At 38.7% G+C, this 120,608-nt stretch overlaps 1 protein-coding gene across 1 annotated transcript; it reads right to left on the bottom strand.

Moving 5' to 3' along the window:
- Nucleotides 1-16,170: 16,170 nt before the first annotated feature.
- On the bottom strand, nucleotides 16,171-114,381 carry AKT1 (AKT serine/threonine kinase 1). The gene is made up of 14 exons (XM_063439531.1): nucleotides 113,849-114,381; nucleotides 101,557-101,685; nucleotides 61,110-61,238; nucleotides 52,680-52,791; nucleotides 49,402-49,549; nucleotides 41,776-41,907; nucleotides 40,581-40,646; nucleotides 40,113-40,181; nucleotides 37,617-37,742; nucleotides 33,295-33,423; nucleotides 24,198-24,412; nucleotides 22,559-22,646; nucleotides 20,928-21,030; nucleotides 16,171-17,703 (listed from the first exon to the last, which is right to left on the bottom strand). The coding sequence occupies exons 2-14, from the start codon at nucleotides 101,600-101,602 to the stop codon at nucleotides 17,624-17,626; spliced, it is 1,443 nt and encodes a 480-aa protein (XP_063295601.1). The 5' UTR covers nucleotides 101,603-101,685; nucleotides 113,849-114,381; the 3' UTR covers nucleotides 16,171-17,623.
- Nucleotides 114,382-120,608: the final 6,227 nt, after the last annotated feature.

The following is a 120,608-nucleotide window of genomic DNA, read 5'->3' as shown; positions in this document are numbered from 1 at the left end:
AGTTTAAGCATGCGTGGGATAGGCATAAGGCTATCCTAACTATAAGATAAGGCCAGGGACTAATGAAAGTATTTAGAAAATTGGGCAGACTAGATGGGCCGAGTGGTTCTTATCTGCCGTCACATTCTAGGTTTCCTGTTACGCTGAGCTGATCTGGAAGTACTATCTAAATCGTCAGTCACAGCTTGAGTATTTTATCAGAAATGTTTTGGTTTTCAGATCGCTGCAACTATTGTAAAAAACTGTTATATTTCAATCCAATATTCTGCAGATCAGACCCTAAATAATGTTTGGTCACTTTCCAAATGCTCAACATGCCTTGTGACTGTGTATGTACATCTAATTTTAGTCTAGAACAAGCTGGTTGATTTTGCAAACTTTTGGTTTACAAGCTTTTATAGGAAGGTTACAAAGGAATTGTATCCTTTGCCACTAACCTAGAAAACTCCTAATGTGTTTTAAGATAATGATCCACCTGCTTCTCTAATAAACCATCCTAAAGCTAAAATGTCATAGACCTCATTGAAATCTTTTAATGCCCCTGCATGCATCTGTCTAGCCCATTTTTTTTCCTTCTGCTGTCACATACTGCATGAATTCACAGGGAATAGGGCATTAGCAGCTGTTGGCAGAGCTACACCAGAAGTTTCTTACACATTTATATTTATATCTTGTGTGTGATTGGGGAAACTTGGAGCAATAGAAATTTATTTTTGTTCCTCTAATGAAGCATTTTAAATGCTCCTGAGAAAATCTACTGGTTTATTAGAAAGCTGTGCTCAAAAGCAGGGGTTCTAAAACTAGCCTTTGTTGTCCCTGTCTGTCCATTTTTTTTTTTTAGATTGTTCTGTACCAATGGATGTTCTATATACCTACATTCCGGTACCTGCATCCCCTGTGTTGTCAGATCTAAGATGGTCTTTATCTACTGAATTCTGTATTTAAAAAGCAGCTCTGACCTGTTTATTATGGCATTCCAAAATATATCCAGTTAGCTGACCTTGTAGATAGGTTACACTACAAGTAATGGGGATAATGGCTTTTGTGATTAATTTTTTTTGCATAGTTGAAAAGAGCTTTTCTTACATCTGTTTTTGTTGATTTAAAAAAAAAAATTGATGCCCTTCCAATTTTGCAACTAACTAGGGGGGGGGGGGGGGGAGAATCTTTCTTGACCCCAGAATGGCAGTCTTATACTGTGATCAGCCCAAAAATGTTAAAAATATATTCCTGATTTATGTTTTGCAAGTGTTCATTAATTCAGTTGCTGTTTAAACCTCTGTAGAGACTTTGATAAAGCCAGCTCTTTGGCTGAGAATTCCACATCCTTATTGTTTTTGCTGTAAAAGAACCTTTCTTTTGCCTTAGCCCAGTGTTTCCCAAACCAGTCATCCAGTCCCCGTATTGTCCTAATCTCCATTGGATTAAAACTGGGAAATACATAGATCCTGGATTGCTGATGGGCCATGTTAACTGGTTTGGGTACCACTGTCTCCTTTCTTCCAGGCTAAATGCGGAACGTTATGTCCTATGTATAAGCCTGTTTATGAATAGATTTCCAGACAATGGTTTTTGTTGGCCTTGAATATATTTGTATAATTCTATCAAAACCCTCCGGGTTCTTTTACAATCAATATATTTTACATAGACTGACTTAACTGAAAAGTTAATAGTTTAACACTTTAATACGTGTCTACATTACGCAATCAATACTTTACATTTTATCAGCATTTATTACCATACCTGAAAGAGAAGATTTGTTGGTGGGAGATACTCTATATAATAGGGCTCGTTAAATCCCTGGTAGCCATGGCAACCAGGAAATTTTGTCCTGGTATTTGTAAACCTGTTTAAGCCTTGAGGTGACTGGCTGCCTGAGAGCAGAGGCGGGCAGTCGGATCACGGAGGCTTGAGGGAGGTGGCCAGCCAGCTCATTGAGATGCAAGGGAGGGAGACCGGCTCATGGAGAACTGTGAGTGGGGCGGCCGGCTCATTTATTGCTGAGGGAGGGATGGGGGCGGCCAGCCTATGGAGAGCTGAGGGAGGCGGACGGCTGACTGAGGGGACAACCGGGTAATGGAGAGCAGAGGCAGGCGGAAGGATGACAATGCCGCGGTGAGCTGTAACCTCCCTGCTCTGCTCCCTCACGCAGCTTGTAATGATGCCGTGAGCCGGGTTATGACGTCACTCTGGCTCACCAAACAGTGCGCGAATAGGAGCTGCGTAAGGAGATGACAGCAGCCCCACTGGACCTCAGGGAAAGCCTATCCACTCCAGCTCTCCAGAAGTAAGGAGCCTGGGTGGATTTAAATAAAGTAATTACTTGTGAGTGTTTGTGTGTCTGTATGTCTGAGTGTTTTTACTCACTTCTCCCCCCCCCCCCCCCCTCCCCTCCATGCTGATGACGCTGCGGCTGGACCCCCACCTCCATAGCTGAGATTATCAATCTTGACTATCTCAGCCAATCAAATGCTTCCCCATAGGAAAGCATTGGAAGACTATTGCGCATGCAAGTCAAAATGCCACTGCACCCATTTAGAGGTGCATTGAATCAATGCATCCCTATAGAGCACATTACTAAGCGGTAGTAATTTTGGTGACTATAGTGTCCCTTTAATATATTCATTCAGTTCAACAGCATACATGGTTTACTAAATGGAGAATTGCTGGGAATTCAAAGCAAAGTTCAAATTTAAGGTCAAAGCAGCCAAACTGGATTGGAGAATTTTGCCAGTTCACTCATTTTGAACTTAAAATTTTAAATTCACATAGAATTCCTGGCAATTCTGGTACACAGAACAGAAACGGTTTAGTGGGCTGCCAGTACAGAACAAACAACTAAATGGGGATGGTTAGAGATCCTTGACCATCGGCATTGTGAAGCACTTCTGGAGGCCGTCTGAGTGACTGTCGCTAGAGGTGTTACCAGGCAGCAATGTAAACACTGCCCTTTTTTTTTTTTTTTTCTGGAAAGTCAGTGTTTACATTGAAACGCGTTCAGGGACAGGATATAGCCTTCAGAACAACTGCATTAAGCTGTAGTGGTTCTGGTGACTATAGTGTCCCTTTAAGAATTGTATTTTTGGTGTGGATTTCTCTGGCTCCTAACTTTTCTAGCTGGCTCCTAGATTCCAAGCAAATTTGTCAAGCCCTGCTCTATAACACCAAGATACTGGTTGACCTATGTTATGCCAAGTGGTGAAACAATTAAGCTAAATGGGTGACTTGGGAACTAGTTGCCAAGTGGCGATGAGAGGCTCTACCTATGATTTGGCCTGTTGGGTATGTTTCCCACCGACCATTGTGGTGGGGTGTTGGCCTCTTGCTGAGGTTTAAAGAGATTCAAAAAAAGTTGGCCGTGACAGGTGAGGCCCTGGCTGCTTTTGCTAAGAGGGCAGAGATGGGAGGCAGTAACTATGATTTGGCCCGAGGGGCGAATACCTCTGTAGTTGAGAATGAGAGTTGGCCTTGCGGGACCGCTATATAATGGCACGAGAAGCCGAAAACTACCTATGGCCACTTATGGTACACTAACAGCCAGAACAAGCTAAAGATAAGTTCTGTAGAGTGAGTGGTTGTAGTAAGAAAGGAGGTAGTATCGTAAAACCAGTCACATACGTGGTGACTTAAAAACGTAAGAGGGTAAGAATAGGTGAATAGAAAGTGGAAAGCAAAAGAAAATGTTTACAGAGATACTTGATATACACTCGGTCAGGTGCGATTTATCACTTGTAACCCCAGAAATATGGTATTTTCTCCTGTGTTTGTGTCTTGAGTTTTATATATTGTTTTTATTGGTAAAGCTTGCAACATCTTTCTGTTCACCCTAACCAAATATGAATACAAATTGCAGTTACGCACAGCAGCAATCCCATCGTTTGTTTTTAAAACCAAAACAATAATTATAATAAAAGTTAATGATCTTTGCTTATATTCTTTTTCTTCTCCTAATGGGTTTTATCTTAACTGTTTGCAACATCTGGTTCACCGGCAAACTTCTCTTTCATTTGGCATTAGCGCTATTAACACCAAATCGACTTGTCATCTTCAATAAAACCTCCTGCCATATAGCGGTGAGGTTAGGAGTAGCTTTATATCTCCTTCTAATTACCTACTTATCAAGTCTGATTCCCAACGACAGAACTTTTCCACTTGCAGTTTTGTGTTTTTTCTTTTTCTATTTATGAGTCTCGCATGTCTGTGTATCCTTTCATCAATACACATTTATCAGCTTCAGAATATCATTTTTTATTTTTCCTTAAAACAGTTTCTTCCATTGCAGTTTTAATTTTTCTATATAGCTATCTATATCTTGCATACTGCAATACTCTGGTATTTTTTTTAATTTTTTTTTTTTTATATTTCATAAACACCCTCTTTTAGACCACTGCCCTATGATCTTCTGTGTCTTTGACCTTTCCTCGCCTACCCCTTTATACATTTACATTTGTTTTCCCTTCACTTTTCTTTGCTCATGCCGTTGAAATAAAGGGAAGGGACCATGGTCATTTCTTAAAGGGACTCTAAAGTCACCAAAACAAAAACTGTATTCCTAACACTATAGTGTCTCTCGGCCGTGTCCCCCAAAGGTTTATTCACTTACCTAATTCCAGCGCTGAGGTTCCTTGGTGCTGGATCGAATGTCATCTCCTGCGACATCAGTGATTGGCTTCTTGTAGGTTATGCAAGACGCTAGGCATCCTCATGCAAAGCGTGAGGACGTCCACCGTCAGTTCACGGAGTAAAACACCATAAAATGCAAAGAAGAGCATCGAGTTGCTGTCTGGGAGTCTGGAAGGAGTGAAGGTGCACCAACAGTGGGCGTTATTGAAGTGTAACTCCCACCTTTGTAAGGAGATCGCGGAGGGAAATGTAAGTGGTGGCAAGTTCCCTTAAAAAAAAAAAAAAATTTGGTTTGACAGGATAACAATGATAAACATTAATTCATATTACAATCTCATCAAATTGTTTTGCGTCAAACTGTGATGCCTATGTAAAGAGTGGAACATTGCATAGATGAATCTCATATAAACCCAGGCAAAGAAGAACATTTTTACTATAATTTACTTAGCGTAACTTTCTTTTTCTGAAGTTTTCTATGGTAGCATTACAACTCGGTTGGTGGGACAACAAAGTGCAGTGGATAAGCATGTTTAATAAAAACAAAACTTTGATGTTGCGGTGAGATTACTTACCAAACTGGGCAAAGAAATCTCATTAGTAGTAAGTGGATTGATTGTAGCCAGAAAGACATAAGGCTTACGTATTTTGAGGACACCATATGGCGGTTATCTTAGGATTTAAGATTTACACAGTTGCTTCTTTGTAGATATGGAGAATACAGTGTTAAGCAGGTGTGGAAAAAAAAATAGATTCAGATGAACTACTTCATCCAAAGAAAAATATAAATTTATTTTGAAAATGATTTGGGAAAATCTATTTAGAAGTACGCAAAGGGAACAAAGATTATCCAATTGGTCTACTGCAAAATATTGACATGGTATATAGATAGTGTGTTTAAGAACTCAGTGAAGGGGTGAAATAGGAATGGTATTTAGCAGAGATAGATTGAATGTCTGACACTCTAATCACCAGAACCACTATGTCTTAAAGAAACACTACAGGGTCAGGAATACATGGGACTGCATATTCACCTTTTGAGTCATTGATTGTATATTTATTATTGTATTTGATCGTGTCCCTGAGAAAGTCCACTGAGGTAAAGCTGTTTTATTTTTGTTATATGTATGACGATTTGCACAAAATAAATCACTTTGAAATCTGTAGAGAGTCATCCATTTATTTTCCAACACTGGACCTCACATACAGTAGAGAGGAAGTTAGGAAGGTGATAGTCCCCAGACTTAACCCGGAGAGGCACCCCAAGGCTCAAAAACTTTAAATATTTCTGTGAGTGCCATTTTTATTGTACTATACTGTAATTTACTATGTGCTGTTTATTTATTCCTTTATAGATGCACAGCTGAATCCCAATATCGGGCACATATATATTATAGAATTTCCATTTGTATGAATGGAATACTGCAAACTCAGGCAAATCTTTGTTTAGTTTAGAAAGTAGAAAAGTCCTTAATTTGGTACCGTTATCTGTGATTGCAAGATTTAAGAATACCAAATTAGGGAGCTATTGCCTAAACAAAGCCGCTAAAGGTGGAGAGGGAGGCAGCGCCACAGGTGAAAAAAAAAACAAAAAACTGGTTTTAAACTATGCAAGACACTACATAAGAGAGAATACGTATAAGATAAAAAAAACAAGAGTTCGAAATATCGATAACGAATAATAATCAGGAGTCCAAAAGAGTCTATGCCTGACTAATACAGGGAGTGCAGAATTATTAGGCAAGTTGTATTTTTGAGGATTCATTGTATTATTGAACAACAACCATGTTCTCAATGAACCCAAAAAACTCATTAATATCAAAGCTGAATATTTTTGGAAGTAGTTTTTAGTTTGTTTTTAGTTATAGGTATTTTAGGGGGATATCTGTGTGTGCAGGTGACTATTACTGTGCATAATTATTAGGCAACTTAACAAAAAACAAATATATACCCATTTCAATTATTTATTTTTACCAGTGAAACCAATATAACATCTCAACATTCACAAATATACATTTCTGACATTCAAAAACATAACAAAAACAAATCAGTGACCAATATAGCCACCTTTCTTTGCAAGGACACTCAAAAGCCTGCCATCCATGGATTCTGTCAGTGTTTTGATCTGTTCACCATCAACATTGCGTGCAGCAGCAACCACAGCCTCCCAGACACTGTTCAGAGAGGTGTACTGTTTTCCCTCCTTGTAAATCTCACATTTGATGATGGACCACAGGTTCTCAATGGGGTTCAGATCAGGTGAACAAGGAGGCCATGTCATTAGATTTTCTTATTTTATACCCTTTCTTGCCAGCCACGCTGTGGAGTACTTGGACGCGTGTGATGGAGCATTGTCCTGCATGAAAATCATGTTTTTCTTGAAGGATGCAGACTTCTTCCTGTACCACTGCTTGAAGAAGGTGTCTTCCAGAAACTGACAGTAGGACTGGGAGTTGAGCTTGACTCCATCCTCAACCCGAAAAGGCCCCACAAGCTCATCTTTGATGATACCAGCCCAAACCAGTACTCCACCTCCACCTTGCTGGTGTCTGAGTCGGACTGGAGCTCTCTGCCCTTTACCAATCCATCCATCTGGCCCATCAAGACTCACTCTCATTTCATCAGTCCATAAAACCTTAGAAAAATCAGTCTTGAGATATTTCTTGGCCCAGTCTTGACGTTTCAGCTTGTGTGTCTTGTTCAGTGGTGGTCGTCTTTCAGCCTTTCTTACCTTGGCCATGTCTCTGAGTATTGCACACCTTGTGCTTTTGGGCACTCCAGTGATGTTGCAGCTCTGAAATATGGCCAAACTGGTGGCAAGTGGCATCTTGGCAGCTGCACGCTTGACTTTTCTCAGTTCATGGGCAGTTATTTTGCGCCTTGGTTTCTCCACACGCTTCTTGCGACCCTGTTGACTATTTTGAATGAAACGCTTGATTGTTCGATGATCACGCTTCAGAAGCTTTGCAATTTTAAGAGTGCTGCATCCCTCTGCAAGATATCTCACTATTTTTGACTTTTCTGAGCCTGTCAAGTCCTTCTTTTGACCCATTTTGCCAAAGGAAAGGAAGTTGCCTAATAATTATGCACACCTGATATAGGGTGTTGATGTCATTAGACCACACCCCTTCTCATTACAGAGATGCACATCACCTAATATGCTTAATTGGTAGTAGGCTTTCGAGCCTATACAGCTTGGAGTAAGACAACATGCATAAAGAGGATGATGTGGTCAAAATACTCATTTGCCTAATAATTCTGCACTCCCTGTACATCAAAAAGTCCAAATGAAACCTTGTATAAGAAGACAATCACAATCTTGTCAGGGGAAGTATTCCCCAGTAAGGTATGGGCATGGGATCAGTCCCAAAATATAAAGACAGCAAATAATGGTGCAGTATATCCCAACAGGTACTAAGTACTATTTTGTAAGAGGTCTATATGGTCCTACTCACATTTTCCAGAGCTATAAGACTAGCTCTAGTGTGGATGGCATCAGTGGTACAATCCCCACTTATGGGATATGTGACGTTTTGTAGTAGATGGATATCTTGTTGGTATAAGGACTATATGAAATATAAATGAAACAATAAAAGTGCTTATTGTATAAAAGCCAGAGGTGAAATAATAAAATACAAAGTGGTTACTCACATTTTATTGAGCAGGCAGACTGCTCAATGAATAAAGCTTGAGTGGTATAATCCCCACCAAGAATTCTTTGGAGTAAACATCTCACTAGAACAATAAAAACTCCAGGTAAATGTACCTGGTGCCAGGTAAAAATAAATAAATACATAACAGAGTAAAATGGCTCTTACAAGTTGTAAGTGGCCAAAATATCTTTAATAAAATACAGCAATTAAAATACCACAACGTGTTTCTTCCCTTAGGGCTTTCTCAAGTGGCTAATAGCATGTACCTGACAACACTGGCTTGATATAGGCCTCAGATTACTTGATTTTGGCGCCAAAATGACATCATGGTCTCATGTCCACTTTTTTTTTTTTTTGTTTAACTTTATTATAGAACATGTTTCAGCCATATTAGGGAGGGCAATAAAACATGTGTCAGCCATATTAGGGAGGGCAATGAAAAAAAGTGGAATGAGGGAATTAATGAATAAAACATATATTTGACAAGTAGCAAGTGCAAATATTACTCAGACTATGGTTTTTTAGCATACATTTTAAAATATGATGGTAGAAAATTATAATAAATATAAAAAGGTCACAGTAAATTGCAAATGTCACAGAAAAATTGCAGAAAAGTATGATAAATAAATAACAAAATAAAAGATACAAACTGTAAAAAAAAATAATATAAAGAAACAAAATATTACAGAAATTTTGAAATAAAGAGAAAAATGTGCAGGCAAAGGCAATAATAATAAATAGGGGTAAAAGAGGATGTGTCATAAGATGCTTTTTCTTGTAAAATTGTATACAAATATATGCCTATATTTTTTTAAAACCATATATAAATATAGGGTAAGAATAAAGTAAAATAAAATAACATTAGTATACTTGTATCACATTATAAACAAAACAAAATAGGCAAATTTATAAAAAGTTAAAAAGATCAAAATAAACCTACAGGGGCAAGCGTTTTTAACAAGAACATCCAATACATTTCTTTCCGACCCAAAGGTTTTTCTTAAAATCACCACCCCTCCACTGTATTTTACATTTTTGAATTCCAAGACATTTTAGATGTTTGGTTTTTTTTTATCATGTTTGATAAAGTGCTTTGAGACTGAGTGGTTAGGGTAACCTTCAATGATGTTCCGACAGTGCTCTGCCAGTCTAATTTTTAATTGTGGTATTTTAATTGCTGTATTTCATTAAAGGTATTTTGGCCCCTTTCAACTTGTGAGTTAGCCATTGTACTCTTTTATGTATTTATTTATTTTTACCTGGCACCAGAGTTTTTATTGTTCTAGTGAGAAGTTTACTCCCAAGAATCCTTGGTGAGGATTATACCACTCAAGCTTTATTCATTGAGCAGTTTGCCTGCTCAAAAAAATGTGAGTAACCACTTGGTATTTTATTACTTCACCTCTGGCTTTTATACAATAAGCACTATTTTTGTTTCATAAAGTCCTTATACCAACAAGATATCCATCTACTACAAAACTTCACGTATCTTTAAGTGGGGATTGTACCACTGTATGCCATCTACACTAGAGCTAGTTTTATAGCTCTGGAAAATGTGAGTAGGACCATATAGACCTCTTACAAAATAGTACTTCGTACCTGTTGGGATATACTGCACCATTATTTGCTGTCTTTTTTTTTTTTTATATGGATCTCACGAATATCCCATCCCCATACCTTACTGAGGAATACTTCACCTGAATAAGTTGTGATTGACTTCTTCTACAAGGTTTTATTTGGACCGTATGCTGTATTTATTAGGCACAATTTTTTTTCGACTCCTGATTTATTCATTATCTATATTTCAAACTTTGTTTTTTTTTAATCTTTTATATTCTCTATTATGTAGTGTCTTGTATATATGCTCGTATAGTTTAAAATCAGTTAAACTATTATTTAAATATTATTTTTCACCTGCGACACCGCAGCCGCCTCCCGCTCCACCTTTTTTTTTGCTTTTGTCTAGAAACATAGAATGTGACGGCAGATAAGAACCACTCGGCCCATCTAGTCTGCCCAATTTTCTAAATACTTTCATTAGTCCCTGGCCTTATCTTATAGTTAGGATAGCCTTATGCCTATCCCACGCATGCTTAAACTCCTTTACTGTGTTAACCTCTACCACTTCAGCTGGAAGGCTATTCCATGCATCCACTACCCTCTCAGTAAAGTAATACTTCCTGATATTATTTTTAAACCTTTGTCCCTCTAATTTAAGACTGTCCATTTGTTGTGGTAGTTTTTCTTCTATTAAATATGGTCTCCTTCTTTACTGTGTTGATTCTTTTTATAGGGTCTGTTAGGGAGCCCTATTTTTCAGGTGTGCTGCCTTATATTTATCTCTGTATGGTCTAATATATTAGCGCTGATCCTATGTACATATTTAAACACAGCAGCTGCCTGATTTGGTTGTGGTACCTTTAAATACAGATTGATAAACCCACATAGAGGTACCAATTTTACAAGAATTATCTAATGAATTAAATCCTTCTTCCACTATGGCATTCAGAATTTGGGAGGAATGTCCAAACAGGTTTAATTCTGTTAGAAATGTGATTCTTCCGAAAACAGATGCCCAAGTCTACTACTGTATTATGATATAACTTACGTTTCTGGTAGTTGTAATATAACTTCTATAAATTAGGTCACTCAATCACAACATATACCTTATCCAAAGGGCACCCTTGTGCAGAGTGGATAATTCAGCAACAGAACTTGAATTCGTTCAGAAGCACCAGGCAGTGATAAGCACCCTAAATATAGCAAAGGGGCACAGTGCCAATGCTCCAGGCAAATGCCTAATTCACGTAACGGTGGCCGACTGGCTGTGTCCCTTGAGGTTTTTTGTCAAGATGTTTTTAATCAGTTAGGGTAATTAGAATCACAAGGACTAAGTACCTTAGTCTTATAACATCATTCTAGGGTGTTCCTATTCCCTACCCAATAGTGCTGGGTTAAAGCACAAATTCATCATACATATTGATGCACTGAATACACAGGATATTGCAAGGCAGGGAATGGGCTTTGGTTACAAGGGATTCCATAGGATTTAGAAAGATGTTCCTTTACAGTTCTGTAAATGACCAAGCTAGTAGGCTACTATGTTTCCCTCAAACTATCATCAGTGTGTCGGGGAGGGATGCAAGCAGACCTTTTTTTTTTTTTAGTAAAATTCTCTTTATCCCATTCTATAAGCAACCATTCAGCTGTGCTCACTGCATTCTTGGATAACTATGTATTGAGACAGCGCTTTCACATTCCACTTTATCAGTATAGGTTTAGGCTGGAACCGACTTAAAATGATCAGTGTAGGCACCATAACCATTAAAGCCATTTATGAGCTAAGCACATCAAATGACTCACTCAAGCCAATGAATTACCGTACTTTAAAATAGAATGCTGATTAAATTAAATAAATAATGTAAAAAAGCACTACATTATATTACAACATTTAGCTTTATTATGATAGTAAAATAAAGAAAAATATTTAACAAAGGGAAGTGGGGGGGTCATTTGTTTTGATCAACATTTTGTCAGTTTTCTGATACGAAGGGAGGACCGCCCCACGTTAAAGGGACACTCTAGACACCAAACCTTTAGCTTAATGAAGTGATTTTGATGGATAAAGCATGAGCCTGGATTGTCACTGCTCTATTCTCTGCAATTTTACAGTTAAACAGTTAAACCACTGTTTTTGTGGCCCTAACCATACCTACCCTGCATGCGACACAGCCTCCTTACCTACATCCTGTAAGGAGAGATCTAAATTTGTAAATTTCCTTCATGCGCAGGGTGAATAATTAATTTATGTCCTGCTCTGTTTGCCTGCTAGAGCCTACATGAGCCCCTGTGTATGAATAAAGTTCAAGTAACAGAGCAGGAGATAAGAACCTCTAAAGTAAACACTCTTGAGTCGTAAGATTAAAAATTAAACCATTTTGTTCATGGAGGTTGTATGATATCACAGCCAGGGGAGGTGAGGCTAGGACAGCATAAACACAAACAAAAGTGATATAAAGGGCACCAGTAGTACCCAAAACAAAATTTTTTTTTTGTTAATTTAAAGAAAATTAACATGTTATCTATACATTGTACTAGTAGTTTTGCCAACAATGTATAGATGAGTGAGAGAAAAACCTTTCCCACGTGTCAAACACTTGTCATACATTCTATGCCAAAGAATTGATGGACATGAAGAGCAGAAATGACCTCCCACAGGCAGTCCTCCTTCTCTCCAGCCATAACAACCACAGTGCATTCACTGTGGTTGCTATGGTAACTCTAGCAGGCCCTGCTACAGGACATTACTCCATTCAAGGCTTGAGAAAGATACATATTAGAGTCAAAACATTTCCCTTTCACTTTGATGATAAACCACCTGGGTTTATTGCTAAATACCTTTATTTTCTTGTTTCCTTATTACAGGGACACCATCTTCCAGCACCAACATTTTGGAATATGTTTTGGATTGCCTGCCACACACTATTTATTTAGTCAAATCAGCGTGTTGGTGTCACGGAGAAGGTTTGGCTTGCTTGGGGAAGTGTTCTCATTAGTGATGTCCCGAACAGTTCGCCGAGAACCGTTCGCCGGCGAATATAGCGTGTTCGCGGTCGCGAACACGCGCGATGTTCGGTCCACCCCCCTATTCGTCATGGAGGTGGGAGGATCTGGGAGGTTGGGTCTGCTGCTGATTGGCTGGAATGTGTCTGCTGACTGTGAGGTTCAGGTTCAAAGTTTACTCAATGATGACGAATAGGGGGCGGACCGAACATCGCGCGTGTTCGCAACCGCTAACACGCTATGTTCGCCGGCGAACTGTACGGGACATCACTAGTTCTCATACAGGGCAGCACCTCACTAATAAGATTGTGGCGGGGAGGACAATATAAAGGATCCCTTTAACTCCTAAATGGCAGAGAATTAAGCAGTGAGAACACAGGGGTATGATCTATACACAAAATGGTTTAATTAGGCTAAATACGGTTTTGTGCTTAAGAGGATCCTTTTAAGTACCCCACATCAACCGGGCCAGAAAATAATTATTAACTGACGAATGTTGACACTGTCCTCCCCAGTGTTCCTAGCATTTTATATTTGGTTTTAATCCTTTAAGAACATATGATGGAAATTTTCTGTCATGCTGGTCTATAACTTCTGAAGCGGTGTCCGTAAGCGGTTAAAATATGACTGAAGTTTATATTGGCAATGCAGAAGTGGAATAGACTAGCAAGTGCCTAATTTACACCATAGTCACTTTAAGGTCATATCAAGGTAAAAAAAATTATCATCACGTCATTTTTTTTCCAGCAGTAAGCACATTTTAAATGCCTTTTTCTAGTCGCCAAATACAAAAACCTTTAATTGATATTTACGTTCATTTTAAAACAAGCATCTTGTTTAGCAACAGTAAAGAAACAGACACTTTGGGTAAAGCAGTTTTTATTGTATGCATTAAGAGGGAAAACTGCATCATGAGAAGTAAAAATGCTACTGCTGAAACATAAAAAATAATGGACAGGGCTCTTTTGCCTGTGTTTAAATTCACTGGGAATTTCAGGATTTTTTTTTTTTTATTACTTTTTTCTTATTTTAATTAAAAATGTGTTCCCCTCCAAGCACAAAAAAAAAAATAATAATTAAAAAAATTTAAAAAATAGCTAAGTGCAATACATATTTGTACAATAATAAGATGATGGGGGGAAAAAAAGCAAATTGATAACCAGGTACATTCATGTGAAAACAAACAAACAAAACAAAACTTACAGGTTTAGAATTGACTTATAAAAACAAAAAACACAAAAAAAAACATATATATATATATATATATATATATATATAAATTCACACATAACAAAAATTAAACAAAAATACAAAATGGGGAACATTACATGTAATCGAAATTAAAAAAAAACAATATTCACTTCAACGCCATTACATTAATTGGTCTTCATAATTTGGTAAAACACTTTTTTTTACTATTTTGTTTACATGTAAAATGCTTAATTACATTATGCCATCTTGCTCTAGAGCAAAAAAAGCTACACCTATTTTTGCAGTGATAGATAATATGTCTAAGGACTAAACAGAGCCCTCTGTGAAATGATGGTACACAATGTGGGTAAGCCTGGTCCAATATGCCTCTTTTATTTCCTCTACAAAAAAAGGAAATTGTGATGAAGGAAATACTTTAGAAAATCTGCAGTACATGTGCAATTGCACTAGAGCATGCAACGTTGCATATTTTCATGGGCACAAACCCAACCCCCGTGTGTGACTTATGATAACTACATCAGTCTTTTAATATATCAGTTAGCAGAAAGACCTAGTGGAAGGGGTGAAGCTGGCATAGACTATCATTTAAAAAAAAATAAAAAAATATTTGAAAATGAAATTATGTCTAGGTAATTCATCCTGATATAAAATCACTCTAACTAGATCAGAAAACATCGTCATGTTATATTTCAGCTTAGGTATATTAACAATAGGATATCTATTATATTTGTATTGTATCCAGACTATTAATTGCTTCAGTTTCACTCCATATTAATCAGAACCATCTGGATGCATACTAAGTTAAATCACACTTAGGTCCAAGGGTGGGTATGATGTCCATTTAATTCATTTGGTCAGCAAAAAGGACAATATTTCAACTAAGCAGAAGTCTCTGCTGTTTTTTTTTATCTGTTTAAAATGCTTTTAGACGCCCAAAAGTAAAATGGGAAGGAATCTTTTGTAATAAACTACTATTAGCAACTAATGCTTTTTGTTCTATTCACTGAACAGTGAGTTTAGAATTAAACAAATAAATATTTTAATATTTTAAGCCACAATAATTGTGTTGGGTTAAAAATAAAATAAATTAATTTAAAAAAAAAAAAAATTCCAACACTCTTAACATTGGGGAAAAATATCTCCAACCAAATTTTTTTTTTTTCTCTCTTTGCCATTTTAACCTTAATTTTGCAAGTTGTTTTTTTTCTTTACATAAGGCAGCTTACTGTTTAATGAAAAGATTCAGAATGATTTAAAATAAAATATCCACCTCAATTAAAAAAAAAAAATTAATGCAACTTAAATTTTCTTTAAACAGACGCCATCTTTGAGAATGTGAGCATAGAAGAAACATTTTAACAATTAAACAGTCTAAAAAAATTGTACAGAGTTTGTGGACATTGAAATGGTTACTACAATTCTAAAACAATTGCATTTAAAAAAAAAAAGATAGAGATTTTTTTATTTGTGACTTAATGGACACAATACTATAGGGTTGATTCACTAAATATTAATTGAAAAGCGCATTAAAATAAAATAACCGATTTGGGAAACTTTCTCAATTCAGCTAGGAGTATAGCTTGGCTACTTTAAGCTGAATTTTACAATTCTGTTTTTAGTTCATCACCTTTCAAAATGTAGTGAATGAACCGAAATGTTTAACACTATTACACAGGCTACCAAATATTCATGAAATTTCTCTAATTAATAAATGCACAAACCCGAGATAAAATTTCCTTCTCAGCAGTTTGTATTCAAATCAGAATTGTATAATAGGACTATACCTTATACGAGGAAATAAATGCAGACTAATAAACTTACTGAATTGTCATAGATTGTGCTCAGAGATTATATTTAAGTCTTAAAGCAACATCCCTGTCTACAGTTTTTTTTTATACAATGTTTAAATAACAAAAAAAATAAATATTTTTTTCTGGTTTTCCACCAAGAACTTGCAAGCATTTTTTTTTTTTTATCTCTACATTCTAAGATATTAAAATGGTCCATTGAAGAAGCCATTCGATTCTCTACAAATATCAGTGGAATATATGTACATTCCAATGTGCACCTGCTTGATACAGATATAACTATTCCAAAAGTGGGGTTATTAAAAAAAAAAAATACAAAAATAAAAAAAATCTACTGGGTCTTCCATCACAAAAACTAAACAAAAAACAAACAAGTGCATAAAATCTTTTCAGACAGAAATGCAGCTTTAACTTACAATACATTATTCTACCCCTTTTCAAAGTGTTTCTAGACACAATGCTGCAGTAAATTACAATTTAAACTTTGTAACATAAATTGAAAAACACATATCAATTATTTCATTTTGAATCTAATTTTTGAGCCTTTTTTTAAATGCATTTTTAAACATCTGGGTTCCAAAAAAAAAACACGAAAAAAACCCAGTATTAACTACAATTTATGCCGAACGCCCTACCAAAAAAAAAAAAAAAAAAGTAAAATAAAAGCATGATAAAAGTGCATACTACTATTCACTGAGAGATGGATGTAGTGTTGCGTTTTGATTTTATTTTTCCCATCAGATAGTGAAAACTGCCTATAGCTGAATTTATGTTTCACCACTGATAAACTTTATATGCAGATTCACGGATATTTATTTATTTGTTTACGGTTTTGTTGTTTTAGATTAAATGAGTGGTTTATTGGCTATTTTAATAGAATATGGACTTGCTTGAAAATATTGGGCTTTTTAGAATGTCATTTGAAATTAGGAATACTTAATTTAGAGGCAGTTTTGTAAGCAAACCCAAATTTCATCAAGCAGACTACAAGCATAAAGATTTGTAAATAACGTTTTCACTTTACTAAACCCGTCTAATCTGATATGTATTGTCTTTCTACAGCAAGATAAGAATTCTTGTTTGATTATTTACCTCACTGAGGCTATTAATGCTTTTATTTATTTTGTTGTTTTTTCCCATATAGTGACACGTCACTGTTATAAAAAGTGACTTAAGTACTCAAAACACGTTCATTATTGCACTACTATACCTTTTAATATTTCCTAACTACATCCAATTGCCCACAGTTTGAATATTTAAATCTATTAAATAAATAAACGTCGGTGATGATGCAGTGACCAGGGTGCTGAAAATCTTTACCTTTATTTTCATTAATGATTCGTTCGTTCTTCATTTGTTCGCTTGACAGCTTGTGAGCACATTCTCGAAACAGACTGAGTGTAGTCATCCATCCCAATGTATCAGCATGTATTAATGTATATAAGGAGCTACATACATGTAACAATTTTAAGGATGGTCTAGACTTTGTTTTTTTTTTGTTTTTGTTTTTCTTTGCAAACGTGAAATGTGAGAACTTGTTTTACATACAGACTTAAATTTTACAGACATTCTTTAACTCCTCCTTTCTGGTCATACAAACATAGTTTGTAATTCATAGGCTACAGAAGGTCCTGTACAAAGTCTGATGACATTAGTGCCCAAATATGAAGTCTGTGTTGCAATGGAAAAAGGAAAAAGAAAAAAAAAGTAAAAGAAAAAAAAAAAAAGAAAAAGGAAAAAAAAAGGAAAGGAAAGTTGTAGAGAGCACTAAGAATTCCCACTTGCAGAATATGAAAACTGGGGGAAATGCGGCCTCCTCTCATTGTCAACAAATTCCAGGTTATCATCTGCAAAAAAAAAAAAAGAAGAAAAAAAAAAGAAAATAAGAGATTAGTTCTAGTCTTTAGAATTTTTTTTAAAGTTTAAATGCATCGTATAGAATTTATAGATAATCTTAAAATAATGCAAAAACAATTGACTCCATGTTTGCTGTAATTTTGTTTAAATTATTTAATGAGTAAAACAATGGTAGCATTATTAGTAAATACAGCTATTGTTTTATAAGTAATGGAACATTGTCTCCATATTTCTCATCATTTTCTCTTCCTGATTAAAACCATGGCAGCGTGATGTTAGTTAAAGGGAGACTATAAGCACCCAGACCATTTCCGCTCATTGAAGTGGTCGGAGTACAGTGTCCCTGTCCCCTTAACCCTCTAATGTAAAACATGGCAATGTTAGAGAACTTGCTATGTTTACATTGCATGGTTAAAACTCCCTCTAGTGGCAGTCTCCCAGACAGCCACTAGAGGCACCTCTTCGATTCACATATAGTTTAATTCTGTGAAACGACGCCGGACATGCTCATTCTTTGTAGCTTTGTTCAGGGCCTTTAAAATCCCCAAGTCAATGCTTTCCTATAGCAATGGCCTTGCATGTGCATTAGGTACCCCTATCAGTGTGACATAGGAGAAGGCTGAGAGCTAGAATCAGGAAAGTGAGAAGAGGTGTTTTTTTTTTTTTACCTTTTCTTTTCTGGGGGGAGAGGGGGGTGGGGTAGAGGAACACTATAGTGTTTGAAACACCGTTTTGTGGTTCTAACACCATAGTGTTCCTTTAAAAATGAAAATGTTTGATCAGAAAAAAAGCTTGCCTCCATACTTACTGTAATTATTATTTTTTTAAATCAGGTTACCTCTCGTAATACATGAAATGTATCTATAAATAAGTAATATATCAATTACAATAACTATCAGAGTCAATTGACTTTTGCCTCATTTTAGTAACAAATCAAAATAATTGTATATCATTTTGTTATATTTTATGTCTGGCTGGGGCTTTAGAAATGCAGTTACCCATCGGGCATACTATCTCTAGATGTTTAGAGGAGTTGCATTCTTTAAATGTATTTTCCTTATGAAACCATAGATCAAGAAAAACCCACTAATGAGGTGGTCTAAGAGGTGTGATCTAGGTTATTAGGAGTTTATGGGATTGGTAGTTTTTCCCCCAGTAGTAGTTCCACTCTTCACATAGGATGATTGGAACTGCTCTATAAAATTATCAAATTATATGCACAGCCAGTTTCACAAGCTGGACGCTGTAATTTTGGAGAGCTGCCGATTGCAGCTTGGCTTTTTCTCCTGGGAGGAGAGCGAGCTCCAACCAAGCTGTACGTGTGGAGCACACACTCCACACACAAATCTTGGACAACATTATCACAGGCAGCCAAGCTGTTGATTCACATTTCTAGGGATGTGTAATGCTTAGAGTAACCAGTTAAAGGGACATGCTCATCTCAGTTTCAGACCAGTCCACTAATTACTAAAACAAGTCATGATTTTGCAGTAGCAGGAGATAGGAACCCAACACCAGAGCCTGCTCTGCATGAATCACACTGATCAGACCTGCCTCTCGTCTCTCCCTGTCAGAATGTTGCAAAGTGAAGAGATCTTCCAACTGCACATGTGTAAATCTGTCAGGCATGCCTAATGCACTTTTCCAGCATTCCTAGGGATAAAACACTGATTGGTTATATCAGTGTCCCCCCTGAAGTGGGTGTGGAAAGCATAAAAAGAAGAAGCAGGTAATCAAGAAAAAATGTTTACCCACTTTTTTCAGCCTGCACAGAGAGGCAATCTTCTCATTCAAAAGTAAAGCTTTTGAATTAGACCGTTGTCTCAAAATGATGCATGTATCTTAGCTAGAGATAGTTAGCCATGGCATGTGTGCAGTGCGCGCTTAGAGTACTGATAGCAAAGGCCATCAGCAGCCAGTTCTGTGATTGTTTGTAATGTCTTTTTTCTTTAATGTTGGTTCTACAGAGTGCCATCTAATGAGCGGTAGAGCCACCATCGGTACAGAGTACAGTTACTGTGCCATGTCTTCTTTCCCGGTTATTACAGCTTTCGATGAATAATTGTAATAGTTAAATTGTCTAATGTAGGTTTTAAATATTTAGAATTTATAAAACGTTTTTTCCTCCTTCTGACTGGGTGATCTGCAGCTAATATTCAGCATGTGTCCCCGTGTAGCATCTGGCCATGGTGGGATTACTACGGGGGAGGTATCTGAGCAAGTGTCTGGGAAGTTCAGATTTTGTTATTCAGTGTGGGCAGTCAACATCTGAAGACTCGGTTTATCCCACTGAAACTTAATGCAACTGCTGACATTCAGGCTTTGCGGTTTTATTTTATTTTTTTTGTTGTACAATGGCTTGAATTAAAGACTTGTGACTGAACCACTAGTAGACATCAGCTGTCCCGCTGAAGTGGCCAATTACGTAATCTTTTAGGGGGGGCAAGCACTGCCATTGGATTTGAATTAATTTACACCTACGTCTGTACAGGGATAGAATATAATATTTTAATGAAATCTGAAGAAAGTGGACTTGTTTGATTGCAGAGGAGATCTGAAAAAACAAGTATCTACTTGTATCTTATCATTTAACTTATTAAAATAACAGGTGCATATACACATACACTGACTATCTGTACACAGACATGCATGGTAGACAGCCACTGATGGCAGACTTAGTGCTGCAATGTAAACTAGGTGCAATAGGGACACTGTACCTAGACTACTTCAATAAGCTAAAGGCTCCCAAACCCCTTCATCTCAGTGAAGTGGTTTTGGTGCCTTGGCCCTGCGGTTTGGTAAACGCAACAAATGTTTTTATTGCAGGGTTAAACACAATGCATGTGGCTGTTTTCCTGAGGTATAATGGTTATACTTGTAGTTTAAACCATTAAGAAAACAAAACAAAACAGTTTAACACTAAATGGAGGGGTGGTGCCAACAGACTCTAGGCACTATAACCACTTCAATGAGACATGTCTCTTTAAATGTCTACAACTCCTCTGCCCTTGCTTTGAACTTGGTATGGCGCGCCAGTGCTTCTCAATAAAGGCCTTGAGGATTATAATCAATGATTTGGGGAGTATGCAACTGGGATTTTGATAAAACCAGTCCAGGACAAAAAAATGTCACTAGACTCTTGTTAATGGACAGAACCATTTACGCACTAGCAGTAATTCCTTGCATTTTGCGACAGTCTATATAAAATACATACCTTGGTCCGGTGGTGTTATCGTGATCATCTGTGCTGTGAATTCTTCATCAAAATACCTTGTATCCGTCTCTGATGTAACTTGTGGTTTAAAAGGGGGAACAAGCTGAAACAATACAACAGCGCCGTTAGGAAAACATCAGACACAATCTTCTAGAGGCCCATTTTTGTTTATACCCGAAGTCAAATTAAACCTTTTATACCAGAATTTAATCCTCGAGTTTCAAAATGTCACTTTTATTAATCCTGTGTGATTAAGGTATTATCTAACTTGGAACAGCTCATTAATCTTTATCAATCAGTAGTGAAATGTTCACACATTTCAATGGTTTTTATTTTCCCCAATAGGCAGGGGGAAAACCATTGCCCTTTGCAGAATTGTTGTAGGAAATTCACGAAGTGAGGGTGCATTAAAACAAAAGCGTTTAATGTATTTATTGCAATGTAGCGGTGTAGAGCCCTCCAGTCCTGTAAGGGTAATTAATGAAAGAAAATGCAGTTTTTTTTTGTTTGGTTTTTTACAGATTGTTTTACATAAAGCAAAGTGGGGACAACCTTGCTTTATGTATAACCTTTTCAAAGAGCATTGAATATACTGCAAGATGGCTTTTATCAGTGGGATAGAGGCCTGAATTTCATTCTTATGCATGTTCAAGATTACAAATTAGATATGGGGGCAACAGCAGTGATGGACTGGTGACAATTTCAGGCTGCCACGAGGTGCAACAAACAAGATAGGAGGGGTGGTGCCAATTCTATGTTAAAATAAACAGCAGTCAGACTCCTGGAAGCTTCAGAGAAGGTCTTCAGAACTGCAGCTCCAGGTCACCATGCTTATGAATAACATTCGTTGACAAAACTTGCCAATTCGGTGCCCAGGGTGTACCATACCAGAGGTGAATCTGCATAACTCAGGGACGGAGTCTGTATAATATACATATATATCTTTTTGTCCTCGTAACCCTTTTTTTGCACTTTGTATACATTGGTAGAGATATATTGTGTCTCTGAAGCCTTTTCATCTACTTTACTGCATAATGTTGGTTTAAGTTGTTAAATCTGCCTTTTGTTTTTTATTTTTTTCATTCGTGGACGAATCGTTAATTTATTATTTATTTTTTTAATATATGCAGTTTCCCCTGGGATCAATGTTTCCACTTTTTGTTCAGACAAAAAAAAAAAATTGGTGAAATTTATTATGAAACAAAACACAACAAAAAAAAACTCCTAATAAATACAATAACAATTTTTTTTTTTAGAACACTTTAATAAATATCTACCAATGTGTTTGTACCAAAATGTATATAAAAGTCAAACTATGGCTGCAGTGCCCCTTTAATTCCACAAACCTAGCACAATACGGACATGTAGATTATGGTTTTAATTATGTGCAACTCTCAGATATGTTTTGCTCATAATTGTGTTAAAGAATGAGGAACTAGCTGCAATCCTGATCGAATGGCACTCCCCTAGAGTACACTATGAAAGCCATACCGGCTGAACTTCACACGGACACCAACTGTTCATTGACAAATAAGATCATATGGCACTGCCAACCTTTTACTCAACATGGAGCAATAAATACAGTAACATTTTAGCATGACGCTCACGGAACAAAAAGGCTTTCACATTACCTTCTTCTCGTATACATCTTGCCATTCGATTCCAGCAAAGAATTTATGTTGCATGATCTCTTTTGCATCATCCGGTCCACCCCCTAATCTACGTACATAGAGAAACAGATATCGTACAAGGTTATAACCATTTTCACAGCTATTAACCTACAATTATTAAACCTAGTATTGTGTATTTGTTATAAAAAAAAAAAAAAATCAGAAGATGCACTGCCTAGGATAGAAAAATACCAGACTTTGTATTTATGGATCACAAAATGAATAAGGGGATATTGCTCCTATCAGATGGAATTTTGGAGATCAGATGGGCGTCACAGTTACTGAATAAACATTAAAAGATTATTGCTGCAATCTATGGCAATATGCTAAATTACATGCAATACGGACTATACAGTGCCTCAAAAGTGTGAACACCTCTCACTGTGTAAAGAATGGATATACATATCAAACCAAGTTGGGACAAAAAAGTGAACAGAAACAAGAGATCAGGAGGCTTCTGTTCAAATTAATTTACAATTCGGGGTTCAGCCAATTTACAGGGGGTGCCAAAAGTCAGGAATTACAAAAATACATTTAACAAAACAACTTAAGCTTAATGAAGCAGTTTTGGTGTATAGATCATGCCCCTGCAGTCTCACTCAATTCTCTGCCATTTAGATGTTGTGGCTGTGACTCACACTGCCTGCATAAAACCAAATGGTTTAATTTCACATCAGATCTTACAGCGCAGTGTGTTTACTTTAGAAGTTGGTATTCCCTGCTCTGGTAATTGAACTTTACTCATACAATGAAAGCTACTGCAGAACAGGAAAGGAAAAAAAAAATCTAAATTTAACACACTGTGTAATAATGGAAACTAAAAAGATTAGATATTTTTCAGGAAAATTTGTAGGGCGGTTTTTGAGGGCAGATTTGGCTAGGGTGCATACACATGCAATAAATATGATCGATCATGATGCTAAGAAGCTTTAATATTAATGCATTCACAGTGATAGCAATGTAGTGTAATGTAGGTAAAAATACACCAATTCCATAATGGTAATAATGATATTATATTAAATAGGATTCTCAGGATGTACGGAGACTGACACAGGATAAAGAATTATAAATAAAAACACGAGATTAGATTTTATAGAGAATTAAATGTAATTTACATTAACATACATTTTATTTCCAAATTAATTGCTTTAGCATATATGCATTTACCTATATCTCATCAAATTGGTAAAACGGGTGGCGTGTTTGCATTGCAGCCACCTGACCTATTTAAGGGGCTATATTGGTGGAGATCAAACTCATCTTCAGGTAAAAATGATTAACTTCCTAGACTTGCCAGATATATCAGGTCCAACAAAAACATTTACTCGTAGAGAGTTCCCGGATCCAATTAAGTTCAATAATTTTTCAAAAGGTTATTTTTTTCTCATTACTCTGCTCATCCACCAAATCAGAGAAGTACATATAACCCAGACAAAATAGTTTTAAAAAGTTCAATATTAAATTAGGGTCAACTATATTAATACAGCTATTGAGCAAATTTCTAATTTAATATTTTATTAGACTTCAGCAGATAACACAGCCAGTTAGGAGACATCTGATTGACGTTCCTCCTGTATTCTCGGTGTTTGAAGAGACTTACCTCTGTTTAGGGTCTTTCTTCAGCAAACCTGACAGCAAAGACTTTGCTTCTGGTAATAAAGTGCGTGGGAATCTAATCTCCTCCATAAGAATAAGTTCGAACAGTTTCTCGTGATCCTGATTGTAGAAGGGCAGTCGCCCACACATCATTTCATACATGACTACTCCCAAGCCCCACCAGTCCACCGCTCGGCCGTAGTCATTGTCTTCTAACACCTAAAAGACAAGTGCATCAAGTTCAAACTTTCATATAATCCTGACCCAAAGAGAAAAAACAAACAAAAAACAAAAACAGATTACTACTACATTTTCCAAGAAAAATAAAAATAATCCCTCAACTCCAACACTTTAAATCTATAAACCATCTATAGAATTTACAAACCTAGAAACATAGAATGTGACGGCAGATAAGAACCATTCGGCCCATCTAGTCTGCCCAATGTTCTAAATACTTTCATTAATCCCTGGCCTTATCTTATAGTTAGGATAGCCTTATGCCTATCCCACGCAATGCTTAAACTTCTTTACTGTGTTAACCTCTACCACTTCAGCTGGAAGGCTATTCCATGCATCCACTACCCTCGCAGTAAAGTAATACTTCCGGATATTATTTTTAAACCTTTGCCCCTCTAATTTAAGACTATGTCCTCTTGTTGTGGTAGTTTTTCTTCTTTTAACTATAGTCTCCTCCATTACTGTGTTGATTCCCTTTATGTATTTAAATGTTTCTATCATATCCCCCCTGTCTCGTCTTTCCTCCAAGCTATACATGTTAAGATCCTTTAACCGTTCCTGGTAAGTTTTATCCTGCAATCCATGAACCAGTTTAGTAGCCCTTCTCTGAACTCTCTCTAAAATATCAATATCCTTCTGGAGATACGGTCTCCAGTACTGCGTACAATACTCCAAGTGAGGTCTCACCAGTGTTCTGTACAATGGCATGAGCACTTCCCTCTTTCTACTGCTAATACCTCTCCCTATGCAACCAAGCAGTCTGCTAGCATTTCCTGCTGCTCTATTACATTGTCTGCCTACCTTTAAAGGATCACTATAGTGTCAGGAAAACAAAGCAGTTTTCCTGACACTATAGTGCCCTAAGGGGGCCCCCACCCTCAGGCTCCCCAACCCCTTCAGCAGCTTACCTTAATCCAGCACTGGGCTCCCTCGGCACTATTGACCTCTCCTCCCCTACCGACATCAGCTCCTGAGTGGAGCGGAATGCGCATGCGCTGCAAGTGCCACGCGCGCATTTAAACTGTCAATAGGAAAGCATTTCTCAATGCTTTCCTATGGACGTTCTGCACGCTGGATGCGAATGTCGCATCCAGCGTCGCAGAAGCTCCTCTAGCGGCCGTCAGGAAGACAGCCACTAGAGGTTGGATTAACCCTGCTATGTAAACATAGCAGTTTCTCTGAAACTGCTATGTTTACATGTGAAGGGTTAAAACCTGAGGGACATTGAGCTGAAGTGGTCTGGGTGACTATAGTGTCCCTTTAAGTCCTCAGAAATAATCACCCCTAAATCCCTTTCCTCAGATGTTGAGGTTAGGACTCTATCAAATATTCTGTACTCTGCCCTTGGGTTTTTACGTCCAAGATGCATTATCTTGCACTTATCCACATTAAATGTCAGTTGCCACAACTCTGACCATTTTTCTAGTTTACCTAAATCATTTGCCATATGGCTTATCCCTCCTGGAACATCAACCCTGTTACATATCTTAGTATCATCAGCAAAAATACATACCTTACCATCAAGACCTTCTGCAATATCACTAATAAAAATATTAAAGAGAATGGGTCCAAGTACAGATCCCTGAGGTACCCCACTGGTGACAAGCCCATGCTTTGAATATACTCCATTGACTACAACTCTCTGTTTACGGTCACTCAGCCACTGCCTTACCCATTTAACAATATTGGAATCCAAACTTAAAGATTGCAGTTTATTGATAAGCCTTCTATGTGCAACAGTGTCAAAAGCCTTACTGAAATCTAGGTAAGCAATGTCTACTGCACCACCGTGATCTATAATTTTAGTTACCCAATCAAAAAAATCAATAAGATTAGTTTGGCAGGATCTCCCTGAAGTAAACAAACCAAAAAAACTATGTGCAAAGCTTGACAGTACTATTTTGTGCATCTTAATAAAAGTTACTGTATTCTGGTCTGCATTAGTGCAGGTTTGTTCTGCAGTTTATTTAAAATACATTTAAATGGACTTAACAGCAGTGAGGTGTAAAGAAAGAAACACACATTGTTTTTAGTTAATAGTGCTATTATAGTAGACAGGTGCATTTGTATCAGACAAATAAAAAAAGAAGGGAAACAAAATGGTTTTCTGTTCATTTCATCCAAAAACCTATAATGACGAAACATTAATGAATGTCCAAGTGAACACATAAGCCACCCGCTGCTGTTCTGAGTGAATGAACGTCCCCCTTTAGGAGGTTGTTGTGACTGCAACCTTTTGGATTCATCCATTTCCATTGAGATCAATGGTGGTCAGAAATCCATTAAATAAACAAAAAAAGAAATTTAAATTGAATTTCGGATGAACAGAACAGATATTCAAACACATTTGAGAAACATACGGAACCTTTTTTCCCGTGCACATCTCTATTTGCTAGTTTGTGTCTTATTAAAGCTGCTGTATTACAAACTTACACAAGGTGGCGCCAAGCTAGTCCTCACAATAATTCATGAAAAATAAAAATAAAATAAAAAATCCCAAAGGAGATGCATTATTGTTACCAACAAAATGTTGTTATTTGAGAAAAAATACAGAGAAACCAATGAAAATGTACAATTATTGTTTACCCATAAACTAAATTACTGAAATGAAGACAGAGCGTTTAAGAGCCCACCGGGGAAGGAGAATTAAAGAAATGTTTGTTTTACTGTATTTGTGGTCAATATATATATCCATGCGGTTTTGAGAAACATCCCTAGAAGACATTCTATAGTAATATTATACCACTGCTTCTTCTACAGGTGTAAGAAAAGGCGTCTCAAATATTAATAAACAGGACCCACACATTGAGAGACTTCCTGCCTCTTTAAAGACCTGTACCACTCATTTAACATTGATAGTTACAAATGTTCGTCTCTTTAAAAATACAGAAGCTCCCTTTCTTTTCGATCAATAAATGAAATGTTTGATTCGGGCCCACCGATTTGAGGATTCTAAACCCTATGTAGTAATTCTACCCTTTCCTACAATAGGTAACCCTAGCTTAACCCCTTAAGGACACATGACATGTGTGACATGTCATGATTTCCTTTTATTCCAGAAGTTTGGTCCTTAAGGGGTTAAATTATATCCTGTATTTCTAAATGGACAGGTGCTCACACGGGGGCTCTGCACTTTCAGAGTCTTTGCATATTTTGTAAAAACCACAAAGGTTAAAGGCTTGCTCATGGCACATTGGCCCATTACAGAAGTGGATGGAAAGCTGTCCATCTAGGGTGCCACCATCTTCGGGTTTCTGTTTTCATCTCCTGATCCTTCATCTGCCGGGAGTCTACATCCCTGCTGTACTCTCCCACCGGAAATACAAATTAGAATTACTTTTCAATGACATCCCAACTAAATGAATATTTTTTTTTTCATAAAATAAAAAATCAAAACGAAATTCCTCTTTATGAAATACTGAAAAGTGACAGAGTGACTTTAAAATGATACTGTAACTGAAAATCCCTTTTTAGAAATCCATTTAAATCAATCGTGTAATTAGATTAGGATTTTCTTCAAAGCTTGGAAAAGTAAAACTGGAATTGCTAACCGAGGATCTGTCTGTGCGTCAGCGTGAAGGCAACCATTTTGGAATTGCATCTTAATTTAGTCATTTCTAAAATATTTTACCAGGAAAGATACATTTAGATTTCTCTCGTATGTCCTGGATAAACCACTATGCGTCAGTAACAGGTGATGTCATCAAGTGTCTGATTTGCCGCTTCTGAACATGCGCAGAGGGCCCGGTGGAAATATTTTGCTTCCAATTTAAAAACGTACAAAAAAAAAAAATATATATATATATATATATACTGAAATATTTAAAAATTGGTCGACACAAGGCACCGGCTACTTTAGACAAGGCTTTAACGCGCCTTCTCCTTTATATACGGGAGGGCAAATCTTGTAGTGTCAAGCAAGTGCCACATCCCTGTTCCAGATAAACGGGGTCTGATAACGTTAACAAGCTTCGCTTCCTACTTACCTCTCGTCTCGCTCTCCCTCTCCTGCTACTGTTCTCTGTTAATGTGAAGGCTTTATATATTGCATATGGCAGTTTATATCTTCCCACATGTTCATGTTGTACTGCCAATCTCTGCTGATAAGGGTTTGAAAGCACTGTGGTCCATTAATTCTATTACAAGATTGTTAATGGCTCCTAAATCCACATTACTGTATTAAACATGGCTAATGATCACCGTTCTGTTAGTTATTGTTCGTTTAGCTCATCAATATATCTCTTCCAAAGAATCCCTTGATAGAGTTAAATAAATAAATAAGCAAATCAGGATCTGGCTGAATTACAAGTAGGAATTAATGGGGGGGAGAAAAGAAGCAAGTCTTATTAAATAAGCCAAGCCTTCTCCTCCCCCTGTTTTGTTTAGTGCAAAGCGCCTTTAAAATGAACTTTAACAGGGTGGAGGGGTGGAGGGGAGTCATAAGTCCTGCTGTAAAAATCCAGAAGCCGGCAGGTATTAGATTACCCTACACAGGTCTATTTACAGCATCTCCTGCAAGTATGATTCACACGTAGCGACAGCTGGCTCTACAGCTGCCCCCATATATGTAGAAGACCAACACAGCTGCCTGCCTGCCAGGATTTTAGGAGCCAGCCTCATCCTTTATCAGAAAGACACAGTTCCTGCTCTGTAAAACAGATTATTTAACAACGCTGGCTTTGCATAAGCAATATAAAAAAAAAAAAAAAAAAAAAAAAATGAAATTAGAAATGGAACGCCGCCACTCTTAGAGAAACCTACTGCAGAAAGTCATGGCTGCACTAAGTAACACACACACACACACACCTGATTTTGGAAAGCAAACCAATTCAAAAGCACCAGCTCAGTGTGTAGAAATAAATACATGTTCCTGGGTTGTGCAGCAATCAAATGATCTTAAAGTGACATTAAACACCAAACTTGCTGAAGTGGTTCTGGTACATAGACCCTGTCCATTTTTTTTCGGTCAATGTAAAATACAGCCAGTTCTGAGAAACACCATTATTTCATTTTTTTCACCAAATTTTTTTTACAAATATATTCAAGTCTTCTCTATGGTCAGCACGGGATTGGCAGAGTGCCTTAGGTCCCCAATGCGTCTCTGTGTTAAGCATTGGATTAGACAGAGATCAGCCAATAGGATGATTGGACAGATAGTAGAGCAGCTGCAGCGAGGGGACGGTTGTGGCGCAGGACTACAGGTTATATCTTTTTTTTTTTTTTTGTTAATTAAAAGGACAGGCTGCATTTAATACAATAAAACAAACTAAGGATATACATAGATATATTTAAAGTGACGTGTGTTCCTTTAAATACAGATAAAGAAACATCTCACTGGCCTTATGTATGGAGCCTAATTAAATAACATACCGGCATACATAAAAGCAGATAATTCACAGTACAGAAGAACAAAACACTTGGGAAATGTTCAATATTTTGGGCTGTTTGACTGCTCTCAGTGCTGCAGGGGACTGTGGTAGTAGTTGTAATATTTAGAATTGCTGAACAAACATCATCTGAACACAGTGACTGTAGGTGCGCACATATAATGTACGTTTACCGATTGTCAGGTGAAGTTATGTGGCTAGCACACATTGGCTCGTGGCCAGCTTCTCCGTAGTCACATTTCGTCTGGGATTATTACCATAACTATGCAGTAGCACACTTAAACCATAAAACTGGGAAAGGAGATGCCAAAATTGGTCATGGAAGTGGCAAACTGGAAAACCATTATACCGTGTGCAACAAAATGTATAGCAAGGAAAATAAATAGATGGATCCAATAGCCAACACTACAATAGTAAACAAGAGCTAATCAATGTATTTAATTTATTCATGTGAATAAAACCAACATTTAACTTTTTTTTGGCTACTAAGATAGCCAAGACCAATGCTAACTCCTTACGAGCGAACACAAAACATAAAAAAAAATCTATAAAATACATTTACAGGAAAAAGTAAACCACGGGATACATTAGGAAAGCGTTTCATTATTATTTTATTATTTATATAGCGCCATCAGATTCCGTAGCGCTGTACAATGGGATGACAGCAGGTGTATGCCTAATGGTCAAATATATGACCCTTGTTTTACCGTTGGCGTTTGTGTGTTCGGTTTCAAGGACGCCCTGTATGTGGACCTTTAGTGGAAACGAACTCATAGACAAGTCCGAAAACGGTAACCAGAAATGGAACTTGTGGTTTACAGGTTTGGACAATTGCCTGCTGTCACTAGGTTTACCAGCATGTCACACATGTCATGTGTCCTTAAGGGGTTAATCTCAAGACATCTCACCATTTAGTGAATACACCCCTTCGTAAAACGCAAACACTCTGTTAATCTGGGCCACCCAAAATGCATTCCTGTATTTGTTAATAACCTTGCAATTTGCCTTGGATGTTAAATATTCCAGATTGGAATCATGGTAGGTCAGGTTTTGCGTTTTTGGGGTTGGGTAAGCTTTATTACGAGATGCTTGCCACCGCAGACGATCTTCTGCACCAAAGTCATATGCTAAAATCGGCTGACCATCAATCCACAAAGAACAGTACCCGACAGCTGTGCTACGGAATTTACAAGAGACAGCACAACAGCTGTACCCACTATAATCATGGATACATCAAAGCTGACAGACTCGCCGAACTGCAGCTCGCGCAACAGATTCCCGTCCAGGACAAAATAAAATAAAAACAAATCGACTAACAACTGCAACAACATGCTGGTAATGTGAATCAAACACTGGCAAAGTGTAACGTTTAAAGACGTGTGTGTTACAGTTCAGACATCTGTACTTGCCCTCACCTTCAGAAAAGACGATATTCTATATACGTATATAGAAGATATCTAAGGGTAAACTGTGTATTACTGGAGAACAATGCCACAGAGGGGTTCTGGACACATCATAATAAACACAAGAACAAAGGTTGAGTGATTTACGCACGTCTCGAACCCAGGGCTTATATTTCCTGATATATGATGCACCATTATCTTGTTTTATATGACATTTCAAGTGTTCCAGCTAGGGTTTCCTTTAATCTAGGCCAGCACTGGGATAAACATGTTCTTGTCTGCCTTAGATTATTGAGAGTTACACTCCCAGGCATGTGCTGCCTCCATTAATTCGGTCCATCTCCCAATGCTGGTGCAGACATCTCAACATGCCAAAACTCATTTCAGGGAGGTGGTCACCTAATTTCAGGGAGCCCGCTTCATAAGCTACTCAGTAGGAGGACTTTACACACATAGTGAGAGAGTGACAAAGCGTGCATCCTGATTGGTCTCTCTTTGGAAAATCAGGAAGCGCACTGTGCCAATCTCTCACTACGTCTGTCACTCTGTTTCTCCAGAGCCTAGTGTCTACCTAGAGTGGAAGACGTGGCAGGTGCGAATCCAGAGCCTAATCTCGGGAGTGGGCTGTAATGGGGTCATAGAGGCTGTAATTTAGGAGTTCTAATGGAGGGACGGGGGCTTTAGTGTGGGGTATGAGTTATAAATGGGGGGTTAGGAAATGAAGTAGGGGATAAGGGCTGTATTAGGGGTGATAAGGGCTGTATAAGGAGGCTGCTTAAATTGGGGAAAGGGGCTCCAGTGTGGGCATTATGGGCTGTAATCAGGGAATGGGGTGCAAAAGAGGAATTAGGGGCCATAGTGGTTAGATAGAGTGAAAAGGGTGAGTTAGGGGCTGTAGATGGAGGGAATAGAGGCTGTAGTGGAAGGAATAGATGCTGTAATGGGAAGGATAGTGGCTGTAGGAGGGGAGTTCGGGGGTGCAATGGGGGGGGGGACTGAGTTAGGTGCAGGGGCTGCATTTTGGGGGGCCGTGGCTTTAGTGGGGCAGAGAGGCTGCAATTGGGAGTTACTTACAGTCTCAGTAGTAATTCTACTGTCCGCTTTCTCCCTCCCTGGAATTACAGTGCAGTTCCCTTATGGAGCCGCACTCTAAAATTCCGGATTTTTTTTAATTTTTTTTAAATTTAGCGCGAGAGAGTTCTCGCTCTAAAATAAAAGGCTAGATTTTCTGGGATATTATATAGACTCAGTGGGCGCCAGGGAGCCGCAATTAAAATGCGGGAGACTCATGGAACCCCCGGGAGAGTTGGGATGTCTGCTGGTGTGTCATGTGTAAGTAGAGGAGCTGGGGAGACAGGATCTCAAAGTTTCTGTCTCCTCATCTCCACTCTTCTAATCTCTTTTTCGGGAAAAGGCTGCAATAAAATGGTGACAGCTGCAAATAACACCTGCTACTCGGAAGTGTGACTCCCAGTAATCTGAGGCAGACTGGGGAATGTCCCAATTCTACCCCGAGATTAAAAGTCCCTGCACTGTGTCCGTTAAACCTTGCATTACAGAGAATGATGCAAATATGACTTCACCTGAAATCATCATCTGCCCATCATGGTATTATAAACAAACACTCTTACTGGCTAAAGAATCTTCAAAGTTCTTGTGACAGAATCTTCATCACCCGCAAAAAAAAACCAAGAAGGATTTTTGCCATACTTAGCCATTTTTGGTTTCCCAAACACAAATCAAAGTCTCTGAAAACAGCTCTCCAGAACCAGTAACACTTCAGGTTTTATTACAAGCCCAAAACAAACAGAGCTATGTCATCTCCTAGACCCTTGTTGATGGTCCACATTTGCGGATATTCGGACTCGATTAGTAGTAATGCATTACTCTAGAGCAGCATCGTTTGTATTTTCTATGTTTAAGGCTGCCTGTACACTTGGCGTTGCCACTTACTATCTGTACACTTGATAGCAGTTATCATCTACTCCGTAACTTAAAATTCCATTTATTAAAAAGGTTAGAAAACAAGAAATACAGGCATATTTGGCACAAAAAAAAACAAAAAAGCGCTTACCTCGGGAGCAAGGTATTCTGGTGTGCCACAAAATGTTTTCATGGTTGCCCCATCTTTTATCCCTTCTTTACAGAGTCCAAAATCTGTTATTTTTATATGTCCATCTTTGTCCAGCATGAGATTTTCCAACTACGGGATAAGGGGAAGAGGACATTTTTTTTAGATAACTGGTTATTTATAGCATACAATAAAAAAAAAAAAAAAAGTGCTGTTCGCCAAGATGTTAGTGCCAACATTTGCACTCCAAACACCTAATTTAAACAGATGCATAACCCCCCACGCATCTATCGTACATCTGTTGGCTGTGCAGAACCTCACATAACCCATTTAGCAGAAGCAAAAGGGTTATTTTTGTATTTATTTTTTCACAGATGCATAAGTCACATTACATAAAATCAGAAGGTAAAACAAAAAAAAAAAAACAGAACGGAAATTTATAGTATGTTATAGGTTACAGAAGCAGTTCCACTGCATTTTATTACAGATACGGCTTTGTCCCATTCCGTTTTGCAAACAGTCGACACTAAGCACAAAATATTGGCTGCAGATCCTGTAGCAGTTGCCAAGAAAAAAATAAAAGAAATAAAAAAGGACAGCCTTAAAGTGGAAATGTCACTTCTCTGGAAATTTCATATTGAATAATCACCGAGAATGTGTGTTAAACCATTTCCTTGTGATGCTCCATTTTTCTTTTAATAAGGTTTTTAAAAGACTTCACTAATGGCCTCTAGTTCAGCCAGGGCACACTATGCATTAGAAGAGTTATATTGTTTTTGTGTTGCCCACATACCATGTTCAATGATAGAGAAAGGCAGTGCTTATAACAGCGAATGGAAAATGGATCGACTCAGAAACAGTATTTTTAGACCTCGAATAATGTAAAGCAGTGGTGCCCAAAAGGTAGATCCACATTTGTTTTAAAAACAACAGCTTCCATGATGCTTTGCCATTCTTAAGACATGCAAGGCATCAAGGGAGATGTAGTTCTACAATATCTGGGGATCTACCTTTAGGGGCCTTTGATGTAAAGAAAACAATACCACATTTATTTTGAAACACAACCCTAATGTTTTTCAGAAATAAATATTTGGTGGAATAACCCTGATTCATTCACACGATTCATAGGTCTTGGCATGATCTCCAATGGTCTTTACCATTGCTGTTGGGTGACTTTATGCCACTCTTGGCACAAAAATACAAGTTTTTTTACTTTGTTTTAAGGCTTGTGACCATCCATCTTCCTCTGAATCACATTCCAGAGATTTTCAATTTGGTTTAGGTCTGGAGATTTAGCTGACTATGAAGGGGTCTTGATCGAAGGGTCCTTCAGCAACACCTTGATTGACTTCGTTCTACTGCACAGAGCATTGTCTTGCTGGAAAAAAACGATCCTCAGAGTTGAGAAACATTGTCAGAGCAGAATGATGTAATCTTGTACATGGCTTGATTCATGAATCTTTCACAAACATAAATCTTCCCAATTTCAGCCTTGCTGAAGCTCCACCAGATTATCACTGGCTTGTAGGCGTATTCAGGTCTCCATCTAACCATTAGAGGACCATTAAATAATAGGATCACCAGGCACATACAGGCTCTTCAGAAGAGACTTTACAATGGAATAGGCAATGTTTTCACTCACAAGAGCTTTTCTCAAGCTTGCAAAAAGTTTTTGTGAGCTGAAAAGTTGCATGTTCCACTCTAAATAAAGTCTACATCTTCGGAAGAGTCCGTGTGTACGCTTATATTTATTTCTTATTTTGTAATGTATTAAGGGTTTAGTAGTTTCCCTTTTCGGAGTGGTATTATAGTGTTCATCCAACTTCCTGATTGGCGAGCGGTGTTCCTACTTTAGATTCTTGTAATCATTAGATGACCAGTTGTTTTGGCAAAGTTGAAAACTGGACTCAGAAAAGCTGATCTTACTCTAGTCCTCCACATTGCAAACATCAGCCTGGCTCTATTTTGCTTCTCTTTGATGGAGGGCTTTTTTCTAGCTTCAGACCTGTACCTAGGTGAATGTTTTGAACTGTCCTCGCCGTCCACTTTACCATTTGCTTTTTTTAAGGTCATCTGATGTTGTCCTACACTTGTTGAGTCACATTTGAATTAGTTGGCAGTTATCCTGGTCAATTGAGATTAGCTTTCGGCCTCTGCCCATCTGTGGCTTTGTTGACCTTGTTCTTATGAACAGCCTTCTTTGAAATTTGAAGGATGGAAGCAACCTTGCGCTCACTTGATCCCTTTTTTAAGAAAAATTGGAGTGTTCTTCCAGAGTTGTACACCTCATAGAATCGAAGTTCATTTGGGCAGGCCCTTCACCACCTCCAAATTTGCCATTCTAATAATTGCACAGCTCTGTTGAATATGCTGGCATTATATAAAATGCTAATTATTATAAAAAATCTAATACTAAGAAAAAATAACAATTGACTCTTAGCTATAACTATAACTGGGATGGAATCTTGTTTTGCTAAACAGGCAATAAAGACTTAAAAAAAAAGTCCAAGTGTCTCAGATAAAGATTTGTATGAATGTGTATTTGTTCAGCAGTGTTTCACATATAAATACTGCTCTTCAGTCCTTACAGCGCAATTTAATCTAATGCTTAATGAATTAAATTTGCGATCGAGAAAAATGAACTTAAAAGAGCACTATGGGGTCAGAAACACAAACTTGTATAAAACCACCATCTAGCCACCCTGGGCCCCCTCATACCTCTAAAGAAAAAAAGAAAATCTTACTTGAATTCAAGTCTGCAGCTGCTTACTTTGTCCATGTTTCCTTTAGACCTGCCCACTGCCTGCTGACATCAGCAGAAGTGGTAGCCTGATCCAATCACAATGCTTCCCCATAGGATTGGCTGAGACTGACAAAGAGGCAGATCAGGGGCAGAGCCTTTACAATTCAAACACAGCCCTGGCCAATCAGCATCTCCTCATAGAGATGAATTGAATCAATGAATCTCTATGAGGAAAGTTCAGTGTCTACATGCAGAGGGAGGAGACACTGAATGTTTGGATGCATTTTAGGTGGTCATGACCCAGGAAGGATCTCTAACAGCCATCTGAGGAGTGGCCAGTGAAGTTATCACTAGGCCGTAATGTAAACACTGTGTTTACAGCAAAAAGCCTGCAGGTAATGATTCTACTCACCAGAACAAATTCAATAAGCTGTAGTTGTTCTGGTGACTATAGTGTCCCTTTAAACATGCATAAATAGACTTTTAATACATCTTAGCAGATATATTCATACACCCCTTCAATAGATCTCAAATCCACCTTTATTATTTATTAATAATTCTGATAGCATGTAGGCAATTTGAAAGAGCAGTAATAGTTAGAACCTGAAGCTGATAAATTGGCACTTCACAGGGTAACTGGTACATTCTGCAAAGGTTCCGCATGGACAGGATCTGTGACCTGTCCCAACAACGGTCCTAAACCTGCATGATATGATTGGCTGCAATGAAAACTACCTGTATTACAAATTGACATAGTCTACCTCAAGGTACAGAGAACCTGCAGCTATATTCTCTACAAGCAGACAGGATTATTTTTAGAGAAAGATGAAGAATGTTGGTATCCAGCTGTCACACATGGAGCAAGATTTGCAATATGGAAATATACGTAGAACGTTGGAATGCAAGAGACCTTTTTAAAGGACCAGATGCAACCTATGGTGAGAACGCTGATCCCTCACAGTGTTCCCCTATTTTAGGAGTATAAGGGTCCCATATACCGCTAGAAGAATTCATAATTAGTCTCACAAGCACTGAAGGATGAGGTCCAGAGCCTACTATGCAGTTTTAAATTGCTAGCAAGTACGTAGATTAAGAGATATAAGTACCTGGAGATTGTTCCATGCAGATTTCATCCCGACACAAGTTTTACCTACCCTACGACATAGTATAAAGCCCATGAAGGTCACATTGACAGCATACCAAATAACTCTTAATTTATTCTACATTGGATAGTGATTTAACTAGCACCATGCATCGATGAAATGCTATGTTCTTTAACCTCTTAGGACACATGACATGTGTGACACGTCATGATTCCCTTTTATTCCAAATGTTTGGTCCTTAAGGGGTTAAAGTGATGAGTGTAATGACACGTTAAGAAATCAAACTAAAGGAACACGTTGAAAGTTAGAGTCCATTCCTTCTTTTATGGGGACAATTCTAAAATGTGTAAAAGAAGGATTTAAATTTTATCTGCTCCAAGTTTTACCCCCTCCATTGGAGGGGGTTCCTAACTTGCGATTATGTAGGAGAGAAGGTGCCACTTAATTAGGAACAGGACTGTATCTTTTTCAGATCTTACCTTTAAGTCTCTGTAAACTACATTTTTCTCCGAATGAAGGTAATCTAATGCAGACACTATTTCCGCCCCATAAAACCGGGCCCGATCTTCAGAAAATATTCGTTCTCTTGATAGATGGAAGAATAGCTAAAAACAAGAAAGACATTTTAAAGACACATTTTTTTTTAAAATTTGCTTGTTAACCACAAACTAACACCCATTGCTGCCATTTAGAAAATGAAGGCCACAGTTTATTCGATAGGATAACATTGTCTAACAGACTGATCATTTTAAAAACTTTTCAAATGATTTATCTGCACAAGCCCCTTTTAAAATCATGGGGAACTGCTGGAGATAAATCATTTGAAAGTATTCCTAATAGATTGTGATCATTTGAAACGCTCATCAAAAAAATCAAATAAGGCCTAAATAAGGTAAATTTTGTAATATGTAAATATTCATTATCAAAAATTACATCATTACCATACTGGAACATTCTAACTGTTTACTCCATAACCAATATAAGATACCTTGTGTACCTCTTCTGGTTGGTATAACCATCGTTCTGCTTGACTGAAGCAATGCATTTTAAAGTAGTTTTAAATCCTTCAAAAATGAACCGGAGGCACAGGACCAAGACTAGTATGTACTGCACCATTTCCCACCCACTATCTACAACCCCTAATTTCAGAGTTACAATTTCACATAACCCCTGATGAGCTTTAAAAGACCCCATACATGCAGAATATCACTTTCTCAGAATAAGAGTGGCATAAGGTAATCAATGTACTTGTGTACTACAAGGTGCTTCAAAAAAAAAAATACAACTAAACATCTTGTCCCTTCAGATGGTCGTTTGGCATCTATAAGATAAAGATATACCAATTCTTGGACTATTGCAACTGGTACTGGACATGAAATACCTTTTAACCCCCAGATCCCTACACCAAGCACTGACTATGTTGTGCATTATGTACTTTTAATTACAAGAAAACAAACCAACCGAAATAAAACCAAAACGGTATAGTCCACTAACGAGCAATAATATAGAGAGGGGAAGAAGGTAACAACTTAAATGTGGAACAAAAAAAAAACGCTAAAAAATATAAAGATCCTTAATTTAATTATATTTATTGTACAGAAACCATACGTAAGAGATTGGAACTTTCCTTTGCCCACAAATGTCCAGATTGCCCCATCAGACAAAAAAAACAACACATCTGAATATGTTACATGCACAAAGCTCTTTAAAGTAGGAATGAACACAAACAAAGGACCATAGTTACATAGATGGAGAAACCTGACTCACAGCGTGGTTTTCACAGACCTCAGTGATCGATTACCTGACCAACAAGTAGCCTTCCTGCATTACATCCACCTGTCGAGCCAAATATGACTTGGTGGCACTTCAAGGACAGAATTTCATCTACACATTTTGCTGGCCAAACCATTTGTTTATTTGACTGCTACACCATGTACGTAATGGTAGACACTACAAATATGGCATCGATGGGTGCAGCAGTATGGAACGTTCAAAGATGTAAATCCTCCCCCCCCCCCCCCCAGCACAATATATAGATGAAATCGATACCTGCCGAATTGTTACTTTGTCATGAACACATTTTCTGGATGACTTGTTCATGTCAAGCAAAATCCAAAAGTGAAAGGACATTCTCAACGTTTGCAGATCATTAGTGAAAGCAAAATCAACTTAAGAGGCGATTGTGTCATTAAGGGCTAAGAAAAACATAAACAAAGTCTGTACTTGAAACACGGAAAGAATACCGCCAAATGCCAAATTCACACTAGTGTATAATGACATCAGACATTGACAGAGTGACACCCTGCAGCAAAGTCAAGGGAATATGACTTTCATTGTACTAATTCTAGGGTCTTTAGAAAAATGTATACAAATGAAGAGGAGACTTTTTTTGTTTTGGAGATACAGACAGACACAAACACACAAACACATACTCTAGACCAGCCCTATTAAGATCCTATGAACAAGAACGTCGGTGGATGACTTTAGAAGCTGGTGTTTAGGTCACTCATCGGCTTGTTTACTATTACTAATGGACCTTACAAAGCATACAAATTAACAGTTTTTTTTTTCTTTTAGAAATTCAATCTTAAATGGTTACTTAAAAAATAAAAAATAAAGACTGTTTTCATTACACTGGTTTTAATTAGAGTAACCCATGCTGTACTGGTCAGCTCCTGTCCCCCCTCCCCTCACCCCCCTCCCTCCCCCTAAACCCTAAAAAGTAATTCCACAGCAGAGTCCAAGTTCTCCTCTCAACCTGATCCTCCTCGGCTTAAATCACTTCCCCTCAATGGGAAGGAAGGCCATGGATGGCATGGAGTTCCAAATCATCGCAAAACGCTGCATGTGCAGACTCCAGGCACCATGACCACTTCAGTGAAGTAGTTTATGGTGCTTGAAATAACTCTTTCAGAAGGTAACAGTATTTTGATCCCAAGGGGAAGAAGAAAAGAAAATACTGAAAAATGATTTACCTCTCCACCATTTGCATACTCCATAACAAAGCATAAGCGATCATGTGTCTGGAAGGAATATTTTAATGCCTGAAATTAGGAAAAAATAAAAAAAAGTTTATTATCACCGGGGAGAATATTGCACGGTTTATTTGCTCACAATTTCATATTGTAAAAGATTCTAAAAAAGAATGTATATTTCACATTTACTTATTCTTTGGAACACAACTGTTTTGAGAATTCTTGAAACCAGCAAAACCTTAATGTTTTTAGGACACCAATCCCTTGGACTTCCAGTTTAATTGTTACGCATTGTTCTCCTCCAGAGCTACAGGAATCCATTTGAACCCACAAAGCAAAGGAGCAGACCAACCTTTAATCTGAGCTTTTTTTTTATAGAGAATTTGTTGCAAAACGGGACATTCTTTGATTTAAATAAAGAAATAAGAGCTCACGCATACCCTACAAAAAATATAGATAAGCACTTACAGTTAGGAAAGGATGCCTAGAGTTCTGTAAGACGCGGTTTTCAGTAAGAGTGTGTGCTACTTCGTCCTGGAATAGAACAACAAGCATAACGTGAGATCTAAGCATCGGTATTATCAAATGAGTTTATATTTTTGCAAGTTAATTAAATTTACTTAACATAAAAAAAGTCATAATGTTCACCCTATATTCCATCATGTAATAATTTGGAGCCTATGCGGTCAGCCTCTGAGAGAGGCACTTAGTTTAATTTTCTATATTCGCTCAATGTATCAAGGTACTACAGTTCATTAGACGCAGGCACCAATTTAGGTCTTTCATATCTTTAACTCTATTTATCACCATTTAAGCATGATACACAGAACATACAATTCTACAGATGGGCTCCTGCCTTGATGATTCAAAGTTATAATCCTATGCTTGTCGAACTGTGCCTCATATTGCTTTTGCAATAAATTGGAATTTCCATAAAATGTGTTTGGTAAATCCAAAGTAATGAGGTCCTTATTAAGTGAAAAACGGACATCAATTTTTTTTTTATTGCTTCAAATAAAAGATCACATCTATTACAGTCTCGATGTACGTTATTTCGTAATGCATACATATAAGTCAATAACTCATTCCAAGGCATGTCTTAGCTTACTTTTGCTTTATGGGGGTGGACATCTTAAGATGGCTGCCAAGAAGATAAGCCAGGAGATGCAATGAAAAGAGTTCATATCTTAGATATAGTTATTAAACACACAACAAGGTTATCTGACAAGTCATCTTATTCTCAGTAATAACAAAATTAGGAAAGGTACTTAGCCATTCAGGTCAGATCTTCAAATAAAATACATAGCATTAGCTCACTGCTAAACTCTAAGTTCAGCTTAGCGACCTGATAATCAAGTAGAATATAGAATATTATGTAAAACTCAGTCCTTAGAGTTTTCCCATCATAAGCTTTATCAATAGACTGGACAAGGGAACGCCGTTACTGGAAAGAATTTATGGGAGCAGTTGCCCAACACCTGAAAAATGTTCTGTTTGTGTTCCACCCATTGGAGGCCCTCTGAAAATTGAATGGCGACTCCATTTTTAGGTCCAGTTAATGGCTAGGGAGCCTATTCTACACTTGTGTATTTTACTTTTTTTTTTTTTTTTTTACAAGGAAATGAACTCCTAACGTATTGATATATATATTCACCAAACTCACCTTTGCAACAATAACTTCTTTTTTTAAAATTTTCATAGCATAATATCTTCCGGTTGCTTTTTCTTTTACTAAAATTACTTTTCCAAATGTGCCTTTTCCCAAAAGCTTCAAATATTCAAATTCATTCATAGTCTGTTAAAAAAAAAAAAAAAAAAAAAGCCACAATGAAAAAAATATACCAAAAAAAAAAAAAAATATAAAAAAAAAAAAAATGTATAATTTGATACAGCTTTGCATCCTTCATAACGGTGCAGCCAGGTAGCGTACTGTTTAAATGGCACTACAACAAACTTTATACAAACCTCGAGACATTGAGAAATAAGGAAAGATGACATATATTGCACGTAACATAGTTACCGGTAATTAGGAAAACATTCGGAGTCAAATAACAAAATAAGTCAAAGAAAATACAAAATAAAACCACAAAAAAAAAAACACAACAAAAACACAGCAGTTGTACTCTCGCAAAGAAAAAAAAATATGGATTTGGGGAATAAAGTCATATTCGTAGTTGTTGCAAAAGATAAAAATATTTTTTACAAAATAAATAAATGTATTTCTACCTCTGATCTCGCTCACTTCCGATAGGAAGAAACCAAGTCAATTGTCTCTATCCTAGAATTGTACATTATCTCGGATTTCTACAATTATCATGATAACATGTATCCAACACTTACCATGATGCTCTTTTCCTGACTATTATCCAAGACAGCATATGCAATTGAGTTAGCTCTTCCCCTCATAGCCGATACGGGAAAACTGACCAATTCTTTAAAAATGTTTCCTTGCCATGTGGCCTGCAGTCTTTGTCCCAAAGCTCCAGAGACCCCAAATTGTCAGAGAAGCGATAAAGGTGTGAGAAGTGCATGCTGCCATGGATAATAGCCTGGAAAAGAAATTACAATAAGTATGTATACATGTTTCTTATTCCAGGCTAATCAGGTTAGATAAATGGGTCAATACCCAAGCTCTATGGTATGAATACTACATACACCAAAGTGCAAACAGAACATTTTACACACTGGGGTGGGGGAGTTCCTTATGGGCCTTCTGCCTGAACTAATCATTCGTTGCCTTCACATTCGAATTATAATGACACTCAAAAGTATAGAATAAAGACCATATCAGATCTGTTAGCCACAGTAACCCAGGAAGTAGAAAAATATTTTCAAGAGGGCTTTTAAGACTTCTGGAAGCTAGACTAGTGGTTTGTGATATAATCTGAAAATTGCTTTTTCAGTCCACCTCTGGAGTGTAAATACAGAAACAATTTCACCTCAATGATGTCCACAAGGTCTTGCAAAGAGCTGAGCGAATTATGGGTTTGGAGAGAAAACAAAAATGTACAACAAGCAGAACTTCCAACGGCATGTCAGGGCATACAGAACTAATGTCCCTTAAATTTAAAGCCCATCTAGTAGAAAGCAGGTGTCTAACAGCTGATCCAAGTCTTGCCCCAAATGTTGGTCAAGACCAGAAAAGGCACATCTTGAGAGTTTCCACTCAAACATATTTTTCTTCTGTTTCACTGTTAAGAAGAAACAGCTGGTCTGAACTCAAGACATTATGGACTGTAACATCCTTCAGTAGGAAGAGTTACACTTTGTGCTGCCCTAGTAGGTGACAACCTGTGCAGAGTTTTCTGATCATATTCTGATTAAAGAAACTATTATGAGAGAGAGAGAGAGAGAGAGAGAGAGAGAGAGAGAGAGAGACTAGTGCAACAATCTGATCTGAATGACATGGAGACCATATTGGGCCCTCACAACCCATCTTCCTGCCATCCTTGTTTACCATCTGCCACTAAGATTCTGACAAACAAAAACCTTGCATGAGGTTGCCTACAAGAAGTTACTAACAAAGATAAGTCTTGAGCCAAGTTGAAACTGAGTGTCTGAGTCTAATCCAGCTTTCACTTTTTTTGTGCAGACACACAGGATTGGAGCCCAGAGGCAGGCAGTGGTCATGTCTGTTATAGACAACAATGTTGAGACATTCACATCATGTTCTGCAGAGTATTGAACCTCCAAAAAGAAGAAGAATCCCACAATTATTTAAGTTTGTGAAAAAAAAGTTTAAAATTGTGAACTGTGGATTTACTGATGCAATCAGAATGATGTTTTAATAATGAAATAAGGGTAGTCCATGTGTTTTCAAATGGATGATTAATGTGACTAGGACATTTAAAAAATATCTAGGTAAGCGGTACAGAGGACAAACAGAATGTCTAAACAACTGCAGGTGGAAAAAGTCAAGGGCAACCCTTAAATATCTGCGGCAAGCTTAAGCCATAGTAATAAGGAAATAAGCAACTCTAAGTTTGGAAGATTTCATGAAATTATTTTATCTGATATCAGGAGAGTTGCAGCAGAGCCACTTGGGTCCAGATGACCAAATGGAGCCACAAATGGTGGAACGAATCTTTCCACTACACAAGTAGAGGCTCCTTGACTTTTTCTTACCAAGACAAAAAAAATTTTGTCTTTCAATTTCCGATCCTTTTAAGTTATTGTTTTTGATCAAGAATGAGATCTTTGTGTGCTCTTTTTGTCTGAAAGTACCCATTAAACAGGGTGTTAAAGGAATAAAAATTGATGAACTCTTAACTAATGCTCAAAGTGTTGCTAAGCAGCAAATTCACTCCAACTTCCCTCCAACGGTAGTTCAACAAGGCCAATGTTGTGGAATTATTTTTTATTTATTTTTTAAAATCTTATTCAGAGAAGCTTTTCAAAAGAAGCATGAATCAATCTCCAGACACCATGGAGTACCTTTCAACGAAGACCTTCAGAAACCTTTATCAATATCGGCTTCTATTTTGCAATTCCACATCTTTATAGACCTTGAAACTGCAGTCGGAGCTAAAGCTGGATGACATCCAATCACTATGGCTGAGATGACTTTGGATAAAGTAATTTTCATTTTTCGTGGGCGCCTTCAAATAGCAAGATTTTATGGAAGAGAGATCTTCATTTTCATAGCTGAAATAGGTATGGCCACCTTGAGTAAAGGAGATTATAACCGCAGCTTGTGGCTTATGACAACACTAGCTACAACTGGTCCAACTCTATCCTTACTCCACTTGGCATTAGTAAGGAGATTGTGCATGCAGAAGATTATTATGGCAGGTTCCCTAATGCAAAAAAGCTAAAGATTGCTTATATTGGTGGAGACATATGCATGGTTAGCCAGGGATGGTTAGCCAGGAGATCAAAGGTAAAGGCCATCTACAAGCAGCTAACCATACTTCCCAAAGGGCATCTCTTTATAATGACAACCCCTCAAATCTGCAATCTCAGAATGAATAGAGAAATGGTGTTTGTAAAGTAGATTACATTGAATACATTCTTTGTTCTGGTTTATAGTAACTAACTCCATACACTGCATGGAAATTCTCATTGAGAAATGAATAACCATAACCAGGTCATATAAGAGGCTACAAATCTGCATGCACATTAATTCTCTATCTGAAAGATTTAGCAGCTTAGGGATTGGCTGGAGAATCTCGCTCATTTCCTGGTTTCAGTGAATCAGGTCCCTACAGAGGGCCATTTAAAGAATTCCTTATATACGTTAAGAGGGTTGAAGCACCAGGATTAAACTTTAATTGTATCATGCAGTGACAAATATACAATTTTAGATGGTGTTTGTCATAGGAACCATAATCTACACGTCCATATCTTAGATTTGTATTCTATGTTCATTATTTTTTTTTTAATATCTACACTAAACCATTTCTTAGAACACTGAATTAAGGTATTAATAATGAAAACACTAGTATTAACGGCAATTCGGCAAATGATCGTGTACAATGAATATATAGCTATTTAAAGTGGGCCGGCAAGCACACTAGTAAGAGTACTGAATCAAAGGAAAAGGGAATTACACACAATGACTTATTTGATAAAACTAAATTAATGAAAATGTCATAATCAAAGATCTGGAGTACTTTTTAACAATCTAGAATTTAAATATAAACAATTGCTTTGGTCCCTTTAAAAAGATGTGTTAAGGACATAACAATTCCACAACCAAATCATCCAGACATGTATCTGCAGGTTAATTTTCTATTTTGTGTATATATATATATATATATACATACACACACAAAATATATAATATATATAATAATAAAAAAAGAAAAAGACAAAAAAAACACACACTAGACAATTCGGGCCAGGACTAGGCAACTGGGACTCTCCAACTGTTAGACTACAACAGCAGCTGTTGTAATCCTGCAGTCATTGTTTGGCTAGAACAGCTGGCTTACTTTGGGGGGGGGGGGGGGGGGTTGTAGTCAAATTACAGATGGGGTCATGCAGTTACCCAGCCTTTGAATGGTCCAAAATGTATAACACTGATCACTGATATAGCAACAAATGCCTTGGCCAAAGAGACAAAAAATTTATTCAAGTAGCCAATATTTTATTTACAATTGTAGCCAGAATACTGAAGCTCCCTTTCAGTGAGCTTATACACGGTACAGAGAGGCGATAAGGCTTTTCAAAAGATTTTTGCAACATCAGAAATATTATTATTATTATTATTAACATGTGCAGAACACCGCGTGTATCCTCCAAAATAATTAGAGAGACAAAACCTTCTAATTGCAGAAGACTCGAAATTTGTTATAAAGCTTCCCAAAGCCTCCAAAAAGTCAAGTCCAGATGGCATCCCAGTAAGATATTCTTGAAAATATAAGCATAAAAAAATGATATTGCATGGCATATGGTAACTGAAGGCTTTGCGAGGCAAACCTCATTCTGAAGAAATGCTTTTGGTCTAATTTGTCAAATAAGGGATCTTCAGATTTCTAGTTAGCCACGAGAAGAAATAAAAATATAAAAATAAACAATAAAAGTAAAAAAAAAAAAAGAGTAAAAGAGTAAAAATAAATATACTTTCTAAATGGGGGTAGGAGATGTTCTACAATCTCATCTACAAACCCCCCTCACCCAAAAAATAAGAAAAAACAAAGAAGGAAAGAAAACAGCTTTTTCTATAGACGTCTACAAAAACAGTGATAGTTGACCTTTGACATGCCAGCTGTTATGGACTACATTTCACCCAACAGCTGGAGTGCTAAAAAGAGCCAACCACTGCTCTAAGGTACATGTCCCTAAAAACCATATCTGGTACAAAATAAATAAAACCGCAGGCAATAACATCGATCTCCATATTCAACATTATTCACCAATGGCAAGATGCAAACACAAACATGCGATACATATTAACATGTGCGCGTGTATGGATGCTGAACTTGTAGAGATCTTTTTTTACGGTGTATAAGCAATATCGTTTATTAATAATAAAAAAAAAGGGCACCCAACACAGGACATAAATTGTGCCATTAAAATGTGTGAATTAAAAGCATAGCACAAAAAAAACCAAAATTTAAATAAACTCTAAAATTTAAACACATCACACCCACAGTAGGACCAGCAATGGTTAGTATTCGTCTGGTCAGTTACCTCTTCAAAGGACACCAAGTACCAAAACCACTACATTTGAACATAGTGGTGTTGGTGAATTGATGCTGTCCCTTTTATTTGGACAAAAGTAAAAAAAAACAGCAGTTTCGGAAAAAAGAAAATGCTTACGCTTGATCAAACACAAGCTTCTATGCTTCTACATTGTCACATGGCTGTGGGACACATACAACAGTGTTGCCAGGGCTTTTTTCGTTTATTTTAAAGGGACACTGCACTGCCCAAATACCAAAAATAAAGAACTAAAATACAGTTTAGAAGATATGCTTCCAATGAAAACATGGATTTAATATTTTTCCTATTGAAGTACATTAAAACAAATCTTGCAAAAGCTGCAGATCTCGTCTGCTGTTTTTGCAAGCCCTCCCCTTCTAATCCAGCCCAGACTTTCTGTGGCTGTCCAATCACAGACTTCCCAATGCACCTCAATGAGAAGTCTTTGCAACGCAGGTGCTCTGGGCAATTGCTGCCTATTGAGTTCAGCTCCATTTAGCTAACCAAACCAAGAAGTTACAGGATATTAACACAGTAAAGGAGTTTAAGCATGCGTGGGATAGGCATAAGGCTATCCTAACTATAAGATAAGGCCAGGGACTAATGAAAGTATTTAGAAAACTGGGCAGACTAGATGGGCCGAATGGTTCTTATCTGCCGTCACATTCTATGTTTCTATGTTTCTATATTCTGTCTGATTAACAGCCATGAGGTGTAACACGGTCAATTGATAAAATAGTCAATTTCTATTGAAATGTCGTAATTTTTTTTTTAAAAGAAGGCACACTTTACATATGAAGCTTTTCAGCATCCTGAAGTGCTCAAGGGATCCGGAGTGTCCCTTTAAATAAAGTCATGCTCATTCTATTGAATGTACACTCCCGTATCTGTAGCCTTGCTACAGTAAATAATCCTATGGAAAGAAGTACTGAAACCAGGTTCTGGGGAGCCTACAGCTACACATATTTCCCAACACGTCGGTCCTGTCTCTCGTGCTGGAGGCAGTAGACAAGGGAAATGGTGCCATTGAGCAAGCAATTTTTGTTTATTTGGAAATTTCTGCAAAAAACAAAAACATGCATCGGGCAGCACGAACAAAAGTTATACATTTTTTGTACGTAATAACAGAGGCATTCTTGTGTTTTAGGAGCAGCGAGTATCCATTTATGAAGGTAGCTTTTGAGAGATTATAGACATAAGTTTAAATTCCATAGTTAATTGAAAACTATAAAGTCTAAAACAGTATAAATAAAAAAAATGAAAAAAAGGACAGAAAAAAACAAAACTCTGCACATACAATAACATTGTAAAAACGTAATCAGAAGAGGTGCACGGCCTGTTTAATAACAATAGCACATTAAAGATCATTATGGTGGAGTATAATATAATTTTACTTATTTTATCCTGCTCTGATGGAATTAAAACCTGCATCGAGGCGTGACAGTGTCTCCATTTATATATCTCTCTCTGTATAATTGCCCTGGGAGCCTGCAGACACATACACAAGCCAACTTGCTACATTCGGGTCAATACACAGCTTGCATAAAATTCTTTAAAAAAGTGATTTTTTTTTCATCCACCATGGTTATTCAAAATAGCCTAACTTAAAAAAAGTCCCTAAGTCAGCCATGCTTTCATTACGCCTACTCTGGCCTTAAATATTAAAATTCACTTTGAAATCTTGATTTAGTCAATATTCAGCCAGGGTTACTCACTATAGTGTGAATTTAACGTGAAATCAAAAATGTAGGTCAATATAGCCGAATTAGAAAAATTCTGTTTTCAGCTTGGCTAGTTTGTCCCGAAATTCGATATTCACTTTGAGTTCCCGGCAGTTCTCATTTTACTGAATAATCCGGTGAATATCTGGCTTTTTTTCTGTGATTTGCTAAGCCGTGATTCGCCACCAATCAATAAGGTGGGGAGGGCTGGGAAGTGAATTATATATATAGTTATATGCATTGTATATAAACTAAGATGGTATCTTGATAAAGGCCACAGTGTAGAGAGTTGGTACCCACACTGACAATAGTTAGTGGGTTGGTGTTTGCAGTATACATCCATATTTACCAACTTAATAAAAATCAAACACAAAAAGTTGACATGTGGCGATGCACATCATTTGTATGGTATTTAAACTTACTACTTTGTGTTTTGGTTTAGAAAGAGAGACTTCCATTTCTTCTGCTCCAGAATTATCACTCGGGGAACCCGATCTAAATTCCATCATTTCTTCTTCCTGCTTCTTAAGGCTGTCTGCTACGGCTTGAATGGCTTTTGTCCATTCTTCCCTGAAACAACCAGAGAATGATAAGAAAAAAAAAATGGAACCACATAATTGTTATTACTACACGGTAAGATATGTTGTTATTCACAGACACGCTGCTTCCAGTACAAATTATGGAAACATTACAAAAGTGTGTTAACGTTTCCTTAACAGAAACGGAATTCCTAGGAACTAAGCATCAAACGTGTGACAGGTTTTTGTGTGACCGTGAGGGGAAGCCTTTTCTTTGTTTGACAATATCCAGATTATACAAACACGCAAAAACAACTCACAGGAGGGAACTGTCCCGAAATAATAACTTTTTTTTAAATGGACCTCTCAACTTTAAAAATAAAAAAAAAATGCACAAATGCCACAACCCTGGGAGTTGTTGAAGTTGAAAGTGGAGTGCCAGGCAGTTGGGAGGCTCAAGGGTCATATAAATATTAAATAAAGGACACTTAAATCTCTTAAAATTCCTGTGGCAGAATCTCCCCCTTTGCTGCGGACCTCACAAAGACAAAAACCTACAGGCCAATGGCCCAGCAAAGTTTTCTCCTCTATAAGTAACATTCAATTGGGCCATCACAGAAAAAACTTTTATAGACCTACATAGAACTTGGCACAGGGACATAGGTTTGCATTCAAAATGCTACGCTGTCCCTATAAGGCCTTTTTGGCCTACGAACAGAGATTTGAAGCGATTAATATTTTTATTTTTTTGCAAATTAGTTAATACCAGAAAAGGTAAGCTAAACTGCCATGGTGATCCTCCACTATCTTCTCTCTATCGTAATCCAGAAGACTACCGTATTTTTCGCTCCATAAAATGCACTTTTATTCCCCTCAAAAGTGAGGGGAAATGTCTGTGCGTCTTATGGAGCGAATATGAAGCTTTACTTACCTGTCTTGTAGCGTGGGCCGGCTTCACAGCGCGCACCGCGGTACTGGAACTTCAATTTCAGGTTCTGGTTTCCGGCGGGACTGAAAGGAAGTGCGCACTCAGTGTGTACACTTCCTTTCAGTCCCACCGGAAACCGGAACCTGAAATTGAAGTTCCAGTACCGTGGTGCGCGCTGTGAAGCCGGCCCACGCTTCAAGACAAGTAAGTAATTGGGGGACACTATGGGACGAGGGGAGGGGGACACTATGGGGCACTATGAGGGGAGGGGGCACTATGGGACGAGGGGATGGGGACACTACAGGACGAGGGGAGGGGGACACTACAGGACGAGGGGAGGGGGGACACTATGGGAGGGAAAGTGCACTATGGGACAAGGGGAGGGGGGAGAACACTATGGGAAAGGTGGGAGAACACTATGGGAAAGGGGGGAGAACACTATGGGATGAGGGGAGGGGGGAACACTATGGGATGAGAACACTATTGGACAAGGGGAGGAGGGGGTTAAAGAACACTATGGGACAGGGGAGGAGGGGTTGAAATCAATATGGGACAGAGGAAGGGGGGGTTAAAATCACTATGGGACAGGGGAGGAGGGGTTAAAAATCACTATGGGACAGGGGAGGGGGGTTTAAAAATCACTATGGGACAGGGGAGGGGGGTTTAAAGATCACTATGGGACAGGGGAGGGGGGTTTAAAGATCACTATGGGACAGGGGAGGGGGGTTTAAAGATCACTATGGGACAGGGGAGGGGGGTTTAAAGATCACTATGGGACAGGGGAGGGGGGTTTAAAAATCACTATGGGACAGGGGAGGGGGGTTTAAAGATCACTATGGGACAGGGGAGGGGGGTTTAAAGATCACTATGGGACAGGGGATGGGGGTTTAAAGATCACTATGGGACAGGGGAGGGGGGTTAAAGATCATTATGGGACAGGGGAGGGTAGTGGGTGGTAAGGAACACTATGGGACAGGGGAGAAAAAAAATATTCTGAACAAACTTTCTCATAGTAAGAAACACTATGGGACCGTTTGTTAAGAATATTTTTTTTCTGGGTTTCCTCCTATAAAAACTAGGTGCGTCTTATGGAGCGAAAAATACGGTAATTGAGTTGTTCTTTAACAAATACTAGGCAGCAATTTCATATATAATTTTCAAAAGCAATTTTAGTTCTCTCTTATTTGTCTATTAATCCAAACCCCTGTATTTCATTCAGACAAAAGTCTTCCCCTCTTATAATGAAGGTAAAAGTTTGTATAAATCAATTTCATAATGTAGAGGATATTTTACTTTTATTATTTCTTTATTTTTTATTTTCGGTTTTAAACATTCTACACTATTCTCTCAGCTCTATTTTATATCCTCTTTACATCTCTGCTCCGGAGGTTATTCAGAAGCACCCCAGCAACTACAACCCTAACATCTTCTCAAGGAAGGGGGTTGCTATTATCCCTTAAGCCGGAGCAGATACCAGCTCGGTAAATTGTGAGCATCATGTGATAACAATCGTTCAAGATGCATCTATGATATAAATGTACTGCACTACATGACTGTAAAATATCATCTACACATACTACCACAAATTATTTCTATATATTTTCATAACTATATATTCTTTCCAAATTATCAAATATGTGGTCAGGGCAAATTGCCACTTTGTTCACTTGCGTAGAAGTTTAGGAACCCTGCTTATATTATACCTGTCCATTCCTGCAATTCTATCACATTCAAGTACTTTCAATTGGCCACTATGGTTTACATTTGCAAAACACACCATGAGTTCTTGCAAGTCTATCCGAAGAAGAAATGTCTTTATACTCGTCTAGACATTTAATAAGAGAGAAAATAGATGTCAACTGTGATTTCGAAACATAAAAAGCCTGCATCTTTGCTATACCCATTCATTTCAATCTGCCTCATGACAAGCTGACATTCTTCTGCTTAAAATTACTCAGCCAGCAGAACAGAAAACAGCAACAACAAAACTTCCCAAGGCAGGTCTTTTAAAGGACCAGTATGAGATCATGGCTGCTTCTATTCTCTAGCTTGTCTGTGGTGGAATATCTATTCAAAATCTTGTCTTGTGCTTTGAGACTGACCATGACAACACAATAAGGGGGGGGGGGGGGAAAGGCTCTTTCTTCTTCAGAAAGAAGGTACTTCAGAACAGCTGGTTAAAGGGGACAGCATCGACAGTACTAAATATGCCCAGACGTCTTCTTAGCAATTGCTAAATATGACTGAAACCTACCGCTCCTCCGGAGAATCCACATGAAACGTTCTTTCAATTACTGTGGTCCATTGGAGACATCGGATGATAAATGTGTTCGCTTTTGGTCGTTCTGTCTTCATCAGCTGACATTCTATCACATATGAGGGGGGAAAGAAGGATGGATCATAAGCGTCTTGAAACAAATGATTTGTCTTTATTTTACCCGGCACAAAAGTAATCAGCTGAAAAATTTGCAAAAGTGCATTTTTCTTTTTTTAAAGACAGACAATTATGTTTATTGATGATCAAGGCGCTATTAAACAGAGGCACAACAATCTGGAGGTTCAGATTGCCTTCAAGTGATTTTTTTTTTCCTTCCTCAAGTTACAACAAAGAATTTTTCCTTGCAAGTCATAGAAATAAAACTTGACCCTTTTGCACACTATATTAGTATTGTTAATAATGTAGCAGGGAATTACCCACAGGCTGTTCTCTCTCTGACTAGCAAATGTTAGAGCACTAGTTTGTTCAGCAACGTTCATTTTAACAAATGATATACATGAGCATCCCTTTAAGAGAGTTTGTGAAGTTTGACAGCAGAAACATAAAAAGGAAGGGGGTTGAATGGGCTACTACTAGAACAGATAGGGGGTGGAGAGAGTGGACTGCTAACATACACAACCCCCCATTTACTCACTGACCCCTCATTCACTTCCTGAATGTCTATTGGCCTCCCATGCAAAGGTGGCTCTGCGTCCACACACTCCATACAAATAACTCCAAACGTGGATGTCTAGGTGCTGCTTAACCCCCTAAGGACACATGACATGTGTGACATGTCATGATTCCCTTTTATTCCAGAAGCTTGGTCCTTAAGGGGTTAAGGAACCCAAATCCAATTTTAAAAAAGAAAAAGAAAAAAAATCGTGATATACAAATGTTGAAGCACATATTATGAGACAATACGATCATCTAGGGTTTCAGAAGACATCTATAAACTACTGGATCTGTAATATACATACATATCAACAACATCTAATTACACACACGAGGATTCAAGCACTCATTTTATCCTGTGGACTTGTATCTACTTTATCAGTTCTCTACAATTATTGGGTTTGTTACACTTGTAAAAAAAACAAAGTCATACATAGATTCCTAAATAAATAATATATATACACTAATACAGGAGCCATGCAGATTTGAGTGTATATATATATATGTATACATTTTATATCAGATTATATATGTATATTACCTCAATACTTTCCTGTATCAGATCATTTAAAATGACACAGTTTTTGATCTTATTACGGTATGTTTAGATGTACACGTACTAACATTTTAGCAGAGGATATTAATTCATTTCAGTTTTGAATAGCCGTAATTATTGTAGAATCTTTTATTTGTTGTTTTTTTACTATAAAATTAAGTTTAAAAAAACAACCCCAGTGAGAGTATCAGATTTACAAACTCTGGTGAGCTGGAATGCAATCGAGATATACTCGGTTATTGGCTGCGGAGAAGAGTTTCCTTTTACTTCAAAGGGGATTCTGATATGAAGCTGAAGGCACGGACCAGTTGAGAAGAAGTTCAAAGGGGAGGGGGTTCCTCTTTAAAGATCAGCTGCCTGTGGCAGCTCTCCAGGAAGTTTAGAGTGAACTTTAGGCTAGATTTGGAACTGGGCTCACTGTGATGTTTTCTCACGAGTAGCAATACTCAAGAAATACCACAGGGGGAGCTCTTGTGCCAAGCGAGCACTGTGTGATCAGAACCCTAGGTAACCTCTACTATTAATGGCCATTAGAGGGACATTTTCCGGTGGTAACGTTGAGGTGTGTCCACTGATCAGGACAGTAAGTTTATTTCCCTAATTATGATACTGTAATCATTTTCTGAAACCAATTAGAATACAAAAATACTTAATGAACGCCAATTTACTATATTGCATTAGCTTTCATTTTGACCTAAGTTAGGGTTAAAAGTGCACTTTATGCACCATAACCACTACAGCTCATTGCTTTAGTGTATTTTTGTTTTGTTTTGGCAAAATGTTTGAGCGGTCTCACAAAATCTAGGGCTATCTAGGTACCAAAAGCCTAGCTGCAACTCTGCAAATAAGGAAGTTAATTGCTGTATTGTCCGTCCAACACTTTTAGGCATGGATAGGCTGGTAGGGCTGAGGATGATGGGAGGTCTGCAGCACTGTCTGTGGTGTAAGTGGGGGAGCAGACTGTGATGTGATACCAATGACAGCTGGTCTCCCTTCACGTCACATTCACATTAATTTTGACACTGAACAATGGTCACTCCAGCATCATTGTGGCATCAATTTGATGCTGAGCAGCTACCCCTCCAGGAATGGCATCATTTTGGTGTACACTTGTACAAAATAAACTGCCCTCCTGCGTCTTTTTATCATAAGGTATTTTAGTACCAATATTCAGACGCAACCAGCCGAGTCATTCAGACATCTACACATCCGTACATACTGTGATGGCAGGAATGGCCACAAATACCGGGCTTAAATAAACCTCCTTTGAGTTCAGTCTCATCACCCTATTGTGGTCTACTTGTAATTCCCAATAGGGAAACTTATCTTTTCAGTGTGTTTCTTTGGTAGAACAACTCTGCTGGTTTGACGTCCCTGATCTCTGTACTCCTATATCCTGCCTGGCATTACATATGTATCCATCTATAGTCTGCCTCACCTTGTTTGTTTCCTGGACTTTGCGTATTATTGCGTATTATTTATGCCTACTATAGGCTCTGCGTTAAGTCCTGTCATCCTAAGCACCAGAAACGTGCTGTTTATATACACACACACACATCTGGAGAACATTGCAATTTCATGAAACAATTTTCCTTTATTGAATTAACAAATTTGGAATGATACGATTTTGATCCGTCTTCATTTTACCATCAAGTCAAAAGCATGTAGGATTTAAAAAGGAGGATTTCCAAAAAGTCTGTCTAATATACTCTATTAATACTCTTATTACTCGTGAAAAGACTGTTCATGATTTCATTTAGGGAGTAGTACAGGAAGTACAGAAAGAAGGGGTGGGGGGGAACAGTATAGTCACCTAAATGACTTGAGCTAAATACGCAGTTTTAGTGTATAGATCATTCCCCTGCAATTTCACTGCTCAATTCACTGTCATTTAGGAGTTAAATCACTTTGTTTCTGTTTATGCAGCCCTAGCCACACCTCCCCTGGCTATGATTGACAGAGCCTGCATGAAAAAAAAAACTGGTTTCACTTTCAAACAGATGTAATTTACCTTAAATAATTGTATCTCAATCTCTAAATTGAACTTTAATCACATACAGGAGGCTCTTGCAGGGTCTAGCAAGCTATTAACATAGCAGGGGATAAGAAAATCTTAATTAAACAGAACTTGCAATAAAGAAAGCCTAAATAGGGCTCTCTTTACAGGAAGTGTTTATGGAAGGCTGTGCAAGTCACATGCAGGGAGGTGTGACTAGGGTTCATAAACAAAGGGATTTAACTCCTTAATGGCAGAGGATTGAGCAGTGAGGCTGCAGGGGCATGTTCTATACACCAAAACTGCTTCATTAAGCTAAAGTTGTTCAGGTGACTATAGTGTCCCTTTAACCCCTTAAGGACCAAACTTCTGGAATAAAAGGGAATCATGACATGTCACACATGTCATGTGTCCTTAAGGGGTTCAATCCTAAAAGCAGCTTCCAATACAGGCAAGGAGAAGGGGAAAGATTTATTTTTTAGGCATTAAGCCAGACTTGGAAGGGAAAAAAAAAATATCTGATGATCGCAACATGATTGACAAATAATGTTTTAAAAAGAACATCACATAAAATACAATAAAATAACTTGCTTTAACCCCTTAAGGACCAAACTTCTGGAATAAAATTGAATAATGACGTGTCACACACGTCATGTGTCCTTAAGGGGTTAAACCAGATATTGCGAAAGCCGTAAAAAACACACAAAAAAAATAAAAATGAAAACCACAAAAACAATCCTGGTACGAAAAAATGTAATATATATATTTTGTTTAAAATATGAACAATATCACAATCACTGAAAATACGTACAATAAATATTTTCCTTTATTTAATCAGTGAACATCCGGCTAATAAACGAAACTCACCCTCACAGTACAAAATCTATTTGACACATGCTTTCCGAATGAATAAATAATGGGATTGTTTCCTACATGGCTGATATTGCAGCCAAAAAATTAAATGAAAAAAAGTTCAACTTTAGTTTTCGGCATTCTGGATGACTGATATGCTACATAACGCAGATACATGCTTGAAATTAACAAACGTCTGGAGGAAAAAGAATAGAAGGAAAGCCCAAGAGGAAGGAGGCAAGTCTTAACAATGCAGTAATGGGAATAAGGTTTCTCATGTGAGAAGCTACAATCAACGTGTTCCGGTGGCCTGTGAGCTCAAACAGAAGATTTTACACATTTTCTTCTGGATCATACTTTCGTTTTGAACAATAAACGGCAGAATTCAGTATTACATACCAATTTAGATCCAATTAATGTTAACAAATACTGAAACTGGGTTAACTTTCAGCTCCCCCCCCCCCCTCCCAAAAAAAAAAAAAAAAAATAAAAACTGCACATCAGAACGGTAAGTCATCTTAATGTAAGCAAAAGGTTACGAAATGTTCTGTGTATACCTGAGCATCACAGCAATAAAACTCACGGGTATGTTTGTTTCTAGTCAATGTTGCGTAGATCGTTTGAGCAGGGCCCTCTTCAACCCTTCGTTCCTGTAAGTTTTCTTGTAATTGTCCTATTTATAGTTAAATCCCCCCTCTAATAATATTGTAAAGCGCTACAGAATCTGTTGGCGCTATATAAATGGCCATAATAATAATAATAATAGATAAAATACTTTGGCCTTGCTTAGCTCCCAACACCGAAGAGGTATGAAATCAGGACGGGTGAGGATCAAGACCCATTTGCTTTCCTGGAGACATTGTGTTGTAAAGTGGTCAGATATTGCAACAAAAACAAAGAACATGGGAACTCTGAGGACGGACAAAAGCTTAGTTCTCAAAATAGTATTTGCTCACCTGTGCCATTACAGAGAGAACCTATTCCAAGGCACATCAGACTGATCCCACCCATAAATCCGGACCCGAAATGCTGGCAAGATTTCTCTGCACAAGAGATACAGCAACCCAGGACGACCTTCATGGGCCTCGTCAGTGAGGTGTAGCAGATACCCCCTCTAGGCACAGTGAGCATGGGGTCCACATCTGGATTACCCTTTTAACTTTGTCCCCAGCACAAATGTGTTTGTAGTGACCACCAGGCTCACATGGTGACTAACCAGGGTTGCCCACTGCAGACTGCTCTTGAAGGATGCAATGGAATAGCCTTTCATAGTCGCAACGACTTGAAATAACATGTTTGTACCAAGCTTTTTTTCCAATGAGGGACACGAGACCCTAAATAAAACAAGAACTTGGGATGTTGGCAACTCAAAATTGGCACGGTTATGTCAGGTAGCTGGGGGTCTAAAGCCTCTAAGGGTTTATTTAGCTACCAGCTGATAACTTTTTTTTTCTCTTCATGAATTAGAATCCATTGACAACGCTAATAGGAAGAAATCTTCTAAGTAAGGGGCATTGCTTGAACCTGGGAAATGTCCCATCTTTCTCCAGAAATTATGTATTCCCCTTACTCCAAATAAAGACCTGGTCGGAAGTATTAGCACCCCAAGGACACAAATTTCACCCCACCCTATATGACCTATTTTGTCATGCTTCCAAGCCTGCAGGGAAGAGCAGGAGTGATGATGGCTGTTACAGACAAAACTCTATTTACCCTTAAAACACCATCTTATATTCCTGCAAGTTTGTGTAGGTCCACTTTACTATAGATGCAATCACTACACCAGGACTGATTCAGGTATTGAATGACATGGACTCTTGTAACCGAGGAAGGTAGGACCCAACATAAACTTACTTTGGTAACTAAGAGAAGCTCCTTTTTGCAGACCTTAGCCTCTCTCCACGAACTACTTCCAACACTAGCGGGATCTAAATAATATATCACTCTATTTGTCCCACTAGCAAGCACCTGAAGATGCGCTCTGCGTATTGTATCTGTGGTAACCCATTCTGTCCCAGTTATTGGCTATCTAGCATTTCTTTATTAGCCAAGTTGTCCAACTTTTGATAACGCAGATCTTGCTTTTTTATTTTTTGGCTTATACTTGGTATTCCATAAACAAACTTCCTAGGCATCGGATCTTACACGGTTTACTTTCCTAGTACCTTTCAAAAGGCTTAATGCAGTTTTATAATTGCATTTAATTATAACTTGTGGCTACTCATAACCTGCGTGTTAAAAGCCTTAACAGTTTTGTGGAGACAGTGGTCCTTTAATGCCAAGATGGGCTTTTATTTCTTTATTTGCTTAATTGTGCCCTTTATGTCTACCTTTCATTGCATGGCATCACATATCGTTGCCTAATAAAATACAGAATTACAAATCGAAAAGTAATGGAAAGCAATAGGACAGCTGGGTCACGTACGATTCAGATCTGATGTAGGTTTTCCAAAGGACTTTCCAGGTCACATATATTAAACTTCAGAGACAAAATGTGGTCAGGTGAAGCCTTAGCAATACATGTCATCGACATTAATCCCTGGACAAGGAGTCAGAGCAGTGGGTTGTAAGGACCAGTGGAAAGTAGTGTGTAGTCTGCGCCTGTAAATGAAACCACTGTGTAACCAGACATTGCGAGGACACAATAAAAGGAAATTAACCATGTTAAACCACATACATGGCTGGGGCTGCACAGTCGTAACTGGCTTGAAAACACTGCATACGGTGTGCATCTCAGGCAAGGCAAGACGAACATATTCAAAGTTATTTACTAAAGAAGAATTCAACGTGAATTTCATATTTAAGGCCAGAGTAGCCAAACTGAGAGCATCGCTGTCTTAGACTAGGTTTCCAGTTTGGCTTTATTCACCTTAAACCTAAAATACACTTTGAATCCACCTTGAGTAAGCCTGTGTGTGATCTCAGAATGGAAGTTCAGAGTCTGCAAAGGCTTCACATTGAGCAAAGTACCTTTTGTAAATAACACCCTCTGCGATGTCATAGGCCGTAACTTGACATTTCAATTTTCCAAATGTACATAGAACATATAAAAATCAGCACTCACAAGAGCAGATATTGTTATAACAGAAAGGCTACAAGGACCACGGCACATGTGCCTTGTGGTCGCAGGAAGGACTTCTCAAAGTCCAACTTGAGATATTCGGGCAATACATAACTGTAGTTATTGAATTAGCACTGTGGGGAGGTGTAGGGTATGTGTGCGTCTGTCTCGGTGTCTGTGTGTGTGTCTGTATCAATGTGTGTCTCTGTCTTGGTGTCTGTGTGTGTGTCTGTGTGAGTGTATGTGTGTAAAAAAAAAAAAAAAAAGATCAAAAATATTGTTTGGCTTCAGCTTCCTTTAACCCAGTCATCTATTTAGTTTCAGCCTATATTTCATTGTTTTCCACTTCCTACAGACTCAAGGATTCCACAAGGAAACTTAATCAGAATTCAGCTTGGCCAATTATGACATAACCAGGCAGGCTACAAGCAATGTGGTGTAATGACTTTTACTGCGAAACAGTTTAAGATTCTTGGGTAGAAAATATAGATACAAATGCACACTTGGGCACTTTTTTTTCTCATTTAGGATGAGATATGAGATATGTAGTTGTGTTGTTGTAGCAGTCGATTATCCAAGATGTACAGGTTACAGTTTACAAATAATAAAATGACCAACAGAAAAAAAATAAATAAAAAAAAATACAACAAATATTCCTTTTAACAGTTGTGTCCAGTAATAGTAGTTCAGGCAACACATCACATCTTTAACCAAAGTCAAGCACATCCCACTTCTGCATTATCAATCAAAACTTATACCAGGTTTGGACAGTATTAACGAGTGTCATCTGATGGCTCTGAGTCAATGAACACTTTATAAACTGTGCATGAGTTGGTCTGATAAAGTAGAGCTTTATACTTCTGCATTATCAGACTAACTCGCACTGGAAGAACAGCAGGCTCCCAACACAGCATGTTTGTAAACAGTTTGACAGATTAACAGCAGGGATTTTGGACAGCTTAACAACTACAGCGCTCTGTAGAGGTTATGGTGCCTAGAGTGTTTCTTTAAATAGAACAAATTGTATAGAATACTACAGAATGAGGTTCTGGCCTGGACAGCAGAAAATGAATACAAATGCATCAGTGAGATGCTTTGTCCTGACCAAAACACAGATTTCCCAAATCTGTTGATTCAACAAATGAAGTAGGTACACAAATATTGGGGATGACCTTCAAGTCAAAAAATAGAAGTTCACATTTTTACCCAACCAGGCAAATCAGTAAAACCATGGAATGTCAAAATGAGAATGCAATGAGATATGAAGTCAAATATAATATTACTTACTGGCTACAGAAAAATTGTTCAAAGGAGTTTCTAATTGATCAACATCTTGAGGACGTTCTTTGTACCCAATAAAAGTACCGTCAGACTTGAGAAGAAAGTAACGTGGCCTCCAGGTCTTTATGTACTCACCTAATGTAAAAAGAACATTAAAATTATCATTAAAAAGCGTACAACTTGCAAATGCATTATTATTATTATTTAGCTTTACTTACAACTGTTGATTCACACTTTTTTTTTTTTAAATTGCATTTCTGTAGCACAATTTACAAAACATGATAAAATGCTGTACGAGTGGCGATTTAGCATTAGAGAAAAATCCCTGGTAATTTATGAATGAACCTGACCAGGACTTTGATGGGTTTCCCCATTGATCAATGTTTATTTACACCAGGGGTGCCCAAAAGGTAGATGCCCATATGTTGTACAACTACAACTCACGTGATGCTTTGTGTGCATTTTGAATGGCAAGGCATCATGGAAGCTGTAGTTTTAAAACATCTGGAGATCTACCTTTTGCTTTAGAAGCGAGAAGAGTTGAGCTTGGAAACCACCTCACTGCCCAGACCATTTGGTAGCACGAAGCACAAGCCTTTTCCTTATAGAATACACCTTTATCCTTTTTGGAAGAAAATAGGCGCTACACATATCCAGCGCCATGAGAGCGCCATTAGAGCACGCAAATGACAAAGCGAAGGTAAAAAAAAATAGGCGATCTACACAAATTCTCCAACCCAGCAATATGGACATCTTGGCTATTTTTGCTATTCAGAATAAAAATAAAATAAAAATAAAACACAAACCAGAATTTATTAAAATATTAATAACAATAAGCATTGCATCCCTTTGTTTGACCTTCTGGTCTTATAGTACACGCGGAAGATCAGTGATTTTCATACAAGGTGCTGTAAAGTACTGGTTTTCCTCCGGCTACTTCCAAGGAACAATTCTGCCACCATAGCCACTACAGCATGCTGTGCCAGGGGCGCCTTTGCACTCCTCCCACAAACCAATTGTAAGTAAGTAGTCAAACCGTTTGGTCATAGTTTGCCTTCTTACTTGGGGTCTTCCAGGCACTGCCCGCTGCCTCTCTTCAGTCATAAGTGAAGCCAAAAATTCTTGCAGGGAGCTTTCATTAGCTCTCCTGAGTTAGCGCTGTAGTGTAGTGCTCCATCATTGGCTGGGAGTGTCAGCTGATCACACTCCGCCATTGAGACCAGGCTTGCACCACCTGAGTTAGTTCAGATAGGCGAGCTTGGGCTGCAGGGAGTGGAACCCAGCAGACCCCAGGTAATCACACTGTAGTGGTTATGGTACTTTAAATATTCCTTTTAAGTAAGCCACAAACACATCCACCAATGGATTAAATGCAGCCCATAAAATGTGTTTCCTTGTTTGTTTGTGTTTTTTAATAAGGGTCAGCATTCGAAATTGAGATTCCCGTCTTGTAATTAAGTAAATTTGATCAAAAGCCAATAAGCCAATTTAGCTGGAAGTATGTATAGCATTAGGACGTTGGCGATTTTGGCCTAAAAGACGGCTATCACTTTGAATTCCTGACAATTCACATTTCAACGAATGACCTTGACAAGAGATAGAGGAGACCAAGGTATGAGATATATCAAGCGTGAATGACTCTAGTTTTGCTTGATAAATACAGTCCTTAAAATGCATAAACTTTTTAGTAATGTAATGTGTACAATTAAGAAAACTTACAGAAGACTAGTACCAGAATAATGTCTAAAATGTAAACTTCATAATATAAAAGGATTTTGTGAAATGAGCCCCCCCCCCCCCTCCTCCCCACCTAACAATGAAAAACCCAAACCGCTCTCATACAGAGATAAATAATACATTTTAGGTTTTGCAACATCTGATCCTTAAACGCACAGCAAAATGCAAGATTCTGAGCAGATGTCCAATGTATTACTTCTACCATTGTCATTTTTCACAGTGACATATGGAGAACTTTTTCATTTCCATTTTGCAATGCAAGTACTTTATACACAACTATAGGCAATTTAGTAATCTGCACAACAGATTTAATAGCCAAGAATGAAGACGCAGTTGGAATATTCCAGGGGAACATAAATGATTCATTAAAGTAACAACAAACTCAAACAGTTTTTAACATAACTTGAAGTTGTCAATTGTTACAATGTGTCCAGTATTTGTGGGACTGCTATGTGGCCCAAGATCTATAAAGGGGATCTAGCATGCAAATGGTTCTGGCATTCTGGCCATATATTATCTAAAACACTTGAATGCAAGAGGCTATTGTAAGCAAACTTTCATTGCTCTTCGGTTATCAACAGAAGTGATCTGATCTCGATTTTTACTTGTGCAATTCACCACAAACACTCAAAGAGCAAACAGTTTAGTAGTAACCGGTACAATTTGTAAAATTAAAACACAAATAAAAAAAAAAAATATATATATATATATATATATATAAAAAAAAAAAAAAATTTTAATGTGAAAACTAATCAATTAACAAAAAAAAAGATTATAAAAAGATGCAGGCAGAAAGTTATGGGTAGATTCATTTTGGTAGGCAAATACAAACATACGGTCAGCTAATCATACTTTATTCATAAACAAATACAATTTTCTACATTTAAAATGCTGACTGCATTCCTTTAATAAGGACACATGACATGTGTGACATGTCATGATTCCCTTTTATTCCAGAAGTTTGGTCCTTAAGGGGTTACATAAAGCTATCAATTTAGAATATTTAAAATAAAAGCTTAGCAGTATTATAGTCTCTGTGTGTATTTTGTAATGCATATATGCAAGTAAATATTTTTAATGAAAATCCTAATTTAAACTTCCACTATAGGGTCGGTTAACTTTGTGTCTTTGTCAGAAGAATTTTGAGTCCATGTGCAAGCAGTGGGCATCTCAAAAGTGTGCTCTGAGATCTTGTCTGCATGACAAGGGGAGCTTCGAACCAAAGGGTAAAGTACTAAAATGAGCAACACATAAAAACACTGCTATATAAGAATATATTGCAACAAATTTGGTCAATTTCTGTGCACACACATTCCATGACATTGTAATTTGAACAATCAAGTTATCAAATTATACGAAGGCTCCCTCACTGATTTCTGAAAGTGAACTCAGGTTATTTAAGACATTCGGTGGACAAACTGCATACACACATTCGTACAGGTGAAGGGGAGCACAGCGTCCCCTCGTAAAATGTAAGATAACTAGTGAATATCAGACTTAAGAGAAATTGGGATGATTCCTGAACCTCCAACATGTAAATGAACCCTCCAAGAACCTTGCATGAGTGTTTCTTAGCAATTCAACACTGCAGGGTCTGAGCAGTACAACTTCAGTCCTCATATCGCATGCCCAACATGCAGGGTCCCCACTTCCTCTCGAATTACACTACAACCCACTATAATATCCAATCCCGTTGCTGCAGTTGTATTGTTTTGTCTCTATGATGGGTATCCATTGTTGTTGGAAACTCATCTAAGGCTACATGTCTATCTTAATCTGTATGAGACCGTTTGTGTTGAAAACCATTGCTGCTCATGCTATGATGTAATCCGTAAGAGTGAGGTCTACTGAGAAAAGATATAAAGGATGAATTTGATGGATTTGAGCGTGGAGTTTTTTTTTAGCCTTGTATTGCAACAGTGCTTCTTTTACATTGTATGCTAAAGCCAGCTATTCCTTATTTAGACTGTGATGAAGGGACCTCCAACAAGTCCAAGACTAAAGTTCGTATGCATGTCTAATGTACTAACAAAACTACTCCTGTTAATTATACAGTGTCTGAATACACCGGTTTCAGTCGTTCAACAATCGGAAAAAATAGCAAATTAATAACATGTCTCTTTTGATGACCTCCAAGTCAAAGACTTGTTCAAAATATACAACCTTAATAGAGGAAGGGATGACAAAGCTGTGATGAAAACATACCTCTAGTCTAGTTTAGAACCCAATGCAAACATGGCCTATGCAACTTTGCTGGGAACGTGCATTAAGCTGTGAATGCTGGTGACAGCTACAGATGGCCAGGTCAACTGCCCCACTCAACATAATGAAATTGAAAGCCTGCAGTTTGTCATTGCACTGCAAGTCTTAAGGCATGATTAACAGTAGTCTAGCTGGTGTTGGAGGAACAAAATGTTAAAGGACGAGACAACGTTGTATTAGAAAACGCTGGGTAGATAACTAGTGCAGAGCCAGTTAGAACTATTTCAAGAATGCAACAGGCCAAAAAAATAAATTATATAAATAGGCTCTTTTATACAAATCATTTTCAAGGGAAACATCTCTAAGTCTAAAACACAGAACGCATAAAAAAAAATTGCAAGATGATAAAATTAGTAAAAGTGCATTTTTTTGTTGCTTTTAGTTTTCTGCATCATTTTTTTTATTATTATTATTATTTCTACAAGATGCAGTTGGCTTTAAAAAACAAAACACAAAAAAAGTCTTATTAAAATAAAATGCAAGCAATTTGTATAGATATCTTAACAGATCTCGTGGAGGTACTCAAGAAACGATTTCATTGACTATTGCAGTCTGGAAAGTCTTATTTGAGGAGGGGGAAACGAACATCCAGAGAAAGAGTTTCACAATGGGCAGGACACAGATTAGTGATGAAAACCTCTTAGAACAAGGGAACAAGTCTCTCTTTGTTACAGCTGATCCTATCCCCCCCACCCAGTTATCTTTTAGTATCCTTCCTGTAGGAGTATCAAATTTAGACTGTTTTGTGTTACAATTTCTATACCCTCTGCCCCACGTTACACTCCACAGATTAAACAGCCAATCTATATGTTCATTTAGAAAAAGTACGAAAGAAACAAAAAAACAAAAAAAAGGGAAAAAAAATAAAGAAGTGCCCAGAACTTTTACTTTTTCTTTTCGAAGTTTATGAAAAAAATATCCAACTATTTCACATCAATTCTTCAACCACAAGGTTGAGCATGAGTTGTTTTTTTTTTTTTTTTAAATATAATTTCATACATTTATTTCAGGGTTATCAATAGATTTATTGTTTTAGCCGAACAAGTATAACAAAGGCACAAGGGCAGTTCAACTTCAAAAATATGTTCCCTAATGTTTGCAGTACACAAAACACACCCTTTATGGTGGTGTGTCACATGAAGGGCTGAACTAATGCATCTTTGTTTTGTAGATGGTACGAGACTAGAGGGAGATCGGTGCCCTTTTGGCACATGAAAAGTTAATCCTACTGAGAATTTAACAAGAATGCATCCCCCCCAAAAAACAATGGCTTCCTGAATCAGGAGCTGTCTGGCTCTGATAGACTGCCTAACACAAGAAACAGCTGCCACTCCCTGGGAACCTCACTGGGTAAGTGGAGTGTAATGAGCACACAGCACCCGCTCAAATAAATAATATCCATCTTTATTTACCAACTGCTTCATGCTAGTTGCTGCAGTAGGTCCTTTAACCCCAAGAGTGTCTGATCAGTGGGTGCCTTATTATAGTCCCCTCTGGCATCCAAAAGAGTTCAGGAAAAGGAAAAAAAAAAACGCAAAATCTAAGTAGATAAATAAAATTAGTATTTAAGGAACAATTTAAAAGTTTTTTTTTTTGGGAACAGACAAAAATAAATAAATGTAAATATAGATAGATACAGATGTGGCGTTTTTCTGGTTTGAGAGCTGTGAGAAAGATACCGTTGTAATGCACATCACAAAATCATTCACAATTTACTTTGATTATGGTAAAACGAGAAGCTGCAGAATTTGAAATTATGCACGGAGAAATTAAAATAATAATACTGGTATGATCATTTCTGTATTAAACAAACATTCAGTTTAAAAAAGGTGCAAAATCATCACTAACTTAGAAAAGAAAACAAAAAAACTCACAATGAATAGGAAGATATCCTTAAATGAACTGACATAATTTATGCGAATACACTGGTATTTCGGATTTTCCAGCTAACTTGTCAAAGCATTCCTCCCAAGTGTCCCTATTAAGGAAGGGCAGTCCCTATTTTGGGCTCCTATCCCTCTTTTCTATCCTAATGTCCCTCTTTTCTAGGAACTCTATATTGCTGATGTGTGTGAGTGTATAACAGAGCTTCACAGCAGTCGGTGTAAATAAGATACATTGTTCTGGTTCTAAGTCCACTAAACTTTCTCAAAACAGCCCTGCCTCTGGCCACTCCCCCAGTCACACCTCTAAAATTGGGGTGTCCATTCGAAATGTTGGGACACTATTTAATTTGTTCCATGAAGCAACAGATAACTGTGGCCATTCAGCTGTCTTAAAAGAGATATTGCTTTTTTTTTTTATTATTTTACAAAGAATGTGGATTTTAAAAGTAATTGTCCCTTTCATAACTCAACCTTCTTACACCCCCAGGCTGTCAGACTTGTCACATACCAGTTTGTTTAGCTCAGTGGAGCTAAACTAAAATGCATCTGCCACCAGAGATGTAGGTCAATCAGTCAAGACCGTTACCAAGACCAGGGGTCTAGCCGAAGGTTCAGCTGCCACAGCTTGGCTAACCTCCAGGAGGCCTTGTCATACCAGGCAGGTATCTGCCCATACTGCTTGTCCCAGGTAGGTATCAACCCCTCTGCCCGGGCTTTGTCTGCCTGTCAAGTATCGACCACCTTTTACCTGTTCTGCTTTCAACTGCTGCCTTTACAAAGGCACTTGCGGCTCTCAGGCCTATCTCTTTCTTAACATGTCCCAGGACCAGGGACTAGTGCAGCCAGCAGGCAGGTCCAAAGCTTCTGCTACTGAAATAATTGAACAAACCAGACAGGACAAATCGTTCCCAATGAAACTAACGCCCAATACTTTATTTTCACTGAGGACTAGCACCTATCCACATTACATTACATTTATGGTGACACACTCAATCCAATACTTATAACAAAATCATATGTGGAATTATACAAACACTCATACTACAATACAATATTTATAAAGGGGTGGGGAAGATAAAGACTAGCAAGAAATATGTTCCCTGTCTGCAGGAATTACAATATGCAAATCTACCTGAATTTGCAAATTAGCTAGCCTTGCTATTCAAGTAATGCACATAATTGTTACAACCAACAGGTGGTGCTGCATAGACCACACAGGCAGACAGTGGATAATACAAGATATTCCCCAAATTACATTACAACGCACGCCCTGAACCAATAATGGGCACAGAGTACATTAAACATAAAAGTCATCCAGGGACCTACATGAAGTGTCAGTCTCATGCTCCCAGTGATGGCGACTTCCTGCCTTGCAAAGACATCTCATTGAGCTGCATTGGGAGGTCTATGATTGGACAGTCACAGAAAGTCTGGGTGGGGTTAGAAGGGGAGGGTTTGCTAAGGCAGCAGACAAGACATCTGCACCTCCAGCAGGCCGATTTTAGATATATCCCTAATGAAAAAAATGCATGCATGTTTGCATTACCTGCTTTTTCATAAAATAAATTCAGACATGTAGAAGGTAAATAATGAAATAATATATATTCTAATAATTTGAAACAGGAACTGCATGCCACATCAACCTGTGCCCAGCAGGTACACTATAGGCACCAAGACCCACTTCATCCCATTGAAGTGGTCTGGGTTCAGTGTGCCTGTCATTTTAGCCAGGTGCAGTTTTCTGTAGACCGCCACTAGAGACACTTACTGGCCTTTTATGGAGTTTGACTTCGTGTAACGACGCTGGACATCATCACGCTTCACATGAGGCTGTCCAGCATCTTCAAATCACCTGTAGGAAGGCATTGGGTCAATGCTTTCTTAAAGTAAACACGTGTGTATTAGGATCCCCCATCAGTTGATTTTGAAGGAATCAGATAAGTGTACAAAATGTTTTTATTTGCTGTGGGGGGATGGGGGAGAGGAACACTATAGTGTTTAATATACAGTTTTGTATTTCTAATATTACAGTTTTCCATTAATTATCCCAATTACTTTCATTAATGAAAAAACATTTTTTTTTTAAAATTGAAACTAGTGAGAAGCTTAGTGGCGGCTGCTGTTGGCTTTCTATTAGTTTGCAAAACATTTGTATTCCTTTATTTTTCATACATGATGCTTCTCCAGACAGCACATTGTCACACAAGCTCCCTTCAAGAAAGTTAGGAGATATTGCTCTAGACTGTAAGCTTGTTTGAGCAGGATCCTCTTCTACCCATTGTTCCTAAATCATTTTGTAAATGTCTAATTTGTTACATTTCCTACTTCCGTAATATTGTAGAGCGCTATAGAAAAAGTTTGCGCTAAACAAATACAAAAAAAATAAAAAATAAAAATAAATAATAAAAATAAATAAATAAATAAATAATAATAATAATAATAATAATAATGTTACTCATGCACATGCCTGTAAAACAGTTTAGAAAAGTCAGGGGAAGCCATGTTTATACAGTGTGTGGAGTGGACATTTAGCTGCAGCAAGTTATAAAAATATTTGCTGTTACATTCGATAGATTGAAGAGTGAGGGAAATCTTTACATTACAAACAAGCAACATTTGTTGTTCTGATGTTCTGCCGATACATTTGAAGAAGAAGAAAAAAAAATACAAAGGAAAAAAAATGCAAACATTACACACACGCACACACACACGCACACACACACACACTACACTTTTGTATACTAAGTTTTGTAAACAAAACTTGAGAACAGGAAATCAAACGGAAATAAAGTATAGATTATTTTGAGAGAAAAATAAAGTGTAAGGTTTGAGTGTTTCTGAACATTTATATTAGCTAATTTATTTTTTTATTTTTATTTTTTACTTTAGAAAGAAAAAAACAAAACAAAAGTATCAACATATTGGACAAAGGTAAAACATTTGAATTACAAAATGAAATCTATTCTTCATGCACACAGAACTTCCAATAAAGCATTAAATTTCTGCAAAACAGTGAAAAGTAAACAAACAAAGCTCGAGATATCAGTTCCAGGGTGTATTTGGGAAATTTCAGAGAGAAAATGTCAACATATGTTTTCCTGAAGTTATTACCAATCGCCGCAGAGATAAATGTATTCTATTGCTAAAGAGCGAAGTCTACAGGGGCCACACTGAAAAGGTGCTTGATTGAATAATTCTCTATTGAACTTTATTTCGTGTTAAAGAGGAAAAAAAAAATCCAGTTGTCAAACAAATGAGAGATTTTTGTATTACGGGATTTGGTTAGCTTGGGAAAAAATTTTATGCAAATGTATTTCCCAATATGCACACCAAGAGACAAGGACCTCTGGCCTGTTTGTCTATTCACAGCGGTGCAGAAGGGGGCCAGCTCTTTGTTATATTTTTTCCCTGGACAATCTGTAGATGTGTTCTCAGCCTTTGCCTCCAGCATACAGCTGCGGACGCTTTGGCTGTGCCCTGAATCTCAATGAGCCGGCTTAGACTGCAGTCAAGGGGGCTTCCCAATGGGGAGGTCAAGCCTGAGTCAGCAGACTGTCTGCACCAGACTGACGCTCCACAGCTTAGCCCAGCTCTTTGCCTTTCACAGACCATATAAGGCAGTTCACTGTCACAACAAGCTTATTCAGTGCTAAGCAAATCCGATCCCATTTTTTTATTCCAACTCATTTTCCATGCAGCTGGATGATCGTACATTACATCCCGAGGCCCTTGCAGCAGCATGCACGACAATGATTGACACTGCTGGCAACAGGTTAAGAAAAATGCTTCAGCATCAAGTAGCTCTGTGGCTATTCTACATTTGTACCGTTTCTCACGCTCAGACAAAGCTACAATATCCGGCACCTGCTTAATTATCATATCTTCTGAACAGGTTTTTTTCTTTTCTTAATGAGGCTGATGTTGGGCGCACACAGAACAATTTGTCAAAGGACGGAATGGGGAGGAGAAAAAAAAAAAGTATATAGTAAATTTAAAAACAAAAACAAACAAAAAGAAAAAGTATAAATACGCACAAAGAATGTTAGAAAAACATAATACAGAAATTTCATTTGAAAGGGACATTTATTTATATATTTTTTTTAAACCAGAAAGCTTTGAAAACAAATGACTTAAAAGCTGGGTAAACAAACTGCAATCACACAAGTAACTGGATTTTTTTTTTTTTTTTAAAGAAAATAAGTACAATTATGAAAAACTAAAATATAACAAAACAGATATCAAATAACAGACCCATGTATTTTATAGAAAATTAGAACACACAATTACCTTTCTGCAACTGGATAAACACACACATGCACACTTAAAAAAAAAAAAGAATCCACAGATAATGTAACTGCTAATTGTGGAGGAGAGGTACAGGAGTATATACATAATTATAGTTTTAAGTTATAGGAAAACTGTTGCTGTGAAAAGCAACATGTTAATATTTGGGTACTTAATAAAACAAAATAAAATGAAATAAATAAACCAACACGTTACCATGCATTGATAGGCTACCACAAAAAAAAAAAAAATAATAATAAACATAACAACTGTTTGTTTTACAGGACTTGTAGCTTGGCACCTGGGTGGCACTCAATTGAATGTGTTACTGAATGTTTACATCCACTGATGTCCCAGATATGCCGCCTAAAGGCGGCAGCAATGCTCAAATTTGTTTAAATTGCAGCTTATTGTGGCCTTGAGGTTTCAACCCTTTCACAATATAATAATAATAAAACAATAATTAATTTAGAAAAAAACAAATTTAAAAAAAAAACAAAACACAAATGTTTATTTTTGCTGTTAAGTTCCTTCTGCTATATGTAAATATTTTAATACAATGTTAAACAAAAATCTGCACACCAGAGGTTGGTTACTGGTTTGCTTATCGAGGCTTGGTATAAGCAAACCAGTAACCAACCTCATGCTTATGATTTGCATTAACAATGAAACAGCTGTCCATGAGTGGTTCACTGGTGTTGCATCTTTTCCTAAGTTGTGTTTCAAAGCTGTTGTATACAGCAAACACAGGCTCAAAGGAATCCATGTTTAAAATGGAATGAGGCAAAAATTGTATTGTTTGTTAAACTAATTTGCATATGCCCACCCAGAATCCTTTGAGGTAGTAACATCACTGCAGAGTTGTGATTCCTGTGGGAAAAGCAAGTCTTATGGCTAGACTGGTGTGCAGATTTTTGTTTAACATTGTATTAACTATCCACAGACTTCAAGTGGAGGGGTTTTTAATCACAGTCTTTTCCCCACCATAACCTTTGTGGATAGATAAATAAATATATATAATTATTCATTTTAAATGCCTACATATCACTCAGCAATAATATTGTAAAGCGCTAGGGAATCTGTTGGCGCTATATAAATGGCAATAATAATAATAATAATAAATAATGAATATTAAAAAGGTACAATATACTGCCTAAAGGATCCCAGTAAAGCAAGCATTTTGTTTCTATTTGTTGACAAAGTAGCACTTTTTCTAAAACAAACTTTAAAATGAATTTAAAAAATAAATAAAAACATAAATTCACTTTATTGGATATTCTAACTTCCAGAAGCAGTAATCCACACAGATCTAGAATGTCCAGTGCAGACTTTGCCAATGCCATCAATTATTGCGCAACATGGAGTTTTGGGTCTTATATCATTGTGCTGACAAGAAACTAAAGTGTATTTAAATGAAATGCAGAGGCCATGAGAAACTTCTCAAAACACAGTTCTGACAAAGGCTGATCCGCCAAGACGTCCATTTTTCATGGTTCCCTCATTAGGTTAAATAGATTTGCCTTTTCTTTTTTTTTTTTTACTGCGATGCCTTTGTTCACTGTCTGCAGTCTCGCTGTGTACCAGGCGATGGTGTTTGAGGTGTTTAAAGCCTCTGGCCAAAGCTGGCTCTTTGAAAAATTCTGTCTACGGCTTTTTTTCCCCCAGAGATGCATCTTCAAAACGTTATATTGTACACTGAGAAGATGCACAGACACGCTATACAAACAAACACACACACTCCATAAAAACACAGGCGACTGTATCACAAGTTCTGCTGTGTAATTGTGACAATCAAAATCATGTCACACTTCTTAGGTGTGAAAGCAGTTATCCATGAAAACGACTTTGCAAGTAAACAAATATCCATACATAAATTATGCTTCCCAGGCTTTAGAATGAAATACATCTGTAAAAGCCAAATACTTTCACTGCTGGACCAGAAGTAGCTGTTTTGTAGTTGTAGAGTTCTACAAGATCTAGGGAGCCTCAATTGGTCACAACTCCAGGACATATATCTAAAATGAGCTGGAAGAACACAGGACTGAAAATATAAGTAACAGAATGGGGACCATTTGTTAAAAATGACTTCACAACATTTGGCTAATATAATAATAACAAAGTATTTAACCAGGAAAGGTAACATTCAGATTACTCTGGTTTCCAAGTACGTCCTGGGGATGTTACCTTAGCCCAACATCCAGGGGTTGTTACAATCACCCAATTTAATGGTACTCATTTTATCTACCTCGGAAGGATGAAGGGCTGAGTCCATTTTTAAAGTCATATTTTTAAAATTGTACTAAGACCAACACTAAGACCAGCGTTAACAGGTATGTCAAATATTCAATGAAAAAAATAAAATAAAAAGTCTATTTATATTTTGTTTCATTGAATCAACTGTATTTTCAATAAAAGGGACATTCTGTGTAGGCTCTAAGTCTCTTGTTCTTTTTCTCTAAGTCCAGAAAAGGGAGAAAGGGGAGCAGAGCAGTTCTAGATAGGATCTTGTGGTCGCCTGAGAGTCACGTGATACAGACTGGATCTGTAGTGTGCAGCAGGAAGCAGGCAACCTAGAGATTAAGATGTTCCAGACAGATGTTCCAGACAGCACATCATACCTATGTAACAAGTGAATAGGTCGAAGATTCAGGTTTCGTGCCCAAGCTTCTACCTTTACCCAGTGGCGTATCCTGGTTTTGTGCTGCCCTAGGCAGGACAAAACTCAGGTGCCCCCCTCCGGCCCGCGCTACCCCCACCGGTAGCAATGCCAAACTTAGTCATGACAGCTTGGCAAGCCACATACTGCTCGCGGATACACACCATCTTTTACGCTAATTACAAAAATAAATAATAAAATAAAAGAATTGTAAAAGCCCAGCCATTTTCAGATACACAAGAATAAAGTAATAATCTATAGCAGTTGTTCCCGACCCAGTCCTCAATTACTCCCTACCAGTCCAGGATTAAGTGATTACCTAGTTGTGTCTAAGGTGTTTTTAGAATAATAAAAAATAGAAAAAACACGTTAGACACAGCAGGGTAATCCCTAAATCCTGGACTGGTAGGGGGTACTTGAGGACTGGGTTCTGAACCACTGATCTATAGAATATTTGATTGCAGCACAGCTCTATTTATATATTGGACATTACCAGGGTGTGGTTAAAATTGTATCAGGAAAGAAATAAAAAATAGAAAGATTTAGAGACCAAAACTAAACTTTATCATCCCTGATGCCCCTTGACACCGGGCTGTTTTCTATGTCCATATAAAACTGGCATTGCACGTCAATGACTTTGTATTTTTATAGGCTTGGTTTATTTTTATTGGTTTGGTTTATTTTTATTTTGTGGTGTACAGATTCAAAAAGGGGCGAAAGTCTTGCCATGCCCCGTGAAGTAATCAATTTGAGAATGTCAGGTATTCCCACGGCCGTGTGACTGAATGAAACCAGCGTGCAGAAGGCTGGCCTTTATCAAAGCTTAGTCAAGCCAGGCCTAACTTGCAGCTGTCTTCCACAACAAAGAATACAGATGAGAAACCTCTAAAGTGCAGTTTTAAAAGGATGGTGACCTTTAAAAAAATTGATGTTTTAATGTGTTTTTTTTATCTCAAAAATGCTTTTACACCCACCTCACAATAACAGTGGGCCATCTGCACCTTGCCACTGCTCCACCAGGACAGTCATACTTTCAGGGTTTTAGCGGTTTTCTAATTAACATACATTCAAACAATTTGTCTCAGTGATCATGAAGCAAGCATTATCCAAAAATCTCTGTGTCCGATATCCTCAAGGACTGGCATTTGACATCCCCAGTATATTAGCACATTGGCCAGTAAGAGGTCCAAGGTTAATGGATTCAATTTCAATCACAACTATTATAAACCGATCAGCATGTAATTAAAGAGCTAACTGTCCGATTGGTCAGGTTGTAAAGTGGTAAAACGTATTCTGAAATCCTGTGTGAACGCAGCCCTCAAGAACTGTCTGATAGCCCTGTCATACTTCCGTATTTGCCATCAAGCAAGTCCTTTAACGCCTCCAAAGGCAACCAGAATCTATAGATATGATTTCATGGGAGCTGTCCTGAACGAATAAAATCCATATGAATGAACAATCTATTTACATCGATGAGCAAAACGTTCTGTTTAAAAAACAGAAATTAATTGAGACAAAAAGAAAAATGAGCCTCTAATATGAAAAGGGAAACAGGCTGGTAGCAGAAAAAAAAAGGGGGTGGGGGTTGGAACCCCTAAACTGTGAACAAAAAAAAAAAAAAAAAAAAGGAAAAATCTACCAACAATGTATTCCTTAATGGGAGAGTATTTTAAAACTTAACATTTAATCAATATCAAGAGTATAATAAAATATATGCAAAAATAACAAAAAAGTTATAGTAAATACAAATAAAATGGAAGATACAGTCCTCTCTATTTAAGGCAAAAAGACAGCAGGAATATAATATCAGGATCATTGAGGTGATCAAACTACAATGCTTTCCTAGTTGTTAGCGGATTAGAGGGTATGGGGACAAGGGGAACTTCCGGTTTAGGAACATTAAACCACATTATGTATGAAACAATTTTCGGTTTTCGCCACTTCCTTGTTCCCCTTCCAGAAGAGTAGAAATATAGAGAAGAGGAGATGAGCCATGGGAGTGGAAGCGTGATGATAAAATGTCACCATAAAATGTTTTAAATTATATTATAAACACTCTCTCTCCTGGAGAAACGGACATTGTCAAAGACTGGGCCTCTGTATAGTGCAACAGTTAGATGAAAGGCCAATAATTACAAGAAATCTCGGAGAGAATGATCCAGGACAACTTGTAAGCAAGAAAATGTAACACGACTCTCTCTCGATACCGACAGATCTAGGGCCAATGTATTGTGTAAAGTTCAGTACTGATTTGTACAAAACAAATAAAAAATAAAAAAACACAAAGACTATTTATCGATATGCTTAAACCATCTAAGACCTTAAGTGTTTGTACAAAGTTACAATTCTCTAGAAAAATTCACAGAATTAAAAACATTGCAGTAATGACTATATTATTACACAGAAAGGTAAAAGACTTTGTTGACATTTTATGTTGCACAGTTTGTCCAGTATAGTTATATCCTTGTGCCATTTGGATTCTCCACTAGTTTGTTTTTGTCGACTTAGTTCACACTTTTGCTTGGTTTCACCCCCTCCCACCACTAATATTATTTCAATTATAATGATACTCTTGAAAGGAAAGATACAAAGATCAGGGTCAGCTTTTTGGATGCATTCTTTTTGACTTATCTAGCAAAGAATGTATATATCAGCATGAGTAGGATGTGGACATGGTCAAATACTTTGTTTATAAACACAGTGGCACACAGAAGACATTCGAGTTATTAAGACGCCCAAAAATGTGCCAATAAAACGTTCTAGACACCACCCTGTGTCATCGGAAGATGGATCTATGGAATCACATTTCTGAAGATAATATCTGCTGTGTCAAGTAGGTTGTATCAGACTAGGTAAACATATTCAATAGTCCTGATCTGATGACCATATGCCCACTGTAGTTGCACCTTTCTGTTTTTATCGGACATTAGTGGAACTTCAAATATTACCCATAAAAGAACGCTACCCCAAATGACATTTCTTCTCTCTAAACCTCATGCATATCTGTTCATGACCATTCTCCTTTGCTAGCAGACATTGCCTCTGTTTGCAGACGCATTTCAAAATCATGAAAGTTGCACCATGAAATTCCTTACCTCATTTTGGAACACTTTCTCGTAGTTTACAGTTTAAGAAGTCTATACAAACTCATCTCTTTAGGATTGTACCTATCCACACTACACCCCCTCACCCATCAACTACATATGTTACAGATGTTTAGAGAGCAGTGTCATATCTCCAAACCTTCCCATCAGTCTGGACCTTTTTTTTTTATTTTTTTTAAATCACACTAACTCAAGACAAGACTGTTTCAAGACAATCAACAGTTTCACAGTTTGACATGTTAAGCATTTAAAGCACCCCTTCTGGACTTCACTATTAAATGAGATGTTATTTTAAAAAATTGGGGCCTGTCCGCTTGAACAAATTTGTCCCTTCCGCTCATCTCTCCAATAAACAAATGTAATGATTGACTAAACATCAACTAAACTTGGTGCTTTAAGGAAAACTATCCATTGTATAAATATACAGGAAACCTTTCTTAAACTCATTCATAGATGGTACATGGTCCCTACGAAGATATGCAGATTTCCACCAAACTCCTCTGATACTTGTTGGCGCTGTAATAAGGAACAGGGCTCCCTTAAACATATCTGGTGGGATTGTACGAGTTTAGATACTCTTAAACTAGAGGTCTCTAATCTTCTTGAGGATTTGAAATTGAACATTGTTTTATTTTCTGAAAGATTCCTGTTCCACCTTGACTTGCCAAAAATGGCTAAACCATTCTAATATTTGATTATACACGTACTGATGGCAGTTAAATTATGTATGGCAAGAAAGTGGAAGCAGAATACACCTCCTTCTATAACAGAGATTAAATCCCAGATCCAATATCAAGGCCAAATGGAAAAAGCTGTTTATTTCAATAATAAGGATATTGGTTCTTACAATAAAATATGGACAAAATGGTCCAATTATTATAAAGAATAAGATATCTATACTGTAGTAAATGAATGATCCTGGTATGACTAACCATATTTGACAAGTTACTATACATTTTTCCAAAATGGCTCTAACAAACTATTTTATTAAAGAAGCAATATGTTTACCGCCCACCTGTCCTGTTCCGGATAGTTGACCTTACATTTGTAGGATGTTTGTTTATGTTTTTATGTTGTGAGTTGTTTTTTTTTTTTTATCTGTGTATATTGCATTTTATAATTTTTTGAAATTTAGACCCTATGATAAGGAGTTCATCTTAAATCCACAGATCCCAATGTTACAGAATATTTATTTGAATACAGGAAATCTTACATATATTGTGGTTTACAAATGTGGTTAGTTGGGAACTAAAATATGAACGACCTATAGTTTTGTAATGTTTGTTTAATGTTGTCGAATTTGAAAATGACAATAAAAATTAACTTAAAAAAAATAAAAAATAAATCAACTAAACTTATTTAACACATTTGTGTGTTTTATATGCTGATATTTATCAGCCAATGTGTAGTTCAATTATTTGCCGTAATGAGTGGCTGTACCATATAAACTAGCCAATCAGTGTCTATATTTAAAGGATAATGGTCACTTCCCAGGATTTTAACCCCTTAAGGACCAAACTTCTGGAATAAAAGGGAATCATGACATGTCACACATGTCATGTGTCCTTAAGGGGTTAAGCATCTTTACGTATCCCCTGTAGTTAAAGGACCACTATAGTGCCAGGAAAACAAACTCGTTTTCCTGGCAATATAGTGCCCTGAGGGTGCCCCCACTCTCAGGGTCCCACTCCCGCTGGGCTGAAGGGGGAGGAAGGGGGTTAAACACTTACCTTTCTCCAGCGCCTGGCTACCTCGGCGCTGGGGACTCTCCTCCTCCTTCTGATGTCATCGGCTGAATGCACACGCGCGCGCATTCAGCCAGTCCATAGGAAAGCGTTCTCAATGCTTTCCTATTGACGCTGGCGTCTTCTCACTGTGAAAATCACAGTGAGAAGCGTGGAAGCGCCTCTAGCGGTTGCCAATGAGACAGCCACTAGAGGCTGGATTAACCCATTTGTAAACATAGCACTTTCTCTGAAACTGCTATGTTTACAGCAGGCAGGGTTAATCCTAGATCGACCTGGCACCCAAACCACTTTGTTGAGCTGAAGTGGTCTGGGTGCCTATAGTGGTCCTTTAAAGGATACTAGTGTCACCAAAACAACATTGGCTTAATAAAGCAGTTTTGGTGTATAGATCATGCCCCTGCAGTCTCACTGCTTAATTATATGCCATTGAGGAGATAAATCACTTTGTTTATGCAGCCCTAGCCAGAACCTCCCTGCATGTGACTTACACAGTATTCCTAAACACGTCCTGTAACGAGTCACCTTGTGTTTCCCCTTCCTTTTTGAAAATTCTGTTTAATTTAGAATTTCTTTTCTCTTGCTCTGTTAATAGCTTGCCAGGCCCTGCAGGGGCCCTCTGTGCGTGATTACAGCTCAATTTACAGAGCAGAGGATAAAAACCTTTTAAAGTAAGTTAACATCTGATTGAAAATTCTTTTTTTTCCATGCAGGCTGTGCCAGGTCACAGCCAGTGGAGATGTGGCCAGGGCTACATAAACAGAAACAAAAGTGATTCAACTCATAAATGGCAGTGAATTAAGCAGTGAGATTGCAGTGTCATGATCTATAGACAAAAAAGGCTCCAATAAGCTAATGTTTTGGTGAATATAGTATCTCAATAAGAAAAAAAAAATTTGAGGTGTGAAAATATAATTAAATTAAATGTAGACGTTCACACCTCTTTATCAGAGCAGCTTGGCACTTCTATTTCGCCTGTCAATCATTTTCATAAGTGTGGCCTTGGCCCATGGCAGTAGGCATGCAGAGGAAGGGAGAAATTAAACAATGTTTCGATTTCTTCTCCTCATTTGCAATGTATGTATTGGCTGTGCCTTGGTAGAACTGGATTATGATGTAATTTGAGAAATCCTTAATAGATATGTAAAAGATAACGGAGCTTTAAATGAAGAAAAGAAACAAAAAAATAAATAAAAAAAACAAAAAACACACAACCTCTACACAAGTTATAGGTTATTTTCAATGTGTAATCTCCAGTTATTTGACAGTTCCATTTTCATTATATTATCTATAATAACATTTACCAATACGTTATAAATCTTAAAAATAAGCCACTGTACAATTTCTACAACCAATGATTAAGTGATTTTGCTGCCCCAAATAAAAACGTTTGTATTGCTGGCGGACGTACAGAAACGTTACATTCTCAGAATTAATAAAATTTTGTGCCATATTTCAACAAACAGGCATTTTTTTAAGCCAAGGGATTGCACTCTTTGAGACAGTCCCTAAAGCATTTTTTATTCCCAAAGCTCGATAAAAGCATTAGTGTTTAACAGGCTGCACAGAGCCAAAAACCGTGCCAAACATCCCAGTTGCAAAACAAGCTGTTTTTACACACCAAAGTAACCACACAGCAGGCCTGCAGAGACCGAAGACAGCTGACAGAGATGACTGTTGCTGTCCCTCCATTGTACGCACATCCATCCAAATACCAACATCTGCTGCGCTACAATTTACTTTTTACACAACATTTAGCAAAACTGTGTCTCTGAAAGCAACATCATTAAGGAACCATCAACAAATAAATCGCAAACTCCTGAATGACAATTGTAAAACAAAATTTTAGTTTATCTTGCATATGTTGTTGAGCTTTGCTTCAGAATCGAGGCAGCTCCCAGAACAATAAGGATTCTAAAAAAGTAGTTTCCATTTAATAGCAGTAAGACTGGATCGCTATCAAACACGGTACTCATAGACTTAACCATAACAGTAAAAATTATGGCTGTGATGACATCGAGTTTAATCGAAAGGGAAAAACATATGTTTTAGTTCTTTTGTGAACGTATTATGGATAGCAATATCAAAGCATTCTATAAAAAAACTGAATACTCATTCAAAATTTGGAAACATCAGGCAGAACATGACTTTTTGGCTGATTATACTTGCGTGTTCTGCCCATTTGAAGCCTGCGCGTTTTAGATTTTAGCTCACAGTTGTGTGTGGACAGACAGAGGCCCTCCTCCTTCTCTCAGACGGGATGACAAAGTTTAATGAACGGTTATGCCCAGTAGTGTAGAATATTGACTGCTGGATACCAAAGAGTAATGGGAAGGGCACTAAATGGAATTGAAATCAGGCAAAACTTTGTAGTCAAACAGCAAAAAAAAAAAAAAAATGTTTTGGTAAATACATGCAATTTATGCATCTTAGAATGTTACAAAATAACACAGAGCTCCGAAGTACATTTTGTAGATACGTTATAGCATACCCAACAAGTGTCCCATTCTTAAAGTAGGCGATGATTGCAATTGTAGCCAAACACAAAAAACAAAACAAACAAAAGGTTATCAAAGGACTACAGCAAACTGCATACCAAGAACAAAGAATGTAGGCGCCAATATAGATTAACAAAAAATGTAAACTAAAACATTTGTGAATTATTTAAAAATGACCAGAATGCCATAAAAAGTACACCCACAGCAAATTGATAGAGCATAGATCTATATTGTGCTATAAAGTGCATCATCTACACCCTGATAGACATGAAATCTTTCTAGGAAAAAGACTATGGATAGCAATGACTTAATTCTAGAATCTTTAAGAACATGGGAGCAAGGCTGCACACTGGAAACAGTACTCCTACAATATAAATCACATGAGAATTGAGTGTTAAAGTAATACCTATATTGTTAAAACCACCATCTAGCCCACCTGGTACCCTTGCCTACCTAAATATAGTAAATTCTTACTTATATTCAAGTCTGCAGCTGCTGCCACTGATCTGTCTGCTTGGCTGACAGCATCAGAAGTGTTTCTCTGAGACAATCAGGCTGAGGCTGTCAATGAGGCAGATCAGGGGCAGAGCCAGCACAAGTTACATATAGTTACATAGTTACATAGCGGAAAAGAGACTTGTCCATCAGGTTCAGCCTTCCTCACATTTGTTTTTTGTTGTTGATCCAAAAGAAGGCAAAAAAAACCCAGTTTGAACCACAATTTTGCAACAAGCTAGGAAAAAAAATCCTTCTTGACCCCAGAATGGCAGTCAGATTTATCCTTGTATCAAGCAGTTATTACCCTACATTGAAAGATTATATCCTTAAATATTCTGTTTTTGTAAGTATGCATCCAGTAGCTGTTTAAACATCTGTATGGACTCGGATAAAACCACCTCTTCAGGCAGAGAATTCCACATCCTGATTGTTCTTACAGTAAAAAAACCTTTCCTTTGCCTTAGACGAAATCTTCTTTCTTCCAGTCTAAACGCATGGCCTCGTGTCCTATGTAAAGTCCGGTTTGTGAATAGATTTCCACACAATGGTTTGTATTGGCCCCGAATATATTTGTATAATGTTATCATATAATGTATAAAGTCAAACACAGACCTGGCCAATCAGAATCTCCTCATAGAGATACACTGAATTAATGCATCTATATGAGGAACATTTAGTGTCTCAATGCAAAGGGAAGAGACACTGAATGTCAGTCACAATGTGCAGCACCGCCCCAGGAAGCACCTCTAGTAGCCATCTGAGAGTGGCCAGTGGAGGTATCACTAGGCTGTAATGTAAACACTTCATTTTTTTCTGAAAAGACAGTGTTACTGCAAAAAGCCTGCGAATGATTCTACTCACCAGAAGAAATACAGTAAGCTGTAGTTGTTCTGGTGACTATAGTGTCCCTTTTAGTCATATGGATGCAGTGTGTACGATCATTGCAGTTGGGTGTCACTTAAAGTAACATCTTTGTATCATAACCACTTCAGCCACCTGTAGTTAGCAAGAGTACAGCACTAACTCAACTCCTGTTAATGTATCACTCATGAATCTCCTGGCAAATTAAGTGCTAGGAGCTGAAGAGGAACAGCAGGAAGACCTACTTTTCCCAGCATCCCAACCATGGACCCATCACTTTTGGAAGTTTTTGCAAAATATACAAATACGCCAAAAGTGGCGGATTCACTATAAGAACAGTTTGAAAACTTACCTAGGGTCCACCAGTTGGAGGTCACCTGCTCTGGAGTCCAGGAAACTCCTGCAAGGAACTTCCGTCAGTTCCACTGAGCAAAGCCCCGCCATGTAAGCTCAGCTCATTGGCTGAAATGGTCAGCTAACCCTTTCAGCCAACGAGCTAAGCCCCGCACTGCCAAACTTCGTTCAGAGCTGCAGCTTTCAGGTAGAAAAAAAAGAAAGCCACCTGCTCCTGGCAAACCCCAGGTAAGTGGTCAAAATACTGTTAAATATCACCCCGGGTACCATAATCACTGCTGTAGGCTATACTAAGGTACTCTGAGCTCTTCTTTCATTATTAGTGCCTGTAAAATTATAGGAACCCCACACCCCCAAACTATGATTCAATTTTACAAATATAAATCTTTTTTAAATAAAAGTACATATCAGTAAGCATAAATTGTAAGCAAAACTAGTTGCGCTAGCATACTGTATTGTTTAAAGTCTTATTTTGCGTGTTTTTTGACAATAGGGGGGAGTGGGGATGTTAAAGCAAGCATTGCTTACAAAACAACATTTTACAAGTTAACTCAACTCGTGCTCCCGACTTCTAGTTTATGCGTGCAAGGAGAGGGGTGAAGCTGTACAGAGATAGCAAGCTCCAGCTACTATGATAAACAATTTCTTAGAAGTTGTCTGCAACAGATTCCTGGACTCTACCACATCGCCTCTGCTTAGAAACGAGAAGGGGAACAACATGGTTTATGACTAATGGTAAACCATAGAAAAGGGACAAAAACAATTTTACTTAAACAGGGCTCTTATTATTAAACTTGGTTATCAAATGCATATATTCTCTCTCAAACTTTCATCTCTAGGAATTGAGAGAGAAAAAATTCCATTTCAGGATAGTTCTAGAAGTAAAACCAGTGGGTGTCCAGTTTTGGTTTTATTTTCTTATAAAGAGGCTGCGCTCAGGCAAATGTTTGGAGAATGGAATATAAAGCAAAAAACTAAATATTTTAAACACGACACACTGCCAATAAATAGCTTTAAAATGTGGCTGAAGTTGATATCTATACTATAGACTGTAAGCTCGTTTGAGCAGGGGCCTCCTTCAACCTATCACTCCTGTAAGCCTTCTTGTAATTGTCTTATTTATAGTTAAATCCCCTCCCCACCTCCCCCGTAAAATTGTAAAGCGCTACGGAATCTGTTGGCGCTATATAAATGGCAATCATAATAATAATGCTAGTGCGAAAGAGGAACGTCTGCTATAGAGGAGCCTCAGGGACCCTCGAGTTTTGATCAAAATGCTCAAGAATCCGGTTAACCATGAAGGGACAGTGCCCACAGCTGAATGCCACTATAACTACAACAATGACACATAGTAGTTATGGTGCCTACACTGCACCTTTAAAAAGTCATTGGTGAGTGATAATTTAGAGATGCTGCCGCTGGGTTCCTTGCGAGATTTTGGGAAAGTTAAAATGTCATTACTCATTTTTGTATGGAAGCAAGCCATTTGTATTTATGTGCCTCCCTTTTTTAACATCAGTGGGAGGGGTGAGCAAGATTATGAACCGTTTATTTGGCTACCAACAAACACAAAAGAAATGAATAAGAGATACTGACGAGTTATTTATTTTCTGCTAGAGAAACTACTTATAATAAAGCAGAACGTAAAATGTATTGAGAAAAAAAAAAACCACAAAAAAAAAAACAACAACCTGGATTTTAACAACCAAAACAATTTCGATATTCATTAGAGACCAGGAAAGCAGACTCCGCCCACTGCAATTTCTGCTCCAAATTTCTGTTTACAAATTCACGACTTCCTCTCCTTACGAGAATATCCAATGCATGTATAATCATCAATCTCAGGGTGACCAATTATAAATGAATTATGAGCACAAAAACAAAACAAGTACACATTCTTTTGTATCAGCTGGTGTCCAAGATAATAATATTGCCATTTTGCAAATTAACAAATACAATGTAGCCTTTTGTTAAATGCCAACACCATCACAATGTATTACATTTTACCCAAAACAGGAAATGACAACAATTACAGGAAACAAACACTATGGTGGTTTGAGTAATACAATGCAGTACACAGAACTGCGACCCTTTGAATGTGTCTTGTATGAGGTTTACAGCTAGCAATGAAACCAGGAAGAATACTCAGATAAAAAGAATTTCATTTTTATTCATTCAGAACGCCAAGGAAAGTCCCTTCAATTATCACACATTAGCTTGGCTCCGTTATCACTTCTTTTGGGTTGGTGGTTTTGTCATTAAAAATAAATAAAACTGCAGATTCAGTTTCATAATATAGAACATATTGAGGCGTTAGAATATACATGAAAGTCATGTCACAGTTTTTAAAAGCAAGCCTACAAAGTAACAGAAGATCGGAGGCTGAATTATATGAACCTCACGTGGGGATTTTCAAGTCACTTGACCAGGATATGAATTATTGATGTATTCTAATTGGCTGAAAGCACCAAGTAGCCAGTCCGTTTTGAGGTCAAATTTCAATTGTCCCTTCACTTTACGGACAAAATGCAACAGTAAAAGGCTTTGAAGGCCAGATTTTATACACATATAGGGGGCTTGTCATTTCAAATACAGAAAAGATAATATACCCTAAAAGTGAATTTATTTCACTCCATAGAGAAAACCTGATGGGGGTTATTCAATAAACAGAACTAAACAAATAAAAACATTCAAATTCAAATAGCCAAGTTGTGATGAGGAGATTTGTTTTATTTGCCTTTTTCTGACTGGAGTTTCTCAAATTAGTTTTTAATTCACTGTAGTTCACCAGTTTGTATCAAAACATATTTGATTTACATCAGCAAAATTATGCATTTTATTACACGAACAGAGCTGCTGTAATAAAATGCATAATTTTGCGGATGTAAATTAAATATATTTATATCGTGCTCTTCCATGGCACTTGAGCTGTCAAATCACAGCCTTCTCACAGAGAAGCCCGCGATGGGACCGTTTCACCAGCTCAGAGCAAATGGACGCAATCTGAGCTGGCGAGTGTAGGGTAGAGTTTTTTTATTTTAATGTTTGTTGTTTTTTGTTTTTTTTAAATGTAGGAAGGCAGCACCTGGGTGGGAGACGGGTAAAAAAACATCTTAAACTTGCAGGCACTACATCTGCAAGAGGAAGAATTTTACATCTGTAACCAGCGCACAGACAACAGACTTAAACACTGCATCCATTACAAAATACACACGCTGCATCCACTATACAGACACACAATGCATTCACTACACACACTGCATGCAAAACACATCCACTGCATTCACTACACAGACACTGCATAACCTGCAAATCACAGCCACTGCACCCACTACACAGACACTGCATAACATAATGGATGTGGGCATGTTTTGCTTGGTGTGGTTTTGCTGGGATGGGGGTTTGGGGGGGTCAGCATTTCATCCTTGACCCAGGCAGCACAATGCCTTGGGCTGGCCCTGCTTAAAATAGGCACAGAATTTACTTTAGGCAGTCCAGCAAAGCATTCTTGGGTGCAACTAGCCTGTGGCAACACAATTTAAATTAACTCTACACGTTAAGTGTTTTAAGCAGATACACTGCACATCCAGACTTCTACCACGATGCCCACTTCAAAAAGCATAAGTGGTCATGGTGGTTGGAGTAACAGTTTAAGATAACTACAAAATATATCTTGTGTCAAATACAAAAATACATGGACAAAACAAAAAAAAAATGTGTTTATATAATAAACCAGCAATTATGGAGAAGTTACTGTGAATTAAAGCCACCATTATCAAGCTCTAAACATGAGATTCTTCATATTCCGTTACTTTGGTCTAAAATTGCAATTCATCTGTAAAATTTTCAACAATTCCTGGTTTAGTGAATACGTTAAAAGGTGTACAGAAGGTATCAGTTTAGGGCTGCACGAAGCACAGGTCTTTAAGTAAAGTGATTTAATTATCACAGTAGCTTTTAATTTAAAAAAATGTATTCTTCATTGATCTAGTTAAGATTACATTTTGATTAAAAAAAAAGTATTCACTTTAACCTATACATTTGCTCGTGCAATGTCAAGGTGATCATTGGGGCAGCTTAGGCGGACGCATGCAGTCAAACGGAGGTTATATCTGTTTTAAAAAAAACTCAAATATTAGGGGAAATAATAGTTCTATTGAATGAGAAGCTACACATAGGGATAGCAAATGATTGGATCAAAAGTAGATTTTGCTTAGGGCCAATTCTTTGCCACAGCCAAATTTAACACCTACATTTGCTGGTGGGTGTGCCTACATATAATGCTGTACATATACTAAACTGTGGGAAAGAGGAAGTCATAACAATGTTAAATTTAGACCACCATAAGGAGAAAGATAAATTAATGAAAACTCTAACCTAGGCTGGTTTGTCAGATCTATTGGTTGTTTTAGTCAAAGCTCATATTCCCTCCCCAATTCTGTATAATTTCCTTTTTATTGAATCAACAGAATACAGTTGTCTGTTTGCCAAAATTCGCTCATCTCTTATCAGAGTAGCTGGTAATGCCGTGTAAAACATCTATTGTATACTTCCCCAGAAACCAAACTTATTTTTACACACAAAACCCGAATCATACAAAGACTTCCTCTTGTTTACTACAAATGTTGCTGTTTTGGTTTGAAGCCTCTTAAGCTACGTTTTATTAGCTTTAATAAAACGAAGTGTAGCAGCTTGTAAAGCTACTCCGATCGGCACTTAAAAACATTTCTACTGTTTAATAAATCAACATGAGAGCACTTGTTTTAACATAATTAAAAAACTGGGGTTTAAAACAAGGCCTAGTCATGTCCATTTGATACATTAAAATGAACACTCCAAAGTGGAATACATCTTGAATGGAACGCAAATTATGTAAAATGCATGGTTTGGAAAAAAGACCTTCCCTGAATATATAAAAACACAATTTGATTGAATCTTGACTCCTCCCATTTGTCTCCAGCCTTTAGAAGGAAGTAATAATCAGACCAACAGGAAACGTACAACTGTACACATACCCAACCATCATTTTCTCACTCCAACGTATGTGGAATCCAGCAGTACATCACTAACTCAATGCTTTTCATTCAGTCACTAAAGGCATTTTTTGTTTATGAATGAGATTCTACAAATGGCTTTGTGTATGCAGCATTGAAGTATGATGATTACTATAAACCCCTGCAGCGTAGAGATTACCGATTACATCCAGGGTTCCAAAATAGGCCTAGTACAGGACCAGAATTGGCTCAGAGTGATCAACCACATCATGGTTGAAAAACTACATAATGACAAGACTTGGAGCTGTGTGGTACTGAGAATAAAACTTGAATCCATGTAAATAGAAAAAGGAACAAGCAGTTATATTTATAGTAGCATTGTCTTTAAGAAGGTTCCTGAAAAAACAAAGATCTCATATCTTTAAAGGCTGTATGACCACCAGCATCACGCAATTTTCTCTCAACTTTTTTTTTTTTTTAAACTATTTCAGCAACCAAAAAAACGCTAACACCTCTTACTCTTACTGGTTGAACACCCAATCACTTGACCATGTGACCAATCACTTGACCAGGTTTTGCAATGCAATAAATATAACTGAAACACCTCAATGTGTTTGGCATGGAAACTATCTGTACTTGCCATCGACTACCATAGTATTAATTGTTCTCCATTCTCTGTCAAATTGCAGGAGAATTGCCTCCAGCAAGAGGAATTCTGATAAAATGAGATATAGCTCATGACAAACCCTAAACTACAGGGTCCACAGCGATCTGTATCCAAAGAATTAAGAAGAGAGGACTCCAACTCCATAAAAATCCATATATACACAACCTCGCATACAGAAATACAAGTGTCTCCTGCGTTTATCAACATGTCACAAGTTTCTTTACTCCCAGAGGGCGTTTTAGACCAGTAAAAGGCGGCACAGTCTGGGGTTTAATCCAGATTGTAATGAGACAAGCCAACACTGGCACAGCCCAATTCAGTGAACACTTAAAGAATAAATCGAATATCCTTTTATCCATAACTTTTGTTCTATTTTTGCTATATCATTTGTTATGGCAAGTTAAATAGTCTTACAGCATTGTTACATTGATAATGTTCTCCATTCTTTAACTTTAGTGTTTGGAGACTCAGCTGCTTATGAGTATATTTAAAAGGATTGCGGGTGGGAATGCTGACATTTTAACACATTGTATAAATAAAGTACAAAGGAAAATAATGGTCCTTCAGTGCACAGATTAGTGGCTCTGCCTCTAGTTGTCATCAGGTGATCAATTTATACTGTCATTAGTACATTTAGCACCTGGTCCACATATTAGTAAATTGGGATGAGTTTCCTTCTCAGCAGAGAGAGCACTGCGCATGTCTGGTCTGAGGCCTGGCTCCATCGAGAGAGCACTGCGCATGTCTGGTCTGAGGCCTGGCTCCATCGAGAGAGCACTGCGCATGTCTGGTCTGAGGCCTGGCTCCATCGAGAGAGCACTGCGCATGTCTGGTCTGAGGCCTGGCTCCATCGAGAGAGCACTGCGCATGTCTGGTCTGAGGCCTGGCTCCATCGAGAGAGCACTGCGCATGTCTGGTCTGAGGCCTGGCTCCATCGAGAGAGCACTGCGCATGTCTGGTCTGAGGCCTGGCTCCATCGAGAGAGCACTGCGCATGTCTGGTCTGAGGCCTGGCTCCATCGAGAGAGCACTGCGCATGTCTGGTCTGAGGCCTGGCTCCATCGAGAGAGCACTGCGCATGTCTGGTCTGAGGCCTGGCTCCATCGAGAGAGCACTGCGCATATCTGGTCTGAGGCCTGGCTCCATCGAGAGAGCACTGCGCATGTCTGGTCTGAGGCCTGGCTCCATCGAGAGAGCACTGCGCATGTCTGGTCTGAGGCCTGGCTCCATCGAGAGAGCACTGCGCATGTCTGGTCTGAGGCCTGGCTCCATCGAGAGAGCACTGCGCATGTCTGGTCTGAGGCCTGGCTCCATCGAGAGAGCACTGCGCATGTCTGGTCTGAGGCCTGGCTCCATCGAGAGAGCACTGCGCATGTCTGGTCTGAGGCCTGGCTCCATCGAGAGAGCACTGCGCATGTCTGGTCTGAGGCCTGGCTCCATCGAGAGAGCACTGCGCATGTCTGGTCTGAGGCCTGGCTCCATCGAGAGAGCACTGCGCATGTCTGGTCTGAGGCCTGGCTCCATCGAGAGAGCACTGCGCATGTCTGGTCTGAGGCCTGGCTCCATCGAGAGAGCACTGCGCATCAAAAAAATTTAGACGCAGGCCATATTTAGACAATTCAGGAACTGATTCAAAACAGAACCAGGAACTTCAAAGTTACAATAAAAACTAACTGGCCTAAATTCTAAAACGTAAGGGACCAATAGGTTAGGTTATTGTTTTAATGTGGTGTTTAGACCAGGAGAGCACAGATCATGCTAATACCTAGATCAGGGATTTGTGAGCCTCTGAGGTGACCTGCTGCCTGAGCGCAGAGGCTGGCAGTTGGCTCATGGAGGGCTGATGGAAGGAGGTGGGTGGCTGAAAGCAGCGACGAAGGAGTGGGAATCTCCCTGCTCTGCTTCCTCGCCCACCCTCCAGTGATTCTAGGAGCCGGCTTATCAGTTCACTCCGGCCCCCGGCTCATTAAACAGCGCTCTAGAGATGCCAGCAGCCACACTGGACCCCAAAGGAGAGTAAGGAGGCTGGATGGATTTAAATTAAAAAGTAATACTTTGTGAGTGAGAGGGAGTGTTGCAGTATCAGTGTGTGTGTGTCACTCTCAGTCAGCGATTATGTGTATGTGTGTATGTTTAGTTTACCTGCCCCCCGCCAGTCACATGGGAAAGGTGTTTTTACTACCCTCTTTTCCCATGACATGCTGGTGATGCCACAACAGGCCCCACCTACTTAGCTGTGATTATCAATCTTGACTATCTCAGCCAATCCAATGCTTCCCCATAGGAAGCCATCACTTGCCACCTCAACAAACACACACACACACACAATTCTTAGATTCACAAAATGTTTCTATTTTTAACAGTCATACGAGGTTTGCTGTGATGGTATGCACTATTTATAAATTTTTTCCCTTTCAGATAGCTTTGATTCCAAAAAATATATATCTTAGCAAGAAAACTATCCCTACGTATGCATGGCTGTATGAAGCACTAGTTTGCTCTTTCAACCAGTCAGTGCCCCACATTTTTGAGTACCAATAACAATATCAGTGCAATTTCAGGGTGTGTTTTGAGATTAGCGTTTTATTTTAGATTATACGCGCTCTTTTGAGTGATTAACGGTTTTATGCAGTTTATTATGTTTTTAAATGAAGTTTGAAAAATGAGCACTCGCCCAGATGATTAGCGCTGTACACACTGTTCTTGCATACGGCACTGCTGACGAAAATATGGAGTATGTACGTTGTTGTTAGATGCCATTCACACACCTGAAGCAACACGGCGCAGCAAGGTACCCAAACCACCGATGCAATAGAGGGAAGTTCCTTATTTATCTCTGCTTCTCTTTTTATTCCAGGAAACACTGGAACAGCAGTCAGTCAGAGTGGTGAAGGAACAACAAACTGTCAATTCTCTGGAAGGGACAGTTCCGCTTTAACAACTTAACTAAAACTTTCAGCAAACCAGGTCTTCAAGGGACACTCCAAGCACCAAAACAACTTCATCTAAATAAAGTTGTTATGGTGCTAGGAGGCCCCTGGAGACGCTAAAAGGGTTAAACCGTCAAAGTTGCCTCCAGCAGTGCTGTACACAGCCGCCGATGGCATCCGGCTTCTGAAATTTTCAGTTTCAGGAAGCTTAGAATGTCGCCAGGAAGGGGCGCCTCTGATTGGCTGAGAGCGGTCAGCGACTCATCATTCAAAAAACTAGCTTGGAAAGAAATGTACTTTTCCCAAGCCAGTTTAGTGAATGGGGAGTCACTGATTGGTCAAAAGTGTCAGCTGACTACTCTCAGTCAATCAGCGGTGCCCCCCCCCCTGGTGGCACTCCAGGCTTCCTGAAACTGAATAATTCAGAAGCCGGATGTCCGCCAGGCCGAGTGGACATCGACACTGGAGGCAACTTTGGGGTTAAACCATTTGAGAATTGTTTAACTCTTTGAGGTGAGAGGGCCTCTAGGGGCCTCGGGGCACCATAACAACTTAATTTAGATGAAGTTGTTTTGGTGCTGTGTCCCTTTAAATGTAATCATGCGCAGCAGTATTTTTGGAGGAGAAACAGGAGATAGGCACCTTAAATCTTTTATGCCTTTATAACCCAAGATTAAGTGCTTTGTTGAACAAAACACATTAGGCTATCTTCCTGGGATATGCTTTTCATACTTTTTACGTCCATACTTTTTTCTGTTTTTAGACCATTTCAATAAAAGGTATGTTTTATACAACTATGGATTTCCATATACTTTATACATGATTTTGAGTGTTAGCCGGCGTATCCATGGATTGTGTTTAGATTTTATGCCTCTTAACATTTCAAATGGACAAAGACAGACACTTTCATTTTAGGGGTGTGGACAGGACGGAGCTGTACCAAGAAATTCTAAGTGACCGTTTATTCTAGGAAAATGTAAATTTAGAACAAGATATAGTTATACACTCTGACACACTAACAATATGGAGCTCTTAGAAAAGATTGACATTAGGAGAGAAAAGAGGGACAGAGGAATTTAAGCCCAAAATAGGGACTGTCTTCTCCTAAACAGGGACACTTGGGAGGAATGAGATTTTTTAGGAACCGTAATCAGGCATACAGAATAATAATATTTTACAATATCTCAGGTATTGCATTTAACATAATTTCCTGTTTAAAAACTCATTATCCTGTCTATTAGATGTTTCCACTCTACTGCAACACAAATTACTACAGTGTGGTATATTTAAGGCGGATCCTACGAGTTTTCAAATGGATGTTGTCGTTCAATTGTGTAACTTAAAAAATGAGACAAAGGGATTTGAATAGGTGTCTTTTCCACTTTCTTCCTTTCCTTGCTTCCCCTAAAATGTTCTCATAAATAGAAAACCCCAACCACTGACTCTCTGTGATTGAGGTTTTAAAATTGTATTTTCCATTACGGTAAACAGGAGGAAAAAAAAAAAAAAATGAACCCCCCCATCCCCCCCCAAAAAAACACAAACAAACAAACAAACAAACAAACACACACACACACACACACGTGTGTCTTACTACAAAGATAAACATTCTAAAACAATGAATGAATGTCAAATAGAAAATTCTATGCAATATAGGTATTACACATTATTATTATCATTTATATAGCGCCAACAGATTCCATAGCGCTTCACAATATTATGAGAGGGGGGATTTAACTACAAATAGGTGAGGTAGAGGTTACTCTGGGAGGCCATAAGCTTTCCTAAAGAGATGTGTTTTAAGGCATTTCTTAAAAGATGCAAGACTAGGGGAGAGTCTGATGGCGTTAGTCAGGCGATTCCATAGGAAGGGAGCCGCCCGCGAGAAGTCCTGCAAGCATGAGTTGGCCGTACGAGTTCGAGCAGCGGACAGGAGAAGGGCAGAGCGGAGAGACCGAGAAGGGGCATACCTATGGGTCTGTGAAGAGATATGAGGGGCTAGAATTGTTCAGTGCTTTATAGGTATACTTTGAATTGACTCCTATGCGACACCGGAAGCCAACGTAAGGACTGACAAAGGGGTGAGGTGTAAGAGGACCCACTAGAGAGGAAAATCAGTCTGGCGGCAGCATTCATTACAGACTGTAGCAGGGCAATATGGCTTTCGGGAAGACCAATTAGGAGAGGGTTACAAGAATCTATGCGGGAAATTAATAGAGCATGGACAAGCTCCTTGGTAGCATCTTGCTTAACCCCTTAAGGACCAAACTTCTGGAATAAAAGGGAATCATGACATGTCACACATGTCATGTGTCCTTAAGGGGTTAAGTAAGGGGCGGATGCGGGCTATGTTTTTAAGATGGAATCTACAGGATTTGGCAACATACTGGATGTGAGGCTCAAAGGTGAGGCCAGAGTCAAGTATGACGCCAAGACATTAAAAGATAATGCATAGAAAAAGGTTAATTCAGAGTCCCGGTCTTGAAGCAAGTCTATGACCCACTTCAAGTGCCTTAACTAGAATCTAAGATGCTCCAGAGCCATCCCAACAAACTCTGGTCCTCTACTATCCACTATTCAGATACATACATTATTACCAAAATAAAAATGACTTCCTTATTTTGTGCTTGGAACGTCACTTTAAAAAAGTTGCAAAACTTGTGGAAGCAATTAAAAAACTATTGAAAAGTATCTCATCTCATGATTCATCAACTTCAGAAAGCACCAGCTTAAAAGGTCACTCCAACCACCATGATCCCTTCAGTGGTTTGAAGTAGTCATGCTGGTAGATCTGGACGTGCATGGATTTGTCAATCCTGTGCATACTTGACATTTGTTGCTAGCTCACACTGCACGCTGCCAATAGAGGTTAAAATCTAGCTCTCTCCTCCCACCCTCCTCCCTCCATTGCAGGCTGATTTTTCTTTTCTTAAAGGGACACTGTAAGCACCCAGACAACTTCAGCTCATTGAAGTGGTCTGGGTGCTGTGACCCTTTTGCACTTAGTGCAACTGAGTGCAACAGAGAAATTGCAATACTTACTCAGAGGGCTTCGGAATCGAAATCTGATCTGCATGAGGACCTCCAGTGTCATATTTTCCACATAGGAAAGCATTGATGAATGTTTTTCTATGGGGAAATCCTAATGTGAGTACTGCCATTGCCGCGCATGTGCATTAGGTCTCCCCCGCCAGGAGCGTGGGCGGAGCATTTCCCAGCGACAAGGGGCATCGGCACTGGATTCAAGTAAGTGACTAAAGGGGTTTTACCCTTCAACCCCGTGGGAGGGAGGCTCCTTAGAAACCTATAGTGCCAGAAAAATGGCTTTGTTTTTATAGGATCCCTTTAACCCCTTAAGGACACATGACATGTGTGACAAGTCATGACTCCCTTTTATTCCAGAAGTTTGGTCCTTAAGGGGTTAAAACAAAACAAAAATAAATACTCCACCACCTCACTCTCTCCCACCCTCCCTCTCCTCGCTGGCCCAGAGCGTGCACATGCACTCTGAGTCAGCAATTGGACCAATCATTGGCTCCTCTATGAGAAGCCTGTGATTGGATAGTGTGGACCTAGTGACGTGTGGACAGGGCATGGAGGTTCTCCCAGCACTGGATTCCAGGTAAGTATTAATTTTCTAGTTTTATTTAAATTGGAGCCGGAGGCCTCCTCCACAGTGCCCTAGAGGGCATATATATATATATATATATATATATATATATATATATATATATATATATATATATTTATATATATATATATATATATATATATATATATATATATATATATATATCTCTCTCTATCTATCTCCTGGAAACGAAAACAAACAATACTCAATATTAGAAGTGGTTTGTTTTTGGCACATCTACAAAGAAATTAAATTAAATCAAAAAATAATTTTCCGGAGAAGTGTGAATAGATGCTAAACTATAACAATTAGTTAGGTTAGCAAGATTGCATTTGATAACAGAAATGATAAACTTTTACCTCTGCACACGGCAGAATTCCGAAGCTAAGTACACTGAATATTATAAATACATAGCTGGAAGAATGCTGGGGTAGTTGCTAAAGATGTGAGATTTTGGACTCCAAGCATTAGTCAAATTTTGTTGCACTTGCATATTTTTCACATTAAAACCTGACTTTACACTCTACCAAAACACACACAATACCGAACCCGACATGAGAGGACCATTGCTGAGGCCCTACAGATAGAACACGACAGGGACCACACGAAGCCCTCCACACACGACGGGAGATCGACAGACCCGACATTAGGATCTACAGCAGGACTGCCCTCAGTACGCGTCCCCAACACCCTCATTACTCACCGCCAACTTGGCGGACAACCGGGCATGCCCAAAGACGCAACTCTGAACAAACCATCCCCAACGGATACGACAGACAGGAACCAAACAGCGTCCCTGACGAGACAAGGCGCTCTAACCCCGGCTGGACACACGACCCGACCAGACCCCCACTCTCCCTACCCTAAAGGCAACCTCCCACCACGACGATACTGGTATGCACAAATACTGGCCCACACCAGAGCAAGAGAGAACGCATTGATTCCTGACTGCTAATCAATGTCGATCTACCACTGTATACCATTGTGCTACAATACTCTTAGGTGTACCCTGCGATGGTACAAATCTGTACGGATGCAACGGTTATACCCCCACCCCAACCCTCCCCCTCTTTTCTTTTCTGTACCCCGTCTCCCGAATATTGATATGTTTATTTACATACACACAAATCCGATAAATAAAGAATGATTTAAAAAAAAAAAAAACCTGACTTTAAACCTACTGGGGGATCAGCGGAGGCGCAATAACGTAAAGATTTCAGGTTTCTGAAGGGGATTACTATTTCTGAACCCCTTGTTACCCCCTTGTGATTGTCTAAACATATAAAAACTACCCACTGAGAAGGTGTGTTCCACGTACCATGACCACAGCCTCACAAGATGTGGTTATTTCTTATAATCTTTTTTTGTGGACCTCTCTAGATATAGTGAGGTAGATAACACCACCAATGATTGCTTCAGCTCCAAACGAAAATCACTTTAAATAACGATGGGGGACCGCTCACGTCTCACTTGCCTGCCACAAGGAAACTTAACATGGTAGTGTTGACCCTGCAGATCTACACACAATGCTGGCTTACAGCTACTCAGACTTTATTCTTTTGGACTTCGCTCAGAAACCATAAACCGTATGCTCGGACTTAACTACATGTGCAATGGATCCTTACTTTTCTGCCATTTGTCATGTACATTATATTTCCCATGAATATTTGTTCCTCTACGTTGTGATGAGATGATACAAAAACAGATTTAATAAAAATAAGCCACATGTCATTACAGCAATAGGGACACCAGCGTACCCCACATCCTGGGGACACAGCAGAGTACTCGGCACTGGAGATGTTGAAGACAAACTCATCACTCATGTTGGAAAAGCATGCCTGAGAAGTTATGGGAGTTTAAGGCATCTAAGGTGCAGGAACCATCAACCCCAAGTACCTATTAACCTTCCTATCAAACATTACTGAAACAATGCTCCACATGTTCTTAATGCATACAGCGTATGAGATCACCAATTTACACAGTATACAATAAGCCTCCTTAACCAGGGATTCTATAAAACTACAGATTACATTCAAGTTACAAGATAACTCCAGGATAAACTTCCTTTGTGTACAGACAAAAAGGGATTGATGCATACATGTATCAGGTGTGAGAAGGGAGGAAAAAAATAAATAAAAATAAAACGTTTAAATCACAAAAAAAAATAAAAAAATTGTCATCTGAAAAGGAATTTCAATCCATCTAAACAGACTACATTACTTAAAATGGTCAGGTTTTTCAGGTTTAAATTGGGTTTTAAATATGAAGGGCACAAAGGTTGATTTAAATATTATTGTTCTGAAATCAATGCACGTAAGCACTATATTACCTAATATTATCACCATCATTTATAGGGAGCCAATAAATAGACTAACAAAGCAACAATAGACAGGATGAAAATATCACCAAATTGAAATTAGCCACCACTGAACACTACCAATACTTTCAGAGGAGGAGTCACACTACTTAGGAGCTTTCATTAGCTCCACTCAGCTAATACTTGCAGTTCAGAGCCAGCCCATTGGCTGGAGTGTCAGCTGATCGCTCTTAGCCAACGAGCTAAACCCTCCACCGCCAATCTTAGCCTAATGCAAAGTTCTTCCAGCTTTGAAAAGCTTTGCTTGTAGTGTTCCTTTAATTCTTCTTCCATGCCCCCCATCCTCCCCCACCATGTAGCATTGGTAAAAATGTATTAAAATTAATTATTTAGAATAGGTGTCTCCAATAAGAAAAGAAAGAAAAAAAAAAGGGGGGTGGGGGGGATTTCTATGCCCCTAGTACATTTCTAAATATATAATCCTCTCATTATTCTACTATAGAATCAGAGATAGAGAAATGTGATAGATCAAGCCTTTAGATCTAATTCTATTTTCCACAAGTCACGAGTCCTTTCTCATGTCTTATCATAAACAACTGATTGTGATTGATGTATTAACACGCATCGCCTCATCACACCCCCCCCCCCCAAAAAGTAAATGTCAATGTTCTCTTTTGATGCACAATTTCTTGCGAGAGATATTTGTTGCGTACAGATTCAATTTTATATTCTTTACGTTCATTTGTCTGTTTGTGCACATTTAATAACATTAAGAGAAAGTTAGTCGTAAGTTAATAAATAATAAAAAAAAAAAAAAAAAGTTCCATTTGAACACCCAGTAGCTAGCTAGCACATACATCTCTAGGTTTCAAGTATTGAAATTAAGTTATCTTTCAAATTCAATTAAAATAAAAAATATACAAAAAAAAAATAATCATCTATAAGAAACATTAACAGGCGTAAGTACACAAAGCAAAAAAAATACATAAGAAAAAAAACAAAACTACACAAAAGTTCAAATAAAAGAAATAAAAAAACCTGCAAATCCTTTCAACAAAAGCATGTAAAAAGGTTTCCCAATGTCAGGTACTTTCCTGAATCTGAATGGAGCACATTGCTTAATAATGGTGTGTATTTGCCATCTGCCTGCAGTCTGCCCTGGGGGGCAGGGATCATGGGAAGAACAAGTCTAGCTCAACTTCCCCATCTCATTTCTGTGAATATTCTATGAAAAAGGACCCATGAAAACACACAAACCCACCGGAAGTCCTATACAGAATGAGCAAGAGGACACTGTGGGAAGGAAGGACAAAGATATAAAAACCAGATACAAATATGCAATGTTATTTCAGTTTGTTTGTTTAGAAAAAAAACAAAAAACAAAGTTCCGATGCTAAAGATACACAGTCACACTATATGTTGCAAAGTATACCTTAAGGATTATCAACCGATTCCTTCTCACACCCCAACTGAAAGGTTTTATTTTACAACAAAAAGGGTCATTTGCAAGCCAGGAATCCAACTGACAAAATAAATACATTATAAAAATAAAAAAAAAAATTTTAAAAAAAAGTTATTGATTTATTTTTCTAAATTTTGTTAACAAAAATATACATACATTTATTCATAACGCTGGATCACAGTGCCATTGGTACGGCTAGAAGGAAGTGTGCAATCTCTGCCTTAGTCATACCTCCTGTAGGGGTGGGCTTTGGGAAGACTGATGCCCTTATTTAGTGTTAAAATGCCTGAAAAATGGATTAACATTAATTGGTGGGACAGTGCTAGAGGACTCCAAACTCTATAACCAATTCAATGAAATGGTTATAGTGCCTACAGTGTCCCTTTAAGACCTGGCACTCGTACTCTAAAGTGTGAAACTTGGTGGCCCGATGCTGACTGACTAGATGAGTGCAGTGCTCAAAGTGAATATTACAGACATCTCTGGGAATTAGCAAAGAAAGGTAACTATCACATTCAGCTAGGACCTGGTAGCATCACTGCATTTTCGTTCAATGACGGAGACCTAATATGGTCTCTCTGCATCCCCCCCACCAGCATGGACACACTGTAATTATTGATCAGTTCTCTGTGTGAAGCCCTGGAGAGGATGCATGATCATATGTCAGCTTGTCACAATAACATCCAGGAGCAAAGAAAGGCGATACATCCTCACATGTACCAATCACAGTGCAGGGAGCTCACAAATGGCCACAATGTATTTTCCAAAGTAGCACGCAACAGAATTACAAAACAAAGCAAAAAAGTGTTGGGTAGTTGTGGGGCCGGCTAAAATACCAAACAGCTTGACGACTGTCCAGTGATATGTAAGCTATTTTAACGAATAAAAATGAAGGGAAGCCATTTGCATAATTTACAGTAACGCCAAAATGTGGCATGCGCACAACCAGCAACCATTTAGTTCTTTAGAGAAGCTGTGGGCATACAGAGTGATGGTTTAAAATACACAATCTGTATTGTGCATGTACGGTCAGAGAGATCAAAGGGAAAAGCGTGCATGTATCTTGCTTCTCCCATTAACTGCATTAAGACACCACGTATTAACAGGGATTGATGACTGACTTAAGGGACACTTTGGGATGGAGTAGACCCTCCACCACCTGTTAAATGATTTGTACATCTTATCTTTGAACCACCTGTTTTAAAAATAGTTTCATTCATGTTTTTCTTGAATAAAAGTCAAAGAAGCCAAGCCGGCAACTCTTCGCACAGCAACGAACAAAATGAAACAGGCCTGAACGCAATACATTTCATTCATGAAAAAGGAGGAACGGAGACATCCGTGGCCGACTTCTGTAACCACGTTTAATTTTCAGTTCATAGGAATAAAGCTAAGTGAGGCCTGATCTCCAGCTGACAGTACAATCAAAAGCAGACCTAAACCTTCATTCACAAGAGCCACACGTCACTCCCCATTACTTTACTCGTAACTTCACTGATGAAAAAGGTCTTAGAGAGTCTCATGCTTGTTGTTGCTGTTGCACCTGCTCTCATACACACGTACCAGAGAGGAAATATGAAGTATGAAGTATTCAGAATATTAAAAAGCAAACAAACAAAAAAAACAGCATAGTAGTCTAAACTACACATTACATTTACAGGAACACTACAAGAACAATGATCAGTACAGTGTGCTCAAGTGGTTATGGTTCTAACAGTGCCCACATTTATCAGCCAAATAACCTTCAAGCTATAGCGAATAATCTTTGACTTTATTATATTATTATGCAAGGATTAAAACCCAATGACTACATTGAGATGTTTACTGGTGCTTTCTGGGGCTTCTCTTTAAATAGAACACTGCAGCGTTCGGAATATAAATATCTGAATTCCTAACGCTACAGCCTTGAGGACCTTTATCAACTACAGGCCCTATAACCAGTTCAATAATACGAAGTTGTAAAAGTAACTACAGTGTCCTTTTAAATGGTTACTACAACCACCATGAATACTTTAGTAATTTGAATGGCCATGGAGGTAGGAGAATGTATGTACAGTGTGAAACACTTGCAACAAAGTTTACTTAGTATGTGCAGTGTTTCAGCTACGGTACATGTGGGTAGCCCAGAGCTCTGTTCCAGGCTAACTAATGTCAATTCTGTGCATAAAATAAATCTGTTGTCAGCGAGCACTGCACACTGGCAATGGACATACAGAATCCATGACACCCTCCCCACTCACCACCCCCTTCCGCCCCGCGCCAGCTCAGATTGCTCACATACACTCTGGGCCGGCAAAATGGTCCAATCACAGGCTTTGCTATGAGAAACCTGAGACTGGACCACACAAGGCCCTGACTCATGTCAGGAGTGGGCGTGGAAGTCAGCTCTGGGTTGGAGTAACCTTTTGATACAAAGCTTTACGAGAAGGATTTCATAGATCGCACGAAGCTAGGAATACAATGCATTTATTTTAGGCTAAGCATGAACAAAGTGGTCTATGAATTGTTTAAAGAAACAGCAAAACATCAGCATTTTATGTGAAAGGAATAAACATTTTGGATTCCTACCTCGTTTGTGCAGCCAGCCCTCTTTCACAATTGCTACTTCATTCATAATGACCGCAATGAGTGCTCAGCACCAGCACACAGACAGACGGGAGGGTAAAAAGCTAATTTTCTGTATTTTTTTCTTTCTTTCTAGAAAAGGAAACAAAGAGCGGTATTAGATATCATAGCACACAGGAGAAAGAAACAGACACAAATCTTACAGTTCACATATATATATATAAAAAAAAATAAAAAATAATATATATATATATATATATATATATATATATATATATATATATATATATAAATAAATGGGCCACAAGTTTATACATTCTGCTGTCATGAACTTCTTGACCTCCGCTCTATGTTATATGTAAATGACTTGTCAAATATCCCCATTTTATAATTGTAAAAATGCTGTGGCATATGTTGGCGCTATATAAAAGGCGATAATAGGGGGGCGGGGCCTGACTGGCTAATCGAGCGGACGCACATGTTATGAGCTCCTTAGCTAAACCGATGGAAAACGCAACTGACCGCAGCCAAGCAGTAGGTTTTCACCGCACAACCCACGGGCTGAAAAGGGGGGACCGTGCTGATCCGAAAGACACCAAACTTGGAGCCGTCCGGGTTTGGACCGCCAGCCTTTACCATACTGCGGCCTACAAGCCTATCAGGCGCAGGAGAGACTGCCACTCTCCAGCGCCGACCTCTGATAATGAGAGCGGACACCTGCATCTCCCCTCCCACCCCCCCCCCATTAGGACCGGGGGGGTAATCCCGGTCCCGGGAGGCCCTCCACGACTACACCAAATGCTTCTCGAGTATCATAGCAGAGCAGCACCCAAGATGGCAGATCGCACAAACAACCCCACTACTGAGGCCTACCTAGCAGCCTCCCAAGCACGTCTGAATCTTATCTTTGAAAGGTTTTGGGCACGATTGGAGGCACGGCTGGAGGGCACACCAATCCCCAACCGACATACATCTGAACCTGCGAAATCACAGTCCTACTTGCACAGTCCCGCCAAGCACCCAAAGCCAGCAGGCATGCAGACGAACCTGCGGCGCCCCCGCAAGAAGAAGCCGCGAACTCTGAGAACACACATGCCGATCACCCCACGGAGGCTTGCATATCTCAAGGGAAAGCGCGTGGTTATGGGTAGCATAGACAGGAGACAAGCTATCGGGACTCTGACATACACAGCCCCACAAAATGGCGGACCGGAGGGCAGGAGCACCACGAGGCACCCAAGCACAGTACAGTCTCATGTCTCTGCGAAAAGTACACACCTGCATGACACCCCAGCATCGACGATCTGGTGTACCCAATTCCAGAGCATTGGCAGATCTGGGATCGGCTGACCCCCGGATCCTATGGGTCATGGGGATGGATCCTGAACCCCCCCCCCCCCCCGGCTATTACTGAGACGGAGTTCATTACAAGCTGATACCCCCCATACGCACACAAACTTGCCTTGCTTGTCTAGTTTTATTTCATCTTCTATATGCACCCTAGTCATTGCTCTCCCCGCTGACAGTATCACAGAGACCCGGCTGATACCCTCCATGTCTCCCATCCCTCTAGTTAGTCACTCACACAAGCTAGGGTTCATGCTCCCAGCAGATTTTTGAACATAACTAGCACCCAATTCTTGATGATGTTAACATGTACCCTCTACTCACCAGCGAATAGGTCTATCTAACCTGTACTAAGGGTCTCCCACCATTATTAACTTGTCTAGCATGCGTTCAACCTGTTTCAAAATATGTTTTAAAAAGTGCAATTCCTTTATGTGCCATAACACTGTACCAACGATGTATACGCTTGTCAATGTTGTTGTGGCATAACAAGCCTGTATGTTAACCTTTGCACACAAAAATAAAGAATTAAAAAAAAAAAGGCGATAATAATAATAATAATAATAGAAATAACAACAATACGTAAAGCCTACATGTGGACCATGAAAACCAGGCCTGAATGCCAACTGAGCTTCACATGATTATGGACCCCAGGAACTACACTTCAGGCTAATCAAACAACTGAAACTGGTGTCCCAATACGGACAGCGAGATTTACACATTAGACATTAAGCTCAGATCATCTTCACGATGGGCTAGTATTAGTAATTACTAAAATGTCCTGAGCTAACACAGCCATGACTACCATACTATACTGAGCATTTCATTATGCAACTAAAATTAATATTTTAGCAAGCAACTCAACTAGAACCTGGTTTCTCAGTCTGTGTTACACCTACTCCAAGGGGTACGCGCACTAAAATCAGAGGGTACACCAGGAGCCAGGGCCAATTTCTCACACGGCCACATCCTCAGGGTGTCAGTCAGGAGAGGGACAGCATGGCCAACCGGGAGATCAAATATCTCCCTCAAAGGCCATCCAATTCTTCTGCAGTGGTTCCTGCAAGGCCGGCGTTCTCTGTCCTGCACTGTATCAGAGCATTGCAGCATGTTACCACGGGAAAGCTCTGATACATTTCCTGGCACCGGCTGGAAGGACATGACTGCACCCCAAAGGGGGTGCAGACATGCGACTTCTCTTGCCGACCCACCAGGGACCAGGATTCCCCCCCCTAATGTCCGAAAGCTATATGTTTGTGTGTCAGTGTCCTCTGTGTGTAACTATTATCTATTATATTATTGTTTTGTGACTTTCATATTTCAGATTAATAGTTCATATTAATTTTAAAAATATTTTTTACTAGCTTTAAATCAGGCTTTTTCTCCAATATGGGATTAACTCAGTGTCTGTACATTTCATCTGAAATTAAAATCATTGGAAAGGACTTTAGTTTCCAGGTCTAGAAAGGCAGGGGTACCTATGAATTTATTTTAGACCTGCAGGGGTACTTCTCTGTAAACTTAGAATAGTGTTTACCGGTAGTTATCATGCAATCACCCGGCGGGACCAAGCTAACTTTCCAAACTGCACTAATTCATTTTGACTACTCGCCGTAGGCTGTAGTGGTTTTGGTGCTTGGAGTGTCCCTTTAAGATGGACAAAACGGATACTGCAAAGGAGGAAGAAAAGCTTCCTCCTTCTAAACAAAACAGCTCCAGGAGGCATTTATAGCAAATCATTCATAGCAGTTAACTTGCAACTCACTACTTATAAGTCACCCAGGAGAAGAAGATGGCCATTCTCTGCACCGTAACCCTTGCAATCACTCAGAATTATGATGCTTAGATGACCATTTAAGTTCTGCAATTAAAAAAAAGTGTCCAGAACAGGAAATAATCAGCCCAGGAGGATGTCCCAATAATATTTCTAGTGCACATGCAGAGTTTATTCCAGTACACACAACATCGCTGGCAGAACATAGTGAAAATCAGCTTTCTGCATATCAATATAGGACTAGAGTTTTAAAGGTGCAAAAACAGGAAACACTGCTTGTTAGGAGCGAGGGAAAGAACATATAGGCTTAAAGGACCACTATAGGCACCCAGACCACTTCAGCTCAATGAAGTGGTCTGGGTGTCAGGTCCTTCTAGTGTTAACCTTGCAGCTGAAAACATAGCAGTTTTAGAGAAACTGCTATGTTTCACTGAGGGTTAATCCAGCCTCTAGTGGCTGTCTCACTGACAGCCGCTAGAGGCGCTTCCACGCTTCTCACTGTAAAAATCACAATGAGAAGACGCTGACGTCCATAGGAAAGCATGGAGTAATGCTTTCCTATGGGCTGTTTGAATGCTCGAACGTCTCACGCGCATGCACATTCGGATCTGACGACGGCAGCAAGAGGAGAGTTCCCCAGTGCTGAGGGAGCCCTGCGCTGGAGAAAGCTGAGTGACTGAAGGGGTTTTAACCCCTTCAGCCCAACGGGAGTGGGACTCTTAGGGTGGGGGACCTAAAGACCCTGTAGTGCCAGGAAAACAAGTTTAAGTTTAGATAAAATACTGCTCCAAATATGCTTGGATTGCCCAATTATCTCTCTGCAGATAGTGGGATTGTATGACAGACAGACAGACAGACAGACACAAAGAAACACAAGGTACAAAAGTGTCCGCTTTTTTAAAAAAGATGGCTTTGTGTGTGTCAACTCTGACTACGGTTAGTGCTATATGATTTTCATCAGAGACCTCAGACTGCAGCACAGTAGCCAACATGAAGGAAAACATGGAGAATGAGGGACAGGGATGTCAGGAGCAAGGTGGAAATGCTGCAAAACATTGTTCCCCTAAACCATTAATGAGCTTTTAAGAAGTACAGCTAATTACTTAAAGGAACACAATCGTGTCAGGAATACGAATATGTGGTTCTGACACTGCAGTTTTCAAAGCATTGTTTAGGTGTCCGGCTTTCCCTTGACTCTTTGGAAAGGTGTTTAAACTCACCTTTTTTCCAGTGCCGCACCAGTCTCACTGCACCTGTCGGAAACCTCTGTGGCGGAAAAGATGAAATTTGCCGACCTCAGCCAATCCAATGCTTTCTTATGGGAAAGCATTGGGAGGCTATTGCGCATGCACTGTAAAACGCTGCACAGTGTTAATCAACATCTCCTCGTAGAGACACATTGAATCATTGCATCTCTATGTGGAACGTCCAGTGTCTCCATTCAGAGAATGGAGATCCTGAATATAGGTGCTGCACACGGTGCAGAATTGACCCAGGAAGCAGCTCTAATGGCAGTCTGAGTCACTGTCACTAGAGGTGTTACTAGCCAGCAATGTAAACACTGAAATGTAAACACTGAAAGAAATAAAAAAAATCAAGGTTTACCATAAAAAGCCTGCAAGGACATGCTGTACACAGCAGAACAAAATGCATATATGTTTTGATCCTTTTACATTTGCAAATATTTCCTACAACAAACATTGTATTTATGAAGAGCAACAACAGAGAATATAAAAAATAATAATAATTAAATAGGGCTGACATTACAAAAATGCTAGAGCTAACTTAAGTGCAGTCAGCGGTAAAAGAAAAATGACTGCCCTTAAAAGCCACATATTTAAAAAGACACGAGACCACGCCATTTTAAAGAGGGGGTATTATAATAAACCAAACATGACTACAATACAGAACGTACAGGGTCTTCTATACTACTCCACATAAACACTATAAGTAGAGCTTGGGACGCCCTAAGTCAATATTAAAAGAGGAATAGTGAAAATGTAATGTCAAAAACATGTTTAGAGCCAAAATGCCAACACAGAACCAAATCACAAGACAAGGAACCTGGGATCCTGTACAAACAAACATTGTACAGTTATCTCATTGCAAAGACTGGTGAAGTGATACATTGTAACATAACAAGCAAACACAAGAATTATTCATTCAATTGTGCAAATTATAAAGCATGGATCTACGGCAAATACCATCACAAGCAAACTTTCCTGACAATGCTACTGTTGGATTGTACCCTTATCATTTGCAGCCAGTGGCTTGCTGGGAATTACAGGAGTTGTAGTTCAATAAATAAGAGGCAGCTAAAGTCTACAACTTGGCAGGTAAAAAGAACAAAAAGGGGGATTCCCTTAGAGTGGAAAGCACACATAGATTATCTGATCACAGATTATGTGTGGATCAAATTTACTTAACTATCAACATCCGTCTTACGACGAACATGAGATCAAGTCACAAACTTGAACCCTGGATTCTCTGAAAACTAGCATTTGACATAACTTTCTGTGGACATTCTCTAATAGTATTACAACTTCCAACAATGACTCATTTTGCTTTAGGAATCCTTAACCCTTAAATGGCATTGACAGTCAAACTATTCACTTCCTAGAGTATTGTGATTATGTTGCTCTCTTTGTCCATTGCACTAACAAGGATGTGATGTCATAAATGGAAGGGAGTTGGTTTTTATTATCTAAACCAGGGGTTCCCAATTAATTTTTCCCGTGGAACCCTTTGACATAATGTGCTAAAGACGTGGAACCCCCAAAAAATGTAGGCGCCGTAGCGCAGATAGTAAACAGATAGTAGTACTTAGGAGCAGGTGTGCTTTTTTGTGTACAGTTGGTGTTTGTATACAGGGGTCAAGTCCTGGGCAATAAAGTGTGGGAACCCCCACCCCAAAAAGGAAACAATATACACTTGTATGCATATATAAACACATGCACACTGACAGGTGCACACATACACACTCACATACACTCGTAGAGAGACACAAACTCGTAGACACACACAGAAACACGCAAATTATTATTATTTTTTAAAATTTAAAAATGTCCACCCAGCCTCCCTACCTGGAGAGCTGCCATAGACCAGTTCCTGGGGTTCAGTGGGGCTTCAGTGCGGCGGGCGCCTGTCTCCCGGTCAGGCGCGGCGAGGGAGCTGTGTTTTCCCATCTCTGTACGGGCTGTCTACTGATGCCGGGAGTCAGAATCTGATGTCATATTCCGGCTCCCGGCACCAGCAAACGGCACGCAAGGGAGCTAAGCTGGGAGAACACCGCTCCCTCGCCGCGTCTGAACGGGAGACAGGCGCCTGCCGGGGGGGTCCATCAGGTTGCTATTGGGCCACCTCTTGTGCCCCCAATAACAGGGGGAACACGGGGAGCACTTGGGGACGGCATTTTTTGCCGCCCCTGAGTGCCTGCAGGAGCAACGGGAATGGCGTTACAGCTGTAAAAAAAAGTGCAGGAATGCCGTTCCCATGTGTTCCTGCAGGACTCGAGCCCTGTTTGTATATAATGTTACAGTTTTGATACAGGGATGTGTTTGCATATAATGTTTGCATTTGCGCGCAGGGGTGTGCTTGGATGTAGTGTTCGCTTTTAAATGCGGATGTACATTTATGTGTAGTATTAGTGTTTGAGTGAAGGATGTGTTTGTATATAAATTAGAAATTTGAATCCAGGAGTTTTTGTATGTAATGTTTGTGTTTGCAGGAGTGTGTTTGCATGTTGGTGTTTGATTGCTGGGATGTATGCACATATGGATTGCTGTACGTATGCCACATACATACACACACACAAACAAATTAACACACAGACACACATAAAAACTTTGACACATACACATTCATATACACACTGACATATATACACACAGACACACACACCAATACACGCAGTGACATATACACAAACCTTGACACAAACTCAGACACAAATACAAACACATACATACTCTCACTGACAAGCGCGCACACACACAAACTCCTTAACAGACACACAATTTATTTATTTTTTTTACTCCACCGAGCCTCCCTACCTTTGGGAGTGCTGGCATTGAGTCTATTTCCTTGGGGTCCAGTGGGGTTGCTGGGCTGAGTGCGTGGCGTGTAGTCCCTGGGTTCCAGTGGGACTGCTGGGCTAAACGGTTGGCGTGCAGGAGCAGTGATTTTCCTGCTCAGCTCCCTTGTGCGCCTCTTAGGGATGCCGACTCCAGCATCACTGTGGTACGCGCGAGGGAGCTGAGCAGGGGAGAGTGCTCCCTCGCTGCCCGCCTCAATTAGCAGTGGCATCCGACCAGGCTAAATCGCGGCGGCCATTTTGTTTGCTGAAATTACAGTGGAACCCCATTTGTGTTCAACAGAACACAGATTGGGAAACGCTGATCAAAACTAATGGTGGATTTAAAAAAAAAAAAAAAAATATTTTTATTCGGTTTTTCAAAACAGATTTAATATGTAGATGTGCCACTTGAAGAATGGCAATAATTCGCCTGTTTTTAAACTAGCATTATTACAGTTTTAGAGGATCACCCCAGGCATTGCAACAATTGCAGCCCACTGTAGTTGTTATGGTGCCAGGCACACACTTGCGCTAACCAATGACAAGTAGTCAAACCGTTTTATTGTGGTTTGACAGTTTACCTGACTCCTACTGGGCACCAATTCCATATCCAGTCAGATGTCTCTACATAAATCATTTTAGAGTCATCTCAATGACTTTCCACCACACTCTTTGATGGAAAGTGCTCAGCTAAAGCTCTCAGACATAGTGCATTCCTGCTTAGTTCTGTAGAGCTAACTGGATTTCCTCAGGAGAACACTGGAAGGAGGGAATGTGGCAGAGGGTGCCAATCGAAACAAGTTATCAAACCATACTAAGAATACTTTGAATACATACTGTATAAATTAGAAGGAAGAGTGTAAGCTCTGGCTTAGCCATAACACCAGTGGCCAGGGAAACAGCGTTTAAAGAGACACTTCACTGCACAAATAAAAAACAACAACGGTTTGTTAGCTATACCCCCAATAAAACAGGCATGCATTTAAAGAAACACTACATACTCCTAAAGCACTTTAGCTTGCTAAAAAAACAAAACAAACAAAAAAAAACTATGTATGAAGAGTGTGTCCTCTTTTTTTCTTTTTCCAAAAAGTGCAGATTTTGATAGAAATTGACACTTATAAATTAACCTGGTTACACCACCCTGGCTGTCAATCAGACAACAGGTCCTGTTACTTCCTGGTTTAGTTAGCTCAGTGGAGCTAAACGCAAGAGGCAGCAACTACTCAGAGCACCAGCCTTGCAAAGACTTATCATTGAGCTGCATTAGGAAGTCTGTGATAGGACAGCCACAGAAAATCTGGGCAGGGTTAGAAAAGGAGGGCATGCACACACTTTTGACATGAAGCACTTCAGCGAGCTAAAGTGCTTTAGGTGTTTGGAGTGTCCCTTTAAGCTGATCTAAAATAGTTTAACACTGAATGAAGGGACAACGCCAGAGGACTCCAAGACACTATAACCAATTCAATGAAATGGCTATGGTGCCTGTGCCTACACGGTCCCTTTAAATTAAATGTTTGCTCTGATCACTCAGTATTTGAGAAACCGATAACAGGGGGAAGCACACAGGCAGTACCCATACTCTAGCTTTGAGCGTTTTACATATACTGTGCTATTTGTCCCAAATATTAACATTTTTGACTCTGTTAAAAAGATCCAGAGTTTGCCATTCAAACTGCCTATGTTCTTCAGCCCATGTGAATATTTAATCTATTCTATCCTTTTAACTAGTTTCTTCTCAGAGTAGATAGGTTATTGCAGCAAACTTGATATTGTGACATCTCTACTTCTAGCAACGTTTAAAGGGACATTGTATTCAGTATGACCATTTCATCTGATTGAATTGCTAATAATGCATGGAGTCCCCTGGCATTGTCCATTCATTCAGTGTTAAAACATTTTCAGTTTGAATAAGGATCCCTGGCCACCCACAGCCAAGTCGCCAGTGGAGGTATGGCTAAGACAGATTACACTCTTCCTTCTAGCGCCATACTGATTCATACCAGCAGTTGGCACTATGATAGGCTGAATGAGGTCAGCTGACACTCCTGGCCAATCAGAGCCACCGACTAATGTTTTGGCTAATGCTTCCTTGTTAGCCCAAGCAGCATAGAGGGGATGGACTGCTGGATACTCTTGTTTAACATTAAACAATTTAAAAACTATTATAAAACACTGAAAGGACAGCACCAGGACAGCTACACACTAACCAAAATGAAATGAAGCTATTACAGTGCCTATAGTGTCCCTTTAAATTAACTTATTTCAGTGGTGGTTAAAGGAGCACTATAGAGCCAGGAAAACATACGCGTTTTCCTGGCTCTATAGGATCCTTGGGTCCCCCTCACCCGGCTCTTTTTTCCAGCGCCGGGGTCTCTCCTCCTCCTTTCCCGTCATCGGCTGAATGCGCATGCGCAGCACAAGCCGCACATTCAGCCTGTCTCATGGGAACGCATTCTCAATGCTTTCCTATGGACGCTGGCGTCTTCTCACTGTGAAAAATCACCGTGAGAAGCGCGGAAGCGCCTCTAGCGGCTGTCAATGAGACAGCCACTAGAGGCTGGATTAATCCATATGTAAACATAGCAGTTTCTCCTAAACTGCTATGTTTACATCAGAAAGGGTTAATCCTAGGGGGACCTGGCACCCAGACCACCTCATTAAGCTGAAGTGGTCTGGGTGCCTATAGTGGTCCTTTAAATCTGTTCTCAGAATCTGAAGTCTCCACTGGCCTACTTCACTTTTGGTTATCCTCACAGCATTATCAATCATGAATTGCCTATACCAGGGGTGCCCAAAAGGTAGATCCGCAGATTTTGTAGAACTACAACTCCCATGATGCTTTTTCCTTTAGAACGCCTTTCATGGAAGCTGTAGTTTTAAAACATCTCGGGATCTACCTTTTGAGCACCCCTGGTCTACACGATCATAATTTCACGGGGTAGGTAACCTTTGGCACTCCAGCTGTAGTGGACTACATATCCCATAATGCTAGAGAACCATGACGCATATATCATGAGAAAATACTGAAATATATATGGGGCTCAAAAAGTCATACTTAAAGATAAAAACTATCCTTTAGATCCAGAATATAGTTTTAAGCAATTGCATGTGTCTCTGCCGTATTAAATATGCTGCATACAACATGTATGACAGTTGGAACACCTGCAATTATGAGTTATATTGTAACATTATGAATGAAACATTATGACTCTTACAGCTATTAAGTCAATACAAAATCAGAGAGTGCTCATTTCTATTATTATTCTGACCAAGTAAATACTTGTAGGATTAGTCACTCCTCACTTGACTACTCTCATTTTTTAGCCCTGGGGATCAAAAGAAGGGGGGAAAAAAAATTAACAACGTTTAAAAAGACATCACTTAGAAAATATGATCTTGAGAAGCGATTAGTTGTTTAGAAAAAAATGGAGAAAATAAAAGACAATTACAAGGTTTTCCTTTTTTTTTTTCAGAGAGAGAAAAAAAAAAAAAACCACGCTCCTCATGCAAAAAGTGTTAAAACAAAATAAGTCAACATTCAAATGTAATTATATTAAAGAGTTAAGATAGTGATGTCGAAGTAGGAAAGCCATCACCCCAGGGTGAAATGTTTGTTAAATGGAAACAAAATCCAATTACTTTATGATATTTTGGAAAAGTATTATGTAAAACTTTACAGAAAAAAAATATATATATTTTGAGTGTAATTTTTTTTTTTGGGGGGTGGGGGGGGGGGGGAAGGGGTCTAAATTTAGATTTAATTACTTTCATCCATTAACTATAGTAATTAAATAATTGCTAGTAACAGGTCCTGTAAACAATATAATCTTATTTATATTAAACAATTTTATGAAAAGAAAAAATGAATAAAAATGATGCATGTATCTTTGCTACTAAAAGTAATCTGTGAGTTGCCAATCTAACAAAACTTATCAATATATATATATATATATATATACACACACCTATTTACAAGGAGACTAATTATGCAATATCCACAGGCAGCCAGTGAGTTAAATGCAGTGCAGGGTTGCCATGGGAACATGCCAAATATGAAGCACACACACTTTCCCTCTCCTGTTAATGGAACATTCTTTTTTCCAAGTAAACAGTGTTTTTTGATTCTTCTGCATTCCTAGAAGCCTGGGTACCAGGTGGTCTGTCTGCCTGCAGCTGGCATCCTAGATGCACAAACCAGGACAGGGCTCTGTCATACTGAGCCAAAGCAGCCACATTACAGTATGTGCGCAGGAAGTGGGCATTTCTTTTTTTTTTTTTTTTTTTATAAAGGGGAGGGAGGGCTATAGTGGAGAAAGAAAACAAAATCTAATGTAATAACATTTTAATCACTGAAATAATGGAGTCATATTTAAGTTAAAATCCCATTTATATTCCCAGGAAGGAAAAAAAAAAAAAAAAAGCTACATTGTATCATACACATGAAGAATGCAGCAGTAATAAAATAATTCAGTCACACACACACCAATCACACAGGATACATTGCATCACTGAAAGGAGGAGAATACCAGCTGGATAGAATATAGAGCATCTGTCCAGGTGTACCAATGCAAAAAGGCAAAATTATATATAAAAAAATTAAAAGCAAACACTGTCAATTCTGGTCAGCTTAGAATTGATCCAGCCCCAGCCCTTCCCTAGAAAAGATCAGTCTGTGTCTCTCTCTCTCTCTCATGTTTCAAGCAAACAACAGGGCTGGATACAATCCCTGCATTGCCCATAAAGCAGCAATGGCCACATACCATGCACATGCAGTGTGTGTGTGTGTGTGCAGGAGGTGTGCATGCATGTGCAGCTAGGATGGATTTCCTGCGCATTAGATGCAGTTTGCATGCTTCTCCCTGCAATGTACTAACAGAGCAGAGGGCCTTTCCTGGGATGGAGGGGAATGAAACACCCCCCTCCTGCCAAGTTTAGCACAATAGGGGGACCCCAGACAGATGTGTCTTGGATTATTAAGGTGTGCTATGGAAGGAGGCCCCCCTCCATCATGGCCAGAATAGGGTGTGGGTGCTGACACAGGGTGTGTGTGCCTCAGGAGGGGGGGTAGAGGATTGGGTGGGGGTGGTATGACTTACATGATTTCAAGAGGTAATAAGTGAGCTGAGCCTGGAAGGAGAGCAGTCACCGGGGCTTGGGGCCTACTGGTGGATTGCAGCCAGCTGAAGCCTAAACCATCACCGAGGGGAGCAAGAGAGGGAAGGGAGAGGAAAGAAGGAGGGAGGGGGGGAGCAGACAGAGAGGGGGAGAGGGTGGGAGGAGGAGGAGGAAGGAAGGATAGGGCTTGCTGCTTGTAGTGGTGCTGCTGCTGTTTGCAGATTCAGCCCATTGATTGCATGGAGGGATGGGAGGTCCTGGCTGCTGTCACCCTGGGAGGTAGGTGCCCTCTGGATGCTGGATCTGGTCCCCCTGTATCAGCCCTGGTTCATCCTTCTTGTAGTGGGTCAGCTGAGCCTGGCTGGGTCTGGGTGTCTTCCTCCCCTGCACACACTGTGATCTGCCTTCTCTTCCTTTCCCCAGCCTCTCTCTCTCTCTGTGTGTGTGTGCCTTCCACCCTGCCTCTCACTGGATGACCACCGGGTCCTACCGCCCGCAGGCTTCCCTGCACAGCTCTGCTAGGGAACCCATCACAGCACAGCAAGGGAGGAGTCAGTGTCTGCCCAGCAGCCAGGTGAGAATTAACCCCTGCACTGCTGGAGGGAGCAGATAGTCTAAAAACACACAGACCCACATGGGACTAGCAGTGACATTTACCAATGCATTCATTTTATATTTACAGAGCTTTCATTTAACCTTTATCATACATACATTCATTTCATTATCACTTTCTCCATGCATTCATTTTATTTAAACTATGGCTTTTTTGTTTGTTTGTTTGTTTGTTTTTGCTTTTTTTATGCACTTATATTACTTTTACCATGTATTTACTTGACTTTTGATTTATTTAATACAACAAAGAACAACATTCCACATTCCTGTATATGAGGTGACTGCACACACATTCGATGTACACAGCATACAGCTACATGTATGAGGCACAAGCCAGGCTTTCACAGTTTCAGGTGTAAGATACATACTGTATGTATTAGATTAGATTCAGGTGTTAGATACATAATGTATGTATCAGATTAGATTCAGGTGTTAGATACATACTGTATGTATCAGATTAGATTCAGGTGTAAAATACATACTGTATGTATCAGATTAGATTCAGGTGTAAGATACATACTGCATGTATCAGATTAGATTCAGGTGTAAGATACATACTGTATGTATTAGATTAGATTCAGGTGTAAGATACATACTGTATGTATTAGATTAGATTCAGGTGTAAAATACATACTGTATGTATTAGATTAGATTCAGGTGTAAAATACATACTGTATGTATTAGATTAGATTCAGGTGTTAGATACATACTGTATGTATTAGATTAGATTCAGGTGTAAGATACATACTGTATGTATCAGATTAGATTCAGGTGTAAGATACATACTGTATGTATCAGATTAGATTCAGGTGTTAGATACATACTGTATGTATTAGATTAGATTCAGGTGTAAAATACATACTGTATGTATCAGATTAGATTCAGGTGTAAGATACATACTGTATGTATCAGATTAGATTCAGGTGTTAGATACATACTGTATGTATTAGATTAGATTCAGGTGTTAGATACACACTGCATGTATTAGATTAGATTCAGGTGTAAAATACATACTGTATGTATTAGATTAGATTCAGGTGTAAGATACATACTGTATGTATCAGATTAGATTCAGGTGTTAGATACATACTGTATGTATCAGATTAGATTCAGGTGTTAGATACATACTGTATGTATTAGATTAGATTCTGGTGTTAGATACATACTGTATGTATTAGATTAGATTCAGGTGTAAGATACATACTGTATGTATCAGATTAGATTCAGGTGTAAGATACATACTGTATGTATCAGATTAGATTCACTTGTAAAATACATACTGTATGTATTAGATTAGATTCAGGTGTAAGATACATACTGTATGTATTAGATTAGATTCAGGTGTAAAATACATACTGTATGTATTAGATTAGATTCAGGTGTAAAATACATACTGTATGTATTAGATTAGATTCAGGTGTTAGATACATACTGTATGTATTAGATTAGATTCAGGTGTAAGATACATACTGTATGTATCAGATTAGATTCAGGTGTAAGATACATACTGCATGTATCAGATTAGATTCAGGTGTAAGATACATACTGTATGTATCAGATTAGATTCAGGTGTAAGATACATACTGTATGTATCAGATTAGATTCAGGTGTAAAATACATACTGTATGTATCAGATTAGATTCAGGTGTAAGATACATACTGTATGTATCAGATTAGATTCAGGTGTAAGATTTATATGACATCTATTGACATCTGAGTGACAGGTAGAACACACCCACATATACTGTAGTTGCTATGATTCTTTCTCTGGCAAGCGTGTTGCACTCTTTAGTAGAGGATTATAGGAATAGTATTCCTAAGTAGAACCAATAGCATAGGAGATAATAGGTGTGAGATTCATGTAAAGCGAGTGGAAAAAATTGTAAGCTATCCTGTGGATGCTAAATCAAGTTCACCTTTTGATCTTTAATCAAGTCGAATATGCAGAGAAAAATATTTTTGAAAAAATTATCTATATTTGTAAATGATCTGCATATTTGTCTGCACTGCTCGGTGAATGTCTGAAAAACTTAATACATCACGTTGTAAAACAGAGTAAGCCGTTGCAAAATAATAAAAGTAAAATTAAAATGTACTTCCTTTTAACACTGTGCCTACTGGAAAAGTCCTTCAAACAATTGGCTTGATTTTATATTTTCGGATGAGCTTTTCAATTGATTAAAAAAATATCCCAAAAATGTGAAATCAAGGCCAATGTTTTTACTTTAGTAACGTACAGATTACCAGTGATAATACGCTATACAAAGAGCAATAAAAAAAGTTTTATAGATTAATTGAACAGTGAGGAAACTGAAAATGCAGGCGTAACAAACAGTTATTGAACCTGTTGGTGCATATCTGTCAACAAGGAAATCCAGTATTAACAATTCAAAGGACGCTTGTAACAACCAAAGAAGATAAAAAGGCAGCGCTAACGTACTAATTCACGTGGTAAAGAAAAACTTCCTGAACTCTGAGGACACAGTTCAAATGGCTTTGAAAGTTCAGTAGAATATATCAAGTTGTGTGTCAAACAGGTAGTTATACAATGTAAACAGAAAGCAAAAACTGCGATACCTGGATAAGCCTTTACAATTGCATAACTTTAAAGGGACTCTATAGTCACTAGAACAACTGCAACTTATTGTAGTGGTTCTGGTGTCTATAGCCTGTCACTGCACACTGAGCACTGTAAACGTTGCCATTTCAGAAAAGGCTGTGTTAACATGGCTTATTCAAGACACCCTTGATAAAGGCAGCAGTTGGTTGCCGAAACATTGGGGATTGTTGTGGCTCGTATTTCTGCCCTAGGGCTATGTGGAGTTTTGCTGGTATTGTACTACTTACTATTATATTTGCCCTTGTTGCTGTCATTTTGTTTATTTGTTTTTGTATTATTCCTATGTGGTACTGTTTTTGTACTTAATAAATTGATTTTTTTTACTCGCAGTGATTATAGTGCGCATTCTGTAGTTTATGACTATTTGGATACTTTGTTTTATGTATTTTGTCTCTCCATGTAATTCTTCTTTATAAACATGGCTGCCTAGTAACACCTCACAGTGTACAGCACTGGCGTTAAATGTCTCCACACTCTGCATCGGGCGCTGCACATTCCCCAGTGATTTAAAGCGTCTCTAGGAGGAAATGCTGATTGCTGTAGCGCAGCGTTTTGCTAGGCATGCGCAATAGCCTCCCAATGCTTTCCTATGGCATTGCATTAGGTGAGAACCGTGAGATCATCAAAATTGAGGATCTCAGCCTTGAAGGCGGAGCCAGACGCAACAAGATCAGCGTGGCATAGTAGAAAAGGTTAGTAAAATTACCTTTTCAAAGTGGTCTGAGCTACCAATCAGAAAATGATCATGATCATTCAACTCTAATTGTATTAAAAGAGCACTATATGGTCAGGAACACAAACATGTATTCCTGACCCTATAGGGTTACAACCACCATCTAGCCACCCTGGTCCCCTCATGCCTCCCTAAATTAGTAAAATCTTACTTGTATTCAAGTCTGCAGCTGCATAATTTGTCACTGTTTCATTGGACCTGCCCACTGCCTGCTGACATCATTAGAATGGGTGGTCTAATCTAATCACAATGCTTCCCCATAGGATTGGCTGAGACTGACAAGGAGGCAGATCAGGGGCAGAGCCAGCATGATTCAAACACAGCCCTGGCCAATCAGCATCTCCTCATAGAGAGGAATTGAATCACTGAATCTCTATGAGGAAAGTTCAGTGTCTGCATGCAGAGGGAGGAGATACTGAATGTTTGGATGGATTTTAGGCAGCCATGACCCAGGAAGGATCTCTAACAGCCATCTAAGGTGTGGCCAGTGAAGTTATCACTAGGCTGTAATGTAAACACTGCATTTTCTCTGAAAAAACTGTGTTTACAGCAAAAAGCCTGAAGGGAATGATTCTACTCACCAGAACAAATTCAATAAGCTGTAGTTGTTCTGGTGACTATAGTGTCCCTTTAAATTATCTTTGATGCAGATATACATTTCTAATGTTCATTTGTTTATGTTTATTTCTAACTAGGTATGGAGCTCTGTTCTCACATGTCACGTTTGTATTATATGTTCCTCTTTCCATGAATGTTGAAAAACTAACCTTTGTCCTCAACGGATTACATTGTTGTAGAGGGAGAGTAATAAACGACTTTTATGACATTATGTGACGTCCTTTGTTTGTGTCTACTTTGTTTGTGTGTATTTCTGTCTATGTATATAGAAATGTTATAAATGATGTGCACCATCCCTACTCTAGTGAAAAAAGAATCCCTCCACGATAAATTAGTTTGATACCCTTCTTCTACTTGCCTACATTTAAAAATAAAGATTCCATGGACACTTCCGGGGAGATATATCTGAGTGTTGCAAACCAGGGTCAGGACTGACATCATAGGGCTGCAGGGCAAGAGAAGATCATGGGCCCCCCTTGTGCCCTCCAATGCACCCATGTAAGCCCTGCCCACATACATGCACCATCCACAAGTACTTCCTTGTGTTATTGAAAGGATTGTAATGTGGGAGTTAGGGGCTTTAATGGGGGACTGGAGCTGTAGTGGAGGCTTAGGGGCTGTAGTGGGGTTGCATAGGGGTTGTAATTGGGTGATAAAATCTGTAGTATGGGGAATGGGTGGCTAGGGTTTGTAATGTAGGGGATAGAGGCTGTAGTGTGGGGATTGAGAATGTAGTGTGGGGATTGAGTTGTTAAGTAGGGGCTGTAATGGGGCTAGTGGTTATTGGAGCTGTATTATGGAGATAGAGGCTGTAGTAGGGACACATGAGCTGTAGTTAGGAGTTAGGGGCTCTAGTGGAGCATAAAAGCCGAAGTGGGGGGCCAAGGGTTGTAATTGTGGGGTTCTGACTGTGAAAAGGGAACTGGGTCTGTAGTGGTGGGGTATTTGCTGTAATGTGGCAATAGGGGCTGCAGTGATGAGGAATAGGGGCTGTAGTGGTTGGATAGGGGCTTTATATTTGGGTTGAGTGCTGAATTGGTGGGGTAGGGGCTGTAATTTGGGAATAGGGGCTGTATTGGTGGGATAGGGGCTTTATATTTGGGTTGAGTGCTGAATTGGTGGGGTAGGGGCTGTTATTTGGGAAAAGGGGCTGTAGTGGTGGGACAGGGTCTGTAATTTTAGAATATGGGCTGTAGTGGTGGGGTAGGGGCTTTATATTGGGTTGAGTGCTGAATTGGTGGGGTATAGGCTGTAATTTGGGAATAGGCACTGTAGTGGTGGGGTAGGTGATGTAGTCGGAGTATAGGAGCTGTATTGGCGGTGTAGGGGCTCTATGAGAAACCTTCCATTGTACCTTGGTGCAGCTCCCGTGATGTCAGATGATGGTGTATCAAGCAGCACTCGGGAGATTTGCACAACACTGAATAAAGGTATGTAAAACTACATTTAAATTGCTCTTTGAGTAGTTATTTTCAAAGGGATCCAATAGAATAATGTCAATAGGGCGTTATTCTATTTGACACTAGAAAGGTTTGAAGAAACCCCTTAAGTAGTCTGGCTATCTTTAAAATTTTACAAAATTGATATTGCATCACCAAAAAAAAAAAGGTCACTTTACTTAAATACCTTTAATTGGTGTGTTATAAATTTCAAAAAGGAACTTAAGTTTAACCTCTCAAGAAAATTCTAATGATTTCTAATTAAAAATGTAATAAAAAAATATGTGAATACTTTGGGATAAGGGTACAGTACAAGTATGTTGGGAATATAATGAAAGGGGATTACATGAGAAGCTCCTATCATCAAGTAAATGTTTAATGTTATTTTATAATGTAGAATAGTTAATATAATATAATTTATCTTTAAAGGAAAACTATAGTGCAATAGGTTTCTGTATATAGCTGGTGACAGCCACTAGAGGCAATGATTGCAGTTTCTCAGATAATTACCATTACATGGTTAAGGGACCTGGGACACTGCACCCAGGCCAGTTCAATGACCTGAAGTGGTCTGGGTGCCTGTTGTGTCCTTTTCATCCTACATAGGCCTCATAGGCTTAGAAAATTCTTCAATAGTATTATAAAAGCTTTCCAAATCATTTATCTACAATATTCCTATAGAATTTAATGGTGATTTCCATAGATAAAGCATTAGGAAA

The sequence above is a fragment of the Pelobates fuscus genome, chromosome 13 (assembly GCF_036172605.1).
Source record: "Pelobates fuscus isolate aPelFus1 chromosome 13, aPelFus1.pri, whole genome shotgun sequence".
Taxonomy (NCBI): domain Eukaryota; kingdom Metazoa; phylum Chordata; class Amphibia; order Anura; family Pelobatidae; genus Pelobates; species Pelobates fuscus.
The sequence above is the reverse complement of the archived record's forward strand: the minus strand, read 5'-3'. Positions and strand labels throughout refer to the sequence as shown.

Excerpts from the sequence above, each read along its gene's own strand:
- AKT1 (XM_063439531.1), bottom strand. The coding sequence starts at position 101,602 with ATGAATGAAGTAGCAATTGTGAAAGAGGGCTGGCTGCACAAACGAG. Across the intron at positions 52,792-61,109 it reads GAACAATTTTTCTGTAGCCA|AATGTCAGCTGATGAAGACA; the intron begins GTAAGTAATATT and ends CATATGTGATAG. Across the intron at positions 40,647-41,775 it reads AAGAAGTTATTGTTGCAAAG|GACGAAGTAGCACACACTCT; the intron begins GTGAGTTTGGTG and ends GTTCTATTCCAG.